This window comes from Oncorhynchus mykiss, chromosome 16, assembly GCF_013265735.2.
Source record: "Oncorhynchus mykiss isolate Arlee chromosome 16, USDA_OmykA_1.1, whole genome shotgun sequence".
In the NCBI taxonomy this organism is placed as follows: Eukaryota; Metazoa; Chordata; class Actinopteri; order Salmoniformes; family Salmonidae; genus Oncorhynchus; species Oncorhynchus mykiss.
The window spans coordinates 66,364,813-66,507,515 of record NC_048580.1 but is presented as its reverse complement, the minus strand read 5'-3'; the positions used below and the strand labels follow the sequence as shown (position 1 = coordinate 66,507,515).

Below are 142,703 nucleotides of genomic sequence, written 5' to 3'. Positions count from 1 at the left end.
TCATTTATTTAACTAGGCAAGTCAGTTAAGAACAAATTCTTATTTACAGTGACGGCCTACCCCGGCCAAACCTGGGCCAATTGTGCACCGCCCTATGGGACTCCCAATCACAGCCAGATGCTAGCCTGTCTATCTATGGGTAACAGGGTTGATGTGTTATTCTAGCCTGTCTATCTATGGGTAACAGGGTTGACGTGTTATTCTAGCCTGTCTATCTCTGGGTAACAGGGTTGATGTGTTATTCTAGCCTGTCTATCTATGGGTAACAGGGTTGACGTGTTATTCTAGCCTGTCTATCTCTGGGTAACAGGGTTGATGTGTTATTCTAGCCTGTCTATCTCTGGGTAACAGGGTTGACGTGTTATTCTAGCCTGTCTATCTCTGGGTAACAGGGTTGATGTGTTATTCTAGCCTGTCTATCTATGGGTAACAGGATTGATGTGTTATTCTAGCCTGTCTATCTATGGGTAACAGGGTTGATGTGTTATTCTAGCCTTTCTATCTCTGGGTAACAGGGTTGATGTGTTATTCTAGCCTGTCTATCTCTGGGTAACAGGGTTGATGTGTTATTCTAGCCTGTCTATCTCTGGGTAACAGGGTTGATGTGTTATTCTAGCCTGTCTATCTCTGGGTAACAGGGTTGATGTGTTATTCTAGCCTGTCTATCTCTGGGTAACAGGGTTGATGTGTTATTCTAGCCTGTCTATCTCTGGGTAACATGGTTGACGTGTTATTCTAGCCTGTCTATCTATGGGTAACAGGGTTGATGTGTTATTCTAGCCTGTCTATCTCTGGGTAACAGGATTGATGTGTTAAGCTCCACCTGCTCAGTTTCCCACCACAAAACACCATAAAATGGCCAAAAAGAGTAGAACCAGCTCACCTGCTTTTATTTCACTATTAATGTTCAATGTTTCTTTTGAAAAAAGATATTTAAAAAGGAATAGTTTCACCGTTTTACCATATTAATATTAAAAGTTCAGTTCATGTGACAGGCTTGACCTTAAAATGAGGAACAAACATTTAATCACATGAAATAAATAATAATATTCAGAAATGACAAGGGCTTTACAATGATGGTGAAATCTTCCTAGAAGTCACAGAAGTTGCAGAGGGACATGTCAAAATGCAGAATTTTGGCTTTTTAGCAAGTCTTTATTCAAATAAAAATTTGATTTATTGAATTATTCATGTGACCTATATTAAAGGGCACTTTATTTAATATAACAGGCTTTTAAATGTAATATTGGAGCACAATTTCTACTTCAAGTATCAGATGCAAAAGGTACTAATTTGTTGGAACTATCCTTGAAGTAGTTGAAAAATGTCCATGATTGTAACAATCTAAATAAGTATACCATAGAATCTCAGAATATTCCAGTGACACAATGCATACTACCAAAGTGTTCTTGAAGTCTATGAAATTAGAAGTTCAAGTGTGTGGGGGGGACCAGACATCCATCCTTGTCCCGTGCAGAATCCTGCTTGCTCCTCCCCTAGTGGCTGACTCCATGCATACATTTTCAGTAAAGTAGAATAAAAAATATTTGATTTTGCAATCATTGTAATCATTGACCAGAAAACATCACATTTTCTGTGTTATCATGCTTGGTTCAGCAGATATGAACGGAAAATACATAGTCAGGTTATGGTGTAATAGCAAAATGATCGCCACTGCCGCCATTGTTTTTTTTAAAGTCGTGCATGGTATCATTGTAATCTTTGTCCATCACAACATAGGGGTAGACATCACCTTTTCTGTGATTTAATGTTTGCTTCAGTAGATATAATGCAAAATATTTTTTTGGGCTATGGCAGAATGGAAAATAGCTTCCATGCCCGTCAGGAGGTGTTTTTCCAATGCCTCCATATCTGAAAATATTGAGGGCCCCAAACTGTACAAGTGTACCAAGTTTCATGCTTTTATGAAAAAGTTAACATAATTTTCACGTATTCCAGGACTATTTAGATGAATTATCCAAATGAATAATCTGTTTTCTTGCATGGTAATGTGGAATGACTTCAATCAATGTGGACATAGCCTAGCAGGGCTGCAGTTCATATGCAGGTATTCATACATGTTTATGAATATACATATACAGAATAGTAATTTTTCATTGAAGATACAGTTTAGGAAATAACAACGACATTTGGTTAGGATACAGTAGCTCACCGGTTTACACAGATGTTGATACACTTACCAGCAGAACAACAGCAAACGTTATGTGACAATATATAGGCCTAAGTAGCAATCTACTTTATTTAACTAGGCAATTCAGTTAAGAACAAATTCTTATTTTCAATGATGGCCCAGGAACTGTTCAGGGGCAGAACGACAGATTTGTACCTTGTCAGCTCGGGGATTTGAACTTGCAACCTTCCGGTTACTAGTCCAATGCTCTAACCACTAGGCTACCCTGCCGCTACTTGACTGATGTTGTTGTTCCCAGAGACAAGCACTAAGGAACATTTACATTTCAATTTAACAAAGGGTGAAAAACTCGTTAAAGAAGGGGAGAAAACAGAGAATCTAATTCAACGCTTCCATCTTCCATCTTTATGTAACAGCATTCAATATGAAACATGCCATCTCTCCTTCCTCCCTGGAGAATTCAGATTTAGTGTTCATGGTTATATTTAAAGATAGACAGACCACTGACAGGGTTGCAGAGCAGCACTTAGTAAACCCAAGTCATCCTGTTTAATAATGCAGGGACACACATGCAACAGGCACATGGCCATGCATATTAAAGCACCAGTGCAGCCCTGCAAGAAAGAACACCAGAGAGGATGGGAGAGGGTGGTCTGGGCTATGAGACATGTCTCCCTGTGAACATTTCTTTATGTCATGTCTCAAATGTAGTCTTCTCCTGAGGCTTCCACCTGCAAGCTAGACTGTAGACTGCAAGTTCTGCAGACAGTGCACTCTTTCGCTCTGGCTTTGAGACTGGCCCCAGTGAAGAAGACATCAACCTTGCATGTTATAGCGAGTGAAGTCCCAGATCAAGTTGCCTAAAAAGGTGATAGGATAAAAAAAAGAGGTTAACTTTTACATGGCTATAGTAGATGTTGTTGTAACAAGTATCACGTTGTTCAAGATCAAGTTGTATACTACTCTGCCCTACCAAGCAAAAAGGCAATAACTGCTCATTTGATCGAAAATTTGTTCATGTAATTTTTGCTACATTAAATACATGCTTAATTATGTGGACAAGTATCCTGCCTCTATTGTACTGTGTTTTGGAGAAAATGGGGGTCATGTTAGCAGTAACTGCTTAAAGTTACTGTGAAACCAAGGCAAATAAAAGCCATTTTTTCTCAGTTCCACGCTATGAGTAGTTACTGCCTTTTTGCATTGTAGGGCAGTACTGTCATCACTTTGAGCGTCATCATCACAGCGGGTGCATGAAGTGAGACCCAACGTTTTACTATCCAACATGTTACCCTTACACCAGTGCGTTCTAAATTAATTCTCAGTGTAATGTTGCCACCTTTTGTTCTAAAAGTGCAATGCACCGGAAGTATTGATTTTCTTTCTGCCATACGTCATCACACTTCCTGCGCACGTGTAGTCCACATTAATTTGCGTTGTGTTCCTAGGTAGCTTCTACTTTGAAAAGCGTATTGTTATTTACTTATTAATGTATTGATTTTCGTATTGGAACGTCGACGCGAGGCTGCACGGTGAGTTGAAATCAACAACTTTGACGTAAATGTAAGAGACGCTTGTGCAAAGCGTGATTAACCCACATGATAGCCACTTAGCTAGCTAACGTTACCCAGTGTCAGCGAGTAGTGCCTATCATACGGCTAGTTAGCCTCTATGTTGGGATCACCAAGTGTCAGGCTAACGGCTAGCTAGCTGCTATGTTTGTTTTTTTGCTACATATCTCTGTAAACGGACCACGTGATAATACAATTGTCCTGAATCCATTTGTCAACATAAATCTAGGCCATCTGATCTGTCTGGATACGTGAGGTGGAGAGGATGAACATCGAGGAGAATAAAGTGAATGAGGATATGGCTGATGAAGAATCTGGAGAAATGCCCAAGATTGAAGCAGATGAGGATGACGACAACACAGAGAATGACGATGAAGAACTAAATGATGAGGAACTTAAAGAAGAGGCTGAAGGTGATCTCAAAGAGAAAAAGGTGTCAGTAGGCAAGACGTGTCTGCCAGGAATAGTGTATTTAGGTCATATACCACCAAGACTGAGACCCAAGAATATGCGCAGCATGCTGAGTCTGTATGGGGAGATTGGAAGGATATTCCTACAGCCTGAAGGTAAGACTGCACTCACTCTGCATGTTAAAATCAACCCTGACACACTGATGGGATTTCTGTGTTTTGTCTCAATCATTACAATGATACCTGTTGTCCTCAGACCGGTCTGTGAAGAGGAAGAAAAAGAAAGCTGGCACCAAGGCATGCAGTTTCACTGAGGGCTGGGTGGAGTTCAGGGACAAGAGAGTGGCCAAGAGAGTGGCAGCTAGCCTCCACAACACACCGATGGGCGCCCGGAAAAGGAGCCGCTTTGTCAGTGACCTCTGGAACATCAAGGTATCTCAATTGTCTCTTCAATGATCTCTGTGCGGACATTTTAGTGTGACTACATTTAACTTTGGAAGTTTAAAGCACTGTCATAACCCACATGCCTCACATTCCTTATTAATAGAAACCTTAATACCAACATTTGATTTTGTTGAAATTTTTACGGTCTAAATAATTTTTCTGACTCTTAATTGTCAATGTTATTGTTCAGTACCTCCACAGGTTCCAGTGGTGTCACCTGAGTGAGCGACTGGCCTATGAGATGACTGTGCTCCAGCAGCGCCTCAGAACTGAGATCTCTCAGGCCAAACGAGAGACCAACTTCTACCTGGCCAATGTGGAGAAGAGCCAGAACATGGACAAACTGAGGAAGAAGAGGGAGAGGAAGGGCGAGAAGATAGAGGAGAAGACTTGGAACTTCACTCAGCGATGTACAGAGGATGAGATCCAGATGAGTCGCCTGCGTAAACAGACCATGTCCAAGAAGAACCTGCTGAAGGCCCAGGACAAGGCCAGGGACATACAACAGAAGTCCCAGTCCAACGTCTCTCTGCTGGCCAAGATCTTCAACGGCAGCAAAGCCAGGGACTGAACCTAGCCCGGCAGTTCTGGTCAAACACAGTATCCCAGGACTGGTCTCTTTTCAGTATCACAATTAGAGCAAACTTTTGCCCCTGACACTTGCTGGTGTTGTGAGCGACACTGAGAGGATGGGCTCTGTCCAGACACACAGACTCGAGGGAAAAATAGGGTTTTCTCCATCAGTGTAATTTGATTATAAATGTAGGAGAGACTTGGACAGATCCTCTTTTTGGTTTAATGTATTGTAAACTATTAGCTATGATGCAGTAACAATATGTTCAGCGCCATGGAAAACACCTGCTCATACTGTATGTGCTATTTGGAAATATTAAATGGAAATACCTCTTAATTATTTCATTTAATTATTGTAAAGATAAACACAAACCATACATTGATATATGCTGAACAAAAATATAAACGCAACATGTAAAGTGTTGGTTTCATGAGCTGAAATAAAACATCTGAGATTTGCCATACACACAAAGTTTTTTTCTCGAATTTTGGGCACAAATTTGTTTACATCCCTGTCAGTGAGCATTTCTGCCAAGGTAATCCATCCACCTGACAGGTGTGACATATCAATAAGCTGAATAAACAGCATGATCATTACACAGGTGCACCTTATACTGGGAACAATAAAAGGCCACTTTAAAATTTGCAGTTTTGCAACACAACACAATGCTACAGATGTCTCAAGTTTTGAGTGAGCGTGCAATTGGCATGCTGACTGCAGGAATGTCCACCACAGATGTTGCCAGATAATTGATTGTTCATTTCTCTACCATAAGCTAACTCGAATGTTGTTTGGCTAGACCTGGCTCCCCATTGGGTGGGCCTATGCCCACCCATGGCTACACCCCTGCCCAGTCAATTGAAATTCATAGATTAGGGCCTATTGAATTTATTTCAATTGACATATTTCCTTATATGAACTGTAGCTCAGTAAAATCTTTGGAATTGTTGCATGTTGCATGTTATGGTTTTGTTCAGTATACAATATGTATTTCAATACTTTCAGACTCCTGGTAATATTAACAAGAACAGATCATTTGGTCAACGGCAGAAATAAGACCAAGTCAGGATCAAAATCACTCATTACTGATTTGTTTCAACTATAGTCGTGTCCAAAAGTTTTGAGAATAACACAAATATTAATTTTCACAAAGTGCTGCCTCAGTGTCTTTAGATATTTTTGTCAGATGTTACTATGGAAAACTGAAGTATAATTACAAGCATTTCATAAGTGTCAAAGGCTTTTATTGACAATTACATGAAGTTGATGCAAAGAGTCAATATTTTCAGTGTTGACCCTTCTTTTTCAAGACCTCTGCAATCCGCCCTGGCATGCTGTCAATTAACTTCTGGTAGCAGCCCATTCTTGCATAATCAATGATTGGAGTTTGTCGGAATTTGTGGGTTTTAGTTTGTCCACCCACCTCTTGAGGATTGACCACAAGTTCTCAATGGGATTAAGGTCTGGGGAGTTTCCTGACCATGGACCCAAAATATTTATATTTTGTTCCCTGAGCCACTTAGTTATCACTTTTGCCTTATGGCAAGGTGCTCCATCATGCTGGAAAAGGCATTGTTCGTCACCAAACTGTTCCTGGATGGTTGGGAGAAGTTGATCTCGGAGGATGTGTTGGTACCATTCTTTATTCATGGCTGTGTTCTAAGGCAAAATTGTGAGTGAGCCCACTCCCTTGGCTGAGAAGCAACCCCACACATGAATGGTCTCAGGATGCTTTACTGTTGGCATGACACAGGACTGACGGTAGTGCTCCACTTGTCTTCTCCAGACAATCTTTTTTTCAGGATGCCCCAAACAATCGGAAAGGGGATTCATCAGAGAAAATGACTTTACCCCAGTCCTCAGCAGTCCAATCCATGTACCTTTTGCAGAATATCAGTCTGTCCCTGATGTTTGTCCTGGAGAGAAGTGGCTTCTTTGCTGCCCTTCTTGACACCAGGCCATCCTCCAACAAAAGTCTTTGCCTCAGTGTGCGTGCAGATGCACTCACACCTACCTGCTGCCATTCCTGAGCAGGCTCTGTACTGGTGGTGCCCTGATCCCGCATCTGAATAAACATTAGGAGACGGCCCTGGCGCTTGCTGGACTTTCTTGGGCGCCCTGAAGCCTTCTTCACAACAATTGAACCGCTCTCCTTGAAGTTCTTGATGATCCAATAAATGGTTGATTTAGGTGCAATCTTACTGGCAACAATATCCTTGCCTGTGAAGCCCTTTTTGTGCAAAGTAATGATGACGGCACGTGTTTCCTTGCAGGTAACCATGGTTGACAGAGGAAGAACAATGATTCCAAGCACCACCCTCCTTTTGAAGCTTCCAATCTGTTATTTTGAACTCAATCAGTATGACAGAGTGATCTCCAGTCGTGTCCTCGTCAACACTCACACCTGTGTTAATGAGAGTATCACTGACATCTCAGCTGGTCCTTTTGTGGCAGGGCTGAAATGCAGTGGAAATGTTTTTGGGGGATTCAGTTAATTTGCATGGCAAAGAGGGACTTTGCAATTCATCTGATCACTATTCATAACATTCTGGAGTATATGCAAATTGCCATCATACAAACTGAGGCAGCAGACTTTTTGAAAATTAATATTTGTGTCATTCTTAAAACTTATGGCTACGACTGTAAACTGAACAAAAATATCAACGCAACATGCAACAATTTCAACGATTTATTTGAGATACAGTTCATATAAGGAAATCAATCAATTTAAATGAATTCATTATAAACATTTCTGGGATCTTTTATTTCAGCTCATGAAACTAAAACTTTACATGTTGCGTTTATATATTTTTGTTCAGTATATACAGTTGAAGTCAGAAGTTTACATACACCTTAGCCAAATACATTTAAACTCAGTTTTTCACCATTCCTGACATTTAATCCTAGTAAAAATGTCCTGTCAGTTAGGATCACCACTTTATTTTAAGAATATGAAATGTCAGAATAATAGTAGAGAGAATGATTTATTCTAGATTTTATTTCTTTCATCACATTCCCCGTGGGTCAGAAGTTCACATACACTCAATTAGTATTTGGTAGCATTTACTTTAAATTGTTTAACTTGGGTCAAATGTGTCAGGTAGCCTTCCACAAGCTTCCCACAATAGGTTGGGTCAATTTTCTCTATAGGATTGAGCTCAGGGCTTTGTGATGGCCACTCCAATACCTTGACTTTGTTGTCCTTAAGACATTTTGCCACAACTTTGGAAGTATGCTTGGGGTCATTGTCCATTTAGAAGACCCAATTGGGACCAAGCTTTAACTTCCTGACTGATGTCTTGAGATGTTGCTTCAATATACCCACATAATTTTTCTACCTCATGATGCCATCTATTCTGTGAAGTGCACCAGTCTCTCCTGCACCAGTCACCCCCACAACATGATGCTGCCACCCCCATGCTTCACTGTTGGGATGGTGTTCTTCAGCTTGCAAGCTTCCCCCTTTTTCCTCCAAACATAACAATGGTCATTATGGCCAAACAGTTCTGTTTTTGTTTCATCAGACCAAATCAAATGTATTTATATAGCCCTTCGTACATCAGCTGATATCTCAAAGGGCTGTACAGAAACCCAGCCTAAAACCCCAAACAGCAAGCAATGCAGGTGTAGAAGCACGGTGGCTAGGAAAAACTCCCTAGAAAGGCAAAAACCTAGGAAGAAACCTAGAGAGGAACCAGGCTATGTGGGGTGGACAAGTCCTCTTCTGTCTGTGCCGGGTGGAGATTATAACAGAACATGGCCAAGATGTTCAAATGTTCATAAATGACCAGCATGGTCAAATAATAATAATCACAGGCAGAACAGTTGAAACTGAAGCAGCAGTACGGCCAGGTGGACTGGGGACAGCAAGGAGTCATCATGTCAGGTAGTTCTGAGGCATGGTCCGAGGGCTCAGGTCCTCCGAGAGAGAGAAAGAGAAAATTAGAGAGAGCATACTTAAATTCACACAGGACACCGGATAGGACAGGAGAAGTACTTCAGATACAACAAACTGACCCTAGCCCCCCGACACAAACTACTGCAGCATAAATACTGGCCAGAGGACATTTCTCCAAAAAGTACGATCTTTGTCCCCATGTGCAGTTGCAAACCGTAGTCTGGCTTTTTTTTTAATGGCGGTTTTGGAGCAGTGGCTTCTTTCTTGCTGAGCGGCCTTTCAGGTTATGTCGATATAGGACAATTTGGAAATTGCTCCCAAGGATGAACCAGACTTGTGGAGGTCTACAATTTTTTCTCTGAAGTCTTGGCTGATTTCTTTTGATTTTCCCATGATGTCAAGCAAAGAGGCACTGAGTTTGAAGGTAGGCCTTGAAATACATCCACAGGCACACCTTCAATTGACTCAAATGATGTCAATTAGCCTATTAGAAGCTTCTAAAGCCATGACATCATTTTCTGGAATTTTCCAAGCTGTTTAAAGGCACAGTCAACTTAGTGTATGTAAACTTCTGACCCACTGGAATTGTGATACAGTGAATTATAAGTGAAATAATCTGTCTGTAAACAATTGTTGGAAAAATGTACTTGTGTCATTGACAAAGTAGATGTCCTAACCAACATGCCAAAACTATAGTTTGTTACCAAGAAATTTGTGGAGTGGTTGAAAAACGAGTTTTAATGACTCCAACCAATTTCTACATTATTCATTAAACTTCTGACTTCAACTGCATGCATCTCTGTTAACATTAAAAAACATTATTCTCCCTCTAATAGCATCACTGCCTGGTACGGTAACTGCTCGGCCTCTGACCGCAAGGCACTACAGAGGGTAGTGCGTACGGCCCAGTACATCACTGGGGCTAAGCTGCCTGCCACCCAGGAACTCTATACCAGACGGTGTCAGAGGAATGCCCTAAAAATGGTCAAAGACCCCAGCCACCCCAGTCATAGACTGTTCTCTCTACTATCGCATGGCAAGCGGTACCGGACTGCCAAGTCTAGGACAAAAAGGCTTCTCAACAGTTTTTATCCCCAAGCTATAAGACTCCTGAACAGGTAATCAAATGGCTACCCGGACTATTTAAATTGTGTGCCCCCCCCCAACCCCTCTTTTTACGCTGCTGCTACTCTCTGTTTATCATATATGCATAGTCAATTTAACTATACATTCATGTACATACTACCTCAATTGGGCTGACCAACCAGTGCTCCCGCACATTGGCTAACCGGGTTATCTGCATTGTGTCCCACCCACCATCTGCCAGCCTCTCTTTTACGCTACTGCTACTCTCTGTTCATCATATATGCATAGTCACTTTAACCATATCTACATGTACCTACTACCTCAATCAGCCTGACTAACCGGTGTCTGTATGTAGCCTCGCTACATTTATAGCCTCACTACTGTATATAGCCTGTCTTTTTACTGTTGTTTTATTTCTTTACCTACCTATTGTTCACCTAATACCTTTTTTGCATTATTGGTTAGAGCCAGTAAGTAAAGCACTTCACTGTAAGGTGACAAATAAACTTAGATTTGATTTGAATATTTGCTTGGACACGTCACGTAGTATTATGTTCATTGCGTGTTTGTTAGGTAACTTTTCTCAGAAAGGTATTTGTATTTATTAAGGATCCCCATTAGTTCCTGCCAAGGCAGCAGCTACTCTTCCTGGGGTTTATTATGGATCCCCATTAGTTCCTGCCAAGGCAGCAGCTATTCTTCCTGGGGTTTATTATGGATCCCCATTAGTTCCTGCCAAGGCAGCAGCTATTCTTCCTGGGGTCCAGCAAAATGTTGGCAGTTATATACAATTTAAAAAACACTGCAATACATTTCATAACAGATTTCACAACACATTACGTGTGTGCCCTCAGACCACTACTCTACTACCACTTATCTAGAACACAAAATCCACGTGTACCTGTGTGTATAGTGCTATGTTATCATGTGTGTGTGTCTGTGTGTGTCTGTGTGTGTCTTTTCACAGTCTGCCCTGTTCCATAAAGTGTATTTTAAATCTGATGGAGACTTGATTACACACAGGTGGATTATATTTATCATCATTAGTCATTTAGGTCAACATTGGATCATTCAGAGATCCTCACTGAACTTCTGGAGAGAGTTTGCTGCACTGAAAGTAAAGGGGCTGAATAATTTTGCACGGCCAATTTTTCAGTTTTTGATTTGTTAAAAAAGTTTGAAATATCCAATAAATGTCGTTCCACTTCATGATTGTGTCCCACTTGTTGTCGATTCTTCACAAAAAAATACAGTTTTATATCTTTATGTTTGAAGCCTGAAATGTGGCAAAAGGTCGCAAAGTTCAAGGGGGCCGAATACTTTCGCAAGGCACTGTACATGTGAATGATTTCATTCCTGTGCTGTTTGTAACTACCCTGGCAGGTTGACTAATAACCTGAACCAGGTTGCAGGTACTGGTTACAGTTTGAAGCTTTTTCTTGAGTGGGCAGTTTAATGAAAGCCATTCTATTTAGGTAACCGAGAAAATATACCTCTCTGTTGATATCACATACTGTACATTATCAAGCATTTCACACATATTATCCAGATACTAACTGTTGGTACTTGGTGGTCTATATAAGCTTCCCACAAGAATGGGCTTTAGGTGAGGCAGGTGAACCTGTAGCCATATGACTTAAATAGCATTTGACATGAGATCCTTTCCAATCCCTACAGGAATATGATTCTAAACATAAACGGCAACACCTCCACCATTGGCATCTGAAGATGTTGAAACCATGTATTGTTACCACTGTTTTATCTAAGTGAGTTCAGAGATAGTCAGTATATTAATGTTTTCTGTTACTAGCAAGTTATCAATTTCATGAACCTTGTTCCTTAGGCTACATACAGTATGTTAACGTGGGCTATTTTATTGAATCTTTATTTAACTAGGCAAGTCAGTACTACTCATGGAACACAAAGAAGACTTACCAATGCATACATTACCTTCAAGCTATGGTGACCAAAGTGAATATGTACATTGCCTTCAGAAAGTACCCCTGACTTGTTCCACATTTTGCTGTGTTACAGCCTTAATTTAAAATCAATTAAATGTAAAAAAAATAAAATAATTTGTCACTGGCCTATGAACAGTACTCCATAATGTCAAAGTGGAATTAGGATTTTAGATTTTCTTTTACAAATGTATTAAATGAATGAAAAGCTGAAATGTCTTGCCTCAATACGTATTCAACCCCTTTGTTAAGTTCATGAGTACAAATTTGCTTAACAAGTCAGGTTTCATGGACTCACTTTGTGTGCAATAATAGTGTTTACCATGATTTCTGAAGGACTGCCTCATCTCTGCACCTCACACATACAGATAATTGTAAGGTCCCTCAGTCGAGCAGTGAATTTAAAACACAGATTCAACCACAAAGACCAGGGAGGTTTTCCAATGCCCCACAAAGGGCACCTATTGGTAAATGGGTAAAAATGTAAAAAAGCAGATATTGAACATCCCTTTGAGCATGGTGAAGTTATTAATTACACTTTGGATGGTGTATCAATACACACAGTAACTACAAAGTTGTTCCTAACTCAGTTGCTGGAGAGGAAGGAAACTGCTCAGGGATTTCACCATGAGTCCAATGGGGACTTTAAAACAGTTCCAGAGTTTAATGGCTGTGAAAGGAGAAAACTGAGGATGGATCAACAACATTGTAGAAAAGAAGGAAGCCAGTACAGAATAAAAGAGACAAGGCAGTAAGTCTTTAATTTGGGGAAAATACAACACATTACTGAGTATCACTCTACATATTCTCAACACCGTGGTGGCTGCATCATGTTATGGGTATGCTTGTAATCATTAAGGACCGGTGAGTTTTTCAAGATAAAAAAGAAATGGAATGGAGCTAAGCACAGGCAAAACCCTAGATGTGGTCTAATTGCACCTATCCTGACCGACAGTCCCCTCACCCTATCACCAACCACCATCCCCCTGTCCAATCCCCCTCCAGCAGAGGAGGGACTCCAGCTCCTTCACAACCTTTAAATTCCCACACCTGTCACTAATCAGTGTGGCAAATCTTACCATTTCTGTTTGTAAGTGGTTTGCTACAAGACACCTTTTCTCTTGTAACCCTTTCCTTTGTGTATTTGGATGCTTATGACCAAGTAACCATCCCATCCATACATCCTCAAACATGTTATCATCTGTCATCATTATCTTCACCAATTTAACTGAAATAATAAACCACAATCTCTAATGGGAACTGCACCACGCCCTAACTCAAACCAACAGTTACAGCAAGATACAGTCCTTTTACCAACACAACTCAGATCAGTTTTTACACTAGAGAAAAACCTGGTTCAGTCTGCTTTCCACCAGATACCGGGAGATGAATTCACCTTCCAGCAGGACAATAACCTAAAACACAAAACCAGATCCACACTGGGGTTGCTTACCAAGAAGACAGTGAATGTTCCTGAATGGCCGAGTTACAGTTATGACTTAAATCTACTTGAAAATCTCTGGCAAGACCTGAAAATAGTTGTCTAGCAATGATTAACAGCGCTTGAAGAATTCTGTAAAGAATACTAGGAAAATGTCCAGGTGTGGAACGCTCTTAGAGACGTACCCAGAAAGACTCACAGCTGTAATCGCTGCCAAAGGTGCTTCTACAAAGTATTGACTCAGGGGTGTGAATACTTATATAAATGAGATATTTCTGTATTTCATTTTCAACACATTTGCAAGCATTTCTAAAAACATGTTTTCACTTTGTTATGATGAACTTTTGTGTGTAGATGGGTGAGAAAAACACTCCATGTTATTGATTTTGAATTCAGGCTGTAACACAACAACATGTGGAAATAAGTCAAGCGGTAGGAGTACTTTATGAAGGCACTGTAACTGACCCAATGTTTTCGTAATGATAAATTCGGTAATGATCTTAGGATGTACATGTTGTTTAAGTTAGAGTTATGTCAAATGTAGGTTTGGCAAGGTACTCGTCTGAGCACGACCCATCCTTTGCGATGTTAATAAAGACATTAATTGGATTTAAGCATTTGTCCGTTGTTCTCAATATCTTCATTATCATCACAACTCCAAACCCTTCATTACAAAGATGGGTTCAAAATAATCTGAGTAAAATCCATCATTAAAAATACGAATGTTCAGCAAATCTTGCAAGTATTAAACAATTGATGCCTGACAAGCAAGGTTTACAATTGATAAATTAATTTATAGGGCAGCAGGTAGTGTAGCGGTTAAGAGCGTTGGGCCAGTAACCAAACGGTTGCTGGTTTGAATCCTGGAACCAACTTGGTGAAAAATCGACCAACGTGCCCTTGAGCAAAGAACTTAACCCTAATTGCTCCTGTAAGTTGCTCTGTATAAGTGTCTACTAAATGACTAACATGTAATATACAACAATTTTACAAAATGTGAAGCATAAAGAATATAATGTAAAGCACTGCATTTTACTGTAATCACATCAGAAATATGGTAATAAGATGACTTCCTGATTTTATTCATCTTGGTTTGACTCCTATTACACAACACTAAGTAGTTTTAAACCGTCAAATAAAGGCTTTGTGAATAGGGACAATACACCCGCCCTTCCTTTTTGTGCTCCACTATGGCAGACGGAAGGATACAGAGAGCTCATTTAAATTAAACCCACATGGCAGTATTTACGCAGTAGTGTCAAAATGGTGCTGGGTCCTCTAAAAGTAGCAGGTAGGCCTTCCTTACAGACAGGTCAGTGCTATCCGGGATCCTTGGGATGTCCCTACCATAAAATGTAACCCTTACCCAACCTTAACCTTTACACTTACTTTAACCATAACCATTTTAAATGTAAACTTCAATGGACCAGGGATGTCCCAAGGATCCCAATTGCACAGAGCCTTTCAGATAGATGTTTTGTTTTCACAGTGCCACTCCTTAGTGTGTACATGGGCAGTAGGTAAGTAAACAAAGATACTGGATAAACATAGGTGCGGTAGGTGTTATTGAATATGAACCACGGCCTGTCACGTCTTTATCCCAAGAACACAGATTTCTCCAGGCCATCCTCCACTTTAGTGTACTCCAGGTGGGATTTGAAATATTTGCTCTCGTACCGGGGGCTGTTCCTGACATACTCCAAGTAGTCAGGGGTTCCAGGACAGATGACATTGTCTGCTAGCAGTATGGATCCTTTCCTCAGCAGCTGACACTCCTGACGAAAGATGCAAAGGAAGAAGGGAAGAATTGGCTGCTGTTCATTTTCATGCAAAGTAATACGGTACATGTACAGGGTAATTGCAGACATATACAGCTGTTTTTTTACCTCTAGAAGTTTGATATCAGGCAGGTAGCGGTCTTTCCAGTGGTCCAAGAAGACAAAATCAAACGTTTTAATCCCAAATAGCTCCTGCATCTTGGGGATTAGATCTCCTGAGGCTCCTTCCACCAGACAAATCTGCCAAAACATCATGGGAGTTTGAATAACATAAATATGATTGACTCTGTCTACTGTAAACCTGTTTGGAATTCAGTCAACACACCAGAGCAATGTTTAAGCATACATAAAGATCACAATGTGTGTTCTATTGAATTCAGCCCGTCTGTCCATAGCACCCTCACCTTGTCCTGGAGCCCAGAATACTCAATGATCTGACGAGCCACAGCGGCATAGTCTGGGTTGAACTCCAGGGTAATGAGCTTGGTGCCAGGGGGCAGCAGGCGGGCAATACGAACAGTGGAATAACCACAGTACGTACCCAGCTCCAGGGCAGTGGATGGACTAACCTCGCACACCACAGAGTCCAAGATGGCCCCTAAATACACAGACAGGACAATAATGTGACTAACATAACTACACAGTTCTTTGTGTAGTTTCCTAGGTAACATATGGCATATTACCACATACCAGTATATATTCAATAGTAACCGGTTATTTGACTGCCTGTGCTTGTGGCATGTGCTTCTGGCACATGTGTGTGTGTCAAGTACCCTTCTATGCATGTGCAGTCATGCAGATGTTTTATTGACCCAGAGAAACAGTACATTCATGACTGAGCTGTGATAAGTCTTAAGGCTATTCTCTCACAAAACAAGATAGACTTGTAGAGGGAGGGAAGAATCCACAGGTCAACATTCAAGAGAGTGTGTAAGAACACACTGAGAGAGGAGGCAACCAGGAAATGCACGTGAAAGCAGAACACAAGGTGTACAATACCTTTCTCATCTCCCACATTCATGGCCCATTCAGAATGCCTGCAGAAGTAATCGATAGTAGAGATGACACTCTGAGGGTCTCCTTTGATTGCCTTCTTCTGAACTGCTCTCAGAAGACGCTGGGCATCAGAGGGAGAATGAGGGTTTGTGTGAGAAGAACCAGACCAGAAGAAACTTCTGATATTAATACAGGGGAAAGATGTTTTTTTAAAGAAGCTATGATATCTTCATCTTCTATCACTTTTCTGCACTAAAAAACGAGTGAATGTAACTGAGTAAACATGAGTTCCAAAGGGTGAAAGGTCTGAGAGGTCACCTGGGGTCGGGTGGATCGGGTGAGGATATTGAGTGCCCTCTCTACAATGGTGTCGTGCCAGAGCAGGGCCCACCATGCATTGTACTGCACAGCTGCAGGGATCAGCCAGGAATACAGGACATACAGAACAGCTGCTCCGCCACAGCACAAAGCCAGGAAAGACAGCAACATGCTGGGGAGGAAAAGACCAGACACACTGTTATAGGAGAGCACACTAGGGTACTGTTTCCCTATGTTTGTCCTCAGCAGGCCTCTGTAGCGACAACACAATAATAATATGTTGATTCAACCTACAATTGTAAGGCAACTAGCTGCAATAGGATTGTGAGTTTGCTCAACATTTGAGAATATAGCTGAACCAACATACATTCTCAAGTTGAAATGTTCACTCAACTTTGAATTTTAAGTTGAGTGAACATATAATTCAACTTGAGAATTTGTTCAACCTTATTTGGATATTTCCTAGTGTAAAATTAAACTCTTTACATTACATACACTACCGGTCAAATGTTTTAGAATACCTATTCATTCAAGGGTTTTTATTTATTTTGACTACTTTCTACATTGTAGAATAATAGTGAAGACATCAAAACTATGAAATAAAACATGGAATCATGTAGTAACCAAAAAAGTGTTAAACAAATCAAAATATATTTTATATTTGAGATTCTTCAAACAGCCACCCTTTGCCTTGATGACAGCTTTGCACACTCTTGGCATTCTCTCAACTAGCTTCAGGAGGTAGTCACCTGGAATAAATTTAAATTAACAGGTGTGCCTTCGAAAATGTTAATTTGTGGAATTTCTTTCCTTCCTAATGCATTTGAGCCAATCAGTTGTGTTGTGACAAGGTAGGGGGGTATACAGAAGAGCCCTATTTGGTAAAAGACCATGTCCACATTATGGCAAGAATAGGCCAAATAAGCAAAGAGAAATGACAGTCCATGATTACTTTAAGACATGAAGGTCCGTCAATGTGGAAAATGTCAAGAACTTTTAAAGTTTCTTCATGTGCAGTCGCAAAAACCATCACGCGCTACGATGAAACTGGCTCTCATGAGGACCGCCACAGAAAAGGAAGACGTTACCTCTGCTGCAGAGGATAAGTTCATTAGTTACCAGCCTCAGAAATTACAGCCCAAGTAAATGCTTCACAGAGTTTAAGTAACAAGAGACTTGCTTGGGCCAAGAAACACGAGCAATGGACATTAGGTGGAAATTTGTCCTTTGGTCTGGAGTCCAAATTTGAGATTCCTGGTTCCAACCACCGTGTCTTTGTGAGATGCGGTGTGGGTGAATGGGTGATCTCTGCATGTGTATTTCCCACTGTAAAGCATGGAGTGTGATGGTGCTTTGCTTGTGACACTGTCTGTGATTGATTTAGAATTCAACGCACCAGCACGGCTACCACAGCATTCTGTAGTGATATACCATCCCATCTGGTTTGCACTTAGTGGGACTATCATTTGTTTTTCAACGGGACAATGACCCAACACACCCCCAGGCTGTGTAAGAGCTATTTTACCAAGAAGGAAAGCGATGAAGTGCTGCATCAGATGACCTGGCCCCCACAATCCCCTGACCTCAACCAAATTTAGATGGTTTGGGATGAGTAGGACCACAGAGTGAAGGAAAAGCAGTCAACAAGTGCTCAGCATATGTGGGAACTCCTTCAAGAAGATCGGAAAAGTATTCCAGGTGAAGCTGGTTGAGAGAATGCCAAGTGTGTGCAAACCTGTCATCAAGGCAAAGGGTGGCTATTTGAAGAATCTCAAATATAAAATATATTTAGATTTGTTTAACACTTGTTTGGTTACTTCATGATTCCGTATGAGTTATTTCAGAGTTTTGATGTCTTCACTATTATTCTGCAATGTAGAAAATAGTCAAAATAAAGAAAAACCCTTGTATGAGTAGGTGTTCTAAAACTTTTGACAGGTAGTGTATATCATAAGGCCTTTCTTTGAAGGCCTAGTTACACCCTAACGCAGTAGTCTGAAACTCCTGGTTTACAGGCCACATCAAGCCTGTAAGTCACATTATGCTGGCTTGCAAAGTGATGTGTAACTCCTATTGGAATCCAACGGTGAAGATATACAACAATTGAACATTTTAATCACCCGTAACCCGCATTGAGAATGACTGCCAGGGTAGGGATGATTGATTATGATTATTGAGACTACCTAAATCATATAAACTGGAACAGCCATCTCAGTAACACATGGAAAAAGTCAAACTACTAACGGATTGGATTAGTTTAGAAAAATGTATGTTATTTATGTTCCATAAGATGAATCAACCAATGCAAAAACACAGGTATTGAAACAAACAATTATGAAAATCACTCTGCAATAGAGCATGCTCTGGGAAATATGATCATGTTGGGTGTGGTTTTGAGCAAACATACATTTGCAATTTTACTCAACAAGCAGAGTTTGTTGATTTAACGTACAATTGTAAGGCAACCAGCTTCAATAGGATTGTGAGTTTGCTCAGCATTTGGCCATATAGCTGAACCACATACCGTGTTGCCTAACCTTCCAAAGGCAAACATGAATTTGTAATTTTACGCAACAAGCTTTTTCAAATTCAGCTCACTTCGACCATAGTTTGTTGAGTAAACAACACATTAGCTCAAATTCTTGTCCATTTGAAGTACACTCAACTCACAGAATAACGCTGATTATGTCACGTTCTGACCTTAGTTCTTTTATAATATCTTTGTTTTAGTATGGTCAGGGTGTGAGTTGGGTGGGTTGTCTATGTTAGTTTTTCTATGATTTGCTATTTCTATGTTTGGCCTGGTATGGTTCTCAATCAGAGGCAGCTGTCTATCATTGTCCCTGATTGAGAACCATATTTAGGTAGCCGTTTTTCTCTTGTGTGTAGTGGGTGATTGTTTTCTGTTGTGTGTCTGCACCAGCCAGAAGTGTTTTCGGTTGTGTCTCTTTATTATTTTTGTTATTTCCGTGTTCATTTGAATAAATATGAACACATACCACGCTGCACCTTGGTCCTCCTCTTCTCCTTCATACGACGACCGTTACAGATTAAGCAATTAGTTAAGTTGGATTTTTTTTTTTTTTTTTTTACAGTGTAACTGATCAACCTCAAAATGGGTGGAAGACAAAAAAAAAAAAAGGGTGAAGTCATTACTTTTTGAAAAGGGCACTGGCCTTTGTAGCAGAGTGAATCTAACTTCATGGTGGTCCAACATGTATAGTTAAGATGAACAACATGCTAGTAAAGATTACTACAGTACTGTGCATGAAGATAAGACAGCCTCATGAATTATGAATATCATAAATAAAACCCTATTGGCATTGAATGGTGCTTCACTGGTGTTTGGTTAATATTTTTCAACTCCTCCTATGAATCCCGACAGTACACGACGCATATAAAATCATACATAATTTCTAATAACCCTCTGTAGACCCAATTAAATTGGGGCGGCAGGTACCCTAGTGGTTAGAGTGTTGGGCCAGTAACCGAAAGGTTGCTAGATCGAATCCTCAAGCTGACAAGGTAAAAATCTGTCGTTCTGCCCCTGAACAAGGCAGTTAACCCACTGTTCCTAGGCCGTCATTGTAACTAAAAATGTGTTCTTAACTGATTTGCCTAGTTAAATATGAAATAGAACTAAAACATCAATTTCAAATGAAACTGCAGTGGGAAGAGCTGCTGGAAAGTAAGAAAGATGTGTAATGCACCACAGTCAGCACTTTTCTTGCATGTGAAGGAAATGGTGCAATTGTTTTGCTTGGTTCTAGATGTGCTGTTTCTGCACGTATTATGTGAAAACTGGCTTCAAGCCCAGGGTTAAGATCCGTGTCACAGTAAAGTGACAATAGGGTCATTCTTGAACTGCGGTGGTAAATGCTTGACTTTGACACCATGTAGAAACACTTTAAAATGACAAAAACATTACAAGTAATACATTCTCCGTTTTATTGAACTGTTATTTAAAACTTATGTACGTCCTTTTTACTGCAACACATCTATTTGTATACACTGTAAAAACTACTGGGGGCTAGCAGGTTGGCTTGTCCCACTGGGGATGTGAAGAGGTGTGGTGACATATTTAGGGGATTTATTTATATATATATATATATATATATATATACTATTTTGAAGGCTAGACAGTGAGGTAATATATTGTATATATCAATAAAAACAGAAGGCTATTAAAATACTTGTTTTACTAGTATGGCGTGTCCCTTGGTTTTATGTCATTAGTGTTACCACCTTAAAAATCACTGAATACAAAGATATGTAAGGACCTTGAGCATTCTCTCCGGTGGCAAACTATCATCTGAGGAGGGGTCTACAAAGAAAAGGATTAGCTAATCACACCCTTTTAGTATGTCATAAATGTGAAGATTCCATTGGTCATTTGGTGAGTCTAGTGTCTCTTGGTTTTAGTCAATTTAAATGAAGGGAAATTACATTGTGATCAAAATGATTAAATTATTTTTAAAGGATTGATGACCTTTTGTGGCATCTGTTTCAGAAAATCCTAATTTTCCTAAAATATGTTAAAGGTGTTGCAATCATTTGTGTTATTACTCCAAAATGTAACAGATGTAAATCGAACTAGTAAGGAAATCAAATTGTGCTCCTGTTACAATATCAGGGTTTGGCCAATATAGAACAACAACGCAACATGTTGACAAATTAGTCCCATTTACAACCCTCCCTAATTAGTAGGCAGCAATACACTTTGGACCGGAGTTTCCTTTCAGTTGTTGTTGAGGACTTAAGAGCCCACGATTTCAAAAGAACAATAGAGGTGCCTGAGAAATGTTCACACGGTGAATTAAAGACGCTATCATCCACTGGGCAAAAAAAACGGGTTGAATCAATGTTGTTTTCATGTCATTTCAACAACAAAGATATCTATCAACATAAGGACATTTCTGGGTTTTTTTCCACCCAACTTTTAACCTAAATCCAATGACATGGGGACATTTGTTGTTGGTTTCACCTTGAATTCACGTTAGTTCACAACTCAAACAAATCTTAATTGAAAATAGACGTTGAACTCAGCAGGTAGATGAGATAGCAACAATAGCATAAGCAGTAGCAGACAGGCGGTGAATCTGTCAGCTGAGACAATATTAGTTTACACACGGATAATAAAGCATGTGATGATTTTATCCTAATCTCTTTGGGGGAGGTTGAAGGCATGTTCAAGCTTCATTACATGGCCAAGTAAAGATATTTAGCTCTGCAAATTACCAAGAAAAAATATATATTTCATGCAATATAAAATATATCTATATTTAATATATACACATGAATTTAAGTAATTCTACACTAACATATTATACATGTTCTCAGATGTCAGTAAGCCCTCTTATTTCAGGTCAGGGCAAAGCACCACAAACAATACTGTTATTGTGGTGGGGGGAGTTTCAAGTTAACATTTTTCACATTTTCAAAACAGCAACACACACACACACACACACACACACACACACACACACACACACACACACAGAGAAAGCAATCTCACCATGGCTTTTCATGGAATTTAACACAACAAAGAAAGGACAGACAAACTGTTGAACATAATTCTGAAACATAATTTCCAATAGAGCCATATCTTACTTCCTGCTGATGTCTCCACGCTAAGAGCTGCTTCTCCACAACCTCTTATCCTTTGTTGCCTATTTCCCCTTTAAGTCCCCCACCACACTACGGGGCACGCTCCTCTCTCACTCTCTCTTTCTCTCTTTCTCTCTTTCTCTCGCTCTGTACTCTCTCGCTATTACTCTCCCAGGCAGATTTGACGTGAGCTGAAAGGAATGTGCAGCTTTAGGTCAAACTGCAGAGCTTGGCTCAGTTGCACACACACAGTGACATAGCATAAGCCCCAAAACACACCCACACAAAGAGAGAAAGGCTAATCAACAGCCAACTGGGCAGAGTTTTAAATCCCTCTTTAGCCAATCATGCAATAATCCTATCTCTCTCTTTCTTCCTCTTGCCATGCTCCTCTCTCTGTCATCCTATTCTATCCCTCTCTCTCTCATCCTATCTCTCTTTTTATTCCTCTTGCCATGCTCCTGTCTCTCTCTTCCTATCCTATCTCTCGCTTTCTGCCCCTCCCCCTCTCCACCCTCCCCTTCTACACTAATTCACATATTCTGTAAAATAGACCAAGAGAGAGCAGCAGGAGAACTACACCCTGTACGGACTGCATTTTGTCATACTCAGGATATGCCAGAATGGAAAGAGCTTGAATAACACGTCATTATTACAACAAAATTAGAAGAAAAGAAAAACATGGTTAAAATAGAATCAATAATGTCAGTTCCCATGTAAGTGTCCCTGGATTCTGTTTTGCAGACCACCGTACCCTGCCTGACCTTATGGGCCTCTACCAGGAGGGCCAGAGGGTGGAGAGGCACAGCCTCATTCTCTCTCTGTACCTGCCATCCGCAATCTCCATCACACTTGAACACAGATGCTCCCTCCCAGCTAGCACATCCCCACACACTGGAAAAACACACTGTTATTTTGTGAGATTGCCTCTAAAACATGATAGCACAACACATCCTACACTTGATAATAATCTCTATTTAACTAATATGCTGCATTGTAGTGCATTTTTACCTGTAATAAATAGTAATACTGTCATTATCTGCAGCATAGAGAGATAAATCCAGGTTTTTCATAAAGATGCCGCATTACACATATCGGTAGGAAGAGAGGTAGCCTTATTGCTTGTGTGATATTGATACGCACACACACACACACACACACACACACACACACACACACCCACACACACACACAGACGCACGCACGCACGCACGCACACACACGCTGTTGATATTTTATTATGAGCCTAGTCCAGACTAAACAGTGACCTCTTGTGGCCAGTGGATGTATTATCCTATGATACTGCACTCCAGGTTGACATTTGCATGTTTACTTAGCTACTCGTCCCAGTGTTTTCCATTATTCCATTATTCTGATTAATAAACCATCTATAGCACTGTATTTTGCTGTTGTTCAGTCCACTGAATATATCAGTTGGAATGAGTTCTCAGCAACAACAAAAAATAAACATAAACTATAACGCTATGTGCTCTATATAACTATAGCCCATTGCAGAGTACAGGACTTGCCAGTATTATAAGTAATACTGGGCTGCTGAGCTCAACAGTCATGGTTGGTATGTTAGCCCTAGTCTTCCGGGGTCAAGGGTTTTCCACGTTTACGGTTTTCTGTCAAGTCTCTGTGGCATGTTTAGAAAGAAGTGCTGCAGGGATGTCTCTGCCTGGACAAGAACACAGGAGTGACTGACTGGACGTCACCATGGTTATTGAGCTAACTTTTAGGTCGGTTTTCAAATCATAGGTTATTTCCGATTGAATGAGTACAGTCAGGGAGTTTATTTTCTGTACTAACTTGTTTGAAACTAACCCAGAGAATTTTTGGTCTGTGCTATCCGGGATCCTTGGGACATACCTACCCCAATGAAGTTGAAATTATAAGGCCATGAGCAAACAAGAAAATGCTAATCTAGTGACCGGGGACTTAAATGCAAGAAAACTGAAATCCGTTTTACCTAATTTCTACCAGCATGTCACATGTTCAACTGGAGGGAAAAAACTCTAGATCACCTTTACTCCACACACAGTGATGCGGACAAACCTCTCCCTTGCCCTCCAATTGGCAAATTTGACCATAACTCTATCCTTCTAATTCCTGTTTACAAGAAAAAACTAAAAGAGGAAGTACCAGTGACGCGCTCAATACAGAGGTGGTCCAATGAGGCGGATGCTAAGCTACAGGAATGTTTCGCTAGCGCAGACTGGAATATGGTCTGGGATTCATCTGACAGCATTGAGAAATATACCACATCAATCCCCGGCTTCATTGATAAGTGTATTGATGACTTCGTCCCCACAGAGATCGTACATACATATTCCAACCAGGAGCCATGGATTACAGGCAACATCCGCACTGAGCTAAAGATTGGAGCTGCCGCTATCAAGGAGTGGGACACTAATCCGGATGCTTACAAAAAATCCTGCAACGCCCTCCGATGAACCATCAAACAGGAAGTGAAGTGAACAGGAAGTGTCAATACAGGACTAAGATCGAATCCTACTACACCGGCTCTGAAGATCGTCGGATGTGGCAGGGCTTGCAAACTATAACGAATTACAAAGGGAAACCCAGCCATGAGCTGCCCAGTGACGCGAGCCTACCAGACCAAATGGTCACTTTGAGGAAAGCAACACTGAACCATGCATATGTGCACCAGCTGTTCCGGACGAGCTAGCTAAATGCTCACTTCGAGGCAAGCAACACTGAACCATGCATATGTGCACCAGCTGTTCCGGACAACTGTGTGATCATGCCATCCAGAGCCGATGCGAGTAAGACCTTTAAACAGGTTAACATTCACAAGGCTGCAGGGCCAGATGGATTACCAGGATGCATACTCAGCGCATGAGCTGACCAGCTGGTAAGTTTCTTCACTGACATTTTCAACGTCTCCCTGACCCAGTCTTTAATACCTACATGTTTAAAGCAGACCACCATAGTCCATGTGCCAAAGAACGCCAAGGGAACCTATCGCCCTGTAACTATCGCTCTGTAGCACTCACAACTGTAGCCATGAAAGGCTTACATCAACACCCTCATCCCAGACAACATGGACCCACTCCAATTCGCATACCGCCCCAACAGATCCACATGTAACAGTATAGCTTCCGTCCCTCTCCTCACCACAACCTGGGCTCAAACCAGGGACCCTCTGCACACATCAACAACAGTCACCCACGAGTATCGTTACCCATCTCTCCACAAAAGCCACGGCCCTTGCAGAGCAAGGGGAACCACTACTTCAAGGTCTCAAAGTGAGTGACGTCACCGATTGAAACGCTATTAGCGCGCACCACCGCTAACTAGCTAGCCATTTCACATCGGTTACACACAGATGAAGCAATCTCTATTGCACTTCACACTGCAATTTCCCACCTGGACAAAAGGAACACCTACGTGAGAATGCTTGACTACAGCTCAGCGTTCAACACACCAGTGCCCTTCAAGCTTATCACTAAGCTAAGGACCCTGGGACTGAACACCTCCCTCTGCAACTGGATCCTGGACTTCCTGATGGGCCGCCACAGGTGCTGAGGGTAGGCAACAACACATCCGCCACACAAGACTCCAACCCCATCATTAAGTTTGCCAACAGGCCTGATCACCGAGGTCAGATACCTGGCAGTGTGTTGCTAGGACAACCTCTCCCTCAACGTGAGCAAGACCAAGGAGCTAATCGTGGACTTCAGGAAACGGAGGGCCAATCACACCCAGATCGACAGGGCTGTAGTGGAGCAGGTCGAGAACTTCAAGTTCCTTGGTGTCCACATCACTAAGAACCTATCATGGTCCAAAAACACCAATACAGTTGTGAAGAGAGAACGACAACGGCTATTCCCCCTCTGGAGGCTGAAAAGATTTAGCAATGGACCTCAGATCTAAAAAAAAGTTCTAAACCTGCACCATCGAGAGCATCCTGACTAGTTGCAGCACCGCTTGGTATGGCAACTGCTCGGCATCCAACCGCAAGGCGCTATAGAGGGTAGACCTCTATACCAGGCGGTGTTAGAGGAAGGCGCTAAAAATTGTCAAAGACTCTAACCACCGAAGTCATAGACTGTTCTCTCTGCTATTGCACGGCAAGCGGTACCGAAGCCCCAAGTCTAGGTCCAAAAGGCTCCTTAACAGCTTCTACTCCCAAGCCATAAGACTGCTGAACAGTTCATCAAATGGCTACCCGGACTATTTGCATTGAACCCTTATTTTATGATAATACTTTTTTGAACTGACTCTCTTGCACAGGCTCAATGTATACTCAATGGACTCTAACCACACACATACCACACTGACACTCCAACACACACACCCTGCTGCTACTCTCTGTTTATTATCTATGCCAAGTCACTTTACCCATACCGACATGCACATATTACCTCAATTACCTTGTACTCCTGCACATTGACTCTGGAACCAGTACCCCTTGTATACAGTCCCCTTACTGTTTTTACATTTATTTTTTATTTTTATTTAAACTGGCAAGTCAGTTAAGAACAAATTCTTATTTAAAATGACAGCCTATCCCGGCCAAACACGGACGATGCTGGGCCAATTGTTTGCCGCCCTATGGGACTCCCAATCACAGCCAGTTAGGATACAGCCTGGATTCGAACCAGGGACTGTCGTGATGCCTCTTGCACTGAGATGCAGTGCCTTAGACCGCTGCACTACTCGGGTACTCATTGTGTTACCGCTGCTGCGCCTTCTTCACGATGCTGTCTGTGTGGGTGGACCAATTCAGTTTGTCCGTGATGTGTACGCCGAGGAACTTAAAACTTACTACCCTCTCCACTACTGTCCCATCGATGCGGATAGGGGGGTGCTCCCTCTGCTGTTTCCTGAAGTCCACAATCATCTCCTTTGTTTTGTTGACGTTGAGTGAGAGGTTATTTTCCTGACATCACACTCCGAGGGCCCTCACCTCCTCCCTGTAGGCCGTCTCGTCATTGTCGGTAATCAAGCCTACCACTGTAGTGTCGTCCGCAAACTTGATGATTGAGTTGGAGGCGTGCATGGCCACGCAGTCGTGGGTGAACAGGGAGTACAGGAGAGGGCTCAGAACGCACCCTTGTGGGGCCCCAGTGTTGAGGATCAGCGGGGTGGAGATGTTGTTACCTACTCTCACCACCTGGGGGAGGCCCGTCAGGAAGTCCAGTACCCAGTTGCACAGGGCGGGGTCGAGACCCAGGGTCTCGAGCTTGATGACGAGTTTGGAGGGTACTATGGTGTTAAATGGTGAGCTGTAGTCAATGAACAGCATTCTCACATAGGTATTCCTCTTGTCCAGATGGGTTAGTTCAGTGTGCAGTGTGGTTGCGATTGCGTCGTCTGTGGACCTATTGGGGCGGTAAGCAAATTGGAGCGGGTCTAGGGTGTCAGGTAAGGTGGAGGTGATATGGTCCTTGACTAGTCTCTCAAAGCACTTCATGATGACAGAAGTGAGTGCTACGGGGCGGTAGTCGTTTAGCTCAATTACTTTAGATTTCTTGGGAACAGGAACAATGGTGGCCCTCTTGAAGCATGTGGGAACAGCAGACTGGGATAAGGATTTATTGAATATGTCCGTAAACACACCAGGTGTTTAGGGCAGGCATGCCAAGGATGCCAAGGATAGCACTGACCGGGAATTTTTGCAATCAATCACCCAAGTTCTTCCATATTATCTCCAGTGTATGTTTATTTACAACATTGAAATTGTGCATGCTACAATCCAATGCAGTTGTATCTGCTATATATATACCTATACCTACCATTTAAAAGGTCTTCAGAGGTTTAACGCTCATTTGAAACCCCATTTCCTGCGTCTTTTAGCGTTTTTACAGGTCAAAACATAAAGTTCAGCAGATGTAAACATTTACGTCAATCCCCTATTCACAAAGAACGGTTTTTGCTCCTTCTTACCGGGGCCACATTCAGTTGCCAAACGTTGTCGAAAGTTGCAGACATAAATTAAATTAATAGAGCCGACATGAGTCCTCGTTTTATAAGCCATAGAAGCATGTTTCTTCTATATATCACATGTCTATCTGAATGTTCCAAAACGCTGTGTCCCGATGAACGCGCCCCTGCACTCAATATCCCCTGAGTGGGCCAAGGCAATGGTACAGTCGACAGTCTTAGCTTGTTGAATGGAATTTGGGTCATTCCACTGTAAGCTTTTCCTATTCTATTAGGGTAATATGAGGAATTTATATACATTTTGAATAGCTTCCATTGATAGAGACTTAGTTAAAAATACCCAGACATAACGGAAATAATAAAAAACACTGTGGAATGTCACACGACCTGACTTGGGGCTGGTAAGCGAATGCGTAATTAACGGATCTCCACCTCTCCAATCAGCCGGAGTGAGTGACTCCAGAATCTATTCGCAGCTGCTCTACTACCCTCCGCATTTGGAACTGAACAGCTGCTAAAACGTTTGAACAATTTTTCAGAATGCGAACAGGGCATGCTGTCAGACAGGGGCGAACCGGTGCTGTATCTCAACCAGCAGAATAATGGCTGAGGACTATTGGGAGAGCACACTGGCTTTGGGATATTTTTGCTAAGATTACAAGGGCATACGGGATCTCGCGTCCTCGGGTAAGCGACAAAGCAGTCTGTCCTTGTTGCGCAAAACGGTATTTACACCGGGTTGGTTAGCTAGAATACGATGTAAAAAAATGTTTTTGTCAATAGCTACGTTCCGCCGAAAATACTTGATAGCTTGTTGCAGCAACCACTGTTGATGTCAAAAGATCGGTTTACTGTACCTCCCACTTTTAAAGCTCTTCAATCACACGTATTACAATAATTCAACATTGTCTTTGTTGAAGAATAAAACATGTCCAAATGGCATGTTCGTGATCACCGCTTTCTAATCATTCTTAGACTTTGAATCGCTTTCATTCCAATGCATAATCATGCGTAAATGAAACATGTTGCGAGCTAGCTGTAGTTTAGCTAGGAAGGGCCGAGCTGTGCGCAGCCACTGACGCTAGCTTGATAGCTATAGCTAACTAACTAGATCATTTATTAACTTGTTAACGGCGATTACTTTTCTGTCGTGTACCATTGGTTTCTATCGCACACATTAGCTGAATGATTCTTGCATTATAGCTACGAAACCTCATAAAGCTAAACAGCTTAACCAGCTAAAGCTAGGTCACAAATCCTTATTTAGGATATCCCTTCAAAATGAATCGTGCGTACATAATGTGATGGACGTAACGCTACCGGGTATGTTCCTATCCTGGTCAGCTAGCTATAGTCAGTTTGTTTCGTTTTTGTCAGATGGGAACCCAGCAAACTTAAGGGTCTTTTGGGATGCCATTGGGGAGACCCTCTACACTGTGTGAATAGCTCATTTGCCTGCTTGCATGCAATTTCTAGTGTCTTGCTTGTTTTTGTCATGATTACCCCGGTTACATATGAGCTAAGGATGCACGACTAGCTGCTATGTTGTTGATTAACTGCAGTCACAAACCTCCAGGGTGCTAGTCACCTGCTGTTGACAACCTGGGCATTGCCTTCAAAACGTCATCTTGATGTTGAGCTGTCCCATCAGTACCAGGCGGGCAGGCAGCCCTGTCGGATTCGCATAGGCGGGCAGGCAGCACTGTCTGATTCTCATGGTCACACTGCTCCATGTCAACAAGGTTCATGATGCACCAGTTTTAAAAGTATGTGAACACAAACACATAGGGACAACTAGACCTATCTGAGAGGATGCCAGTGCACCCGGACAGTTTCTGTGCTCGTGCTGTTTTTTTGTTTTATTCCTACAATTGTAAAGCGACTTTGGGTCCTTGAAAAGCGCTAGATCCCATTTATTATTATCATTATTATTAAGGCCAGGCTTGCCTAAAAATGATTTCTAAGAATTATTCAGACAGGCACTTTGTTTTATTTTACATTTAGCCTAACTGCACAGGACAAGTTAAGTTTAATGTTTCAAACACAAAGTAAATAGCCTCTTAAAATCAAATACCTTTTTGGAGTGTCTTCATCTAAGATTTCACTTCTAGATTTCCCTGCAATGGATGCCAGAGGAGGAGAACCTTACTCCACTCTCACCATCCAAAGTATTCCAACTATTTCAAATGTTTTCTCTGTGAATCCTTTGTGAAAAATATGACTTAGTTTAGCTAATGGTCAGTCAGTGACATACCCAATAGCCTTTCCAACAACAGTAGAACCACTTTAGATTGTTGAGATAATGATGACATTCTCAACATACCTCAGGGTCTTAGTATAAACAAAGACATTCTTACACCAGGGCTATCTAAGCCCCATAAGATTACCCTGTCCGCCCTCCTGCTCACCCCATGCCTCCAAAGTCTACAGCACTAACACAACTGTCACCAGATAGCCTAGAAGTGCCCATTTTCTTCGGATGGACAGCGTTCAGAGTGCATACAGAAGAAGTCCCCTTTTAGGCCAATATGCAATTTAATGGGTCACCAAGCGTCTAGCCTTCAAAAGAGAAGCTTTGGAGCTGAAACTGTTGGGCATCGTCGTGCCAAATTGAGTCATTAGTCACAAGGCAAAAACATGGGCTTCTGGAGGTTTGGCACAACTTTAGTAGTCGGCCCAGTCCTGAATATCTCCCAGATGCTCAAGAGACTAACTGCTATTTTTTTCCATTGGTATTTAGTATTTGCTTTTTCAGTACTATTTGAAAGATAAGTTGAGATGTAGTTTTCAAGGTCATTGAACATGTCTGTTTGGACACACCTTCTCATTCAAGGGTCTTTATTTATTTATTTGTAATATTTTCTACATTGTAGAATAATAGTGAACACATCACATCTATGAAAGAACACATGAAATCATGTTGTAACCAAATATGTGTTAAACAAATCAACATTTATTTTATGTTTGAGAATCTTCAAAGTGGCCACCCTTTGCCTTGCTGACAGCTTTGCACACTCTTGGCATTCTCTCAACCAGCTTCATGAGGTAGTCACCTGGAATGCATTTCAATTCACAGGTGTACCTTGTTAAATGTTCATTTGTGGAATTTCTTTCTTAATGCGTTTGAGCCAATCAGTTGTGGTGTGACAAGGTAGAGGTGGTATACAGAAGACAGCCCTATCTGGTAAAAGACAAGTCCATATTATGGCAAGAACAGCTCAAATAAGCAAAGAGAAACAACCGTCCATCAGAACTTTGAAAGTTTCTTCAAGTGCAGTCGCAAAAACTATTAAGCGCTATGATGAAACTGGCTCTCATGAGGACCGCCACAGGAAAGGAAGACCCAGAATTATCTGCTTCAGAGGATAAGTTAGGGTTAACTGCACCTCAGATTGCAGCCCAAATAAATACTAACAGACACACCTCAATATCAACTGTTCATTGAGACTATGTGAATCAGGTCTTCCTTTTCTGTGACGGTCGAATTGCTGCAAAGAAACCATTACTAAAGGACACCAATAAGAAGAGACTTGCTTGGGCCAAGAAAGACAAGCAATGGACATTAGACCTGTGGAAATCTGTCTTTTCATCTGATGATTCCAAATGTTATATTTTTGGTTCCAACCGCTGTGTCTTTGTGAGGTGCAGAGTAGGTTAACGGATGATCTCCGGGTGCTTGCTGGTGATACTGTCTGTGATTTATTTACAATTCAAGGCACACTTAACCAGCATGGCTACCACAGCATTCTGCAGCGATACCATCCCTTCTGGTTTGTGCTTAGTGGGACTATCATTTGATTTTCAACAGGACAATGACCCAAAACACACCTCCAGGCTGGGTAAGGGTTATTTGACTAAGAAGAAGAGTGATGGTGCTGCATCAGATGACCTGGCCTCCACAATCACCCGGCCTCCACAATCACCCGGCCTCCACAATCACCCAACCTCCACAATCACCTGGCCTCCACAATCACCCAACCTCAACCAAATCGGGATGAGTGGGATCGCAGAGTAAAGGAAAAGCTGCAAACAAGTGCTCAGCATATGTGGGAAATCCTTCAAGGCTGTTGGAAAAGCATTCCAGGTGAAGCTGGTGGAGAGAATGCCAAGAGTGCATCAAGGCAAAGCGTGGCTACTTTGATTTTTTTTTGGTTACGACATGATTCCATGTGTTATTTCATAGTTTGGATGTTTTCACTATTTACAATGTAGAAAATAGTAAAAATGTACGAAAAAACCTGAAAAACCCTTGAATGAGTAGGTGCCCATTTTTTTTTATTTTTTAATTTGACCCCTTTTTCCTCCCCAATTTCGTGATATCCAATAGTTTTTAGTAGCTACTATCTTGTCTCATCGCTACAACTCCCGTACGGGCTCGGGAGAGACGAAGGTTGAAAGTCATGCGTCCTCCGATACACAAAAAGCCAGCGTCGGAGGAGGAAACACCGTGCCCCTGGCAACCTTGGTTAGCGTGCACTGTGCCCGGCCCGCCACAGGTGCGCGATGAGTCAAGGATATCCCTACCGGCCAAGCCCTCCCTAACCCGGACAACGCTGGGCCAATTGTGCGTCGCCCCACGGACCTCCCGGTCGTGACAGAGCCTGGGCGCGAACCCAGAGTCTCTTGTGGCACAGCTGGCGCTGCAGTACAGCGCCCTTAACCACTGCGCCACCCGGGAGGCCCAGGTGCCCAAACTTTTGACTGGTACTGTATATATATTTTTAAGACCATCATGGTACCAGTAATTGCTTTTGAAACACCAGATGTATGTCGTCCTTCTGTCACACACAGAAGAAGTTACAAGGATCATTTAGTTGCTAATGGAAGCCTGCAGTACCCTGGTCAGCCTTCAACTTGAGTTACTCAATGAGAGGGGTCAGCATTGAGCTAACCTCAACGTCATTTCGTTATGAATCGTTATCTTAACCGATTTTATTTGGCTTCAATGCGCTATTGAATCTTCACATAGGAAAGAATGGTGTCACGTGATCAATGGCTTTGTCCATTCATATACAGTGCCTTGCGAAAGTATTCGGCCCCCTTGAACTTTGCGACCTTTTGCCACATTTCAGGCTTCAAACATAAAGATATACAACTGTATTTTTTTGTGAAGAATCAACAACAAGTGGGACACAATCATGAAGTGGAACGACATTTATTGGATATTTCAAACCTTTTTAACAAATCAAAAACTGAAAAATTGGGCGTGCAAAATTATTCAGCCCCCTTAAGTTAATACTTTGTAGCGCCACCTTTTGCTGCGATTACAGCTGTAAGTCGCTTGGGGTATGTCTCTATCAGTTTTGCACATCGAGAGACTGACATTTTTTCCCATTCCTCCTTGCAAAACAGCTCGAGCTCAGTGAGGTTGGATGGAGAGCATTTGTGAACAGCAGTTTTCAGTTCTTTCCACAGATTCTCGATTGGATTCAGGTCTGGACTTTGACTTGGCCATTCTAACACCTGGATATGTTTATTTTTGAACCATTCCATTGTAGATTTTGCTTTATGTTTTGGATCATTGTCTTGTTGGAAGACAAATCTCCGTCCCAGTCTCAGGTCTTTTGCAGACTCCATCAGGTTTTCTTCCAGAATGGTCCTGTATTTGGCTCCATCCATCTTCCCATCAATTTTAACCATCTTCCCTGTCCCTGCTGAAGAAAAGCAGGCCCAAACCATGATGCTGCCACCACCATGTTTGACAGTGGGGATGGTGTGTTCAGGGTGATGAGCTGTGTTGCTTTTACGCCAAACATAACGTTTTGCATTGTTGCCAAAAAGTTCAATTTTGGTTTCATCTGACCAGAGCACCTTCTTCCACATGTTTGGTGTGTCTCCCAGGTGGCTTGTGGCAAACTTTAAACAACACTTTTTATGGATATCTTTAAGAAATGGCTTTCTTCTTGCCACTCTTCCATAAAGGCCAGATTTGTGCAATATACGACTGATTGTTGTCCTATGGACAGAGTCTCCCACCTCAGCTGTAGATCTCTGCAGTTCATCCAGAGTGATCATGGGCCTCTTGGCTGCATCTCTGATCAGTCTTCTCCTTGTATGAGCTGAAAGTTTAGAGGGACGGCCAGGTCTTGGTAGATTTGCAGTGGTCTGATACTCCTTCCATTTCAATATTATCGCTTGCACAGTGCTCCTTGGGATGTTTAAAGCTTGGGAAATCTTTTTGTATCCAAATCCGGCTTTAAACTTCTTCACAACAGTATCTCGGACCTGCCTGGTGTGTTCCTTGTTCTTCATGATGCTCTCTGCGCTTTTAACGGACCTCTGAGACTATCACAGTGCAGGTGCATTTATACGGAGACTTGATTACACACAGGTGGATTGTATTTATCATCATTAGTCATTTAGGTCAACATTGGATCATTCAGAGATCCTCACTGAACTTCTGGAGAGAGTTTGCTGCACTGAAAGTAAAGGGGCTGAATAATTTTGCACGCCCAATTTTTCAGTTTTTGATTTGTTAAAAAAGTTTGAAATATCTAATAAATGTCGTTCCACTTCATGATTGTGTCCCACTTGTTGTTGATTCTTCACAAAAAAATACAGTTTTATATCTTTATGTTTGAAGCCTGAAATGTGGCAAAAGGTCGCAAAGTTCAAGGGGGCCGAATACTTTCGCAAGGCACTGTATACAGTCTTTTTGTGACGCCCAGTATAGGCAAAGTCTGAATGATGAGAGCTCCCTTAATAGCAAAAGACTATCATTAGTGTCAAATCCAACCACTGAGTTCTCATCAGTTTTTAATCCAAAATGAAGCAGCTTCTCTTCTCGAGGCTTAAACATTTGTCTTATTTGACTACTGAGGAGTGAATGACCTGTCATCCTTTGACTGTTGTAGAGGATAATTTAATATGATGTGTCAATCTTTGTTAGTAGTTCCCCCTACAGGACAGGTTAACAACTGTTTAACAATGTGTTTGTTTACTTGTGTCTGTCTGTGCCCTCAGAGAGCTTGAACTGTGGCTACCCCTCCGCCCTCTGCGTCTCGGCCCCCGCCCTCCACGTCTCGCCCCCCACCCTCCGCATCCCGCCCCCCGCTGCCCCCTCTGATGGACCGCATGAGGAAGATCAAGCGGCAGCTGTCCCTCACCCTGAGGGGGGGCAACAGTGGGGATAAGACCAGTGAGACCATCAGCCCTCAGGACACAGCGCACAGTCACAGTGACTCCGGTACAGTGGCTGATACAAACCAACACAGTCACAGTGACTACAGTACAGTGGCTGATACAAACCAACACACACAATGACTCTGGTACAGTGACTGATACAAACCAACACAATGACTCCAGTAGAGGCTGACCCATACCAAGTTACCTATACAATGACTCCAGTAGAGGCTGAGCCCTACCAAGTTACCTATACAATGACTCCAGTAGAGGCTGAGCCCTACCAAGTTACCTATACAATGATTCCAGTAGAGGCTGAGCCCTACCAAGTTACCTATACAATGACTCCAGTAGAGGCTGAGCCCTACCAAGTTACCTATACAATGACTCCAGTAGAGGCTGAGCCCTACCAAGTTACCTATACAATGATTCCAGTAGAGGCTGAGCCCTACCAAGTTACCTATACAATGACTCCAGTAGAGGCTGACCCCTACCAAGTTACAGTGGGGCAAAAAAGTATTTAGTCAGCCACCAATTGTGCAAGTTCTCCCACTTAAAAAGATGAGAGAGGCCATAGGTACACTTCAACTATGACAGACAAAATGAGAAAAAAAATCCAGAAAATCACATTGTAGGATTTTTAATGAATTTATTTGCAAATTATGGTGGAAAATAAGTATTTGGTCACCTACAAACAAGCAAGATTTCTGGCTCTCACAGACCTGTATCTTATTCTTTAAGAGGCTCCTCTGTCCTCCACTCGTTACCTGTATTAATGGCATCTGTTTGAACTTGTTATCAGTATAAAATACACCTGTCCACAACCTCAAACAGTCACACTCCAAACTCCACTATGGCCAAGACCAAAGAGCTGTCAAAGGATACCAGAAACAAAATTGTAGACCTGCACCAGGCTGGGAAGACTGAATCTGCAATAGGTAAGCAGCTTGGTTTGAAGAAATCAACTGTGGGAGCAATTATTAGGAAATGGAAGACATACAAGACCACCGATAATCTCCCTCGATCTGGGGCTCCACGCAAGATCTCACCCCTTGGGGTCAAAATGATCACAAGAACGGTGAGCAAAATCCCAGAACCACACGGGGGGACCTAGTGAATGACCTGCAGAGAGCTGGGACCAAAGTAACAAAGCCTACCATCAGCAAGGGCATTGAAGATGAAACGTGGCTGGGTCTTTCAGCATGACAATGATCCCAAACACACAGCCCGGGCAATGAAGGAGTGGCTTCGTAAGAAGCATTTCAAGGTCCTAGAGTGGCCTAGCCAGTCTCCAGATTTCAACCCCATAGAGTTGAAAATCCGTGTTGCCCAGCAACAGCCACAAAACATCGCTGCTCTAGAGGAGATCTGCATGGAGGAATGGGCCAAAATACCAGCAACAGTGTGTGAAAACCTTGTGAAGACAGAAAACGTTTGACCTCTGTCATTGCCAACAAAGGGTATATAACAAAGTATTGAGATAAACCTTTGTTATTGACCAAATACTTATTTTCCACCATAATTTGCAAATAAATTCATTAAAAATCCTACAATGTGATTTTCTGGATTTTTTTTCTCATTTTGTCTGTCATAGTTGAAGTGCACCTATGATGAAAATGACAGGCCTCATCTTTTTAAGTGGGAGGACTTGCACAATTGGTGGCTGACTAAATACTTTTTTTGCCCCACTGTACCTATACAATACAATGACTCCAGTATAGGCTGACCCCTACCAAGTTACCTATACAATACAACTGTAGGATACTTCACCCCTGAATGATTATACTGCAACAACCAATATGGCAGTATCTTTGACCAATTAGGCCTAATTGTCAAAGAAGTAATAACAGGTGAAACTGCACACAGCTTTGTAGTTCAATGTGCAGAATGTTTAGTTTAGTTTGGACCATCTTTATGCTCAAGGCGGGAGTTATTTTATCCTTCTTTCCATAATGGTGATATGAAAAACCAAAATGGTGTGATGAAAAGCTCTCAAATTGACTGATTCAACTGTTTTCTTACCAGAGACGTAATGTGTCGTCTCCAAATGTTTACAACTGTACTCATCAATATTTAAATTAGGTCTGCTGTAAAAGGTTACGTTTTCTTTCTTTCTTATACAAGCATGCCACACATGACTGGGTGACCTGAAACCAATGATGACTCAGTATCATTTGTGGGAGTACTGTACATGCAACAGAGTAGTGTCACTCTTGTGCAAAGCTCTGCAGTGCAAACATTACACCCTTTTATGGCTTCTCTGCTACTTGGGATACATGGTTTAGGGTAGTGGTAGGTCTTACCTTACCATCACTCCACAGTGTGTGTTCTTAAATTCAATCTGGAGTGCTTAGAGTGCGCTCGTAAATTCATCAGTTATTCTGCGCTCTGGCACACTCGGACGAGAGTGCTCTGAAATTGGAGTAGATATTGCCAGAGTGAATTTACGAACGCACCCACAGATTCACACACAAAATAGGCAATAGCTACACTTTTCCAAATCCTATATGGCTCCACCCTGAAGGATCTGGTGATGATGGGGTGGGTGTTTGTGTGATAACGGTGCTTCTGGTTCCTGCTTGCTATTCTTAATTTGATCCGACGCATGTCTCTTCCAGCATGGCTCTCTGTGTTCTAATACTGGCTGTATTGATGCTGTCTCAGGAGGTTGCAATCAAACAACGTCAGTCTATTCTCCTCAACTTGACTCCCTGGTGGGAAAAAAAAATTAAGAATTTGTGCACTAAAACCAATCAACATTTTGAATTTAAAAAAAATCCTTTGAAAAACTGTTTAGAATGAGAAATGAATTTGGCTTTGTGAAGTAATGAACAAAGTGCTGTTGTGTAATATAATTTACCATCAACTGTGATTATTAGAGGCAGTAAGCATGGGCCACATCTGGCCTGTACAATGCAATGAAACCAGTTCATGCAGCTCAGAAACTTCTCAGTAAACCCTGTTACTAATACTGAAGGTTTTCCTTGTCAATTGACCCCATATTTTTTTTGTCTTCCAGTGTGTATTAACCTCTTTTGGAAAGTGAATCGCATGCTCTGAAAGATGGACATTTGTACGTGTTTCCCCCGGTTCATTTGGTTAATCCTTTAATTTCAAGTTACCGGCTCTTTTCTTTCCTTCCCTGTTTCTTCTCATCTTAACCACCATTACTCTGTGTCTTCTCATCTTAACCACCATTACTCTGTTCTTCTCTACCAAATGTTACTGCCTACTTCTGTAACATTTCCACTTTTCTCCCCAATACTACATCTTCATCCATGACTTTTCATTTGTTTTTCTGTTTTTCTCTTCTTTCTACACCCCTTCCCCCTTTTTGTTGTCCTGTCTTCATCCCAATCATGATCTGTTTCCTCTTTCATTTGCTTTGAACCCCTGTCCCCGATCATACCATGCCCTGCCGTGCCCTGTGTCCCCCGTCCACCTCACAACCACCACCTCCACCTGCATTGTCCTTCGATGACTCCCACCCGTACCCCATTCCTCCCTCCTGTGTGTGTCTCCCCTGTGTCTCTGCCTCCCCACCCTTCTCTCTCCCAGAGACCATGTCAGTGCGGGGCAGTGGCACTGGCAGTTTGCGGGGTTCAGTGCGAGGCAGTGGTGGTGGAGGCTCGTTCAGCATGCACTCCCTGCTCCAGTCGTACGGCTCCGCCCTGCGCCGACCACACAGCCTGGGCCGCAGCCTCAGCTCCTATCTCAACCACACCACACGCCTGGGTACAAAACACTTGGCCCACACAGGGAAGGGGAATGTGTGTGTGTGTCTGCTCTGGGAGTGTGTTTGTGACCTCTGGCTACAAGTGTGTGAGTGTGTATGTTAAGGGTGTGTTATGACTGGTCATGTTATAGACTTACAGTGCCTTCAGAAAGTATTCACACCCCCTTGACTTATTCCACATTTTCTTGTTTCAGCCTGATTTCAAAATTGACTAAATATATATATTTTTTTCTACACACAATACCCCATAATGACATAGTGAAAACATGTTTTCAAATGTGTTGAAAAGGAAATATCACATTTACATAAGTATTCACACCCCTGAGTCAATACTTTATTGAATCACCTTTGGCGTCGATTACAGCTTTCAGTTGTCTTCGGTATGTCTGTTTTCAGCTTCGCACATCTGGATTCTGGGATTTTCTCCCGTTCTTCCTTGCAGATTTTTCTCAAGTTCTGTTAAGTTAGGTGGGGAGCTGCAGTGAACAGCAATCTTCAAGTCTTTATCCAGATTTTTAATGGGATTCAGGTCTGGGCTTTGGCTGGGTAAAATCTTCACCCCCTGTCTAAGGCCATTTATACTCTGAAGCAGGTTCTCATCAAGGATGTGGCTGTATTTGGCTTCTTCTATCCTTACCAGTCTCCTAGTCCCTGCTGCTGAAAAGCATCCCCATAGCATGATGCCTCCACCACCATGCTTCACGGTAGGGATGGTGTTAGATAGCACTTTGCATTCAGGTCAGAGTTACATTTTTGTTTCATCAGATCACAGCATCTTTTGCCGTATGATCTGTCTTTCACGTGCCCTTTTTTTAAACTCCAGGCGTGCTGTCGTGTGTCTTTTCTCAGGAGTGGCTGCCGCCTGGTCACTCTCCCATGAAGCCCAGATTGCTAAAGTGCTGTAGAGACTTGTCCTTCTGGCAGGTTCTCCCGTCTCAGCCAAGGAACTCTGTAGTTCTGTCCGAGTGGTCATTGGGTTCTTGGTCATCTCCCTGACCAAGGCCCTTCTTGCCCAATGTCTCAGTTTGGTCAGACAGACAGCTCTAGGTCTTTTACATATTTTCCCAATGATGGAGACCACTGTGCTCTTGGAAACTTTCAACACTCTAGAAATTGTTTTATACCCTTCTCCAGATATTTTTATTTAACTAGACAAGTCAGTTAAGAACAAATTCTTATTTTCAATGACTGCCTAGGAACAGTGGGTTAACTGCCTGTTCAGGGGCAGAACGACAGATGTGTACCTTGTCAGCTCGGGGATTCGAACTTGCAACCAACGCTCTAACCACTAGGCTACCCTGCTGCCCCAATATATGCCTCATCACAATACTATCTTGGAGATCTATAGACCATTCCTTGGACTTCATGGTATAGTTTCTGCTCTGATGTGCACTGTCAACTGTGGGACCTTATATAGACAGGTGTGTTACTTTCCAAATCATGTCCAATCAATTAAATTTACCTCAGGTGGACTCCAATCATGTTGAAGAAACATCTCAAGGATGATCAATAGAAACAGGATGCACCTGAGCTCCATTTGGATTGTCATAGCAAAGGGGTGTGGCTACTTACGGAAATATTTAATTTACGTACTGTATTTCATTTTTCAATATATTTGCAAACATTTCACTTTGTCATTATGTGGTATTGTGTGTAGATGGGTAAAACATTTTATATTTAATCCATGTTGAATTCAGGCTGTAACGCAACAAAATGTGCAATAAGTCAAGGGGTATGAATACTTTCTGAAGACACTATATATGCCTGTTTTTTTGTTTTTTTTGTCCTAGTATGGGATTAAGTTAATTACATATTTTGAAAACTGTTTGGAGAGTAGATTTAAAAGCTGATAAGCACATCACACCAGTGCTGTATAACAAGTTAACAACAGTGAGAGAAACCTCTAATAGTTGTAGTGGGAGACAACAGCGAGGAAACAAAATGATAAGACATCAGCGAAGAATTGCTTTACCTCTCAAATCTTACTGTGACGGTACCGTATGCTCCCCTCCTGGTGCCTTTTGAACCAAAACGTTTCCCAGAAAGCAAACGTATAATGAAAGTTAACAGACACAGGGCGAGTAGAACATTATTGTCAAAGGTTGTAAGATTATGATCGTTAGATTGCGATAGGACATTGAGAGCTGGTAACCCTAGCACTCTTCCATGTGGACCAGGAGTTGAGAGTGTTGCTGTGTGTTTGTACAGAGATAGTTCATGAAGATGTGAAGATCGGCTCTGATGGGGAGAGTGACCAGGTCTCGGCCACCTCTTCTGATGAAGTACACAGTCCTGTCAGGGTCCGCCTCAGGAACAACTCTGTACGCAAGATATCCACCGAGGTACACACACTCTCACACACACAGACTCACGCACTCACACTCTCTCTTATAACACTAGTAACACATGAGGTGTTTTATTCTAACTTCTAACCGTTAACTTCTAATCTTCAACCTCTAACTTTGTATCTTTTCCGTTAGGATATAAACAAGCGGTTGTCCTTGCCTGCGGACATCCGTCTCCCAGATGGCTACCTGGAGAAGTTCTGTCTGAACAGTCCTCTTTTTGACAAACCTCTGAGCCGGAGGCTAAGGAGAGTCTCCCTGGTAGGTTACTGCCCCCTCCCCCCCCCCCCTCTTTCCTCCTCTGTCTCCCTGGTAGGTTACTGCCCCCTCCCTCTCTGTCCTCCTCTGTCTCCCTGATAGGTTACTGCCCCCTCCCCCCCCCCTCTTTCCTCCTCTATGTCTCCCTGGTAGGTTACTGCCCCCTCCCTCTCTGTCCTCCTCTATGTCTCCCTGATAGGTTACTGCCCCCTCCCTCTCTGTCCTCCTCTATGTCTCCCTGATAGGTTACTGCCCCCTCCCCCCCCCCTCTTTCCTCCTCTATGTCTCCCTGGTAGGTTACTGCCCCCTCCCTCTCTGTCCTCCTCTATGTCTCCCTGGTAGGTTACTGCCCCCTCCCTCTCTGTCCTCCTCTATGTCTCCCTGGTAGGTTACTGCCCCCTCCCCCCCCATCTTTCCTCCTCTATGTCTCCCTGGTAGGTTACTGCCCCCTCCCTCTCTGTCCTCCTCTATGTCTCCCTGGTAGGTTACTGCCCCCTCCCTCTCTGTCCTCCTCTATGTCTCCCTGATAGGTTACTGCCCCCTCCCTCTCTGTCCTCCTCTATGTCTCCCTGATAGGTTACTGCCCCCTCCCCCCCCCCTCTTTCCTCCTCTATGTCTCCCTGGTAGGTTACTGCCCCCTCCCTCTCTGTCCTCCTCTATGTCTCCCTGGTAGGTTACTGCCCCCTCCCTCTCTGTCCTCCTCTATGTCTCCCTGGTAGGTTACTGCCCCCTCCCCCCCCATCTTTCCTCCTCTATGTCTCCCTGGTAGGTTACTGCCCCCTCCCTCTCTGTCCTCCTCTATGTCTCCCTGGTAGGTTACTGCCCCCTCCCTCTCTGTCCTCCTCTATGTCTCCCTGATAGGTTACTGCCCCCTCCCTCTCTGTCCTCCTCTATGTCTCCCTGATAGGTTACTGCCCCCTCCCTCTTTGTCCTCCTCTATGTCTCCCTGGTAGGTTACTGCCCCCTCCCTCTCTGTCCTCCTCTATGTCTCCCTGGTAGGTTACTGCCCCCTCCCTCTCTGTCCTCCTCTATGTCTCCCTGATAGGTTACTGCCCCCTCCCTCTCTGTCGTCCTCTATGTCTCCCTGGTAGGTTACTGCCCCCTCCCTCTCTGTCCTCCTCTGTCTCCCTGGTAGGTTACTGCCCCCTCCCTCTCTGTCCTCCTCTATGTCTCCCTGGTAGGTTACTGCCCCCTCCCTCTCTGTCCTCCTCTATGTCTCCCTGGTAGGTTACTGCCCCCTCCCTCTCTGTCCTCCTCTATGTCTCCCTGGTAGGTTACTGCCCCCTCCCTCTCTGTCCTCTATGTCTCCCTGATAGGTTACTGCCCCCTCCCTCTCTGTCCTCCTCTATGTCTCCCTGATAGGTTACTGCCCCCTCCCTCTTTGTCCTCCTCTATGTCTCCCTGGTAGGTTACTGCCCCCTCCCTCTCTGTCCTCCTCTATGTCTCCCTGGTAGGTTACTGCCCCCTCCCTCTCTGTCCTCCTCTATGTCTCCCTGATAGGTTACTGCCCCCTCCCTCTCTGTCCTCCTCTATGTCTCCCTGGTAGGTTACTGCCCTCTCCCTCTCTGTCCTCCTCTATGTCTCCCTGATAGGTTACTGCCCCCTCCCTCTCTGTCCTCCTCTATGTCTCCCTGGTAGGTTACTGCCCCCTCCCTCTCTTTCCTCTATGTCTCCCTGATAGGTTACTGCCCCCTCCCTCTCTTTCCTCCTCTATGTCTCCCTGATAGGTTACTGCCCCCTCCCTCTCTTTCCTCCTCTATGTCTCCCTGATAGGTTACTGCCCCCTCCCTCTCTTTCCTCCTCTATGTCTCCCTGATAGGTTACTGCCCCCTCCCTCTCTGTCCTCTTCTATGTCTCCCTGATAGGTTACTGCCCCCCCCCCCCTCTTTCCTCCTCTATGTCTCCCTGGTAGGTTACTGCCCCCTCCCTCTCTGTCCTCCTCTTTGTCTCCCTGGTAGGTTACTGCCCCCTCCCTCTCTGTCCTCCTCTCTGTCTCCCTGATAGGTTACTGCCCCCTCCCTCTCTGTCCTCCTCTATGTCTCCCTGATAGGTTACTGCCCCCTCCCTCTCTGTCCTCCTCTATGTCTCCCTGGTAGGTTACTGCCCCCTCCCTCTCTGTCCTCCTCTTTGTCTCCCTGATAGGTTACTGCCCCCTCCCTCTCTGTCCTCCTCTATGTCTCCCTGATAGGTTACTGCCCCCTCCCTCTCTTTCCTCTATGTCTCCCTGATAGGTTACTGCCCCCTCCCTCTCTGTCCTCCTCTATGTCTCCCTGATAGGTTACTGCCCCCTCCCTCTCTTTCCTCCTCGTCCTCTATGTCCTCATGCTCACTCTGTCTGGCCCATGCTTTTTTCATGAGCTGTCTTGTCCCTGTGTGTGTTGAGCTCTTAAGACTCTCCCTCTTGCATTTTAGTTCTTGTATTTTCATGTGCACTACAATTTTGTTCTCCCCTGCGGTTATGCCTTGCTATACTGTTCCTCCACCATTTTTTTTCATTGATATTTATTCAAGGTCAGAGCTTACACGTTCACTGCCAGACATCTCAACAGAAGTGGTTGCACGTGTCCTGATGAGATTGACCTTCTTTGTATCATCTTCCTGGATAAAGCCAGTCTCGTAGTTCATCTTCCTGGATAAAGCCAGTCTCGTAGTTCATCTTCCTGGATAAAGCCAGTCTCGTAGTTCATCTTCCTGGATAAAGCCAGTCTCGTAGTTCATCTTCCTGGATGAAGCCAGTCTCGTAGTTCATCTTCCTGGATGAAGCCAGTCTCGTAGTTTGTAACAATGTTCTGGAGTCTGTCTGTTTGTCATATTTGTGAATAACAAAGCATGTTCTCATTCTGTGATTTTACATGTGGTAAGACTTCTAGAATCCTCTAAAGATACAATGTGTTTTTTCTCTCAGTCCGAGATTGGCTTTGGGAAGCTGGAGACCTATGTGAAGCTGGATAAGCTAGGAGAGGTATGCTGTTACAAACATATACATTGACATTACCCTACCCCTTAGTCGTTGTTTATTTGCTCTGGCAGTGTTGAGGTTTGCTGCTGCTACTGTTCACATGTACTGTATGCACTGCTTTTATGATGTGCTCCTACTGTAGTCTGTCTAAGTATTATCTCTCTCCCAGGGAACCTATGCCACGGTATACAAAGGGCGCAGCAAGCTGACTGACAACCTGGTGGCTCTGAAAGAGATCCGATTGGAGCATGAGGAGGGGGCTCCCTGCACTGCCATCAGAGAAGGTGAGACACCACACCACCACAGGGTGGGCACTGGGCATAGTGCCCAAACACCTTTGTGTCGGGTGGGCCTGAGCCTGGGCCGCCAGCTAAAAATAAAACCCAACAGGTTGGAAAGTGGAAACCAGAGCAAGCCAAGGGAGCACTGGCTATTTACAGGATTGACCTCAGTCAACCACAGTTGCTGCTGCTGACCTCTGATATGGAAAGAGTTGAGGCATGCTGTATAAGTATTTTTTAAAATCATGCATTGGTTATCTCTCTCTCCCCCAGTGTCTCTGCTGAAGGATCTGAAACACGCGAACATAGTGACCCTCCATGACATCATCCACACGCAGAAGTCTCTCACGCTGGTCTTTGAGTACCTGGTGAGTCATCGTCCACACAGAAAGGAGGAGAAGCATAAGAGCATCTGACAGCGCGTCACACACACTGTTCATCTGTCGACTCCTTACATTTTGAATGAAAACAAATCCAAATGAATTTGTTTGTGCCAGTGTCAAAGTTGTGTAAATGATTTGTGATTTGTCACGCAGGATAAAGACCTTAAGCAGTATCTGGAGGATTGTGGCAACTCTATCCACATGCACAATGTGAAGGTGAGGCACTCATCAGCCTACAATACCTTGATACATGATTTCCCTTACATTCTTTATCATTATATAGCATGTATCAGCATGTATCATAAAACGGAATTCTATCATTCCAGTCCGATGTATACATCTACTCAACAGTAGATGAAATGGCACGGTGCCAATAGTTTTTAAATGTGTAGTTAGTGATTTAGTAGGGTCTTTACTGGTGTCTTTTGTCGTTGCACATTGTCTCCCTGTGGCTCTCTCACCTACAGTATACCTCTCATGTCTCAGTGTGTCCCTGTGTCTCTCTCACCTACAGTATACCTCATGTCTCAGTGTGTCCCTGTGTCTCAGTGTGTCCCTGTGTCTCAGTGTGTCCCTGTGTCTCAGTGTGTCCCTGTGTCTCTGGGTGGTCTGTGTCTCTGGGTGGTCTGTGGTATTGTCATGTCTTTGCAGACATGTCTTATCTCATGTCTGTTACTGTGCCTTTCCTCCTCAGCTCTTCCTGTTCCAGCTGCTGCGTGGCCTCAACTACTGCCACCGCCGCAAAGTCCTCCACAGAGACCTCAAACCCCAGAACCTGCTCATCAACGACCGCGGAGAGCTCAAACTGGCTGACTTTGGTCAGTACCTCCAACTGTACAGACAGTCTTATCACCACACCTCAGAAGTCTCTGTGGAACCAGAGTATTATCTGTAGTGCTTCAGTTTAACGTTCTCAATAATTAAGAGTAACGACAAAACGATGTGTTCAGAAAAAAAGGACATCCATTTTTTTGTTGGTAGTACGACAGAGTTTTGTTGGTAGTATGACAGAGTTTTGTTGGTAGTATGACAGAGTTTTGTTGGTAGTACGACAGAGTTTTGTTGGTAGTATGACAGAGTTTTGTTGGTAGTATGACAGAGTTTTGTTGGTATTACGACAGAGTTTTGTTGGTAGTATGACAGAGTTTTGTTGGTAGTACGACAGAGTTTTGTTGGTATTACGACAGAGTTTTGTTGGTAGTATGACAGAGTTTTGTTGGTATTACGACAGAGTTTTGTTGGTAGTATGACAGAGTTTTGTTGGTAGTACGACAGAGTTTTGTTGGTAGTACGACAGAGTTTTGTTGGTAGTACGACAGAGTTTTGTTGGTAGTACGACAGAGTTTTGTTGGTAGTACGACAGAGTTTTGTTGGTAGTACGACAGAGTTTTGTTGGTAGTACGACAGAGTTTTGTTGGTAGTACGACAGAGTTTTGTTGGTAGTACGACAGAGTTTTGTTGGTAGTACGACAGAGTTTTGTTGGTGTAATAAGCCAATATGCCCCAAGAGCCTCTCCCACAAACTGTCATGTAAAAATGTTAAGCTTCTTTCAAACGTTTTGTTGAATAGTGAATCATGCTTTTGTCTCAGGCCTGGCCCGGGCTAAGTCCATTCCCACCAAGACATACTCCAACGAGGTGGTGACGCTATGGTACCGTCCCCCAGACATCCTCCTAGGAAGCACTGACTACTCAACGCAGATAGATATGTGGTAAGAATAAACTATTGGTCTTAGCCAATCGGGTTGATATTGATGTTTCGTTATAACATTCTGTTCTAAAATGTCAGTGAAGTTGTTATAGTAACGTTATATTTTGACTCTGTAGGGGAGTGGGTTGTATCTTCTATGAGATGTCTACAGGCCGCCCCCTGTTTCCTGGTTCCACAGTGGAGGAGGAGCTGCACTTCATCTTTAAACTGCTAGGTGAGACTGTACCCCCGTCACTGCCCAACTTGGTCCATGGTGTGGCCCTGCCCTTTTGAAGGAGAGGAGACGGGGAGAAATGCCTTTTGGCACCATTGAGACGGCTAAGGATATAAAACATCCCTTCCTTTTCAATGTCTTGAGAGTTGAAGCACTTGTTTGTGTCTGCTCCAGGTACACCCAATGAGACATCCTGGCCTGGAATCACCTCCAATGAGGAATTCATCTCATACAACTACCCCCGGTACAGAGCCGACTGTCTACGGAATCACACACCAAGGTGATGCAGTGCTCGGCACTGTGACTGTTTATGACACGTTAGACCTGCTCGTTCAATGAGAGTTACTTTAATTTATTGTGTATTTGTTGTTTATTCCTAGACTGGACAATGAAGGAGTGGAACTGCTGTCCAAACTGCTGCAGGTGAGACCACCCCTGTGGCAACATTATCGTCATTGACAAACTCCCATCTCACCTTTTTAGATAATCTTTATGATCGTCCTGGAGGTGTTCGTTGCCATTAGCGACAGTAGAGTGAAGCTGTGTGTCCGTCTGTGTTTTAGTTTGAGGGAAAGAAGCGCATCTCAGCAGAGGAGGCCATGAGGCATCTATACTTCCACAGTCTGGGAGACCGAGTCATCACACTGCCTGACTGTGAGTTGGCCTTCACTCCTCCACACATGACTCACACACATTATTAACAGCAGTGTAGTGTCATGTCATTGGTAAATAATTGTATAATATGAACATATCCTCTCCTAGCTACATCAATATTTTCACTTCAAGACATTCAGCTGGAGAAGGAGCCCGGCTGTAGAAGTAGCTCCTTGTCTGACTCAGGTAAGTTCCTCTCTTTACAGTTGTAGTTCATCCCATAAACGAAATGTCTTATTTTAATGTCCCAACTTCCTTGTACAAAATGTAAACTTAATGGCTACATCACTGTGTTCCAGAGCTCGTACAGGGATGCCTAAGGTTCCGGCACACCTTAGGTATATTCAGTTCACTTCCTTCTCTCATGAGGAGGCTGCGAACCAATCCCCTCCTTTCCCCTCTGATGCACTTCAATGTGTCAGTCTATCATCCCATGGCTTTTAACAATGAATATGTAACCATTCTCAAAACACCTCCTTAGACTTTGAGGCTAGAAGAATATTGTATGTCAAGAGTACTTTACATTATATTGAGAACTTTACATTATGTCAAGACTACTTTACATTATATTGAGAACTTTACATTATGTCAAGACTACTTTACACTATGTCAGGACTACTTTACACTATGTCAAGACTACTTTACACGATACTTGAGATTTATTTACATGTGTACATCCATACAAAGCACATTAGGTGGTCTTTACTTTCAATGGAAATTCCCACTTCATTGTAATACACACTCATACACAATAATATAGAGAAAGGAGTAGCAAGAGCAGTGCTCTCAGATATTTAAGTATGCTAGGCGAGCTTTTTTATGCCAATTTTTTTTGGCTCATGAACATAGCCTCAGACGTTTGTTAGAAATGAACACAAACAGCATGCATCACTGAACAGCACCTTGAATACAAGACTATCCTCGAACAAACACCAAGTCACATCACATCAACAGGGCTAGTGCACAGTACTCCACCTCTGAATGGTTATAGGTTTTATTTGCTAAAATAGCTGTTTCTGGTTGGTCCCCTGTTCTTCCTGGTTGTGTTTGATTTGTTGAAAACATGCCTGCCCTCAGCTCTGACTCAGGAGCATTCAGTCCCCTGGTCATTATACGTTGTAGTCAGCCCACCTCAGGCTTGGTCATTGTGCGTTGTAGTCAGCCCACCTCAGGCCTGGTACGTTGTAGTCAGCCCACCTCAGGCCTGGTCATTATGCGTTGTAGTCAGCCCACCACAGGCCTGGTCATTGTGCGTTGTAGTCAACCCACCTCAAGCCTGGTCATTGTGCGTTGTAGTCAGCCCACCTCAGGCCTGGTCATTATACGTTGTAGTCAGCCCACCTCAGGCCTGGTACGTTGTAGTCAGCCCACCTCAGGCCTGGTCATTATACGTTGTAGTCAGCCTACCTCAGGCCTGGTCATTATACGTTGTAGTCAGCCCACCTCAGGCCTGGTGTGTTGTAGTCAGCCCACCTCAGGCCTGGTGCGTTGTAGTCAGCCCACCTCAGACCTGGTGTGTTGTAGTCAGTCCACCTCAGACCTGGTCATTGTGCGTTGTAGTCAGCCCACCTCAGGCCTGGTCATTGTGCGTTGTAGTCAGCCCACCTCAGGCCTGGTCATTGGGCGTTGTAGTCAGCCCACCTCAGGCCTGGTGCGTTGTAGTCAGCCCACCTCAGGCCTGGTCATTATGCGTTGTAGTCAGCCTACCTCAGGCCTGGTGCGTTGTAGTCAGCCCTCCTCAGACCTGGTGTGTTGTAGTCAGCCCACCTCAGGCCTGGTCAGATCACTGATCTGTGTAGTGATGGAGAATGAGCTTCTCATAAGAGTCTGCTTCCCTTAACCTCCCGCCTGAGCAGCTCTCACTGGACCCAGCCAATCAGAGAATTCACTGGACCCAGCCAATCAGATAATTATTATTTGTGTTCTCTTGGCTGCATTGTTTATGAGCTGTTTTTTTCCCCTGGACTTTTACCCCTTTTTCTCCCCATTTCATGATATCCCATTGGTAGTTAGTCTTCTCCCATCGCTGCAACTCCACTATGGACTCGGGAGAGACGAAGGTCGAGAGCCGTGCGTCCTCCGAAACACGACCCTGCCAAGTCGCACTGCTTCTTGACACACTGCTCTCTTAATCCGGAAGCCAGCCTCACCAATGTGTTGGAGGAAACACTGTCCAGCTGGCGACCAGTGCCTTAGACCGCTGAGCCACTCGGGAGGCAATGCTGTCTTTTACTGAGGAAAACAATTCCTTTTTAACAAATGTAATAAAACACAGACTACTAAACCCCTGCTCAACAATGAAAATCAATATCCAAATTATGCCCAACACACACATGCAGTAAAAAATGTGAAGAGAAATCAATTGGCCTGTTGCTTACATAATCCAAATATCAGCCATGGATAAAATGTGTGTTGTTTTGTAACACAGTTTATAATGAGAAATTCATGATTACATAATTTCCTGCATTAATTATTCATATGTCTTTCTGAGGGGTGTTCTGCTCTCTCACCCTAAACTCGTTCCTGTTATATGACAGAGGAAGGGTTAACCGTCCTGTAGATAACTCCTGATTTAGCCTGAGGAGTCAGGAGTGGGGTGATAATGAGAGGGTGGATCTCTGACTCATTCTCATTTACAACACTGCTGCTATTCTATCTACTTGAAGCTTATCAACAATGCGGAAGGGAAAAGTACAGTTTACTTCAACTATGTTTGACGTTAATACTGTGCAATACTCTGTATAGTTTTTATAGTTTTTTTTACATGCAAAAAATGTACCCCTTTCGGCCTCCCAGGACTTGGTGTATTTGAGTTCAGAGTAATTTACATTTCTCCCCTTCCTGACACACCAAAGGGGAATGCTGATGTGACATATTGCCTGTAGGGACCTTACCCACTGAGTTGTCCTGTATGAAAACCCTATGTTTGTTCCTGCTCCTCTCTCTCTCTCTCTCTCTCTCTCTCTCTCTCTCTCTCTCTCTCTCTCTCTCTCTCTCGCTCTCGCTCTCGCTCTCGCTCTCGCTCTCGCTCTCGCTCTCGCTCTCTCTCTCTTTGGGCCAACGCCCTGATAGATCATTCAACATGGTTACCAAACACATTCATCTGTTTCCACACTGAATTTGTATTGTGGGCCCTGTTTTGACAATGCAAAGTGAAAATACGGCACTAGTGTCAAATAATACCATAATGCTCCTGATATCTGTACTTTATTTCAAATATTTTTGTGCTGTCCGTGGAGGGCAGCGGTAATTAATGATGGTTTGGAATGTAATGATGCGGATACAAAACACACATTTGTGTTGAATTTTGACACAAGTGCTACTTATTTCCGTTGTCAACGTATCACTGTGTGTGCTGTTTGTCTTCATACGGTATCTCCTTTGTCAGCAGCTCTCTTACCCTGATGGAACCTTCTCCCTCTGGTCTCTGTTCAAGTACCTGTGATGATGAGTGTTCCTCCTGGGGTCTGTCTGTCACTCCTCTCACGGTCTCTCTCTCTCCTCACAGTGAACAGCATATCTCGACGACAGAGCCTGCTTTTCTGAGTGGAGTGAGACAGAGACGGACGAACGAGAGGACGGGAAGCTGAGACATTTCTGTGTGCGATGAAGGGATACATATTCATCATCTTTATACCTTTTGAATTGTCATTGTTGGTCCATTTAGTGTTGAGAGGTTCACTAGCTGTTTACATGTAAGACGAGGCTGAGGAGGATACCTGTTTTTCTTCTGTGTTTGCTCTCAATATGCACTCTCTCCTCTATATAGAACAGTTTACTGTCACAGACACACTTTTACCATCACGTATACTGTAAATGCTGACAGGCAAAGAAAGCCTTACCATTTTTCCTTGTATAGCTAACTACTGTGATTTTTAGTTTACAGGCTGACATAATTGCAGCCCTGTATAATTACATTTAGACATGTCAGGACATTCTTTGAATGCAATAATCATCACCCGTACATTTTAATGGATTTGGACCAAAGTTTTCGACTCACTTAAATTATGCACAATGCTATTGTAATACCCCTAGCTAGAACCTTTCTATTTGTTATTGTATAATACCACAATGAAGGAATAATTTGAAAAATGACAAGGCTTGAATAAGTGATAAGTTGATTAGAGTTGTCTTCTAATTGAGGGGGGGAATAATACGGTGAGGCTGAAGTGTCTCACCTTGGTCTTCCACACCCCCATTTCCACCACAGCAAGGTATTACAGTCTAGCCCTCCCATTTCCACCACAGCAAGGTATTACAGTCTATCCCTCCCATTTCCACCACAGCAAGGTATTACAGCCTATCCCTCCTATTTCCACCACAGCAAGGTATTAGTCTATCTCTCCCATACCTTCCCATTTCCACCACAGCAAGGTATTACAGTCTAGCCCTCCCGTTTCCACCACAGCAAGGTATTAGTCTATCCCTCCCATTTCCACCACAGCAAGGTATTACAGTCTATCCCTCCAATTTCCACCACAGCAAGGTATTACAGTCTATCTCTCCCATTTCTACCACAGCAAGGTATTACAGTCTAGACCTCCCATTTCCACCACAGCAAGGTATTACAGTCTATCCCTCCCATTTCCACCACAGCAAGGTATTACAGTCTATCCCTCCCAGCTCCATCAATCCAAGGTATTACAGTCTATCCCTCCCATTTCCACCACAACAAGGTATTACAGTCTATCCCTCCCAGCTCCATCAATCCAAGGTATTACAGTCTATCCCTCCCATTTCCACCATAGCAAGGTATTACAGTCTATCCCTCCCAGCTCCATCAATCCAAGGTATTACAGTCTAGCCCTCCCATTTCCACCACAGCAAGGTATTACAGTCTATCCCTCCCATTTCCACCACAGCAAGGTATTAGTCTATCCCTCCCATTTCCACCACAGCAAGGTATTACAGTCTAGCCCTCCCATTTCCACCACAGCAAGGTATTAGTCTATCCCTCCCATTTCCACCACAGCAAGGTATTACAGTCTATCCCTCCCAGCTCCATCAATCCAAGGTATTACAGTCTAGCCCTCCCATTTCCACCACAGCAAGGTATTACAGTCTATCCCTCCCATTTCCACCACAGCAAGGTATTACAGTCTATCCCTCCCATTTCCACCACAGCAAGGTATTACAGTCTAGCCCTCCCATCTCCGTAATCATTGAAGGGTTAGTTTAGTACCAGGTAGATTAATCCCAACAGTGTCATGGTGGCATTTGGGGGAAATCCTCATGTTGTATTTATTTATTTATTTTCATAATGCTGTGCTTGGCTGATATGGTACAATGGTTTGAAAGAAAAGCACTTCTGTTCTATTTTCACACAACGTTTTGCAGTTCTCTGAGGAATCCATAGCACTTACAGGAATTCTCCTCATTCTTGCAGGAATTCTGGAATTTGGGGAACCGTTGTACCAAAAACCTGGAGATGGCGTTCTCTTTATTGATTATATAGACATGCATCCAATACAAATTGAGCTTCCACGGTGAAACATCACAACCCTGATAGGTTTAATGACTCTTTAGGGCACAGGGTACAGTATTGTTGGGTGTAATGTAATTGTGTTTACACATCTACCTGTTTGGAGTGAAAGAGACAGTCTGCAAATGTCCCCACTATGTACAGGGTGATGTGTGGTCATCATTCTGAGGAGAGTGAGAGAGTGCACCAGACACAGTGTCACTACTTTTACACCGCCTGCTGATGTAGTTAGCCCACCTATTAACCACGGCTGTTGTTCTATAGCAGTGGTTCCCAACCTTTTACCCATGTACAATTTACCAGTAGGCCTATGGTCTCATGAGTCTTCTCAAGTACCCCCTGTGGATAGGCCACGTTCCCGTGGTTGGGAAACACTGTTCTAAAGCACTTCCGTATGTGGAATCTGTGAAAACCAAAGTGAACATTGCATAAAACTGTCATCTGACATTTCTGGCTCGTCGTTTTGAATGGGGATAGATGATGTGTTTCAAACCTCAAATAACCAAAGTATACATTTTTGGATTGAGGTGGTAACGTGGAGAGAAATGCAGTTGGTTATGAATTCTCACCATCTCAACCATTGGGTTAGTTTGGTGGGTTGGGGTGTGATCCTAGCAGCGAGATGTTGTGAACTTAGTAAGTGTGAATGAGTGAGCGTGTGCTGTCTGTGTGTGTGTGTGTGTGTGTGTGTGTGTGTGTATGTGTGTGTATGAAAGAGCCAGAGTGAGAGAGTCAGAGCAGAGGATATGTGTCGTGAAGCACGGCAATGTTATATTGTGGAAAAAGAATATGGTATGTTGTAAATAACCTTAGATTATTTTACGGAACCGAGCAGAGGACTGTGCAATGAGATGAGGATACTCTTCTCATTATGTCATTTTGAAGATAAGAATATAGTTTTCTTACGATGATCATTGATTATATTGTTATTGTGCTTTTAATGAGAAAAGGTTTATTTGTTCATAGAATACATAATCAGTGTAGATATTTGCATTTTATGTTTATAATTTGTTTTCTCTGATGGTGAAAGGGGCTCTTCCATATACATTGTCAGAAGAAGCATGGATATGTTGCCATGGAAGGGCTAATAGGTTGGTCGTGAAGTCGCCTCTTGTCCCATTTTATATTTCGCAATAACTGTTGTACTACGCAATAACAAGTTGTACAGTACGTGATCCCTGTCCAAATTTACCAGTGGATTGAATACTTTATATCTAACACAAAAACAATGAAGTCACAACTTTAAGTAGAACAAAAAAAAGATACTGGAGACTGTTTTATTGCCCATTGTCACTTTTACATTTGGATTCAAAGAGTGAGATTTTGATATCACTGTTGACAAAGCGCTTCGTTTTTCTTTTATTGAGCCAAGAAACAAGAAACTTCTTGTAGTTTTCAGTATTGATAAAACTGTTTGACATTTCTTTATAAAGCAAAACAAGTTCAATTCTAAGGTGTAGTGTATGTGCCGAGGTTAAGACCATGTTCTTCAGTTGTCAAGGAGAGTTGGATTACAGATTGGACAATGCAATGAGACTTGGTTTTGAAGCAGCTTTACCATACAGCCCAGCATATCTAATGGGCATGTGATGTGTTGATGAGGTTGAAAAGGTATGAACATGTACTGTAAACTGGTGTGTGTGTGTGTGTGTACATATGTAGGTACTGTAAAACATACCATTTGAAAAGGAATTTAAACAAACCCAAGCAATACATTTGGCAAATGTCTGATGCAGAAGCCAAACAAGTTGGTGCTCTGATAGCATTTAGGAATGGCATGTTATGTGGAGGCTACAGTACACAGCAATGTGATAGGATGTTTTTCCTATAGTTGGTTGGGAAAACTGGGCCATATTCAGTAGGTATAACACTACAGGAAGTTGCAGATATAAATGGAATGTAGCCTATGGAGCAACCAACACATTAGACTGGCATTTTTCTCTGACACGTTCTTCATGGCTGCACATCTGAATATGTTTTAGATCTGTGTGTATATTGTATGAATATGTAAATGCTCAAGATGTTTTGTGAAGAGAATGTTTTGTTTGATAGGCTCCGTCCACTGTGTGTAAAAACTGGATTTGGATATTCAAAAGCTCTTTGGATTGCGGCAATAGTTATTATTTTTCCCATCTGAGCAGCGGTTTGGAAAGGACTACAGTGTAAATTGTCAAGTGAAATACCATGCCATCATGAACCTGTGGTTATTATATCGGTGGCACACTGAAATACCACACCATCATGAACCTGTGGTTATTATATCGGTGACACACTGAAATACCACGCCATCATGAACCTGTGGTTATTATATCGGTGACACACTGAAATACCACACCATGAACCTGTGGTTATTATATCGGTGACGCACTGAAATACCACACCATCATGAACCTGTGGTTATTATATCGGTGACACACTGAAATACCACACCATGAACCTGTGGTTATTATATCGGTGGCACACTGAAATACCACACCATGAACCTGTGGTTATTATATCGGTGACACACTGAAATACCACACCATCATGAACCTGTGGTTATTATATCGGTGACACACTGAAATACCACACCATCATGAACCTGTGGTTATTATATCGGTGACACACTGAAATACCACACCATGAACCTGTGGTTATTATATCGGTGACACACTGAAATACCACACCATGAACCTGTGGTTATTATATCGGTGACGCACTGAAATACCACACCATGAACCTGTGGTTATTATATCGGTGACACACTGAAATACCACACCATCATGAACCTGTGGTTATTATATCGGTGACACACTGAAATACCACACCATGAACCTGTGGTTATTATATCGGTGGCACACTGAAATACCACACCATGAACCTGTGGTTATTATATCGGTGACACACTGAAATACCACACCATCATGAACCTGTGGTTATTATATCGGTGACACACTGAAATACCACACCATGAACCTGTGGTTATTATATCGGTGACACACTGAAATACCACACCATGAACCTGTGGTTATTATATTGGTGACACACTGAAATACCACACCATCATGAACCTGTGGTTATTATATCGGTGACACACTGAAATACCACACCATCATGAACCTGTGGTTATTATATCGGTGACACACTGAAATACCACACCATGAACCTGTGGTTATTATATCGGTGACACACTGAAATACCACACCATCATGAACCTGTGGTTATTATATCGGTGACACACTGAAATACCACACCATCATGAACCTGTGGTTATTATATCGGTGACACACTGAAATACCACACGGTGAACCTGTGGTTATTATATCGGTGACGCACTGAAATACCACACCATCATGAACCTGTGGTTATTATATCGGTGACACACTGAAATACCACACCATCATGAACCTGTGGTTATTATATCGGTGACACACTGAAATACCACACCATGAACCTGTGGTTATTATATCGGTGACACACTGAAATACCACACCATCATGAACCTGTGGTTATTATATCGGTGACACACTGAAATACCACACCATGAACCTGTGGTTATTATATCGGTGACACACTGAAATACCACACCATGAACCTGTGGTTATTATATCGGTGACACACTGAAATACCACACCATCATGAACCTGTGGTTATTATATCGGTGACACACTGAAATACCACACCATCATGAACCTGTGGTTATTATATCGGTGACACACTGAAATACCACACCATCATGAACCTGTGGTTATTATATCGGTGACACACTGAAATACCACACCATGAACCTGTGGTTATTATATCGGTGACACACTGAAATACCACACCATCATGAACCTGTGGTTATTATATCGGTGACACACTGAAATACCACACCATCATGAACCTGTGGTTATTATATCGGTGACACACTGAAATACCACACGGTGAACCTGTGGTTATTATATCGGTGACGCACTGAAATACCACACCATCATGAACCTGTGGTTATTATATCGGTGACACACTGAAATACCACACCATCATGAACCTGTGGTTATTATATCGGTGACACACTGAAATACCACACCATGAACCTGTGGTTATTATATCGGTGACACACTGAAATACCACACCATCATGAACCTGTGGTTATTATATCGGTGACACACTGAAATACCACACCATGAACCTGTGGTTATTATATCGGTGACACACTGAAATACCACACCATGAACCTGTGGTTATTATATCGGTGACACACTGAAATACCACACCATCATGAACCTGTGGTTATTATATCGGTGACACACTGAAATACCACACCATCATGAACCTGTGGTTATTATATCGGTGACGCACTGAAATACCACAGATATATGGCTGACAGTTGAGCGCTCCCTTCTGGGTAGTGATACACAATCTTCCAGGACTTGTCAGATGGACTAGATACAGCGAAAAACAGAGCTTGGCACATTTGCTTTATGGAAGCAAAATAATTCACGCAAATGCTTTATTTCTTCACAACTACATACATTTAGTCAGACAATATAAGAAAAGATTTACAGTCATGACAGTCACTGGCCAATGTAATGTTTGCTCCTGTATTTATCCACTCTTTTGAGTGTCTGAATCTTTTAATGTAACTGTACTACAAACACTTATCTACAAATAATGCCATTCGGAATAGTATTTTATGAATGTAATTGTCCTCCTGAGGTTTGATTTAGCCAAAGTTTCACTTCAATTAAATGGCCGTGTATTAATGGTCTTCAGCACATCACGATTCTAGCTCACCCCAGTGAATTGGGAGGATTAAGACCATAATACTATAGAGAGATTATTTAGATTCATTTAACACAACCTGAGGAACTTGGTTATATGAGCTGTTAGTATATTCCCCATTAAAGAATAATTCATTTTAAAGGCAAAACATTTACAAGCCACAATTTTGAACAGATGATTACAGCATTGGTTGTGTAATTCTCCTTTTATAAAAAATATTTTGGTGAAATAACGCTATGCTATATTGTCTGCGTCTGTACATTTAAAATGTTATTACCTTTTGACTGGATTTATTAAGATATTTCATAGTCTCTATCGGTTGATATACTGTTAATCAACAAACAAATGTGTACAACACAGCTATAAATGCACGCCTCAATGTGAATTGTAAAAGAGCTTTGCTTTTGGTTGCCATCAGCTTTTGCCTCAGTCCAATACCAAAGTTATCTGCAATATTGCATGATATGATTCTTCCGAACTTTGCTCAGAAGCTGTCAAATTGCTCTGTGTGTCTTTAAGTCAGCCATTTCCTTCCAAGTAACTGCAAACTATAAATTGCTTTATTGAGTCCACGTACAGTGCTGTGAAACTCGTTGCCCCTTTCTGATTTTCTCTATTTTTGACATTGAATGTTACCAGATCTTCAACCAAAACTTGAGTGAAGAAATAACGCAACAATTACATATATTGTTTATTTAATAAACAAAGTTATGCAACACCCAATGCCCTGTGTAAAAAAGTAATTGTAATCTAACTTAGTGGCATTTGTTGATTTTCAAATATGAAATGCTCATTTCAGGTCCTGCCACAACATTTCAATCAGGATCAGGACTGAACTTTGACTAGAACATTCTAAAACTTCAAATTTGTTGCTTTTCAACTATTCGGATCTAGACTTGTTTTGTGCATTTTGGATCATTGTCTTGCTGCATAACCCAGCTGTGCTTCAGCTTCAATTCACGGACGGCTGGCCTGACATTCTCCTGATACAGAGCAGAATTTATGGTTCCTTCAATGATGGAAAGACATCCAGGTCCTGAGGCAGCAAAGTATCCCCAAACCATCACACTACCACCACCATGCTTGACCACTGGTATGAGGTTCTTACTGTGGAATGCAGTGTTTGGTTTTCGGCAGACATAACGGGACCCATGTCGTCCAAAAAGTTATACTTTTGAGTCATCTGTCCATAGAGCATCTTGATGATCATCCAGGTACTTATTTGGCAAACTTGAGTCAACTTTTTTGGAGGACATGGGTCCCATTATGTCTGGCGAAAACCAAACACTGCATTCCACAGTAAGAACCTCTTACCAACGGTCAAGCGTGGTGGTGGTGGTGGTAGTGTGATGGTTTGGGGATGCTTTGCTGCCTCAGGACCTGGACGACTTGTCATCATTAGAGGAACAATGCTCTGTATCAGAGAATTCTAGAATTCTACAGGAGAATGTCAGGCCATCCATCCGTAAGCTGAAGCGCAGCTGGATCATGGAGCAAGATAATGATCCATAACACACAATCAAGTCTACATGAAAATGGTTGAAAAGCAACACATTTTATGTTTTGGAATGGCCTAGTCAAAGTCCAGACCTAATCCTGATTGAGTTGTTGTGGCAGGACTTGAAACGAGCAGTTCATGCTTGAAAACCCACAAATGTTGCTGAGTTAAAGCAGTTCTGCATGGAAGAGTGGGGCAAAATTGCTCCACAGCGATGTGAGAGACTGATGACAACTGCATGAAGCGTTTTGTTACAATCATTGCAGCTAAAGGTGGCACAACCAGTTGTTGAGTGTACGGTGGCAATTACTTTTTTTACACAGAGGCATTGAGTGTTTCATAACTTTATTAAATAAGTATCAAATTGTTATTTGTGTACACAGGTTTTGGTTGAAGATCTGATAACATTCAATATCAAAAATATGCAAAAATGTAAAGAAATCAGAAAAGGGGCTAATACTTTTTCACTGCACTGTACTTGTTACGATTTAAGTATGGAAAAGTATCTTGAATATATAAATGTTGTAAGATGTTAATTCTATGTATTCAAAAATATATAGCTCAATAAAGTTGTACATTTCTCAAGATTGTTATCTGGTTTGTGGTGTTATTCAATATTGTATATGTCATGTATTGTCATGTTGTGTGTTTCTGTCCTTTCCCTTCACCCTGTCTCCCTCTGCTGGTCGTTGTTAGGTTACCTTTTCTCCCCCTCTTTCCCCCAGCTGTGCCTTGTCTCCTCCTAACTACCCATTCACCCCGTTTCCCACCTGTTCCCTTTTTCCCTCTGATTAGGTCCCTATATCTCTCTCTGTTTTTGTTCCTGTCCTTGTCGGATTCTTGTTTGTTGTGTTTCATGCCTGAGCCAGACTATCGTCATGTTTGCTGTAACCTTGTCCTGTCCTGTCGGAATCTGCCGGTCTATCTGAGCCTACCTATGTTTGGTTATTAAAGAAGCTCTGTTTAAGTTAGTTCGCTTTTGGGTCCTCATTCACTCACCGTAACAGAAGAATCCGACCAAGAATGGACCCAGCGACTTCGGATCCTCTCCACTCAGCCGTCGAGATCCAGGGAGCGATGCTAGGCAGACACGAGCAGGAATTGTCTGCTGCTCGACATGCCGTTGAGACCCTGGCCACCCAAGTCTCCAACCTCACAGAACAGGTTCACCATCTCCGCCTCGATCCACCGGCCACTTCCAGGGCTTTCGAATCTCCGGAGCCCAGAATCAATAACCCGCCGTGTTACTCTGGGGAGCCCACTGAATGCCGCTCGTTCCTCACCCAGTGTGATATTGTGTTTTCTCTCCAGCCCGACACTTACGCCAGGAGCACTGCTCGTGTCGCCTACGTCATATCTCTCCTTACTGGACGGGCTCGTGAGTGGGGCACGGCAATCTGGGAGGCAAGGGCTGAGTGTACTAACCAGTATCAGGACTTTAAGGAGGAGATGATACGGGTTTTTGATCGATCTGTTTTTGGGGAGGAGGCTTCCAGGGCCCTGTCTTCCCTATGTCAAGGCAATCGATCCATAACAGACTACTCTATTGAGTTTCGCACTCTTGCTGCCTCCAGTGGCTGGAACGAGCCGGCTTTGCTCGCTCGTCTTCTGGAGGGTCTCCGCGCAGAGGTAAAGGATGAGATTCTCTCCCGGGAGGTTCCTTCCAGCGTGGATTCCTTGATTGAACTCGCTATTCGCATTGAGCGACGGGTTGATCTTCGTCACCGAGCTCGTGGAAAGGAGCTCGCGTTCTCCGTTGCCCCCCTCTCCGCATCACTACCATCTTCCTCTGCCGGCTCGGGAGCTGAGCCTATGCAGCTGGGAGGTATCCGCATCTCGACTAAGGAGAGGGAACGGAGAATCACCAACCGCCTCTGTCTCTATTGCGGTTCTGCTGGCCATTTTGTCACTTCATGTCCAGTAAAAGCCAGAGCTCATCAGTAAGCGGAGGGCTACTGGTGAGCGCTACTACTCCTGTCTCTCCTTCAAGATCCTGCACTACCTTGTCGGTCCATCTACGCTGGACCGGTTCGTCAGCTTCCTGCAGTGCCTTAATAGACTCTGGGGCCGAGGGCTGTTTTATGGACGAGACCTGGGCTCGGGAACATGACATTCCTCTCAGACAGTTAAGGGAGTCCACGGCCTTGTTCGCCCTGGATGGTAGTCCTCTCCCCAGGATTCAGCGTGAGACGCTACCTTTAACCCTCACTGTTTCTGGTAATCATAGCGAAACCATTTCTTTTTTGATTTTTCGTTCACCTTTTACACCTGTTGTTTTGGGCCATCCCTGGCTAGTTTGTCATAATCCTTCCATTAATTGGTCTAGTAATTCTATCCTCTCCTGGAACGTCTCTTGTCATGTGAAATGTTTAATGTCTGCTATCCCTCCTGTTTCCTCTGTCTCTTCTTCACAGGAGGAGCCTGGTGATTTGACAGGGGTGCCGGAGGAATATCACGATCTGCGCACGGTGTTCAGTCGGTCCAGGGCCACCTCTCTTCCTCCACACCGGTCGTATGATTGTAGTATTGATCTCCTTCCGGGAACCACTCCCCCCCGGGGTAGACTATACTCTCTGTCGGCTCCCGAACGTAAGGCTCTCGAGGATTATTTGTCTGTAGCTCTTGACGCCGGTACCATAGTCCCCTCCTCCTCTCCCGCCGGAGCGGGGTTTTTTTTTGTCAAGAAGAAGGACGGGTCTCTGCTCCCCTGCATAGATTATCGAGGGCTGAATGACATAACAGTTAAGAATCGTTATCCGCTGCCTCTTATGTCCTCAGCCTTCGAGATCCTGCAGGGAGCCAGGTTTTTCACTAAGTTGGACCTTCGTAACGCTTACCATCTCGTGCGCATCAGGGAGGGGGACGAGTGGAAGACGGCGTTTAACACTCCGTTAGGGCACTTTGAATACCGGGTTCTTCCTTTCGGCCTCGCTAACGCTCCAGCTGTCTTTCAGGCATTAGTCAATGATGTCCTGAGAGACATGCTGAACATCTTTGTTTTCGTTTACCTTGACGATATCCTGATTTTTTCACCGTCACTCCAGATTCATCTTCAGCACGTTCGACGTGTCCTCCAGCGCCTTTTAGAGAATTGTCTTTTTGTGAAGGCTGAGAAGTGCACTTTTCATGCCTCCTCCGTCACATTTCTCGGTTCTGTTATTTCCGCTGAAGGCATTAAGATGGATCCCGCTAAGGTCCAAGCTGTCATTGATTGGCCCGCCCCTAAGTCACGCGTCGAGCTGCAGCGCTTTCTCGGCTTCGCGAACTTCTATCGTCGTTTCATCCGTAATTTCGGTCAGGTGGCAGCTCCTCTCACAGCCCTTACTTCTGTCAAGACGTGCTTTAAGTGGTCCGTTTCCGCCCAGGGAGCTTTTGATCTCCTCAAGAATCGTTTTACATCCGCTCCTATCCTTGTTACACCTGACGTCTCTAGACAGTTCGTTGTCGAGGTTGACGCGTCAGAGGTGGGCGTGGGAGCCATTCTTTCTCAGCGCTCCCTCTCTGACGACAAGGTCCACCCATGCGCGTATTTTTCTCATCGCCTGTCCCCGTCGGAACATAACTATGATGTAGGAAACCGCGAACTGCTCGCCATCCGGTTAGCCCTAGGCGAATGGCGACAGTGGTTGGAGGGGGCGACCGTTCCTTTTGTCGTTTGGACTGACCATAGGAACCTTGAGTACATCCGTTCTGCCAAACGACTTAATGCGCGTCAGGCGCGTTGGGCGCTGTTTTTCGCTCGTTTCGAGTTCGTGATTTCTTATCGTCCGGGCTCTAAGAACACCAAGCCTGATGCTTTATCTCGTCTCTTCAGTTCTTCAGTAGCCTCCACTGACCCCGAGGGGATTCTCCCTGAGGGGCGTGTTGTCGGGTTGACTGTCTGGGGAATTGAGAGGCAGGTAAAGCAAGCGCTCACTCACACTCCGTCGCCGCGCGCTTGTCCTAGGAACCTTCTTTTCGTTCCCGTTCCTACTCGTCTGGCCGTTCTTCAGTGGGCTCACTCTGCCAAGTTAGCCGGCCACCCTGGCGTTCGGGGTACGCTTGCTTCCATTCGCCAGCGTTTTTGGTGGCCCACCCGGGAGCATGACACGCGTCGTTTCGTGGCTGCTTGTTCGGTCTGCGCGCAGACTAAGTCCGGTAACTCCCCTCCTGCCGGCCGTCTCAGGCCGCTTCCCATTCCCTCTCGACCGTGGTCTCACATCGCCTTAGATTTTGTCACCGGACTGCCTTCGTCAGCGGGGAAGACTGTTATTCTTACGGTTGTCGATAGGTTCTCTAAGGCGGCTCATTTCATTCCCCTTGCTAAGCTTCCTTCTGCTAAAGAGACGGCACAAATCATCATCGAGAATGTTTTCAGAATTCATGGCCTTCCGTCAGACGTCGTTTCGGACAGAGGTCCGCAATTCACGTCTCAATTTTGGAGGGAGTTTTGCCGTTTGATTGGGGCTTCCGTCAGTCTCTCTTCCGGCTTTCACCCCCAGTCTAACGGTCAAGCAGAACGGGCCAATCAGACTATTGGTCGCATCTTACGCAGTCTTTCTTTTCGCAACCCTGCGTCTTGGTCAGAACAGCTCCCCTGGGCAGAATACGCCCACAACTCGCTTCCTTCGTCTGCGACCGGGCTATCTCCTTTTCAGAGTAGCCTCGGGTACCAGCCTCCGCTGTTCTCATCTCAGTTCGCCGAGTCCAGCGTCCCCTCCGCTCAGGCTTTTGTCCAACGTTGCGAGCGCACCTGGAAGAGGGTCAGGTCTGCACTTTGCCGTTATAGGACGCAGACTGTGAGGGCTGCTAATAAGCGTAGAACTAAGAGTCCTAGATATTGTCGTGGTCAGAGAGTTTGGCTCTCCACTCAGAACCTTCCCCTTAAGACGGCTTCTCGCAAGTTGACCCCGCGGTTCATTGGTCCGTTCTGTATTTCTCGGGTCATTAATCCTGTCGCAGTTCGACTTCTTCTTCCGCGTTACCTTCGTCGCGTCCACCCGGTCTTCCATGTCTCCTGTATTAAGCCCGTTCTTCGCGCCCCCGCTCGTCTTCCACCCCCCCCCCCCCATCCTTGTCGAGGGCGCACCCATCTACAGGGTCCGCAGGATTTTGGACATGCGTCCTCGGGGCCGTGGTCACCAGTACCTCGTTGATTGGGAGGGGTACGGTCCTGAGGAGAGGAGTTGGGTTCCCTCTCGGGACGTGCTGGACCGTGCGCTGATCGAGGATTTCCTCCGTTGCCGCCAGGTTTCCTCCTCGAGTGCGCCAGGAGGCGCTCGGTGAGTGGGGGGGTACTGTCATGTATTGTCATGTTGTGTGTTTCTGTCCTTTCCCTTCACCCTGTCTCCCTCTGCTGGTCGTTGTTAGGTTACCTTTTCTCCCCCTCTTTCCCCCAGCTGTGCCTTGTCTCCTCCTAACTACCCATTCACCCCGTTTCCCACCTGTTCCCTTTTTCCCTCTGATTAGGTCCCTATATCTCTCTCTGTTTTTGTTCCTGTCCTTGTCGGATTCTTGTTTGTTGTGTTTCATGCCTGAGCCAGACTATCGTCATGTTTGCTGTAACCTTGTCCTGTCCTGTCGGAATCTGCCGGTCTATCTGAGCCTACCTATGTTTGGTTATTAAAGAAGCTCTGTTTAAGTTAGTTCGCTTTTGGGTCCTCATTCACTCACCGTAACAGTATATCACATTTAAATAAATTCTGGGCTCCCGAAAGGGCTGAACTTATCTAATATATATAAACAACTCTTGGAAAGATCATATTCTGAGCTAGCCATTAAAAATGTCCACCGATAATTGAGTCTGAACAACTCTTCAACTGAAACTGTCACACTCTGACCATTATTAGTGTTGTTTGTTTCTATGTTTTGGTTGGTCAGGGTGTGATATGAGTGGGCATTCTATGTTGCATGTCTAGTCAGTCTGTTTCTATGTGTTTTGGCCTGATATGGTTCTCAATCAGAGGCAGGTGTTTATCGTTGTCTCTGATTGGGAATCATATTAAGGTAGCCTTTGTTGTATTGTGATTTGTGGGTTATTGTCTATGTGATGTTGCATGTTAGCACTCTGTTTCTATAGCGGTCACGTTCGTCTGGTTAGTTTGTTTGTTTGCTTTAGTGTATTTCGTGTTTTTTTCCGTCTTCGTTAAAACATGCATTCACACCACGCTGCGCTTTGGTCCGCTTCTTACGACGATCGTGACAGAATAACCCACCAACAATGGACCAAGCAGCATGGTAACGGCCAGCAGCAGCAGCGGCAAAGAACGCAGGACTCATGGACTTGGGAGGAGATTCTGGATGGCGAAGGACCCTGGGCACAGCCAGGGGAATATCGCTGCCCCAAAGCAGAGCTGGAGGCAGCGAAAGCAGAGAGGCGCGGGTATGAGGAGGCAGCACAGCAGTGTGGCTGGAAGCCCGAGAGGCAGCCCCAAAAATGTATTGAGAGGAGGCATACAAGGAGTGTGGTGAAGCCAGGTAGGAGACCTGCGCCAACTTCCCGTGCTTACCGGAGAGAGAGAGAGATCGGGCAGGCACCGTGTTATGCGGTGGAGCGCACTGTGTCCCCGGTGCTGTGCATAGCCCGGTGCGGTACATTCTAGCTCCTCGTATCGGCCGGGCTAGAGTGGGCATCGAGCAGGTGCCATGAAGCCGGCTTTACGCATCTGGTCTCCGGTGCGTCTCCTCGGGCCGGCGTACATGGCACCAGCCTTTCGCATGGTGTCCGCGGTTCGCCAGCACAGCCCAGTGCGGGCTATTCCACCTTGCCGCACTGGCCTGGCTACCGGGAGCATTCAACCAGGTAAGGTTGGGCAGGCTTGGTGCTCAAGAGCTCCAGTGCGCCTGCACGTCCTGTTTATCCAGTGCCACCTCCACGCACCAGCCCTCCGGTGGCAGCCCCCCGCACCAGGCTGTCTCTCCGTCTCATCCCTACAGGTGCTCCCGTCTGTCCTGAGCCGCCAGAGTCTCCCGTCTGTCCTGAGCCGCCAGAGTCTCCCGTCTGTCCTGAGCCGCCAGAGTCTCCCGTCTGTCCTGAGCCGCCAGAGTCTCCCGTCTGTCCTGAGCCGCCAGAGTCTCCCGTCTGTCCTGAGCCGCCAGAGTCTCCCGTCTGTCCTGAGCCGCCAGAGTCTCCCGTCTGTCCTGAGCCGCCAGAGTCTCCCGTCTGTCCTGAGCCGCCAGAGCCGTCAGCCAGCCAGGAGCCGCCAGAGCCGTCAGCCAGCCAGGAGCCGCCAGAGCCGTCAGCCAGCCAGGAGCCGCCAGAGCCGTCAGCCAGCCAGGAGCCGCCAGAGCCGTCAGCCAGCCAGGAGCCGCCAGAGCTGTCAGCCAGCCAGGAGCCGTCAGCCAGCCAGGAGCCGCCAGAGCCGTCAGCCAGCCAGGAGCCGTCAGCCAGCCAGGAGCCGCCAGAGCCGTCAATCAGTCCGGAGCTGCCCCTCAGTCCAGAGGCGCTTCTCAGTCTAGTGGGGCCTTTAAGAGGGTCTTAGACTCAAGGTTGGAGACGAGGGTCGTCACTCTAAAGAGGCCCTTGAAGAGGGCAATAACTATGGTGGAGTGGGGTCCACGTCCCGCGCCAGAGCCGCCACTGTGGCCAGATGCCCACCCAGACCCTCCCCCATAGGTTTAGGTTTTGCAGCCGGAGTCTGCACCTTAGGGGGGGGTGGGGTACTGTCACACTCTGACCATTATTTGCGTTGTTTGTTTCTATGTTTTGGTTGGTCAGGGTGTGATATGAGTGGGCATTCTATGTTGCATGTCTAGTCAGTCTGTTTCTATGTGTTTTGGCCTGATATGGTTCTCAATCAGAGGCAGGTGTTTGTCGTTGTCTCTGATTGGGAACCATATTTAGGTAGCCTGTGTTGTATTGTGGTTTGTGGGTTATTGTCTATGTGATGTTGCATGTTAGCACTCTGTTTCTATAGCGGTCACATTCGTCTGGTTAGTTTGTTTGTTTGTTTTAGTGTATTTCGTGTTTTTTTTCCCGTCTTCATTAAATCATGCATTCACACCACGCTGCGCTTTGGTCCGCTTCTTACGACGATCGTGACAGAAACCGAATATTTGAAAATATGACCTTGTAATCCTGTAATCCGAACCATCAATTTAAACATGTTTATTTTCTTCACAGACTGTATTTAACACCCAAGGAAACTTTTTTACGATGAAATTGGCCCCAACTCCCAACAGTTCCCAGTGTCCCCTACATCAGACACATTCCTTCATATGATGTGGGAGTGCCCTGCAGCTAAATGCTTCTGGGGCAAAGTTACAAAATTCAGTTTGAAGTACATACATTTTAAATATTCAATGCTTTTCATCTATAGTTACTTAACGATGATAACTCATTGAATCTCTCAATCAGTCAGAGCAGATTACTGCTGGCACCACCTCACTTTCTCCCACTGGGGGCGGCAGGGTAGCCTAGTGGTTAGAGCGTTGGACTAGTAACGGGAAGGTTGCAAGTTCAAACCCCCGAGCTGATCTGTTGTTCTGCCCCTGAACAGGCAGCACTGTTCCTAGGCTGTCATGGAAAATAAGAATTTGTTCTTAACTGACTTGAAGTTATAACAGAATTATCTGCAGTCAGGTCAAGGTGCTATGAAGGAACAATTGAGCCCTGGACAAATATACTTGACTCTGTAAAGAACAATCTCAGCTAAAGCTTTAGACTTTTGTTATTTTCTTTGCTTTGAGGCCCACGGGAATGGGGGAGGGCGGGGGAATGGGATGGATTGGTGGGCGCGGGACTGATACGTAACTTCAGTTGCTGGGTGGGATGGGAAGGGGTGGGATGCTTTCTTCGGGTCGGGGAAGGGTGTGTGTGTGGGGGAGGGGGGGGGGGGTATATTTGTGTGCATTTCTTTCATTGTTTTTTTGTACACTGTTTTTTTGTACATCTGGAAAAATGTTTTAAACTCAATAAAAAGTTGTTAATTTTTTGTTGGTATATCTGATCAATCATGAGTTGACTGGGAATTTTCACAGACCGGTTCACCTGCTGAACTTCTTTTTAGATACAATAAAACAATTTTACAGATACAGTTGATATATTCAAGATGAAGAGATTTTATCTTATAATAAATAATATGTCCCAATCAATGATTTATAGTGAACAAAAATATAAACGCAACATGGAAAGTGTTTGTCCTATGTTTCATGAGTTGAAATAAAAGATCTCAGAAATGTTCCATACTCACAAAAATCTTATTTCTCCCAAATTTTGTGCACAAATTTGTTTACATCCCTGTTAGTGAGCATTTCTCTTTTGCCAAAATAATCTCCCTGACAGGTGTGACAAATCAAGAAGCTGATTAAACAGCATGATCATTACACAAATGTGCTGGGGACAATAAAAGGCCACTCTAAAATGTGCAGTTTTGTCAGACAACACAATGCTACAGGTGACTCAAGTTTTGAGGGAGTGTGCAATTGGCATACTGACTGCAGGAATGTCCACCAGAGCTGTTGCCAGAGAATGTAATGTTAATTTGTCTACCATAAGCCACCTCCAACTTAATTTTAGAGAATTTGGCAGTAAGTCCAACCAGCCTCACAACCGCAGACCACGTGTCACCATGCCAGCCCAGGACCTCCACATCCGGCTTCTTCAACTGCGTTATCGTCTGAGGCCAACCACCCGGACAGCTGATGAAACTGTGGTATTGCACATCCAAATCATTTTGTCAGAAACTGTCTCAGTGAAGCTCATCTGCGTGTCCGTCATCCTCACCAGGGTCTTGACCTGACTGCAGTGGGCAAATGGGCAAATACTCACCTTCGATGGCCACTGGCACGTCGGCGAAGTGTGCTCTTCACGGATTAATCACGGTTTCTACTGTATTGGGCAGATGGCAGACAGTGTGTATGGTGTTGTGTGGGCGAGCGGTTTGCTGAAGTCAACTATTTGACCTAGATAGTTTGTGTGTATGCATTGACATGTAGGCTACGTGTGCCTTTTTAAAAATGCATGTAGTTTGGTCCTTGACCTGTTCTTGTCTATTGATGTTCTGTATTATGTCATTCTGTATTATGTTTCATGTTTTGTGTGGACCCCAGGAAGAGTAGCTGCTGCTTTTGCAACAGCTAATGGGGATCCTAATAAAATACCAAACATACCAAAAAACTGATGTCACTATGGTGACGGTGGGGTTATGGTATGGGCAGTCATTAAGCTACGGACAACAAAAACAATTGCATTTTATCGATGGCAATTTGAATCCATCACCTCATGTTTCAGCATGATAATGCACAGCTCCAAGAAGCAAGGATCTGTACACATTTCATAGAAGCTGAAAATGGCCCAGTTATCCTATGACCTGCATACATACTCAGCAGACTTGTCACCCATTGATCGTGTTTGGGATGATCTGGATCGACGTGTATGACAGAGTGTTCCAGTTCCCGTCAATATCCAGCAACTCCACATGGTCATTGAAGAGGAGAGGGACAACATTCCACAGGCCACAATCAACAGCCTGATCAACTGTATGTGAAGGAGATGTGTAATGCTGCACACCCGATACTGACTGGGGGGAGGGGGGGATTTGTGACCAATAGGTGCATATTTGTATTCCCAGTCATGTGAAATCCACATATTAGGACCTAATTAATGTATTACGAACTGTAGCTTTATATGAACTGTAACTCAGTAAAATCTTTGAAATTGTTGCATGTTGCGTTTATATTTTTGTTCAATGTATATACAGTATACACTTGATGACTGACAGAGGGCGCTGTGTTGAAGCCACCGTGCCTCCATCTGGGCTCTATTGTAAAACATATTTTGGAAGTTATATAGAAATGCATTTATTAATCTCTACAAGCTTTTTTTGTCCAGGTTTATTATATTACAGGCCTCTTAATTCATACAGTTAAATTATATTTTTATGTGAGCAAAAAGATATATACAAACCTTTGACCTTAAAATATACTATTTTGAGATGACTAATGTTATTTTCCCCACTACAACAAAAAAATATGTAAATATATATAATTTTGTCCAGGGTTTATATGCATAATTTGTCCCAAAACAAAATTTGCCTCATCTATTCTGATGGTGGGGAATGATGGTCGATGACATCTGGGATCAACTTCGTTACCTTGCTTGAGCAAATTCGAATCACTCACTGGTCACTCGTCATGTAATGCCTGATTATTTTCAAAATGGAAGCGCAGAAGACTGCACGTGAACTTTTCACTGAAGCAGTGAGAGCAGTCCTAGAAACTTGGCCTGTTTTACAGGTAGGTGAATATTTCATATATCAAACACTGTATATTCGAGCACAGGCTCTAATGGTGTAATTATTCAGTCGTAGATAGCAATAAGGACATTCATGAGCCGTGCTGATAGCTGGCTACTAAATGTAACTGCGTTAGCTAGCTGTAGTTGTTGGACTGCTGTTTGGTTAGCTAGCTCTATAGCGACAACGTTATAAGCATGTCGGCTTCCTAGAGATCTAATTAAGCAGTATACCGATGTTTGTAGTTACGTGTGTAACAAATAGTGTACAAACGTTGTTTTGCAGATCGCAGTTGATAATGGATTTGGAGGCGTGTACGGCCAACAGAAGGCAGATTGGATGGTGGATGTGGTCCAACAGTATTTTCATGACAACGGTAACCTGACCCATGATTTCCATACATGGCCTAACGTTACCCAAATATCTGTTGTATTATTATATACGTCGCATCTTCCTCTTTGCGTTACCGCACAACTGCTAGTATGAAGCACCCGTGTCTGCTCTGTTCAGGTTACTTGTTGACATGCTGAACAGTCCCAGGCAGACTTTCAGTTCAATCTAATTGAAACTTCTTTGTTTACAGAAAACCTGCAGCCAGATGAAGTGGAGGACTACATAGCAGACCTTATGAACAATGAGTTTGATACAGTGGTGGATGATGGCAGTTTACCTCAGGTGCACATTTAGTTTTCAATTCAGACATTTAAAATGTCAACACACAATATTGGGGCTACCTGAAGGTCTGTTTCATTTTCAACTAAGCGCATTCTTAATGTCAAAATGTCTCTAAATCAATGCTTTCTTCATTGATCAGGTGGCACAGAAGGTTAGCCAGATCTTTACACAGTGCCAACAAGGAAAGCTTGCAGAGGTCAAAGATCAGATAGTCAAACTTAACAAGAGTGCAGAACGAGCCAAGGTCACACCTCAACCAAACGCTGCTGAAGAGTGTAATAGCGATGAAACAGAGGTAAGGATTTTATTGGTATAAGATGTCAAATTGACTATTTGAATGCTAGTCAGTCGTGTCAATTCTGAAAAGGTTGTGATTGTGGCATTGTAAATCTTGTCATTGCAATCCAGTTCATGGAGTGTGAAGCAGCAACGTCAACAAACCCCCCGCGTAGTTCGGCACCCAAACAGACAGATCAACCCCAGTCTCAAGAGGAAAACGATGGTTGGACCACAGTGGTGCGCAGGAAGTGACATTACTGTGGAAGTGCTGAGTGAATTGGGATTTTACTGCCTCCGAACACTGTCGCCGTTTTGTTTTATACGTGTCTCTCCAATGGTTCTGTCATATTGGGAGGATGGACATATGTTCTGATGAAAACCTGGACACGTAACCTATACCTCGAGTTCACATTTATGCAGGTGTCAAAAGAGGTCTTATCAGGGCATCTTCTGAGGAACTGTCACTGTTTACAGGAATTTCATTGTTTTTGGTACATGGAAATCCAGTTCAGTAGCAATTAAATAGCCATCACACATCACTCACCTACAATGCCGAGGCAGGCCCCCACCCCTCTGAGGGGTTGGGTTAAATGCGGAAGATATCAGTTGAACAACTGACTAGGTATCCCCTTTCCAATAGTATGTATTACTGAGTAAGGGATAGAAAGTGTTCCTTTGCACTGATCCATGTTCTATTTTCATATGAAATTAATAGAGGTCTACCTGCTACAACATGTCTATTTACAGTATAGTAGTCGGCAGTGTTAAATATAAAACTTAAACAGCCAACTTAATGGTGAATTTATTTAATGTACTTAACTCACCATCTCTTGGCCGCATGAGTGGCATATAGTACTCTAAAACTGGTTTAAAGATTTATTCTGAAGAATACAGGTTGTAAGATATCTGGTCTTTCTTCCAGTCATGTTTAAAGACATTTTATGTTCACAAAATAAGCATTCCACATACAGTTTGGCGACATGTATAAAACAAAGTGAAGGATATTTTTTTTGTATACTTTTTTTTGTACACCTGGCATATCAAGGCACTATTTTAACAAATGTGACTCAGCACAATGAGAAGTAGATCATCCATTTTAAAACAAACTACAGATATCATATTCATCCCAACCATTTATAGAACCTGTAATGCTGCTTTAATAAATACAAAGAATCTGTAGATTTAGGTTACTGCTACTTATGTGCTCAGAGTAATGGTAACGTCAGTTTATATTAACTTTAGATAAATAATCAACGTTTCATTTAGAAAAGATCTCCATCTAGGCTGAGAATAACCACACGGACTTAGTGGTACAGTATGGACTCAGTGGTATACAGTAAAGGTTAGACGCATGGTAGTTGTGTTGTGGTGGTGGACAGTAGTCTACAAGTTGAGCCAGGGGTGCTGCAAACACTGAGCGGCAGTGGCTCTCTTTTCTGGTGTGACGTCCAGCATGGTGAGGAGGAAGTCACTGAACTGGGCCGCCTGCTCCAGTGGCCACTCATACTTCTCCAACAGCACCTCAAACAGACCCCATGGCTTCAGGTTGGCTATGTGTCTCAGCTCACCTTCAAGAGGGAAAAGAATGCATTGTTCCAGTGAGCTAAACATTAAACCACAAAAATAGGGACAGTCTCTCAGATCATCATTTTGGGGGTTGCCGAGTGGCATAGCCCTCTAAAGGCACTGCATCTCAGTGCTAGAGGCGTCAATACAGACCAGGCTGTATCACAACCGGATGTGATTGGGAGTCCCATAGGGTGGCGCACAATTGGGTTCGGGTTTAACTTCATTGTAAATAAGAATTGTTTCTTTAAGTGCCTGTAACTTGCCGAGTTATATAATAAATCCTATTAGGCACCATACAGGTATGTCAGCTTGTGCTAGTCATTTTGAGGATATTTCTGTCGACATCTGTTCTAGGAACACTGAAGGAAAATATAGTGGTACATTCTAAGCAGATGAGTAATACGAGACAGGACATGTGAATTGTAGTACTGTAACATCTAAATCAGTCTGACATTTCTTGTTGACGCATTGCTCAACAAGGCATTTTTCTCTGGAACCACAGACTTCTGTGACATAGCTTTTACATACAGTACAAAACCATTACGGATACATTTGACTTTTTTTGCACCTATTTTACTGTCAGACTTACCTCGCCTGTCAAAGTATTCTCGTGAATATCTCCCAGACAGAGCAAAAGGGGGCGGAATGGCTCCCATTAACTCAATGATGTGTGCAATGTGATCTGAGAGAACAAAAGAGAGCATTACGTCCCTGTTAAATTCTCATTAAAATAACTCACTATGTAACAATTTACAAATGAATGGCTTCCTGTTCTGTGTGGAATCAGAAGTTGTCTAGCCTGAACAGCTTATTTACACACAAGCATGAAACATACAAAACCTCTCATTGTGGACCCCAAGATCAGGTATTTCACAATTTTGTTATAGTCCTGAACAAGCTCACATGAGTAAGGGCTTTTTGATAAGTTGCCTATTGGAATCAGGTGTGTTAGCCCTGGAATAGATCACATAACCGGGGATGCCAGCCATTCCAGGTAAGAGGTTTGAGAACCACAGGCCTAGGCGATACAAGGAGAGTACAGATCCCTCAAACTCAACTGTGGACCTCGAAGCCAGTTCCACTGCATTGTTCCCGTCTAAAATCAGGGATTGATTTAGACCTGGGACACCAGGTGGGTGCAACTAGTTATCAGAGATACTCACTTAGAAATTCTTGTTTTGAAAGAAAAAAGTCCTTTTGTCCATTAAAATAACATCAGAAAGTTTAATTAAATAGTACCCTCAGAACACCAGTCTCAACGTCAACAGTGAAGAGGTGACTCCTGGATGCTGGCCTTCTAGGCAGAGTTGCAAAGAAAGTCATCTCTCAGACTGGCCAATAAAAATAACAAAATGATGGGCGAAAGACAGACACACTGGACAGACTAAATCTGCCTTGAAGCTCAGCATCCCGGAGTCGCCTCTTCACTGTTGATGTTGAGACTGGTGTTCTGAGGGTACTATTTAATGAAGCTATCAGTTGAGGACTTGAGACATCTGTTTCTCAAACTAGACACTAATGTACTTGTCCTCTTGCTCAGTTGTGCACCGGGGCCTCCCATTCCTCTTTCTATTCCGGTTAGAGACAGTTTCTTGGCCATTTCTAGCATGGAATAGCCTTCATAGAATAGAATAGCCTTAATTTCTCAGTACAAGAATAGGCTGAAGAGTTTCAGTTACTCAACTAGTCTAAAGGCCTGTTTTATTGCTTCTTTGTCAGAACAGTTTTCAGCTGTGCTAATAATTGCAAAAGGGTTTTCTAATGATCAATTAGCCTTTTAAAAATGATAAACTTGGATTAGCTAACACAACGTGCCATTGGAACACGAGTGATGGTTGCTGATAAATGTAGATATTCCATTTTTTTTTTAAATCAGCCGTTTACAACATTAACGTCTACATTGTATTTCTGATCAATTTGATGTTATTTTAAAAATGGACAAAAATATTTCTTAATAAAAAAAAAAAAGACATTTATTTAGTGACCCCAAACTTTAAAAAACATATGGGGTATTGGAAATGATGTAGACAATTACATTGATGGAAGCAACAATCTGCAATATTAAAGCGGATCCACCCTTTTACTATTATTTGAATACCCCTGGTACAGACCTTCATCTCTAGTGTAGTCCTCTCCTGAGTGGGGCTCAAACAGGTAGTCCCCTGTAGCCAACTCAAACGCCTGCAACAAATGTCACGTTGATCAAAAATACAATCCACAGAAGGGCAACGTTACAGTGGGAGATCTCAGAAGAAACAGGACACATACATAGGATGATGTGAAGAAGAAGGTGGTGGTTTTGAGTGGTCCCGTCACGGTTTCCTAGCTTACCATGCAGGCTACGCTCCAGATGTCTGCTGGAGTGCCGTATTCTGCCCCTATCAACACCTCCAGGGCACGGTACTGACGTGTCTGGATGTCTTCTGTGAAGTGTTTGTGCTGGGGAAGTAGAGGGGGTGGGGGGCTGATTAACACCATGCTGTTCTGTACCATCTCCACACATCACAAGAGAACAGCTCCAAGTCCAGGTTATCATGAGAACCGAACATACAGAGCTTGTTATTCCCGCTGAAAACAGTCACTTACCACCCAACAGGCATTGCCCAGGTCTGCTATCTTGATGCGTATTTTGTCAGCATTCTGTGGTTCCAGGGGATTGACCAGGAAATCTGCTGCGCTGAACACTAGAGTGACACAGACATACAATTTAGCTCATAATCACAACAACAACCTCACCATCTAAATACAGAGAACAGTAAAGCAACTGAATGCTGGTGCCAGATATACACAGGGCAACAGACAGGATCACAAACGAGAGAGATGCCTAGTGAGATACTGACTGCTGGGGGACAGTCCGGAGCGTTGGCTGTCTCTCCCGGTGGAGTAGCCTGACAGGGTAGACAGTGCTGACTCAGACGTGGCTGACAGTATGGAGCCAGCAGACATCCCCGACATCCCAGAGCCAGGGCTGCAGAAACGCATGGGGTTGTGGCCGTTCCAACCCTCCTCGATCCACAACGAGCCAGACTCCGGGTTGGCCTTGGTGTTAGCCGTGGACGAGACGTGGGTGTAGCAGTTCCCGTTTTCATTCCCCTTCACCACAGAGGAGTCTGGCAGAATAAATGGTATCAACAACATATGGATTTAATACAGAAACTCAACCAGGAAATACAGCTGCTACCAAATCACCGTTATGAAGGGATTGGCATTGCAGTGTCACTAGTAGAGGTGAACCACTCACTGTTGGCGTTCCTCTCTGGGTCCCCAGCGTCGTCGTCCTGTCCGCAGGGGGTGCGTAGAGGGTTGGAAGGGTCTGGTGGAGAAGTCCCGTCCAGATCCTCCATCTTCTGAAGGTCCACCAGTCTCTCCTCCAGCAGACGCTGCTGCCGCTTGGCCTTCCTCTTCAGCTTCTTCTTCTTGTTCTTGGTCACCTTGCCGTTCTAGACACACAGATGGACAGAGAGAGATACAGGGTTAGGCAAGGACGTCTGGAGCTTTCCCAATCATGATGCCAGCCTGACTGACCATGTGATGCTCCCTGACACGGATGACTCCAGGGCACAGGACCAGAGGGTCCAACACAGAGAGTACATGCCCGGCAGAAAAATAGCAGAGTGTGCAGAAAGGAAGTACCAAACTGAGAAATATTCAGTGTTAGCCCGTCTTCAGTCTCTCTCACACAACAAGTCTTCCTCAGACAGGTGAGCTTTAATACGTTGTAGTAATATTATAGAGTTCAGATGGCGTTAATAACTATCTACAATGGGGCTCAATTACATTTCACATGATTACTTTTGATTCTAATCCTCATTTCCATGGCAGAATCACTGCCCTACAACAAACAGAGTTTTGATTGCAAGTAAAACTTGTGGGCACTTCGGAAGCAGACTAAACATGATCCCACCGCAACCTCTCTATATCCTGCTAGCTAGATGACCACGCTATTCTGAGCTCCAGCATGTTACCGTTGACAGTTCTCCAGTAGGTCTCTTACAGAAAGTCCATCCCATTTGACAGTATCCCTCAAAACTGACCTGGTGAACTCACGCGCCCACGGCTGTCTGAACAGGCTTTGGCTCAGTGGGTTAGCTAGCTTTGCGGTGATCTGCTGAGGCAGCTAACGTGAGCCACGCCTGGAATTTGAGGAAGGGCCAACTGTACCACAAGGGATCAGATGGCATTCTGTTTTCCAACTGAATAACAGTGCTACGGCTCTAAACATCCCCCAGCCATGGCCGGGGGGGGCAACAGCACACGCTCCAGTTCAAAAGTCCTTGAGGTTGTTTATACCACTGCATATACTGTAGTCTACTTGTTAATGGATTTGGTGTCTACGCTACAGTAATACATTAAAGTATGGTGCTCTTTAAGTGCCAAATGCCAATTATGTGATCATTCATGAGGCCTGTTTGCATTGTTCAAAACAAACATTCTAAGAACTGCATACAGTGGGCTAGAAGCCTTCTTGGTACTGGAGGTATATTACAGAGAAACGGGATGGGTTGTTTTCACCTGCCGTGATGAACATTTCCTATTTCAAATACCAATTTTAAAAAGTACTCAAATTAGATCCATATGAAAGAAGAGAGCCTATTGGCTAAAACTGTATCAAGTCAAAGTGCTGACACTTCCTCACATCAAAAAAAAATGGTGTGAAAACCCTACAAACCCAATAAAGAAACTGGGTAAATGATTATGTTCTTTGTTGGACAGCAACAGTAGGCTGAAATGATGCTTACATAGAAACCACAAGTCAGCCATGGGGCGAAGCATTGTCCGGTGATAAGGTATTACTGTGAAGTGTCTGACTGTGACGATTCCCTCTCTTTGATGTTTTACATGTCGTTTAGAAAGACAACTACTGTTTTGACATGCAGAGACAGATGATACACTACCTGAGTAGGAGACGAACCACTAAAGAAACACACACACACCAACCATCACAACGCCAGAAAATCATCGTTAGGCAACATGATCACATCACACAAAAGCTGAGGTGAGTTATGATCAATGTTAAAGCACTGTTCACCAAAAGTGTTTTTTTTTTTTTGTTGCAAGACTATCCCTTCTGTGGCAGGCAGGCAGTACTTCAGTCTGAACATACCTGGTTCTCCCTTGGGGCGGTGCTAACTGCCATCAGAAAACGAGGTAAAAAAGGAAGGGAGGGACAGTAAACCGTAATGACCACAAAAACAAACACACAAGAAAAACAGGACAAAGTTAGAAACCAAATAGAGACAGAAGAAATGACGATGAGCAGATTTGATAGCAGAAAGTATGCGAAAGAGAGAAGAGACAGACGCATAGGAAACATCTAAACATGCAAGTAACAAATCACCACAGATTTACATCGACAGTTTTGGCTAAATTTGAGAGAGCAAAGTCTTTTGATGGAGTCAAAGTGAATATAGATAGTTGTCTGTATGTGTACAGCAGGGGTTTCAAACATCAACAGTGTTTTCAGCGAGGTCCAGAAGACCACAGACATTTTCTAAATATCCTTGCCATCAAAATTCCTCTGTGCATTATGAAGAGACTATATGTAGACCCATTATCATTTCTACAGTTTCTATTTGGTTTTAACCAGTAAAATGGTCATCAACACCCCTGGTGTACAGTATAACATTCACATTACTGTGAAGTCAAGTCATTTGTCAAGTCCAATTAAAATGTTAACAATTACAGCACACATACAGACACACATGAAGCACTCACAAGATGACCCTATGCTACAACCCCTCAGAACAAGTTTGACTAATAACAAAACGTATGTTTAAGTTGAAAGTCTAGATGTTTTCATCATAATGAACCAACCAGCTCACCTGAGGAGCCCGAGGGAGGAGGGGCTCCTGACTGCTGCCACACAGTGGCCTCTGCAGCCAGCCGTCTGACGTACACCTCATCTACATCCAGCAGGATGTTCTCCGGCTTGATGTCGGTGTGGATGATCTTACATTTGGTGTGCAGGTAGTCCAGGCCCTGCAGAACCTGTGGAGGGCAAGACATGGAGTATGTATAAGGGTGGTTGAAATGGATACTTGGAACTGGCCGGGTTTCTAGTAAAGCGTTACTGACTACTGGATCATTAACATATCTGCTAGCAATGGTAATATCTAATACGGTGATCATATTTTCCAGGTTAACTGGCTGTTTTCTAAACGCTGCACCTGTGAAACCGGCTTGATATGCTATAAAACACAGGAGAAAGTGCTGTGGTATTCCTTACCAGTCGGAGAATGCTCTTCACATAGAATAGACGCTGTGTCAAACCTGCTTGATGTGCTATAAACAAAAGGGGAAAGAGCTGTGGTATACCACTGTACCTGTCGGAGAATGCTCTTCACACAGACTAGAGGAAGACCCATGTAGTTGGACTTGATGATCCACTTCAGCAGCTGGTGACCCAGAACCTCCAGCACCATACACACATCTGACACACCAGTTAAGGAGAAGCGGATTCACTCAAACTTACACATATTTATTTACCATGCCTGCATTTTTATATATCTGAAAGTAGTGTGTAAAAAAACATGGACAAATTAAAAGCCACCTAATGACTTAGTCATGATTCCTGCATTTTCACAGACCCTGTGACCAAAACACAGGTATTGTGTCCGTGTGAATGGTTCTGCTTTTTTGCAGGTAAATTCATAAATTCAACACTTCCATTGTTTAACACCTCCTTAATTTGAACTGCAAACAGCCCCCATGGTTTAAACCCCCCCACGGATTAGTATATAAGGGGTCTACCTGCAAAATAAGAAGTACATTAGGGGCTGTTTGAAAGGGGGTCATATAAACATGGCCTTATATTCTTTTTACAGGTAACATACCACATCTTCTGTCTGAAATGGGTGAAGGAAAACAGGGAAAATAGTAGTACAGGCAAGTAGGAGGAGATTAACAAGATGTGCAAGGTCCACCAAACCCAGTCGATTACAGGGTCCACCAAACCCAGTCGCAGCCGGTAAGCAGCAGAAAGGATACGCACGCCATTGACCCCGGATATCTTAAAGTCATCAATAAGCTGTACAATGGTCTCTCGTTTGGGGTCTGTAGGGTCACTGTCTCGCACCTTAGGCCACAAAATAAGCGCAGAAAAGTTACTTCAATTCAGAAACCGTGTGATCTATCCGTATATGCTAGAGATGTTTGTTAGAATGTACTAGACTACAACTCCCCAGAGTGTTGGGCTAGCTTAGCCATCTACACAGTACAATGATTATGACATCAATCAATTTCACCAAACAACTATGCCATTTGCTTTGGAGGATGCCCTTGGGCTTGTAGCCATTAATGAATGATGTCTGTGGGTGAAATAAATAGGAATGCACTCACACATCTGAGCAGTTTAATCTCATCCAGCGCCGTCTCTGTGTAATGCAGAGCACTCTTCACCACTTTCAGTGCCACAAAGCGCTTCCTCCTACACACAAACACAATCATGTCATGACTCAAACTGGATTTAAAAAAAATAAAAAACTTGGCCAATAAATGAAAACTTAACCATTCAGCACTGAATTAAACAAGATAGGAATGAAAAACATTAAAAAAGGATAAATATCATTAGGCTTCTCGTTTGTGTATTACTGGTATAGTTTAACAGATGCACTCGAAAATCAGTCACTTACTGCAGGTCCCAGCATAGCCATACAGTAGAGAAGTGACCCCAACCAAGCTTTCTGACTACGTGATATCGGCCATTGAACAAGTCTCCAATCTTCACTGGGTAGTACCCACCTGAAATATACATAGACTTTCACTCACACAGGCTTATTAGCATTATTGCATCATCCTCGTTGATAAATTATATTGTGAGGTCGACATACTGTATCTACAATATCATAAGTATTATTACAAAATCCATGTGGTGACTGCATTCATTACATAACCACCAACACAAGTAATTCCACTCCCTGCTGATTTTTCAAATAGAATGACCTTGACCCTCACTTTCCTAATCTGCCACACTATTGCATCGATCCATTAGACAATTATATAGCCTACCTTTGCAGTAATCCGATGGGTCCTCCTGCTCCTCATCATCTGATCCGAGCAGCTCTGTTGGTGGAGGGGTGAAGTCAGGTGGGGGTGGGCTGAGAGCCTGCGGAGAGGTGGTCTGAGATGAGGAGGTCAGTGGTTTAGGTGGAGTAGAGAACAGAATTGGAGGGATCCCTAGTGAGGGTGCTATGGGAGAGGACAGTACGGGAGAGGACAGTACGGGGGTGGACAGTACGGGGGTGGACAGTACGGGGGTGGACAGTACAGGGGTGGACAGAGTGTCAGAGGAGGGAGTTAGTGGTATAGGAAGTGGCCTGGTGGTTAAAGCGGAAGGACATAAGAGATGGGGAGGGCTCTGGGAGAGGTTGAGTTGGGCAGGGGGTTGGAGGTCCGGGGGCCTCTGGGACAGGTTGAGTGGGGCAGGGGGTTGGAGGTCCGGGGGTTGGCGGTCCGGGGGCCTCTGGGACAGGTTGAGTGGGGCAGGGGGTTGGAGGTCCGGGGGCCTCTGGGACAGGTTGAGTGGGGCAGGGGGTTGGAGGTCCGGGGGCCTCTGGGACAGGTTGAGTGGGGCAGGGGGTTGGAGGTCCGGGGGCCTCTGGGACAGGTTGAGGGCAGGGGTGGGAGAGGTTTTTGGTGGAGTCGCAGGCCTGTGTATTGTGAGGATGCGACACAACTCATCTGCGGTGGGAATCTGGGACCTGAAACAAAAACACAGAACAGCCTGATGAAACAACCGTCTCAATATGGTTTCTGTTTGCCTTTAGGAAGGTGGTGACGATGCATAAACAATAACAACCAGCAAAATATCCCTTCATCTGAAAAAAAAAATAGACTAATTACATCAGTTATATTTAACTAGTTATCTAAAAGACTGACTTGACATTCAGCAATGTAAATACTGTGATTCTCTTGTAAACAGAAGCATGCGTGCGCTTCAACACAGGCAATGAGGGGTTTGTGTTTTATTATGAGTGAGACGTGCGTCACATTAAATTAAAGTGGAGTGCTGACTGTGGCCTGCCTCCAAAATTCATTGGGGGGGGATTATGCAATTACCAAGGGATAATGATTGTCCAAGTAGTGCACCCCTTATATCTACATTTGCACGGTCCCCACACGTATTTGTAACAGAAGTGAAATGGGTATTGTTAAGGTTTGCCAGGGTTAAACTGAAATAGGCACAGAGCAGAAAAGGGGGAGGCATGAGTCAATGTGCTTATCTGGAGAGGTGAGTCGCTCCACCGCCCCCATGTATTTATAGCACAGACATAACTACTAGCTAGACAGAACCAGCTGCAAGAACTGATACATGCTGGTAGCCGACGCATAGGCAGGGAATGGGAATAACGTTAGAGTAGCCAACGTTGCTCACCCAATATCCAAACTGGGGAGGTTGTCACCGGATCCTTTTCGATGTTTCTTTCCTTTCTTCTTATGCTTCTTACTGTGGGTGCTATGCGGGTTGTTATTACCGCTGGACACTGCTGGCGATCAGGGAATATATCATTAACTACCATATATCCAAAAGGCTAACGTTACGGCTATCATAGAGCTGCCTTGTAGTATCTGCAGTACTCAATCGCATGGACAATCCGCTAGGGTTAGTGCAATACGGGATCCTTGGGACGTCCCTAACCGTAACCCCCTACCACAACCCTTACATAACCCTAACCTAAAACCCTTGATTTCACCATTTTTAAAATGTCAACTTCAATGGGGTGACTTAGGTACGTCCAAAGGATCCAGAGTTGCAAGGAGCAATCAGCTAGCGCTAACTGGAAATATTACATTTCCATTTGCAAATTGGACTAACGTTACTTGCCAGCTGCGGATTTATTTGTGTGTGAAATCTGAATACATATCGTTGACGTGTAAAACTTAGTAACAAGACGGACAAATATTGGAAAGAAAACACATTGCCACTGGAAATATTTTTAACATATTAGCTAGCTCGTTAGCTGGCTAGTTTAGCTAGCAAGGAGTGTCTGTGCTAGCTGGTTAGCTTGCGTGCGCCAGACAGCTGGCTGGCTAACGTTAGCTAGGCTTTTTTTTATTATACAATGACAGAAACATACAAATCAATTCTACCTCAACGATGAGATAAATTAGTAGTCATGCGACCATCTTTATCATTTACATTGTGTTAAACGGTAGATACAAACATAATATTTGGCATGTTTTAAAACTCTCACCGTTCATCGATATCATCAGTGCAGCTGTCACCGCGCACACTGCTGGCAGGCTGCATTTAGGTTCGCGCCTGCGCTGTAGTTATGAGCACAAGCGCTTTGGGAACAGTGGTGGGGTCAACTGAGCGGTGGTAGGGCCATGGAACAGTGGTCACTGGCCAGGGGGATATGGGTATGGCAAGTCATTTAAACGTAATCTGTAAAATCTACCCTGGTCAATTGTCATTTCGATTAACCTGGCATGTATCTACCATCCAGGCTGTATCACAGTGCAGCAGGTAGCCTAGTGGTGGTTTGAGCGTTGGTCCAGTAACCGAAAGGTTGCTGGATCAAATTAAAAATATGTTGTCCCTGAACAAGCAGTTAACCCACTGTTCCTTGGTAGGCCGTTAATGCAAACACGAATTTGTTCTTAACTGACGTACCTAGTTAAATAAAGGTTCAATTTAAAATCACAACTGGCTGTAATTGGGCCATGTTTGGCTGGTGTAGGCCTTCATTGTAAATAATAGTTTGTTCTTAACTGAAAGAATGTTATTGAAGAATATAACTTAAATATAAATAAATCCCTAATGAGATTTAGTATAACATCTGTGGCCTATTCCATTGTTTTTGTTGGTAACAAAACAATGTATAGTATAGTGATTTTGCCTATCTCATGGACTGTAAATCCTTGCATTCATAGCTCCATCAATGAAATTAGTATGCAATGATGGTGGTTACATTTCCCCAGCCCCACCCCTCAGCTTTGGCTATACCAAACCAAGTGGATGGGCTGTGGTGTGGAAGACCAGTATAGTTAACAATAGATTGAGGCTTCCTGGTCGCTTGTGCCAACTCATGGCTTGTTTATCATGGTTATGCTGAAATAATAGCTTGACCCAACGTTGTTTGTTTTTCGATGTAGAATTGTACTGAGTAATGGTGATGTTTGGCTGGACAGAGGTTTAGCATAAGAACGTTGAATGTGATACATTTGGGGGAAATGTAATATAAATGTCATATACTGGAAGGGGTTGGCACAGGTCAGATTGTCTGTCTCTGCCACACTGACTCCTGTCTGTGTCTACAACCCTGTTGTGGCAAGGACAGGAGTATGAGGAGCTACAGCAAGAGGGGGAATGTGGGAGGATGGACACATTTTGATAGACATTGGAAAGGGAGGAGAAATAGGAGACAAAAATAAGAGACGTAAGAACATGGTGAACTTTCTGGCTTGAGTGTCTGGGATTGTGCGCAATTAGGTGGTTGACTCATAAAAAACAAATACAAATGGAGGCAAGGAAACAAGAGAGGATAGGAGGAAAGTAGACAGTGAGGGGAGGGAGGGTTGAGAAGAGGGAGGAAGGGTTGAGAAGAGGGAGGGAGATGAGGTGAGAGGAAAGATTGGGAAGACTAGAGTTGTGGTTTACTGCATGTTCTTGTCAGACAGTCAAATTTAGGTTTGTTGTCTCGTGTCTCTCCAGTGTTTACTCTGGTAAGTCACTTCAGGACAAGCATCTGTCTGTTTGAGTGTTTACTGTAAAAAGAACAACACCTCTGTCTGCTCCCAAATGGACCTTTTGGACTGGAGGTCTGGATGTGCTGGGATTGTCACCCTCTATGACGTTATAGGACTAGTCGTTAATGCACGCACACACACACAGGCACAAACACATGCACACACAAACAAAAATCACACAAATGCACTCTTGTGCACATACACTCAGTCACTCATTCACTCACTCAGTCTGTCACTCACTCAGTCACTCATTCACTCACTCAGTCTGTCACTCAGTCAGTCACTCACTCACACTAAATATGGGCATGTAGTGGCTGTGTTGGTTTTTGACCTGGGACTCCTCTAGAATATTATATAGGGTTTATATTCACATCATTTGATATTTCTTTAAATTCACACCTTGTAACCCTGCATAGTTGTTGTCTGTGATATACAGTGTGGGATGAATATACACACGTTATAAAGATGCTTGTGTGTGTTGCTGAGGTTATAACAGATGACGTCTGAGCAAGTGCTTGGCAATGACATATACACATAGCTAATATATATACAGTGTGTGTGTGTGTGTGTGTGTATTTACTATGCAAACAGAGAGTGGCAGTCAGCCAGTTTCACTCTGCAGTGTGAGGTTAGTCAACAAAAGTGGCACCTGCTTGGTTCAGTCAGTGTGTGTTTGTGTGTGTGCTGTATATATGCAGAGATTGTATAATATGTGTGTTTGAGGGAGATGGGGTTTGTTAGCAATTTTATGTGTGTTACAGCCTTGACAAGGCTATTTTTCATTTTTAAAATGGTCTTACCTCTCTTCGTAGATACTGTAGATGCCAATGGAAGGAGGCCAGACAGGGGTGTCTCCAACCAGAGCAGATACTGTCTGCTTTCTCTTATGTAGGCACAGATCCAGGATTAGTTTGCTCAAAGAACGCAAAACTGACACAGGAGGTTGGTGGAACCTTAATTGGGGAGAATGGGCTCGTGGTAATGACTGGAATGGAATTAGTGAAATGATAAGAAATACATCGAACACATGGTTTCCATGTGGTTAATGCCATTCCATCTGCTCCGTTCTGGACATTATTATGAGCCGTTCTCCCCTCAGCAGCCTCCTGTAAATACTAACCATAGATCGGAGTCTGAGGGAAGCTTCATCCTTACTCCCTATGTCGACCAGGAACACCCCACCAAACCCATTTGTCTATGACAGACAAAATAGCATGACAGACCACTGTCTCCTGCAAACACAAATTATGTCATCCTCACCATAGTGTGTAAGATAATTTCTGATTATTTCCCTCCCTATTTCTCTTTCTAGTTGCCCCCCTTCCTGTCTCTCCCTCTCCCCACCTGTTTCTTTCTCTCCCCCCCCCCTCTCTCTCCACACCGCTCTCTCTCTCAATCTCCTCATCTCTCTCTTTAATGTATCTCCCCACCTCTCTCACTCTCTCCCCCCACCCCGCTCTCTCTTTCTCTCTCACTCTCTCTATCGCCCCACCTCTCTCTCTCCACCCAGGTGTTTGTTAGTTTAAGGCAATGAGGACAGGACTAGAGAGGGCAGGAGAGGACAGAAGGGGAAAGGAGAGGAGGGCAGAGGACAGGAGAGGAGGGGTGATCTGTGTTTTCTGGAGAGATGAACGAAGGCCTTTGTTTAGAATGTGAGAACATACTTTTTTCCCCTCTCTCTCACTCTCCCCACCTCTCTCTCTCCTCTCTGTGCACTCCTCCTTCTCCTCTTCCATCCCCTCTTTTCTCACTCTTTATCCATTCTCATCTCTCACTTTTAGTTCTGCTGGTACAGTATCCTCTGGGGAGTGTGCTTAAGGAGTCCGGAGTCTCTTGGGAGTTCTGTTGTCCACGTCTCCTCTTCTGCTTCGCAGGTTTACTCTTTGCCTGATTTTTGCTTCTGCCGGTGCTGCTATATTCAGGAGGATCTTTGTTACTTCTCTTTACTCCAAGACTGGACTGGAGGTGGTTTCAGAAACACAGCCCAGGTCTCAAAGTTTTTCCTTGTCTATAGTCATTTTTTTCTTGGACTAACTATCCCAGTTAGTTTGTCTTGGACTATCCCAGTTAGTTTGTCTTGGACTGGGTTTTGGATTTGACCAGCCGTGGGCTCAGATCCAGAAACCTGACGTGGCGATGCTGAGATTTTGGGTTCTGTGTCTGTGTGTGAGTGTTCTCAGTGTAGGCGTTCTAACTCTGATCCCCCAAAAACACGAGATAGAAAATGAGGTACAACACGATGTGGAACATGTGCATGGAACATGGACCATGGAACATGAAGCGAGGGAACCCGATAAAATCTATGCAGAGACTCTAGCAACCCACCAACCTGCCACATACACTCCTATTATGGACACACATGCCACAGTCCCAACTCTGACAGACATACCTCTTACAGAAACAACTGTGATAGGTACAGCTATTACGGAGTCAGACGTACCTGTGGTCGCCACATGTCTTTCATCAGGTGAGTCATTCTCTGTATGCCTCTTCTATGCATTCTCTGAGTGCTCTCTATAGTTTTACATGTCTGTAAAAAAAAAACTTGCAATCCACCAAAACAGTGAGGATTTTAAGAGTCTAAATCCTTGAAATGTCCTTTCTAAAATATATTTTAACCTTAATCTCTAATTCTAAAATCTAAGTGTCTCTCTCAGCCCTACCCCTCACCTCATTACCGAATGATGAAGAAGGCAGGGATCAGGAAAAAGGCAGAGAGGACAAGAATCCAAGAATTGAAGAGGAGGAGGAGAAGGGGAGAGTGAGGGATGAGCAGATGAGAAAGGACAGAGAGATGGAGGCGAGCAGAGGGAGGAGAGGAGTGACGGGAAGGAGACATGCAGCAACTGTAGAGGCCACTGCGTACAGAATGGTAGGTATACAGACCTCTTCAGTTCTCCTTCATTGACACACCGTGTTTTGCATTGGATGCTTCTTAATCCACCACGTCTGGCGATGTAATGTTTCCACATCTGCGTTGAAAGGTGGCAGAGCGAGACATCCCAGAAATCGGTCTTCTCACGAATACGTCTGTAGCATCCGAACGGTTTGACCTACAAAACTATTCTGATCACTCCATGGAAAGGGGACCCCCACAAGTGTCAGGGGACTCATCTGAAGTCGGTACAGTTGACGTGAAAACGTCTGTTTGTAGCGTCCAAACCATTTGGTCTACACTATGGAAAGGGGAGATTCTCACGAACACGATGGTGTTCTCCGTTTTGCTCTATGACCCCCACACATGTCACAGTGCTTGTCTGAAGGTAATCGGTACTGGTTAAAAAAAGTATGAAGGTAGTTTTGTGCCAAACAAAAAAGGGGTTAAATATGTATGTATGTAAGTAAAAATATATATATATATATTAGCTGAGCTTTCTTATATCTCCTTGATATAAGACAGACACTTTAAAACCTTGCTTCTTATGATTTATTTTGTTGACTGTCTTTTATGCCATTTATGAATGTGTTATTCAATGCGTTTCTCTTATAGTAGCAAAGGCCAAATTCAATATTTTATCAAATAGTTTAAAAACATATTTAAAAGATTGTGGGATACCTAAAGGGGTCATAAAATTCAAAATCAAATACCTAAAGGATTCATAGTATGACCATCTTAAAACAATTCCATATGTCAGTTTAGAACCTTTTAAGAATTATTCATCCTTTTCTATTGGTTCTTCCTTTTCCCTCCCCTCATGCAGGCAGGTCTGGGGCGCCCCCTACCTGGCTGGAAGAAGCGAGGTACAAATGGGGGAGCTGAACAGGAAGGTGTTCTCAGGACCATACTAAAGGAACTACACAGTGATAAGGACAGACTAATGGACACAGAGAAGGCAGAGGAAGAGGAAGATGAGGAGGAAGATGAAGATGAAGACGATGAAGAGGAAGATGATTCTGAAGAGGAGGAAGAGGAGGAGGTGCGGGATCGTAATGAACAGGATCCTTTCATCAGGCAAAGCATGATGATAACAATAATGATGATGATGATTATGTTGATGATTTTTATTTGTATTTCTAGGAGGAAGAGGAAGAGGAGGAGGAAGAAGAGGGGACAGAGTCTCCCACCAATCAGACAGTAGCAAGGACCAGCTTCACAGAGTCTCTCCCAGGGACGTGTCAAACGTCTAACGGACAAATAAGCTGCAGGGGTAATGGCATGAATCACCTCCCAATCATCACCGACCTTGGGGTCACGACCCTGGACCTGGCAGGTGAGGGGGTGGGCGGGAGTAATATGAAATGAGTGTTGTAAAAGTTAATATGTACTGTATAAAATCATGTATTGTGTATCTATGACATTAGTGAGTATGTACAGTGGGTCAAAAAAGTATTTAGTCAGCCACCAATTGTGCAAGTTCTCCCACTTAAAAATATGAGAGAGGCCTATAATTTTCATCATATGTACACTTCAACTATGACAGACAAAATGAGAAATCCAGTAAATCACATTGTAGGATTTATAATGAATTTATTTGCAAATTATAGTGGGAAATAACTATAAAACTATAGTTTTGGCAAGTCGGTTAGGACATCTACTTTGTGCATGACGCAAGTCATTGTTCCAACAATTATTAACAGACAGATTTTTTATTTTTTTCATTTTAATTTCACCTTTATTTAACCAGGTAGGCTAGTTGAGAACAAGTTCTCAATTACAACTGCGATCTGGCCAAGATAAAGCAAAGCAGTGCGACACAAACAACACAGAGTAACAGATGGAATAAACAAACATACAGTCAATAATACAATAGAAAAATCTATATACAGTGTGTGCAAATGTAGTAAGATTAGGGAGGTAAGGCAATAAATTAGCCATAGTGGCGAAATAATTACAATTGAGCAATTAGCAACAGTGATAGATGTGCAAGTAGAGATACTGGGGTGCAAAGGAGCAAAAAAATAAATAACATGGGAATGAGTTAGTTGGGTGGGCTATTTACAGATGGGCTGTGTACAGTTGCAATGATCGGTAAGCTGCTCTGGCAGCTGATGCTTAAAGTTAGTGAGGGAGATATAAGACTCCAGCTTCAGTGATTTTTGCAATTTGTTCCAGTCATTGGCAGCAGAAAACTGAAGGAAAGGCGGCCAAAGGAGGAATTGGCTATGGGGATGACCAGTGAAATTATCTGCTGGAGGGCGTGCTACGGGTGGGTGCTGCGATGGTGACCAGTGAGTTGAGATAAGGCGGGGCTTTACCTAGCAAAAACGTATAGATGACCTGGAGCCAGTGGGTTTGGCGACGAATATGAAGTGAGGGCCAGCCAACGAGAGCATACTGGTCGCTGTGGTGGGTAGTATATGGGGCTTTGGTGACAAAACGGATGGAACTGTGTTAGACTGCATCCAATTTGCTGAGTAGAGTGTTGGAGGCTATTTTGTAAATGACATCGCCGAAGTCAAGGATCGGTAGGATAGTACGTTTTACGAGGGTATGTTTGGCAGCATGAGTGAAGGAGGCTTTGTTGTGAAATAAGAAGCCGATTCTAGATTTAATTTTGGATTGGAGATGCTTAATGTGAGTCTGGAAGGAAAGTTTACAGTTGTCGTGTCTTTGGCATCATTGAATTAAGACTTATTTTTATCAAATAAATTCTCTGTAATTATTATTACGTGATTAAAATATTTGAAACTTCTGTTTAAAATATTTTTTATTAAACACACACAATAATGGTGTATAGGTATTCAAGACAGGTATACAATTATTATCTAAACATCAAAGAGCTGACAGGAACAACAAGACCCAGAGTTCTGGGTGCAGAACAAATAATACAAAACACGACATACAGAACAAGGACACGTAGAAAGAAAGAGGGTAGATGTCATCCCCCCTTTAATGGTTGGTTAATCCGTGTAGGGACTCAGACACTCCCAGGATTATCAGAAGCTGGTCTGGGTCTATTGAAGTCTCCAAAACTTCAGAGAGGATCCCAAAAATTCCACACCAATAACCATGCAAGCTAGAGCATAGGGCAAAGCAGTGGAGTAGTGTACCCTGCGTAGCCTGACATTTATCACATGTAGGGGATGTATCAGGAAATATCCTATGCAGTTTATTTTTGGGATAGTGTAATCTGTGTAATACCTTGAATTGTATGAGACGATGTCTGGAATTCATGGAGCATGTGTGGATATACTCCAAGCTCTCTTCCCAGTCTGCCACAGAAATGTCTGTCCCTAGTTCTTCCTTCCATTTTGCCTTAATGGCACCTGTAGAAGGTGTGCTAACAGATTAAAAAGCATCATATAGATGAGATATCAGTTTGTCTGAGGTGGGGGATATTTTTATGCATCCGTCAAACATGGAAGGTTTAGCATTCGCAAATGTTGGGAGGTGTTTTCTAACGTAGTCTCTAATTTGTAAGTATCTGAAAAAAGTACTTCTGGGAAGATTATACGTTTCCCTCAGCAACTCAAAGGAAGCAAAGGTCCCTTCTATGTATAAATCCCCTATGGTACTTGTCCCCAACTCTCCCCATCGCTCAAAGGTGTTATCAAGGTTAGAAGGGGCAAAGGAGGGATTCCTGGCGACAGGGAGTATGAATGACATTGGTCTAAGCTCAAAGTGGACTTTAATTTGCTTCCAGATTCAGACTGTGCTATGTATAATAGGATTGTTACAATAAAGTGACATCTCCAGATTGACAAGTGACAAAATCACAGCCCCAATAGAGAAGGGGTGACACTCCTCACGCTCCATACTAAATCAGCTGGATGACGGAAGTGTGTCATCCAGCAGAAACGTAACAGCGTGGAGGTTAGCGGCCCAGTAATAAAGTATAACCTTTGGGAGAGACAATCCTACGTCCATCTTGGATTTACAGAGGTGTTTTTTTTACCTATCCTGTGTGTTTTATAATCCTAGATGAAAGGATTGATAATTGAGTCCAGTTGTTTATGAAAGGATTTAGGTATGAATACTGGGATGTTCTGGTATAGGTAGAGCAGTTGTGGGAGGAAGACCATTTTAATGGCATTAATTCTTCTGAGCAGAGAAATTGGTAGAGTTCTCCAAAATAGCATGTTTGCCTTGAGTTTTTGCATCAGAGAAGGGAAATTCTCTTTAAATAGTAAGGAGTATTGTTTGGTAACTACAATTCCTAGGTAGGTACATTTTTCTGAAGATAATTTAACTGGGAGATGTTCTAGCCAGGAGGTGTTTTGCGACCGTATGGGCATTAATTCACTCTTGTTCCAATTTATTCTGTATCCCGAGAAGGTACCAAACAAATTGATCACATCAAGAAAAAGATGAAATACTATCCTGGGGTTCTGTTACAAAGAGGAGGATGTAATCTGCGTATAGGGAAATCTTATTTAGAGTATCTTTAGTATTATAGCCGTGTATTGCTGCATGAGATCTAATCGTCTGAGCGAGAGGTTCGATAATTAGGGCGAAGAGCATAGGCTACAGCGCACAACCCTGCCTTGTCCCTCTGTAAAGGTTAAATCGGGGCAACAATGATTGGTTAGTGAGTTTTCTGGCACAGGGGTTCCTATATAAAAGCTGGATCCAATTTATGAACCCATATCCAATATTACATTTCTGTAGGACCTTGAATAGATAGGGCCACTCTACTTGGTCAAAGGCCTTTTCGGCGTCAAGAGATATGACGGCAAGGTCCACGTTGGGTAACCTCTGAGAGTACATAATGTTGAAGAGGTGCCTGAGATTGAAGAATGAGTTTCTGTTAGGGATAAAGCCGGTCTGGTCCGAATGGACCAATTTGCCAATTAAAGTGCTAAGCCTGTTAGCCAGAGTTTTTGCTAGAATCTCTTGGTCTGTATTAAGGAGAGATATTGGTCTGTATGACCCTACCTCTTCCGGATCCTTACCCTTCTTATGTATAACTGTAATGAACGCTTCATCCAAAGTAGATGGGAGAGCTCCATCCTCATTGGCCTGAACCAACATTTGGTGCAGGTAGGGAGAGAGCATGTTGCTGAATGTTTTATAGAATTCACCAGGGTATCCATCTGGGCCCGGGGTCTTGCCACTCTTTAGAGATTTAATTGTTTCTCGAATTTCATCAAGAGATATTTCCTTATTCAGGAAGTTAGAATCTTCCTGGTTCAGGGCAGGAAGATTACAGTCCTCCAAAAATGTTTGCATAATTAAGGGGTTAGGATCTGCTTTAGATGTATATAGAGTCTCATAAAACTGACGGAATCTGTCATTGATGTCTTTGGGGGAAGAGAGTAATTCCCCAGATGCAGAGTTAACTTTGTGAATCATTCGGTCACTCACATTTTTTCGAAGTTGTCTGGCGAGTAATTTACGTGGTGTGTCACCAAACTCAAAATATTTTTGCTTGGCATAGAGAAAAGATTTAGCAATTTTAGCTGAGAGAATCTGGTTATATTCAAATTTTAAAGAGGTCATTTTTTAAATGTTTCTCCATAGATGGATGGCTAGCATTCTCCCTATCCAGTAAGTGAATTTGTCCCTCCAGTTCTTCCAGTTTTCCTCTGTTTTGCCTACTCCTGGCAGCCTGAAAGGAGATGATACAGCCTCTCAGATAAGCCTTCAGTGTTTCCCACAATAATGCTGGGGAAGTCTCTGTGTTGTTATTGGTATCAAAGAAAAATGTAATTTGGTCTTTAAGATATTCTGTGAGGAGCTGAGGATTCAACCTCCAGACCCTCTCGTTTGGTACAATGTCACCTAATCTCAGGGAGAAGGTGAGTGGACTGTGGTCCGAGATTATAATCATGATACCTCACATTACAGGTATAGGGGAGTAGTCTAGCATCCAACAAAAAGTAGTCAAAAGGAGTATTCCCTACCTGTAGGGTTAACGATCCTCCATATATCAAATAAGTTCGATTTTTTTATGTAGGTATTCAAGAATTCGCTTGAATAGGAGGTAGGGGTTCGCCGGGTAGAGGATCTATCCAAATATTGGTCTAGCACACAATTAAGCTCCCCTCCAATGACCTGGTTAGTATGGAAGATATCTGGAATCAGGGCAAGGACTCTTTTGAAAAAAGAGGGGTTATCAATGTTTGGCCCATAGATATTTAGTAGAGTTACTGAAGTAGAGTGGATTTCTCCTATTACGATCACATAACAACCCTCTTTATCCGCAATAGTGGTTTTATGTAGAAAGGGAATTCCTTTCCGTATCAGAATCGCTGTGCCTCTCGTTTTGGCAGTGAAGTTAGAGTGATACTTGCCCCACCCACCTACAATTAAGGTTGCTATGAGAGTTATTTTTCAGATGGGTTTCTTGCAAAAATATAATATCAGACGAGAGTGCTTTCAAGTGGGCTAGGACCTTGCCTCTTTTAATTGGTTCGTTTAAACCCTTGACATTCCAGGAAGTGAATGTAAGCCCCGCCTTCCTCTCGTTTGTAGTTCCTATGGTGGCCTGCATAACATGTAACTCAATAAAATGGTAAGAAAGCGCACCAAGTCATCACGATCAGCATATGTAGCACCTACACCCGAGCAGTATCCAACCCACCCCTCCCCCCCTGCAAGCACCTTTACTTCCCACCCTATTCCCCTAATTTTCCCAACACTTACCCCCCCATCAACCCACATTTAACAGGCATGCACAAACAGGAGAGAGAAAAAAACTAAAAATAATAAACAGTGATTAAACTAACTTAATCATGTAAATGTAATTAACTAGGAAGTCGGGGCACCAAGGAAAATATTCAGATTACAAAGTTATAATTTTCCTAATAACTTTCCGATATTTTAATATCTGATCAATTAGTCTTCCAATTAATGAATTATTCTTTACCTCACGTTAGTCTCATTCCAAACGTCGTAAATTGTTGGTTATCTGCACAAACCCAGTCTTCACTATGAATCCTAGCTGCAGACTAGTAATTAGCATCAAAGATTTGTTCTTATTCTGTCAGTATCAATAGTCTCGTGGTATGGTTAAGAATTCAGCAATCTACTCAAACCTTAGCCCTCTCAGTTATCGAGGTAAGCTGGTCTGAAGATGATTCTCCAGGTGGGGGTTATATTCGGAAGAGCAGAAAAAGGCAGTCCCATGACGCCAGATCAATGTCTGTGCTCATGGGGCGGGCCAATGACTTAGTTAACTTTAAAGGAAATTGGGTTCCCTTTCATTAAACAGTTTATAATCACATTACATAATTTCACAAATAGTTTAATCTTTACTCATTCATTTTATACAACAATTAGATACAAGCCTCATAACTGAGACTCTTGCATAAACAGAGTTATGGTAATGTGGCTGTATTGTCTCTCATGAGTTTCACAAACGTGAAACAAAATGGACCGGTCGCAGCTGGATTCTTCCCCGACCGTGTACACCTTCTCCAAAACATGTACATTGTTCAGTTCTCAAGTTCTATGCTGGAGAAGAGGTTCCTTTGTTCTCCTGTGAAACCTTCTCTCTCTCTATACTGTCTGGCCATGAGGAAGAGAGTCTCCTCCAGGAATTTATGACCTGAGATAACAGCAGTCTGGGTGTAGACGAGACAGAGAGGGGGAAGGCACGCTATACTCAAAGAGGGCCATGTCATGACACAGTCTAACCAGACATCATGGGAAAATCGAAAGAAATCAGCCAAGACCTCAGAAAAAAAATTGTACACCTCAACAAGTCTGGTTCATCCTTGGGAGCAATTTCCAAATGCCTGAAGGTGCCACGTTCATCTGCACAAACAATAGTATGCAAGTATAAACACCATGGGACCATGCAGCCGTCATACCGCTCAGTTCTGTTTCCTAGAGATGAACGTACTTTGGTGTGAAAAGTGAAAATCAATCCCAGAACAACAGCAAAGGACCTTGTGAAGATGCTGGAGGAAACAGGTAGAAAAGTATCTATATCCACAGTAAAAACGAGTCCTATGTCGACATAACCTGAAAGGCCGCTCAGCAAGGAAGAAGCCACTGCTCCAAAACCGCCATTAAAAAGCCATACTACGGTTTGTAACTGCACATGGGGACAAAGATCCTACTTTTTGGAGAAATGTCCTCTGGTCTGATGAAGCAAAAATAGAACTGTTTGGTTATGTTTGGAGGAAAAAGGGGGAGGCTTGCAAGCCGAAGAACGCCATCCCAACCGTGAAGCACGGGGCTGGCAGCATCATGTTGTGAGGGTGCTTTGCTGCAGGAGGGACTGGTGCACCTCACAAAATAGATGGCTTCATGAGGTAGGAAAATGATGTGTATATGTTGAAGCAACACCTGAAGAACTTAAAGCTTGGTCGCAAAAGGGTCTTCCAAATTGACAATGACCCCAAGCATACTTCCAAAATTGTGGCAAAATGTCTTAAGGACAACAAAGTCAAGGTATCGGAGTGGCTATCACAAAGCCCTGACCTCAATCCTATAGAAAACTTTTGGGCGGAACTGAAAAAGCATGTGTGAGCAAGGAGGCCAACAAACCTGACTCAGTTACACCAGCTCTGTCAGGAGGAATGGCCCAAATTCACCCAACTTATTGTGGGAAGGTTGTGGAAGGCTACCCGAAAAGTTTGACCCAAGTTAAACAATTTAAAGGCAATGCTACCAAATATTATTTGAGTTTATGTAAACTTCTGACCCACTGGGAATGTGATGAAAGAAATAAAAGCTGAAATAAATCATTCACTCTACTATTTTTAAAAGGTAAAGCGCCGCCTTATCTCAGCTCACTAGTCACGACAACAACACCCACCAATAACACGCGCTCCAGCAGGTACATCTCACTGATCATCCCCAAAGCCAACACCTCCTTTGGCCGCCTTTCCTTCCAGTTCTCTGCTGCCAATGATTGGAACGAATTGCAAAAATCTCTGAAGCTGGAGACTTCTATGTCCCTCACTAACTTTAAACATCAGCTATCCGAGCAGCTAACCAATCGCTGCAGCTGTACATAGCCCATCTGTAAATAGCCCATCCAATCTACCTACCTCATCCCCACATTGCTTTATTTACTTTTCTGCTCTTTTGCACACCAGTATTTCTACTTGCACGTCATCATCTGCACACCTATCACTCCAGTGTTAATTTGCTAAATTGTAATTACTTGCTACTATGGCCTATTTATTGCCTTATCTCCTCATGCCATTTGCACACACTGTATATAGACTTTATTTTTTTTCTATTGTGTTATTGACTGTATGCTTGTTTATTCCATGTGTAACTCTGTGTTGTTGTTTGTGTCGCACTGCTTTGCTTTATCTTGGCCAGGTCGCAGTTGTAAATGAGAACTTGTTCTCAACTGGCCTACCTGGTTAAATAAAGGTGATATAAAAAATTAAATAAATAAATTATTCTGACATTTCACATTCTTAAAATAAAGTGGTGATCCTAACTGACCTCAGATAGGGAATTTTTGCTAGGATTAAATGTCAGGAATAGTGAAAAACTGAGTTTAAATGTATTTGGCTATGGTGTATGTAAACTTCCGACTTCAACTGTATATTAGTGTATATATTAGTGAGCATATTAATGTATATGTCAGTGTGTATATTAGTGTGCATATTGGTGTTTATGTCACTGTGTATATGTCAGTGTGTATATTAGTGTGTATATTATTGTGTATATGTCAGTGTATATATTAGTATGTATATTAGAGTGTATATTAGTGTATATATTAGTTAGTGTATATATGTGAATGTTAGTGTGACTGTACTATATGTGTGCCTGACAGAGAACAACATCAGTCTTATTGCCTCGCGGGGTTTCTCTGGTCTTCCCAACCTGGAGAGTATAGATCTGAGCAAAAACCGACTGGATGACGACTCACTCAGCCATCACCTCTTCTCTGTAAGTCTCACCAGATTTTCACCACTACCATGTTGTATGATTGACCTGCTGGAGAGTAAGGGTTGGGGGTTCGAGATCTCTAGATGCATCTGCTAAATGACCAGAACAGTCTTGCATGAGTCAGCATATTCCTATAACAGTAGCTGGTAATTGGCTGACAGTAGCTGAGTCAGTATATTCCTATAATAGTAGCTGGTAATTGGCTGACAGTAGGTGAGTCTGTACATGTATACTCTATAATAGCAGCTGGTAACTGGCTGACAGTAGGTGAGTCAGTATATTCCTATAATAGTAGCTGGTAATTGGCTGACAGTAGCTGAGTCAGTATATTCCTATAATAGTAGCTGGTAATTGGCTGACAGTAGCTGAGTCAGTATATTCCTATAATAGTAGCTGGTAATTGGCTGACAGTAGGTGAGTCTGTACATGAATACTCTATAATAGCAGCTGGTAACTGGCTGACAGTAGGTGAGTCAGTATACTCTATAATAGCAGATGGTAACTGGCTGACAGTAACTGAGTCTGTACTCTATAATAGCAGCTGGTAACTGGCTGACAGTAGCTGAGTCAGTACATGTGTACTCTATAATAGCAGCTGGTAACTGGCTAACAGTAACTGAGTCTGTACTCTATAATAGCAGTTGGTAACTGGCTGACAGTAACTGAGTCAGTACATGTATACTCTATAATAGCAGCTGTTAACTGGCTAACAGTAACTGAGTCAGTACTCTATAATAGCAGATGGTAACTGGCTGACAGTAACTGAGTCAGTATACTCTATAATAGCAGATGGTAACTGGCTGACAGTAACTGAGTCTGTACTCTATAATAGCAGTTGGTAACTGGCTGACAGTAACTGAGTCAGTACATGTATACTCTATATTAGCAGCCGTTAACTGGCTGACAGTAACTGAGTCAGTACTCTATAATAGCAGCTGGTAACTGGCTGACAGTAGCTGAGTCAGTACATGTGTACTCTATAATAGCAGCTGGTAACTGGCTGACAGTAACTGAGTCAGTACATGTATACTCTATAATAGCAGCTGGTAACTGGCTGACAGTAGCTGAGTCAGTACATGTGTACTCTATAATAGCAGCTGGTAACTGGCTGACAGTAGCTGAGTCAGTACATGTGTACTCTATAATAGCAGCTGGTAACTGGCTGACAGTAGCTGAGTCAGTACATGTGTACTCTATAATAGCAGCTGGTAACTGGCTGACAGTAACTGAGTCAGTACATGTGTACTCTATAATAGCAGCTGGTAACTGGCTGACAGTAGCTGAGTCAGTACATGTGTACTCTATAATAGCAGCTGGTAACTAGCTGACAGTAGCTGAGTCTGTACTCTATAATAGCAGCTGGGAACTGGCTGACAGACTACAGCAGGAACACACTCTGGTGTCCTGGCTCCTCTTACAGCTTTTCACAATCTCTTACAAACTTAAATGTGGTACTTGAGGCATTCTGGGTGAAACCATTAACTCATGTACCTTATCTTCATACCAAGTCTGCAAAACTGCAAGCACATCATGTGCTTTACACTCAGTTTGCAATTGTAAAACACACTTATCTCAAAACACTAAACACAGTTATTTACATTAGACACATCATTCAAAACTAACAGGTCTTATGTTTCGTTTGGAAAACACTGCCATACAAAATGTCACACTCATTTACCGATTACCTAAACCCAGTGCTCGCATATGAAAACACTTAAAGCTTATTTCTTCCCTTAGAAATCAGAGCTTAAGCACTATAAATAGGCTTCGGGTTACGTTTCTTGGTTTGGACAACAATGGAGGCCAATTAAAGGAGAGAAAGTTAGAGGAAGAGGAGTGAGAGTAAGAGGGGGACGATGCTGAGGAGGAGGACACGGACAAGGACGAGGAGGGGGAAGAGGACGAGGACGAGGAGTGGGACAAGGAAGAGGAGGAAGGAAAACAATCACAGATGAGATCCGGGCCACTTTGGTTGATTATGTGGTCAACCATGGTTTGAGTTTCAGGGAGGCTGGGCAGAGGATCCAGCCTAACTTGAGCTACTACACTGCATCTAGTATCATCCGGACATTTTGAAATGAGAACAGGGAAGTAAACCTACCCTCCATACCGTGCTACTGTACTTACAGCACCGCAGCACTTACAGCACTACAGTAACATTGAATTTCCTACTGAAAGAAATCCTGCACCCTGCACCCTAACCTAGACGATCTTTCAATGGAGGAAGAAACCGGCTGTTCACAGCAGAGCAGGAACAGCACATAGTGAATATGTTCACTTCAAACAACAGCATACGTTTAGGACAACTGCAACACCACATCGTCACTGACAACACAACATTCAGTAACATAAATAGGGTGAGTTTATCCTCACTTGGCCTGAAACGCCATCAGATTCGTGTGAAGCAGCTCTACAGAGTACCATTTGAGCCAAATTCTGACAGAGAAACAACTGCGCTATGAATACATACAAGTAAGCTATACTATCCTGTCATTGGTACTGTATTCCAGTGTATAGTGCTACATATTGACTGCTCTATGTCTATTCATACTGTCATACAATAATGTTTAGTCTTGTCTCTTTCAGAGAGTTCTGGAACTAGATGCTGCTGCAGAGCATCATGATTTAGTCTACGTTGATGAGGTCGGCTTTAACATAGCCAAAACAAGACGCAGGGGAAGAAACCTCATACTGCAGGGGTTAGAAACACCGCGCCATCGTCAATGTCCCTGGACAGCATCACAATGTGTGCAGCCATTAATCAGAACAGTGTCCTTCATCATCATGCCACTCTTGGTCCTTACAATACTTCCCACATTATCACCTTCCTTGACACCCTGCCTAATATCCTCATTCCCAATGACCGGAGGAATGGGCCAGAGCAGTCCAGGTTTGTTGTCATCTAGGACAACATAAGTTTCCACCGGGCTGCTCTGGCCCTCAATTGGTTAATTGACAAGCTGATGCTCAACCTGCTGCCATATTCTCCATTTCTAAACCCAATAGAAGAGTTATTTTTAGCATGGCGTTGGAATGTATACGATCGGCAACCTCATCAGCGCATACCCCTTCTCCAGGCGATGGAGGAGGCCTTGTGGTGACATCGACGAGGGGACATGCCAGGGCTGGATACGCCAGTCCAGATGCTGCTTACCCCCGCTGTTTAGCCAGAGAGATCACTTGTGATGTTGATGTGGCGCTGTGGCCAGACCCAAATAGGAGACAGGATGCACCCTAATAGTTTTTTTCTTTATAGTAACAAACCTATTTGTTTGTCTTCTATTGTATTTGTTTTGTCTGTTACTGTTCATCCTGAAATCTGGATGAAAATACAATGTTTTGAGAAAGAAGTTAATTTTATGTTTCTGTTTCTAGGGTAAATATATACTGAATATGCATACATACTGTATATATCTGTGCACATACATGTACGTGTAAGTGCTATGACAAACCGTTGTGGACTCCACTGCACACTGAACCTGCAGAAGACGAGAGTGTTTTACATTTGTCACCTCCTTGTGTAGTTGGCGTGTATATGAGCTAATCGATTGGTTTGTGTGGAGAGTTTTGATGCAAAAGATCTTTTGCAAGAGATGTGTGATGTTTTGCATGTGTGTGTGTTTTGGGGTTGTGTGTGTGTGTGTGTGTGTGTGTGTGTGTGTCTTGGGGTTGTGTGTGTGTGTCTAGAGAAAAGGAGCCATAGTTTCAGAAATCGCGTAAGCAATTGTCAAGAACTGTAAGAGATCAGCTAAGTGTGTGTGTGTGTGTGTGTGTGTGTGTGTGTGTGTGTGTGTGTGTGTGTGTGTGTGTGCGTGCGTGCGTGCGTGCGTGTGTGTACACATGTTCAAGTGAAATACAGTACATGACTACAGCCAATGGGATTGAGATGAAGAGATTATTTTAAGAATGAATTATTTCATGATATCCGTTCATCCAGTAATGACAGAGGCAGGAGGAACAGGGCGGAGTTACTGGGCGGAGTTACTGGGCGACTGACACAGCTCACTGCTTTCACTGGCTACAGATCAAACAGACCAGACCAATACATGCACTAAATAAAGATCAGGGTCAAGCTAGATTTCCAGAAAATGACCATTTTTAACAGTAATCTAAACCGTTGTTTTTCTCCTCCTCTTGTTTTATCTCTACTCCCTGGTAGAATCTGACCCGGCTGAGGAGGCTCAACCTCGATGATAACCAGCTGACACGGATCCCCCTGCTGCCACCTTCACTGGGGGAGCTCACGATGAATGGCAACAAGATCACCAGACTCACCCCTTACAGCTTCAAAGGTGTGTGTTGGAGAGAGGTCCAAGGTTGATTTAATCCCCCCGTAAATAACACACACACTTCTTTGTGACACTCATAAGTATCATCAGTTTGTGTATGTGTGTATGTCTGTGTGTGTGTGTGTGTGTGTGTGTATGTCTGTGTGTGTGTGTGTGTGTCTGTGTGTGTGTGTGTGTGTGTATGTCTGTGTGTGTGTGTGTGTGTCTGTGTGTGTGTGTGTGTGTCTGTGTGTGTGTGTATGTCTGTGTGTGTGTGTGTGTGTTTGTGTGTGTGTGTGTGTATGTCTGTGTGTGTGTCTGTGTGTGTGTGTGTATGTCTGTGTGTGTGTGTGTGTGTGTGTTTGTGTGTGTGTGTATGTCTGTGTGTGTGTGTGTGTGTGTCTGTGTGTGTATGTCTGTGTGTGTGTGTGTGTGTTTGTGTGTGTGCGTGTTTGTGTGTGTATGTATGTGTGCGTGTGTTTGTGTGTGTTTATCTGTATGTGTGTGTGCGTGTTTGTGTGTGTATATATGTGTGTGTGTGTGTGTGTGTGTATGTCTGTGTGTGTGTGTGTGTGTGTCTGTGTGTGTGTGTGTGTGTGTGTATGTCTGTGTGTGTGTGTGTTTGTGTGTGTGCGTGTTTGTGTGTGTATGTATGTGTGCGTGTGTTTGTGTGTGTTTATCTGTATGTGTATGTGCGTGTTTGTGTGTGTATGTATGTGTGCGTGTGTTTGTGTGTGTTTATCTGTATGTGTGTGTGTGTTTACGTTTGTGTGTGTGCGTATGTGTGTTTTTGTGTGCGTGTTTATGTGTGTGTGTGTGTGTGTCCCAGGTCTGTTCCATCTGTTGTCTCTGGAGCTAGAGGAGAACCTTTTCCATGACGGCAACGTGTCCCCTTTGACCTTCAAGCCGCTGAAGAGGGTCCAGTACCTGTGCTTGGACATGAACAGGTTCCGCTCCCTCCCCCTCGGCCTGCCCCGCTCCCTACAGGTCAGAGTCTCCTCATCACCATCTAGAGCATTCTTACAATACAGTCTTGTGGGTTTCTATATTATGTGCGACTAAATGTATGTGTGTGTGTGTGTGTGTGTGTGTGTGTGTGTGTGTGTGTAGGAGCTGAGGATGCGTGATAACCAGTTACAGGAGGTACCAGAGGGGGTTCTGAGTGAATTGGCCAAACTGAGAGTTTTAGACCTTAGTCACAACCTGCTGCATGAGGGCAGCATCTCAGACCGGGCCTGGGTCAAACTAACGTGAGTTCAATTAAGAAATTAATTCAGAAAAGGATCAATCAATCCATTCACCCACCCATTCCAAAAATGAATTAATGCAGGATCATATGACACGAAAAGCATAATTTCTGAATTTCGAAAGTTATATATCTTGAAAACTTGATTGCTGACATGCAAAACATTTTGGGACTATATCAACAATTGATTAATGAAACAAACACCATTTGTTATAGAATGTTTTGTAGTACCTACATCACCCACCGGAGGGTGTGCTGTGCTTGAGAATCAGCACCGCAGATTTTCCTGATTTGTTCTGTTTGATGTAAAATCATTACTCCCCTGCTTGTGCTGATGTACACACACATATGTGTGTGAATTCCTGCTGTTTAGTCAGATAAGCATCAATACAGTACACAGGGTTCAAACCTGTCATTATTATCTTGACAGCTCCACACACACACACACACACACACACACACACACACACACACACGCACGTGAGTCCGATAGACTGTGACAACTGACCCTGTGTACTCAGGGGAACAAATATGTGATGGAGGGAAGGAGGGAAGGAGGAAGGAAAGGGTGTTTTGTGTGTGTGTGTGTTTGTGTGTGTGTGTGTGTGTGTGTGTGTGTGTGTGTGTGTGTGTGTGTGTGTGTGTGTGTGTGTGTGTGTGTGTGTGTGTGTGTGTGTGTGTGTGTGAGTCTTGTTTAAATATAGTGAATTCCAGTGGGTTTATCCCTTGCTCCGTGGGATCCTTGCGAACCACAGCAAGAGCTTTGGGAGAAAAAATACACACAGAGAGGAGAGAGAGAAAGAAAGGGTGTGTGAGAGTGGTGAGGAAAAGAAGGTAGAAAGGGAAAAGGCAGCAAGAAAATGGATGAGAAGAGAGCAGAAGGGAGGAGGGTGAAGAGAGCAGAAGGGAGGAGGGTGAAGAGAGCAGAAGGGAGGAGGGTGAAGAGAGCAGAAGGGAGGATGAAGAGAGCAGAAGGGAGGAGGATGAAGAGAGCAGAAGGGAGGAGGATGAAGAGAGCAGAAGGGAGGAGGATGAAGAGAGCAGAAGGGAGGAGGGTGAAGAGAGCAGAAGGGAGGAGGGTGAAGAGAGCAGAAGGGAGGAGGGTGAAGAGAGCAGAAGGGAGGAGGGTGAAGAGAGCAGAAGGGAGGAGGATGAAGAGAGCAGAAGGGAGGAGGGTGAAGAGAGCAGAAGGGAGGAGGATGAAGAGAGCAGAAGGGAGGAGGATGAAGAGAGCAGAAGGGAGGAGGGTGAAGAGAGCAGAAGGGAGGAGGATGAAGAGAGCAGAAGGGAGGAGGATGAAGAGAGCAGAAGGGAGGAGGATGAAGAGAGCAGAAGGGAGGATGAAGAGAGCAGAAGGGAGGAGGATGAAGAGAGCAGAAGGGAGGATGAAGAGAGCAGAAGGGAGGAGGATGAAGAAAGGCAGAGAGAAACTGTGTGTTTGCATAATGTTGCCAAAGTCCCCGTAATGTAAAACAGATAAACCTATCAGGTAGTTTTTGGATGCCTATTGGCTGTGTTTAGCGTCAGGGCCCATGTGTTAATAAGGTCAAGGGTTAATTGGGTAGGGCACCTACTGTAGGTAGGGGTTAGTAGAGGTCAGAGGTTAGATACATGGTTAGAGTTCAGGCCATCGGACAGGTTTATGAACGTAAATGAAGGCCAGGCCCGACTAATACAACAGCAATAGTGTGGCAAGCAGAGCTCTGTTGAGAGAGGGAGAGACTTGTGTGTCTGGCGATAATTAGTGCACAATATCCTAAGAAAGAGGACTTTTCTCACACCTTGTAATGTAGTCCATACTGACATAATGCTTGGAGACTGATTTTCCCACGTTGCTCCTCAATGTTTTCATTGAGTGGAGTCAGTATTTCACCCAAATCTGGGGATCAGAGGTGTGTGCATGAGTTTGTGCCAGGGTTGGGGTCAATTCCATTTCAATTACAGTCAATTCAGAAAGTAAACCAAATTCCAATTCCAAATGTTTCTTATTGAAAAGCATTGAAAAAGTTGGAATTGGAATTTCCGTGTACTTCCTGAATTGAAATGGAATTGACCCCAAACCTGGTTTGCTCCTGAGACTGCCTGGGCTTCAGGTCGTTCTGTTCTCCCACATAAACTGAGCTTTGTGTCTGTCAGGGGATGTGTTTGTGTGTGTATGTGCATACTCGTGTGCCATTGTGTGTGTGTGTGTGTGTGTGTGCATGCGTGTGTGTTTTGTGTGCGTGTATGTGTGTTAAATATTACTTTTCTTGGCAATCTTTTTCTAATTTCCCCTCCTGAGCTTAGTGGATAAAGAAGAGTATTTCTGTATTAAAGCTTCTCTTTCATTCACCACAGTTCTTTCACCTCTGTCTGGGTCTCAGTCTGTCTTTTGTTTCACTCTTCCTCTCTCTTTCTCTTCTCTCTCCATGTCTCTGTCTCTCTCCATGTCTCTGTCTCTCTCCATGTCTCTGTCTCTTTCCATGTCTCTGTCTCTCTCCATGTCTCTGTCTCTCTCCATGTCTCTGTCTCTCTCCATGTCTCTGTCTCTCTCCATGTCTCTGTCTCTCTCTATGTCTCTCTCCATGTCTCTGTCTCTCTCCATGTCTCTCTCCATGTCTCTGTCTCTCTCCATGTCTCTGTCTCTCTCAATGTCTCTGTCTCTCTCCATGTCTCTGTCTCTCTCCATGTCTCTCTCCATGTCTCTGTCTCTCTCCATGTCTCTCTCCATGTCTCTGTCTCTCTCCATGTCTCTGTCTCTCTCCATGTCTCTGTCTCGCTCCATGTCTCTGTCTCTCTCCATGTCTCTGTCTCTCTCCATGTCTCTGTCTCTCTCCATGTCTCTGTCTCTCTCCATGTCTCTCTCCATGTCTCTGTCTCTCTCCATGTCTCTGTCTCTCTCCATGTCTCTGTCTCTCTCCATGTCTCTGTCTCGCTCCATGTCTCTGTCTCTCTCCATGTCTCTGTCTCTCTCTATGTCTCTCTCCATGTCTCTGTCTCTCTCCATGTCTCTCTCCATGTCTCTGTCTCTCTCCATGTCTCTGTCTCTCTCCATGTCTCTGTCTCTCTCCATGTCTCTGTCTCTCTCTATGTCTCTCTCCATGTCTCTGTCTCGCTCCATGTCTCTCTCCATGTCTCTGTCTCTCTCCATGTCTCTGTCTCTCTCCATGTCTCTGTCTCTCTCCATGTCTCTGTCTCGCTCCATGTCTCTGTCTCTCTCCATGTCTCTGTCTCTCTCCATGTCTCTGTCTCTCTCCATGTCTCTGTCTCTCTCCATGTCTCTCTCCATGTCTCTGTCTCTCTCCATGTCTCTGTCTCTCTCCATGTCTCTGTCTCTGTCTCTCTCCATGTCTCTGTCTATGTATCTCTCTATGTCTCTCTGTATCTCTCTCAATTCAATTCAAGGGGCTTTATTGGCATGGGGAACAACTGTTAACATTGTCAAAGCAAATGCAGTTGATAATAAAAGAAGTGACAACAGTAAACATTACACTCACAGAAGTTCCAAAATAATAAAGACATTACAAATGTCATATTATGTCTATATACAGTGTTGTAACGATGTGAAAATAGTTAAAGTACAAAATGGAAAATAAATCAACATAAATATGGGTTGTATTTACAATGGTGTTTGTTCTTCACTGGTTGACCTTTTCTTGTGGCAACAGGTCACAAATCTTGCTGCTGTGATGGCACACTGTGGAATTTCACCCAGTAGATGTGGGAGTTTTTCAAAATTGGATTTGTTTTCAAATTCTTTGTGGATCTGTGTAATCTGAGGGAAATATGTCTCTCTAATATGGTCATACATTCGACAGGAGGTTAGGAAGTACAACTCCGTTTCCACCTCTTTTTGTGGGCAGCGAGCACATAGCCTGTCTTCTCTTGAGAGCCAGGTCTCCCTACGGCGGCCTTTCTCAATAGCAAGGTTATGCTCACTGAGTCTGTACATAGTCAAAGCTTTCCTTAAGTTTGTGTCAGTCACAGTGGTCAGGTATTCTGCCGCTGTGTACTCTCTGTTTAGGGCCAAATAGCATTCTAGTTTGCTCTGTTTTTTGTATTTTTTTCCCAATGTAAATTTTTTTTGATCTTTTAGTTTTCTCATGATTTGATTGGGTCTAATTGTGTTGCTGTCTTGGGGCTCTGGGGGGGTCTGTTTGTGTTTGTGGACAGAGCTCCAGGACCAGCTTGCTTAGGGGACTCTTCTCCAGGTTCATCTCTCTGTAGGTGATGGCTTTGTAATGGAAGGTTTGGGAATCACTTCCTTTTAGGTGGTTGTAGAATTTAACGTCTCTTTTCTGGATTTTGATAATTAGCGCGTATCGGCAAGAATTCTGCATGCAGTCTCAATTTGGTGTTTGTCCCATTTTGTGAAATGTTGGTTGGTGAGCGGACCCCAGACCTCACAACCATAAAGGGCAATGGGCTCTATGACTGATTCAAGTATTTTTAGCCAGATCCTAATTGGTATGTTGAATTTGTATGTTCCTTTTGATGGCATAGAAGGCTCTCCCTCTCTCTCTCTCTCTCCCTCTCTCTCTCCCTCTGTTTCTCTCTCTCCCTCTGTTTCTCTCTCTCCCTCTGTTTCTCTCTCTCCCTCTGTTTCTCTCTCTCCCTCTGTTTCTCTCTCTCCCTCTGTTTCTCTCTCTCGGTCTCTGTTTCTCTCTCTCGGTCTCTGTTTCTCTCTCTCTCCGTCTCTGTTTCTCTCTCTCTCGGTCTCTGTTTCTCTCTCTCTCGGTCTCTGTTTCTCTCTCTCTCGGTCTCTGTTTCTCTCTCTCTCTCTCCCTCTGTTTCTCTCTCTCGGTCTCTGTTTCTCTCTCTCGGTCTCTGTTTCTCTCTCTCGGTCTCTGTTTCTCTCTCTCGGTCTCTGTTTCTCTCTCTCGGTCTCTGTTTCTCTCTCTCGGTCTCTGTTTCTCTCTCTCGGTCTCTGTTTCTCGCTCTCTCCCTCTGTTTCTCTCTCTCTCCCTCTGTTTCTCTCTCTCCCCCTCTGTTTCTCTCTCTCTCCCTCTGTTTCTCTCTCTCTCCCTCTGTTTCTCGGTCTCTGTTTCTCTCTCTCGGTCTCTGTTTCTCTCTCTCGGTCTCTGTTTCTCTCTCTCGGTCTCTGTTTCTCTCTCTCGGTCTCTGTTTTTCTCTCTCTGTCTCTGTTTCTCTCTCTCGGTCTCTGTTTCTCTCTCTCTCCCTCTGTTTCTCTCTCTCTCCCTCTGTTTCTCGGTCTCTGTTTCTCTCTCTCTCCCTCTGTTTCTCTCTCTCTCCCTCTGTTTCTTTCTCTCTCCCTCTGTTTCTCTCTCTCTCCCTCTGTTTCTCTCTCTCTGTCTCTGTTTCTATCTCTTGGTCTCTGTTTCTCTCTCTCTCCCTCTGTTTCTCTCTCTCTCCCTCTGTTTCTCTCTCTCGGTCTCTGCTAACACCTCCATTATAACTACCATCCACTACCATTATTTATTTGTGTTTTCTGTGTGTGTGTGTGTGAGACACACAGCTCTTAAGTTTGCCTGTGTGCATGTGATAATATGTGTGCATATACAGTAGGTGTGCAATGTAACCAGGCCCCTGCAGTAACATACTATTATCCAGGCATAAATCCTGTTGCAGTGAAAGCTGTGAAATTAGCCATTCCTCCTCTAGGGCACAACTCCCTCTACTCTCTTTCATCTTTATGCATGTACACACACACACACACACACACACACACACACACACACACACACACACACACACACACACACACACACACACACTTCTCTCTCCTTTGGAACCTGTCAGTGTCAATCACCAACCATCTAAATAACTCTAATGTGTAACGTTCTATGAATGCTGTTGTATCTTGTGTTTTATGTGTAATGTAAGTGCCTTAATGTGTTTGGACCCCAGGAAGATTAATGGGGATCCCCTAATACATACAAATAAATACAAATCTCTGTCATATCCTCACCACCTACCCCCTTAAATACCTCCATAAACTACAGCTACAGACGTTACTGAGGCTATAGAAGCTCCTAGCAGTTATCATAGCCGTAGGCTGAGCCCGGTTGGATGAAGAGTCTGGTTCCAATAATAAGAGCGCTGATCAGAGGAATCCATTCACTCTGTGTGTGTGTGTGTTTGTGTTATGTATTGTACACCTACTAAAAGGTGAGCCATGGTTATCCCCCAAGGTTTGCTGTCTTCACATAACATAACTCATTCTGTGAGAATGTGTGTTTTGCTACTATGTTTTACATTGTGTACAGTTCATGAGTGTGTATGTTTGTTTGTGTGATTGTGTGTTTATGTAAGTTATTATGAAACTTAATCTCTGTCACTACTGCTTCAAAGAACTAATATCAAGTTCTGTGATGATGACACATTTGCTTGGATGTTTTTTATTAGTAATGGCTATCTGGTTACAGTGTTTAATTGAATTGGCATGTGGTAATCCCTGGCACATCCTGATGATGCTTCCTGTTTTTAATGAAATCCTTATCACAGTTAGTGGCTAGATACTGTGGTTATCCTGGCTAGCCTGGTTAGAGTGGTTATCCTGGCTAGCCTGGTTGGTGTGGTTATCCTGGCTAGCCTGGTTGGTGTGGTTATCCTGGCTAGCCTGGTTAAAGTGGTTATCCTGGCTAGCCTGGTTGGTGTGGTTATCCTGGCTAGCCTGGTTAGTGTGGCTAGCCCGGTTAGTGTGGTTATCCTGGCTAGCCCGGTTAGTGTGGTTATCCTGGCTAGCCTGGTTAGAGTGGTTATCCTGGCTAGCCTGGTTAGAGTGGTTATCCTGGCTAGCCTGGTTGGTGTGGTTATCCTGGCTAGCCTGGTTAGTGTGGCTAGCCCGGTTAGTGTGGTTATCCTGGCTAGCCCGGTTAGTGTGGTTATCCTGGCTAGCCCGGTTAGTGTGGTTATCCTGGCTAGCCTGGTTAGTGTGGTTATCCTGGCTAGCCTGGTTAGAGTGGTTATCCTGGCTAGCCTGGTTAGTGTGGCTAGCCTGGTTAGTGTGGTTATCCTGGCTAGCCTGGTTAGTGTGGTTATCCTGGCTAGCCTGGTTAGTGTGGTTATCCTGGCTAGCCTGGTTAGTGTGGCTAGCCTGGTTAGTGTGGTTATCCTGGCTAGCCTGGTTAGTGTGGTTATCCTGGCTAGCCTGGTTAGTGTGGTTATCCTGGCTAGTGTGGCTAGAGTGGTTATCCTGGCTAGCCTGGTTAGTGTGGCTATCCTGGCTAGTGTGGCCTGCCTGGTTAGTGTGGTTATCCTGGCTAGCCTGGTTAGTGTGGTTATCCTGGCTAGCCTGGATATCCTGGCTACCCTGGTTATTGTGGTTATCCTGGCTAGCCTGGTTAGTGTGGCTAGCCTGGTTAGTGTGGCTAGCCTGGTTAGTGTGGTTAGTGTGGTTTGTGTGCAATGTTCCCTCTTATCCTGACTACCCTAGCTAGCCTGGTTAATGTCGCTAATGTGGTTATCCTGGCTAGCTTGGCTAGTGTGGTTAGTGTTGCTGGCCTGGTTAGTATGCTTGTCCTGGTTAGTGTTGCTGGCCTGGTTAGTATGGTTGTCCTGGTTAGTGTTGCTGGCCTGGTTAGTATGGTTATCCTGGTTAGTGTTGCTGGCCTGGTTAGTATGGTTGTTCTGGTTAGTGTTGCTGGCCTGGTTAGTATGGTTGTCCTGGTTAGTGTTGATGGCCTGGTTAGTGTGGTTATCCTGGTTAGTGTGGTTAGTGTTGCTGGCCTGGTTAGTGTGGTTAATGTTCCCGCTACGTGCGTGCTTGGGCATGCAGTAGCCCCGAGACTGCAGCGCGGCTCGCCAGGACTACAGCGCGGCTCCCCAGGACTACAGCGCGGCTCCCCAGGACTACAGCGCGGCTCCCCAGGACTACAGCGCGGCTCCCCAGGACTACAGCGTGGCTCCCCAGGACTACAGCGCGGCTCCCCCAGGACTACAGGGTGGCTCCCCAGGACTACAGCGTGGCTCCCCAGGACTACAGCGCGGCTCCCCCAGGACTACAGCGCGGCTCCCCCAGGACTACAGGGTGGCTCCCCAGGACTACAGCGCGGCTCCCCCAGGACTACAGCGCGGCTCCCCAGGACTACAGCGCGGCTCCCCAGGACTACAGGGTGGCTCCCCAGGACTACAGCGCGGCTCCCCAGGACTACAGCGCGGCTCCCCCAGGACTACAGCGCGGCTCCCCCAGGACTACAGGGCGGCTCCCCAGGACAACAGCGCGGCTCCCCCAGGACTACAGCGCGGCTCCCCAGGACTACAGCGCGGCTCCCCAGGACTACAGCGCGGCTCCCCAGGACTACAGCGCGGCTCCCCAGGACTACAGCGCGGCTCCCCAGGACTACAGGGTGGCTCCCCAGGACTACAGCGCGGCTCCCCCAGGACTACAGGGTGGCTCCCCAGGACTACAGCGCGGCTCCCCCAGGACTACAGCGTGGCTCCCCCAGGACTACAGGGTGGCTCCCCAGGACTACAGCGCGGCTCCCCCAGGACTACAGCGCGGCTCCCCAGGACTACAGCGCGGCTCCCCAGGACTACAGGGTGGCTCCCCAGGACTACAGCGCGGCTCCCCAGGACTACAGCGCGGCTCCCCAGGACTACAGCGCGGCTCCCCAGGACTACAGCGCGGCTCCCCAGGACTACAGCGTGGCTCCCCAGGACTACAGCGCGGCTCCCCAGGACTACAGCGCGGCTCCCCAGGACTGCAGCAGAAGAAATATCATCCCATGGAGAGAAAGACGGGCTTGAACTTCCCTCAACTTTTTAGAGATTTCCCTGTTAGTTAACACCATCAACGTTTCCCTTTACTGTGGCAATTGTGATCAAATCAACGCAATATTAGCCACTTTCAATGCAACATACCGAAACCAAACAAACTATGCAAGACTTAGTATGCAAAACTAATTATGCAAGAGATAACTAGTCAGAGCTGCAGTAGACCTACACTACCATTCAAAAGTTTGGGGTCACTTAGAAATGTATTTGTTTGTTGCAAAAACAAATGTGTCCATTAAAATAACATTTATCAGAAATACAGTGTAGACATTGTTAATGTTGTAAATCGCTATTTTTTTTTTAGGGTATAACTACATAGGTGTACAGAGGCCCATTTTCAGCAACCATCACTCCTGTGTTTCAATGGCACATTGTGTTAGCTAATCCAAGTTTATAATTTTAAAAGGCTAATTGATCATTAGTAAAGCCTTTTGCAATTATGTTAGCACAGCTAAAAATGGTTGCGCTGATTAAAGAAGCAATAAAACTGGCCTTCTTTAGACTAGTTGAGTATCTGGAGCATCAGCATTACCAAATAGGTATATATTCTGTATACCACCCCTACCTTGTCACAAAACAACTGATTGGCTCAAACGCATTAAGAAGGAAAGAAATTCCACAAATGAACTTTTAACAAAGCACACCTTTTAATTGAAATGCATTCCAGTTGACTACCTCATAAAGCTGGTTGAGAGAATTGCAAGAGTGTGCAAAACTGTCATCAGGGCAAAGGGTGGCCACTTTGAAGAATCTCAAATATAAAATATAAACAAATCATTATAACAATTTTGGTTACGACATGATTCCAAATGTGTTATTTCATAGTTGTGATGTCTTCACTATTATTCTACAATGTAGAAAGTAGTAAAAATAAAGAAAAACCATGGAATGAGAAGGTGTGTCCAAACTTTTGACTGGTACTGTATGGATCTGTGCCATTTACTTTGAACTGGACTGTGATTACAGAATGAGCGGTCGTGAGTAGATATGCTTGTTTTGAGATCAAAGCGAGAGCTGCATGTATCTACGTTGGCACATTCTGTTCATATCCTTTAATAGTTAGTGAGTTAGTGGCCCAGTTATTGCTAATTTGTAGTCAGCAATAGGGGAGTGATTGCTTCCTACAAGAGCACAAAACATGTACATTTCTAGACATCTTTTTTTTTGTCTTAAAAGGGGCAGTGTTGTATTTTGAGACAGGTTTGAATAAGCTAAGTAGCCAATAGGCAGAGGGTAGCATGATTTGTCTGATTCTCTGTAATAATGGTATGGGAATAGTAATGCATTTTATTTTGTAAAGTAGTTTCTTGCATCAAACAAGGCAACGTTTTCAGTCTCCTCCTTGTCTGAAGGACAAGTGGATAAACACGTTAATGTCTAGCCCTGCATGTTTTTTCAAAAGGCTCATGGAACGTAGGCCTACATTGAACACCACACATTAGCTGCTACTGTAGGCTGAATGATAGAAAAGCTATTTCCATGTTAAAATGTTATGGGATGTATTTTCTCCATTTCTTTTGATGGTAGGCCACTCTGGTAGGCCTTCATTATGACCAAATAGCCACAGTAGCCTACTCGAGCACTGTTGAAACTGTACATTACAGTGGGTACAGCCTCAGTGTTCACAGTAAACGCTCTCTGGAAGTTGCACAGAATTTTCACAACGTTCAAGTTTGTGCTCAGCAGACCTGACATTTGCTCAGTCCCCAACATTTTTTGGGGGGGACATGGTTGGTGTGATTAACCTGTTTAGTGTAGTTAATCCTGGTTAGTTTTTGTATTCTTTTTATTTAATCAGGCAAGTCAGTTCTTATTTACAATGAAGGCCTACACCAGCCAAACCTGGTTGACACTGGGCCAACGGTGCACCACCCTATGGGACTCCCAATCACAGCTGGTTGTGATACAGCCTGGATTCAAACCAGGGTGTCTGTAGTGACACCTCTAGCACTGAGATGCAGTGCCTTAGACCTCTGCGCCACTCGGGAGACGCTAATCCACTCGGGAGCAGTGTGGTTAGTCTGGCTAGCGAGCAGCTTGCATAAGCCTGGTTGTATAACACTGACATGGTACGTCTCAGCCCCAGGCAGATGAAACAGAGGAGACAGGGCGTGTGTGTGTGTGTGTGTGTGTGTTTTTGTGTGTGTTTGTGTGTGGCCGCCACCAGCTCCCTCTCCTGGTTCTCATTAGATCTCAGCTCCCTGAGGAGGAACGGACCATCAGATTGATTACTCTTGTCCGTGTCAAAGCACACACAGAGCCTTAGCCAGGTCCACTTGATAGTCAGTAAACATCCCTGGTTTGAAGTCAATGGGAAAGAACACTTATCTAAAACAATCAACAAAGACAGTATTGATTCCATAGTAATCTCTCCTACTCACTCTAACCTGTTTAACATAATCAGAAGACAATGAAGTTGATAAGATGATTCCAATGGTGCATTTCCATCATACAGGATTTATCACAATGTTTTACCCCAAAGCCACCATCTGTGCGGGCCGACACTTGTGTCTCTCTGGGCCATGGCTACAGCGGTCCTCCTCTGACTCGGGGCCAAAGCCAGGCCACTGGTACTTTTGAGATGGCATTTACATATCTGTGAACTGTAACACCTTCTCTCAAAGCAACTGTTTTTGATTATGCAGAGGCTGTTGATTCTGCTCTTCATTGTCAGCCCTAGATATGGAAACACAATGTCTCCAGAACAACATCAGGGTGTAGACACCAGTCAAAAGGCAGCACAAGTGTGTGGGACTGGGTGTTTCTCCTCTCCTCTCCTCTCCTCTCCTCTCCTCTCCTCTCCTCTCCTCTCCTCTCCTCTATAGCATATGGAGATAGGCAGCTGCAGCCTGGCTGGCTATATTTCAGAACAGAGTTTAGTAAGCTGTCATAAATTCACTCTATGCCAGAGCTCCATTCAATCAATCCTGGTCACAGAGTTTCCGGTGTACATTAAAAAAAACATGATTCTACATATAATGTTCTTAAATTTTGGGACAATACAGTCTATCTGCAATGTGGTTTTTTTTAACACATAGTGTGTGTGTGTGTACTTTGTGTGTGTACTGTGTGTGTGTGTGTGTTTTCATATCTGCGAATGTGTTGGTGTGTTTTTGGTTAAATCTGTCATTGTGTTCAGTCCCCTGTGGTGCTGCACTGTTTTCAGTAAAACCTTTACGGCTGTATTAATGTTGGATTTTACGACACCCCTGTTGACTTAATACCCCTAATACTCAGCAAAGAATTCCTGAAATCATTTTTGGACCTCGCTGAGCCTCTGCTATATGAATAACAGCTTGAACAAGAGAACAAACTTTTGTTATTACAAACAGTAATAATCAAATCCCAGATTTCCCTGCACAACAACAATTAGGGTTTATTTAAATAAAAACAGATTTATGTGGAGAAACATGAACGTTTTGTTGCTTAATGTCCCAAAGAGTACAAAGATGGTCACGATGAGCAGGAGGGTTGAGGTACCGTATATGAAATTGACATTATAACATTATAAGTCACACATACGCCTCTCTTATCAACCTCACCAGGGGCCCCTGTTTATCTTTCTTCTCATTGGCTATACACCCTACTCTGCTTTGAGCCTGTTGGTTGTTCAGCCTCCAGTGTGTTGTGCTCATTGGCTGTTCACCTTGCTGTGCGTAAATGGCAGTAAGGTAACAGGAAATTAGATATTTGTCCTGCTTTGACCTGCCCTGTAAACTCACACCAGCTGCTTGGTGTTCTCACACCCGCTACCACCCTCTACCCCCTGTCTTCCTGTGTTCTCTTACCCCCTACCACCCTCTACCCCCTGTCTTCCTGTGTTATATTACCCCCTACCACCCTCTACCCCCTGTCTTCCTGTGTTATATTACCCCCTACCACCCTCTATCCCCTGTCTTCCTGTGTTATATTACCCCCTACCACCCTCTACCCCCTGTCTTCCTGTGTTATATTACCCCACTACTACCCCCCGAACACAGCATCCCGTTCCTCACCCCCTGGCTTTAATGGTCTAAGTTCTGTTACTTCACTTGGCCACATAGCACTAACCACCCAGTTTCCACGTCCTATGGACCCTCACTACCTCCCACATGGCTCCGTGTTAATGATGGAGCAAGGGGCCCTCTCCTGCCAAATCATTGGGGAGAGAGTACACCCTTCCACTCCTAGCGTGCATGTGTTTCTGTAGAGAACAACACCTATTCACTCCTCAATCTAACAGCCAAAACACTGGAAACTCCCAAGTCTACTGCTTCTCAGTAAACTCTACTTTCCGCATTATATCTGACCCAAGAGCTCTGTAAAACGTAGTTAGAGTAGCCATTAGACTGGTCCTATAGCTCTGATGCTGCTTTATAAAACGTAGTTAGTGTAGCCATTAGACTGGTCCTATAGCTCTGACGCTGCTTTATAAAACTTTGTATATTGAATAACCAAATATGTTTCTGTTTCTCTCTCTCTCTCTTAGTTCTCTTGAAGCCTTGGACCTCTCTCATAACAGCCTCACTTCAGTCCCCCTCTACCTACCCCGCCCTCTGCGTCAGCTGACCCTGCAACACAACTCCATTGGTCGAATCCCTGCGTATGTCTTTGGCCACCTGCGCCCCGGCCTAGAGTCCCTCCGTCTATCCCACAATGCACTAGGGGACGAAGGAGTGCAAGGAGTTTCTTTTGTGGGCATGTACCGATCGCTTGTTGAGCTCCTATTGGACAATAACCGTCTGGGGGCGGTGCCTCGCAGCGTGTGGCAGTTTAGGAACCTGCAGGTGCTGAGGCTCGACTACAACCAAATCAGGTATGACTCCAGTGCTACCAATCTTCTCTACCGCTGTAGGTACTGTGCTCACCAAGGGTAAATGCGGCCAAACTGAACCACCACCTACAGTACCAGTACCAAGTTTGGAAACACCTACTCAAGGGTTTTTCTTTATTTTAACAATGTTACACATTGTAGAATAATAGTGAAGACATCAAAACTATGAAATAACACATATGGAATCATGTAGTAACCAAAAAAGGGTTAAAACAAATCATTTATTTGAGATTCTTCAAAGTAGCCACCCTTTGCCTTGATGACAGCTTTGTACACTCTTGCAATCTCTTCACCAGCTTCAACTGGAATGCTTTTCCAACAGTCTTGAAGGAGTTCCCACATATTCTGAGCACTTTTTGGCTGCTTTTCCTTCACTCTGCGGTCCAACTCCTCCCAAACCATCTCAATATATCCAAGATGGTGCAGCATTTTTGCATACATTTCAGTCTCTTTTTTCAAGTTTTGAAATAAATATACATTCCTGCAACCCGCCTCACCCAATGTGGTACGGGTCAGCTATTTTTTTTAGACCTTATAACTGGAACCTCCATCAGTAGCTAGCCAACTAATTAGCTACTAGCTATTTAGTCATTGTTAGCCACTGCTAGCGGTCTTTACCTTTAGCTCGGACTCCTGACACTTTAGCCTAGATAACCCGGGTAATACCTGCCAGTCTGCACAGCGCGATACTAGCCATGAGCATATTGGACTGCTTTTTCCACTACACCACCGGACTCCTGCCGCAAGCTCTGGACCATTACACCAGATCATCGCAGCTAGCTAGTTGCTACAGAGGAGCATGCAACAGTTTGCCCCGAGCTAGGCCCATCTCCCGGCTAGCAAATGAAGTACACCAATACCAATTGGCCTGGACCCTTTGTCGACACGGAGCCCCGCCGATCCATCACGACTGGTCTGCAGGTCTGCTGACGTAACTGGGTCGATGTGCTCTCAACCGGCCTCTGCATCGAGGATGTTTGGTGATGATCCATCTGCTAGCCCCAAACGCTGTGTCTCCCGCTTGCTCAACGTAGTAATCGACTACCGAACTGTTCCCTGTTTTATCTAGTGCTGCTCAATGGACCCTATGATCACTCGGCCACACAGCTGATGCCTGCTGGACTGTCCATTAACACGAACCGGAACCCCTAACAGAAGCTAGCCAGCTAACTAGCTACTAGCTGGTAGTCAGTTAGCCACTGACAGCGGTCATCAGCTAACCTTAGCCCGGTCAACTCCTGCCAGTCTCCATAGCACGATTCAACCCAGAGCATATCGGACTGCTTTTTCTCCACATCTCCTCATCCTACCGCAAGCTCTGAACCTTTTCACCTGGATCAGCGCAGCTAGCTAGCTGCTATCTGAGTGGCTACTCCTGGCTAACGTCTCTATCCCGAAGCAAGCACCAGTTAGCCGGGAACTAGCCTGGTGGTAGGCCCATTTCCCGGCTAGCTGAAGAGGTCCATCAGCCACTTCTTGGGCTACAATACCTATTTTGCCAATTGGCCTGGACCCCTTTTACTGCCGACACAGAGCCCCGCCGATCCATCACGACTGGTCTACCGACGTAATCCGCCCGAGGGGGTTTCAACAGGCTCCTCTGTCGCGACTTCCCCTGATGGACCATCCACTAGCCTGCTAGCCTTACCCTGCTAGCTATCTAGAGCATATCAGACTGTTAGCTGAAGAGGTCCATCAGATAAATTATTGGGCTACAATACCAATTTTGCTCTCTACACAGAGCCCTGCTGATCCATCACAACTGGTCTGCCGACGTAACCGTCCGAGGGGGCTACAAGACTCTTTCATCGCGACGCCCCCCCTAAGACCCTTCTGCTAGCCTGCTAGCCCTGGCCCGCTAGCTGTCTGAATCGCCGTGTCACCAGCTCGCCTAGCTACTCACTGGTCCCTATGATGAATCGGCTATGCATGCCTCTCCCTAATGTCAATATGCCTTGTCCATTGCTATTTTGGTTAGTGATTGTCTTATTTCACTGTAGAGCCTCCAGCCCTGCTCACTATGCCTTAGCTAGCCCTTTTGTTCCACCTCCCACACATGCGGTGACCTCACCTGGTTTAAATGGTGTCTCTAGAGACAGAACCTCTCTCATCGTCACTCAATGCCTAGTTATACCTCCACTGTATTCACATCCTACCATACCCTTGTCTGTACATTATGCCTTGAATCTATTCTTCCGTGCCCAGAAATCTGCTCCTTTTACTCTCTGTTCCGAGCGCACTAGACGACCAGTTCTTATAGCCTTTAGCCGTACCCTTATCCTACTCCTACTCTGTTCCTCTGGTGATGTAGAGGTTAATCCAGGACCTGCAGTGCCTAGCTCCCCTCCCATTCTCCAGGCGCTCTCATTTGTTGACTTCTGTAACCGTAAAAGCCTTGGTTTCAGGCATGTTAACATTAGAAGCCTCCGCCCTAAGTTTGTTTTATTCACTGCTTTAGCACAGTCTGCCAACCCGGATGTCCTAGCCGTGTCTGAATCCTGGTTTAGAAAGGCAACCAAAAATCAACCCTAACTATAACATTTTCCGACAAGATAGAACTGCCAAAGTGGGCGGAGTTGCAATCTACTGCAGAGACAGCCTGCAGAGTTCTGTCATACTATCCAAGTCTGTGCCCAAACAATTTGAGTTTCTACTTCTAAAACTCAGCCTTTCCAGAAACAAGTCTCTCACCGTTGCTGCTTGTTATAGGGCACCTTCAGCCCCCAGCTGTGCCCTGGACACCATATGTGAATTGATTGTCCCCCATCTATCTTCAGAGCTTGTACTGTTAGGTGACCTAAACTGGGACATGTTGAACACCCCGGCCGTCCTACAACATTAGCTAGATGCCCTCAATCTTACACAAACTTTCAATGAACCAGGTACAACCTCAAATCAGGTAAACACGGGCACCCTCATAGATATCCTCCTGACCAACCTGCCCTCTAAATGCTGTCTTCAACCAGGATCTCAGTGATCACTGCCTCATTGCCTGCATCCGTAATGGGTCTGCAGTCAAACGGCCACCCCTCATCACTGTCAAACGCTTCCTAAAACACTTCAGCGAGCAGGCCTTTCTAATCGACCTGGCCCGGCTATCCTGGAAGGATATTGACCTCATTCCGTCAGTAGAGGATCCCTGGTTATTCTTTAAAAGTTCTTTCCTCACCATCTTAAATAAGCATGCCCCATTCAAAAAATGTAGAACCAGGAACAGATATAGCCCTTGGTTCACTCCAGACCTGACTGCCCTTGACCAGCACAAAAACATCCTGTGGCGTATCGCATTAGCATCGAATAGCCCCCGCGATATGCAACTTTTCAGAGAAGTTAGGAACAGGCAGTTAGGAAAGCAAAGGCTGGCTTTTTCAAACATAAATTTGCATCCTGTAGCACAAACTCCAAAACGTTCTGGGACACTGTAAAGTCCATTGAGAATAAGAGCACCTCCTCCCAGCTGCCCACTGCACTGAGGCTAGGAAACACTGTCCCCACTGATAAATCCACGATAATTGAGAATTTCAATAAACATTTTTCTACGGCTGGCCATGCTTTCCACCTGGCTACCCCTACCCCAGGCAACAGCCCTGAACCCCCCACAGCAACTTGCCCAAGCCTCCTCCATTTGTCCTTCACCCAAATCCAGATAACTGATGTTCTGAAAGAGTTGCAAAATCTGGACCCCTACAAATCAGCAGGGCTAGACAATCTGGACCTTTTCTTTTCAAAATTATCCACCGCAATTGTTACAAACCCTATTACTAGCCTGTTCAACCTCTCTTTCGTATCGTCTGAGATCCCCAAAAATTGGAAAGCTGAGGGGGTTGCCCCCCTCTTCAAAGGTGGAGACACTCTAGACTCAAACTGTTACAGACCTATACCTATCCTACCCTGCCTTTCTAAGGTCTTCGAAAGCCAAGTTATCGAACAGATCACCAACCATTTCGAATCCCACTGTACCTTCTCTGCTATGCAATCTGGTTTCCGAGCTGGTCATGGGTGCACCTCAGCCACGCTCAAGGTCCTAAACGATATCATAACCGCCATCGATAAAATACAATACTGTGCAGCCGTATTGATCGACCTGGCAAAGGCTTTCGACTCTGTCAGTCACCACATTCTTATCGGCAGACTCAACAGCCTTGGCTTCTCAAATGACTGCCTCGCCTGGTTTACCAACTACTTCTCAGACAGAGGTCAGTGTGTCAAATCGGAGGGCCTGCTGTCCGGATGTCTGGCAGTCTCTGAGGGTGCCACAGGGTTTAATTCTTGGGCTGAATCTTTTCTCTGTATGCATCAATGATGTCGCTCTTGCTGCTGGTGATTCTCTGATCCACATCTACGCAGACTACACCATTCTGTATACTTCTGGCCCTTCTTTGGACAATGTGTTAACTAACCTCCAGAAGAGCTTCAATGCCATACAACTCTCCTTCATGCCATACAACTCTCCTTCCGTGGCCTCCAACTGCTCTTAAATGCAAGTAAAACTAAATGCACGCTCTTCAACCGATCGCCGCCCCGCCCATCCAATATCACTACTCTGGACGGTTCTGACTTAGAATATGTGGACAACTACAAATACCTAGGTGTCTGGCTAGACTGTAAATTCTCCTTACAGACTCACATTAAGCATCTCCAATCCAAAATTAAATCTAGAATCGGCTTCCTATTTCACAACAAAGCATACTTCACTCATGCTGCCAAACATACCCTCGTAAAACTGACTATCCTACCGATCCTTGACTTCGGCAATGTCATTTACAAAATAGCCTCCAACACTCTACTCAGCAAATTGGATGCAGTCTATCACAGTTCCATCTGTTTTGTCACCAAAGCCCCATATACTACCCACCACTGAGACCTGTACAGTGGGGCAAAAAAGTATTTAGTCAGCCACCAATTGTGCAAGTTCTCCCACTTAAAAAGATGAGAGAGGCCTGTAATTTTCATCATAGGTACACTTCAACTATGACAGACAAAATGCTTCTTACAAAGGGGATCATTGTCATACTGAAAAACCCAGCCACGTTTCATCTTCAATACCCTTGTTGATGGAAAGAGGTTTTCACTCAAAATCTCACGATACATGGCCCCATTCATTCTTTCCTTTACACGGATCAGTCGCCCTGGTCCCTTTGCAGAAAAACAGCCCCAAAGCATGATGTTTCCACCCCCATGTTTCACAGTAGGTATGGTGTTCTTTGGATGCAACTCAGCATTCTTTGTCCTCCAAACACGACGAATTGAGTTTTTACCAAAAAGTTATATTTTGGTTTCATCTGACCATATGACATTCTCCCAATCTTCTTCTGGATCATCAAAATGCTCTCTAGCAAACTTCAGACGGGCCTGGACATGTACTGGCTTAAGCAGGAGGACACGTCTCGCACTGCAGGATTTGAGTCCCTGGCGGCGTAGTATGTTACTGATGGTAGGCTTTGTTACTTTGGTCCCAGCTCTCTGCAGGTCATTCACTAGGTCCCCCCGTGTGGTTCTGGGATTTTTGCTCACCGTTCTTGTGATCATTTTGACCCCACGGGGTGAGATCTTACGTGGAGCCCCAGATCGAGGGAGATTATCAGTGGTCTTGTATGTCTTCCATTTCCTAATAATTGCTCCCACAGTTGATTTCTTCAAACCAAGCTGCTTACCTATTGCAGATTCAGTCTTCCCAGCCTGGTGCAGGTCTACAATTTTGTTTCTGGTGTCCTTTGACAGCTCTTTGGTCTTGGCCATAGTGGAGTTTGGAGTGTGACTGTTTGAGGTTGTGGACAGGTGTCTTTTATACTGATAACAAGTTAAAACAGGTGCCATTAATACAGGTAATGAGTGGAGGACAGAGGAGCCTCTTAAAGAAGGAGTTACAGGTCTGTGAGATCCAGAAATCTTGCTTGTTTGTAGGTGACCAAATACTTATTTTACACCATAATTTGCAAATAAATTCATTAAAAATCCTACAATGTGATTTTCTGGATTTTTTTTCTCATTTTGTCTGTCATAGTTGAAGTGTACCTATGATGAAAATTACAGGCCTCTCTCATCTTTTTAAGTGGGAGAACTTGCACAATTGGTGGCTGACTAAATACTTTTTTCCCCCACTGTATGCTCTCGTTGGCTGGCCCTCGCTTCAAATTCGTCGCCAAACCAACTGGCTCCAGGTAATTTATAAGTCTTTGCTAAGTAAAGCCCCGCCTTATCTCAGCTCACTGGTCACCATAGCAGCACCCACCCGTAGCACCAGCAGGTATATTTCACTGGTCACCATTTCCTACTTTGGCTGCCTTTCCTTCCAGTTCTCTGCTACCAATGACTGCAAAAAAATCACTGAAGCTGGAGACTCAAATCTCCCTCACAAACCTTAAGCATCAGTTGTCAGAGCAGCTCACAGATCATTGCACCTGCACATAGCCCATCTGTAAATAGCCCATCCAACTACTTCATTACCATATTGTTATTTTTTCCTCCTTTGCAGCCCTGAACCTCTACTTGCACATTCATCTTCTGCACATCTATCACTCCAGTGTTTAATTGCTATATTGTAATTACTTTGCCACTGCGGCCTATTTATTGCTTTACCTCTCCCTAATCTTACCTCATTTGCACACACTGTATATAGATTTTTTTCTATTGTGTTATTGACTGTACACTTGTTTATTCCATGTGTAACTTTGTGTTGTTGTTTGTGTCACACTGCTTTGCTTTATCTTGGCCAGGTCACAGTTGTAATTGAGAACTTGTTCTCAACTGGCCTACCTGGATAAATGAAGGTGAAATAAAAAAAAATATTGGGTTGAGGTCGGGTGATTGTGGAGGCCAGGTCATCTGATGCAGCACTCCATCCCTCTCCTTTTTGGTCAAATAGCCATTATATAGCTTGGAGGTGTGTTGGGTCATTGTCCTGTTGAAAAACAAATGACAGTCCCACAAAGCACAAACCAGATGGGATGGTGTATCGCTGCAGAATGCTGTGGTAACCATGCTGGTTAAGTGTGCCTTAAATTCTGAATAAATCACGATAGTGTCACCAGCAAAGCACTATCACACCTCTTCCTCCATGCTTCACGGTGAGAACTACACATGCAGAGATCATCTATTCACCTATTCTGCGTCTCACAAAGACACGGCAGTTGGTACTCAAATTTGTACTCATCAGACCAGATTTCCTCCCGTCGTGTTTCTTGGCCCAAGCAAGTCTCCTCTTCTTATTGGTGTCTTTTAGTAGTGCTTACTTTGCAGCAATTCGACCATGAAGGCCTGATTCACACAGTCTCCTCTGAACAGTTGATGTTGAGATGTGTCTGTTACTTGAACTCTGTGAAGCATTTATTTGGGCTGCAATTTCTGAGGCTGGTAACTAACGAACTTATCCTCTGCAGCAGAGGTAACTCTGTGTCTTCCTTTCCTGTGGCGGTCCTCATGAGAGCCAGTTTCATTGTAGTGCTTGATGGTTTTTGCGACTGCACTTGAAGAAACTTTAAAAGTTCTTGAAATTTTACGTATTGACTGACCTTCATGTCTTAAGTTATGATGGTCTGTTGTTTCTCTTTGCTTATTTGAGCTGTTCTTGCCATAATATGGACTTGGTCTTTTACCAAATAGGGCTATACTCTGTATACCACTCCTACATTGTCACAACTGATTGGCTCAAATGCATTAAAGACACAAATGAACTTTTAACAAGGTACACCTGTTAATTGAAATGCATTCCAGGTGAAGCTCATGAAGCTGGTTGAGAGAATGCCAAGAGTGTGCAAAGCTGTCATCAAGGCAAAGGGTGACTACTTTGAAGAACCTCAAATATAAAATATATTTTGATTTGTTCAAAACACTTTTTTGGTTACTACATGATTCCATGTGTCAATTCATAGTTTTGATGTCTTCACTGTGTATTCAAAGTAGTACAAATATATAAATGAGTAGGTGTGTCCAAATTATTGACTGGTACTGTATAAATGTAAAATCAGGTTTGAGTATATTAAGACCATGATGGCTTTAGCTATTACCACAATAAATCAAAGGAAAACCTCAGACTGAAGCGACCACAGCGTCAGGATCAGTTGAGTTCGTCTGGCACTGCCCTCTCCCTGAGGCTATGTAAGAACCAATCACAGAGCCCAGTATTGGTGAGTGAACTCACGTTGCCGTCCTGTTAGAGCACAGAACTAATCTCAGGCTAATTATCCAATCAGAATGATTGTTTTGGCAGGGTGCCCAGAGGGGCCGTCAGACAAGGACAGACACGTATTCACAAGAGTAGACATTAAATAACGTTTTTACACTGTGTGTGTTGCTCGCAGGTCTGTGGCGGTGGGGTCGGTGTGTCACTCTCGTGTGGCGGTGCGTTCGGCCCTGGCCTCTCTCCACCTGGAGAACAACCTTATAGAGGAAGACATCCCCTCCACTACCTTCAGCTGTATTCAAGACCCTAGTAGTGTGGTCACACAGCCCCAGGAACACATACACGAGGTGTAGACCAGCTTCTCCATGTATAGATGTTCCACTGAACCATCATTAAACCTCCCTATTTCCCCACCTCCATTTCTTCACCAATCAGCTGTTTTGCAAGGAGGAATGGGAAAAAATGTCAGTCTCTCGATGTGCAAAACTGATAGAGACATACCTCAAGCGACTTACAGCAGTAATCGCAGCAAAAGGTGGCGCTACAAAGTATTAACTTAAGGGGGCTGAATAATTTTGCACGCCCAATTTTTCAGTTTTTGATTTGTTAAAAAAGTTTGAAATATCCAATAAATGTCGTTCCACTTCATGATTGTGTCCCACTTGTTGTTGATTCTTCACAAAAAAATACAGTTTTATATCTTTATGTTTGAAGCCTGAAATGTGGCAAAAGGTCGCAAAGTTCAAGGGGGCCGAATACTTTCGCAAGGCACCGTAAACATCTCCTGCAGCATCTGACGCGTCCTGTCATGTGAAAACATAGAAGGTCAGGTCAGCCTGGGTGGCAGGGTTAGGGTTGGGGAGGGAGTCTTTCTCTGTGTGTCTGAGCTGACAGGGATGGCATCATTTCTCTGTGGCATGTGGTGGATGGGAGTGTGTTTGTGTTGGAGGAAGGGCGGAAGACAGTTTATGTGTGTGTACCTTTGTGTCTGTGTGTATGCGTGCATGTGTGTTTGTGCACGTCAGAGAGAGGGTTAGAGGCAGGGAGTGTGTGAGCAGGATTCATTATTTGTGTTTGCAGCTGGAGAGAAAGAGGGAAAAGGGGAAAGAGAGAGACATGAACATAGAAAGACAAGAAAGAGGGAGCTGTTCAGACTAGCTGCCCTGTTGAGAGAATACAAATACACTGTATTGGAGGGCAGAGGAGTAGAGCAGGGCAGAGGAGGAGAGGGCTGAGGAGGAGGAGAGGTGGGCAGAGGAGGAGAGGAGGGCAGAGGAGGAGGAGAGGTGGGCAGAGGAGGAGAGGAGGAGAGGAGGGCAGAGGATGAAAAGAGGGCAGAAGATGAGGAGGTCAGAGGATGAAAGGAGGAGAGGGCAGAGGAGAGGAGGAGAAGAGGGCAGAAGAGAGGAGGAGAAAAGGGCAGAAGAGGAGAGGTCAGAGGAGGAGAGGAGGAAACGAGGGCAGAAGAGGAGAGGAGGTCAGAGGAGGAGAGGAGGGCAGAGGAGAGGAGGAGAAGAGGGCAGAAGTGGAGAGGAGGGCAGATGAGGAGAGGAGGGCAGAGGAGGAGGAGGGCAGAGGAGGAGAGGAGGGTAGAAGAGAGGAGGAGAGCAAGGCAGAGGAGGGCCGAGGAGAGGAGTAGAGGAGGGCAGGAGCGGAGGACAGGAGGAGGAGAGGAGGGCACAGGAGAGGAGGGCAGAGGAGGAGAGGAGGGCAGAGGAGAGGAGGATAAGGAGGAGAGGAGGGCAGAGGAGAGGAGGCAGAGGAGAGGGGGCAGAGGAGAGCGAAAATAGGAGGGAAGAGAGGAGATGTGTTCTGAGCTCAGAACTGGAGCAGTATTCTCTCACAGAGAGTTAAGTGGGCAGTAAAGGAGAGTGAGAAGGGAGGAGAGAGACAGAGGGAGTTGGACAGCTGGAGTGGGTTCTGAGCTGCTCTCCTATTTGGGAACTGAAGCCGCAGGAGCCCTGGTGTCCTGCCAACCTTATTGACAAAGTGACTTTACGAATCTCAATGTTCTTTCGGTTGTTCTCCCTCCCCCCTCTCTCTCTCTCTGTTACATGTATTCAACAGTTATAAAAAAGTTCACAATGACCCATTCTTCTGCCTGTGCTCCCCAGTTGTAGGACATCCTAGCTGAGCGGTGTGTGTTTTCGTGCATGTGTGAGTGTGTGCATAAATGATTTAATTTACATAACAAATGATCAGAATCCACATATACTGTTGTGGCCATGAAATAAATGTACATTGCTTTACATGATCCTGAGTGGCGCAGCGGTCTAAGCACTGCATCTCAGTGCAAGATGCGTCACGACAGTCCCTGGTTCAAATCCAGGCTGTGTCACATCCGGTTGTGATTGGAAATCCCATAGGGCGGAGCACAGCGCCGTCCGGGTTTGGCCGGGGTAGGCCGTCATTGTAAATAAGAATTTGTTCTTAACTGTCTTGCCTAGTTATATAAAGGTTAAATTAAAAAATACAGGCGGTGCAATTGCTCTGGCAAAGTTGAGGCATTGCGTTTCATAAGCAGTTCTCTGTCAGGGTTTAAATGAAGAACAGAAGGACCTCCACGGACACTACTGCTACATACACACCACCCTTACCAGAGAGAGAGGAGGTAGAGAGGAGGTGAGTATAGAAAGGGAGAGGGGTGAGGTAAGTATAGTATGTGGGAGAGAGAGGGGTGGAAAGTGAGTATAGTATGTGAGAGGGGAGAGGCAGGGAGAAAGAGAGAGGAGGTGAGAATAGTATGTGAAAGGGAGAGGGAGGAGAGGTGAGTACAGTATGTGAAAGGGAGAGGGAGAGAGGTGAGTACAGTATGTGAAAGGGAGAGGGAGAGAGGTGAGTACACTATGTGAAAGGGAGAGGGAGAGAGGTGAGTACACTATGTGAAAGGGAGAGGGAGAGAGAGGTGAGTACAGTATGTGAAAGAGAGGGAGAGAGGTGAGTACAGTATGTGAAAGGAAGGGAGAGAGGTGAGTACAGTATGTGAAAGAGAGGGAGAGAGGTGAGTACAGTATGTGAAAGAGAGGGAGAGAGGTGAGTACAGTATGTGAAAGGGAGGGAGAGAGGTGAGTACAGTATGTGAAAGAGAGGGAGAGAGGTGAGTACAGTATGTGAAAGGGAGAGGGAGAGAGGTGAGTACAGTATGTGAAAGGGAGGGAGAGAGGTGAGTACAGTATGTGAAAGGGAGGGAGAGAGGTGAGTACACTATGTGAAATGGAGGGAGAGAGGTGAGTACACTATGTGAAAGGGAGAGGGAGAGAGGTGAGTACAGTATGTGAAAGGGAGAGGGAGGAGAGGTGAGTACAGTATGTGAAAGGGAGGGAGAGAGAGAGAGAGGTGAGTACAGTATGTGAAAGGGAGGGAGAGAGGTGAGTACACTATGTGAAATGGAGGGAGAGAGGTGAGTACACTATGTGAAAGGGAGAGGGAGAGAGGTGAGTACAGTATGTGAAAGGGAGAGGGAAGAGAGGTGAGTACAGTATGTGAAAGGGAGGGAGAGAGAGAGAGAGGTGAGTACAGTATGTGAAAGGGAGAGGGAGAGAGGTGAGTACAGTATGTGAAAGGGAGAGGGAGAGAGGTGAGTACAGTATGTGAAAGGGAGGGAGAGAGAGAGAGAGGTGAGTACAGTATGTGAAAGGGAGGGAGAGAGGTGAGTACACTATGTGAAAGGGAGGGAGAGAGAGAGAGAGGTGAGTACAGTATGTGAAAGGGAGAGGGAGAGAGGTGAGTACACTATGTGAAAGGGAGGGAGAGAGAGGTGAGTACAGTATGTGAAAGAGAGGGAGAGAGGTGAGTACAGTATGTGAAAGGGAGGGAGAGAGGTGAGTACAGTATGTGAAAGGGAGGGAGAGAGGTGAGTACAGTATGTGAAAGGGAGGGAGAGAGGTGAGTACAGTATGTGAAAGGGAGGGAGAGAGGTGAGTACAGTATGTGAAAGGGAGGGAGAGAGAGGTGAGTACAGTATGTGAAAGGGAGGGAGAGAGAGGTGAGTACAGTATGTGAAAGGGAGGGAGAGAGGTGAGTACACTATGTGAAAGGGAGGGAGAGAGAGGTGAGTACAGTATGTGAAAGGGAGGGAGAGAGGTGAGTACAGTATGTGAAAGGGAGGGAGAGAGGTGAGTACAGTATGTGAAAGGGAGGGAGAGAGAGGTGAGTACAGTATGTGAAAGGGAGGGAGAGAGGTGAGTACAGTATGTGAAAGGGAGGGAGAGAGGTGAGTACACTATGTGAAAGGGAGGGAGAGAGAGGTGAGTACAGTATGTGAAAGGGAGGGAGAGAGGTGAGTACACTATGTGAAAGGGAGGGAGAGAGGTGAGTACAGTATGTGAAAGGGAGGGAGAGAGGTGAGTACAGTATGTGAAAGGGAGGGAGAGAGGTGAGTACAGTATGTGAAAGGGAGGGAGAGAGGTGAGTACAGTATGTGAAAGGGAGGGAGAGAGGTGAGTACACTATGTGAAAGGGAGGGAGAGAGGTGAGTACAGTATGTGAAAGGGAGGGAGAGAGGTGAGTACAGTATGTGAAAGGGAGGGAGAGAGGTGAGTACAGTATGTGAAAGGGAGAGGGAGAGAGGTGAGTACAGTATGTGAAAGGGAGGGAGAGAGGTGAGTACACTATGTGAAATGGAGGGAGAGAGGTGAGTACAGTATGTGAAAGGGAGGGAGAGAGGTGAGTACACTATGTGAAAGGGAGAGAGGGAGAGAGGTGAGTACAGTATGTGAAAGGGAGGGAGAGAGGGAGAGAGGTGAGTACAGTATGTGAAAGGGAGGGAGAGAGGTGAGTACACTATGTGAAAGGGAGGGAGAGAGGTGAGTACAGTATGAGAAAGGGAGGGAGAGAGGGAGAGAGGTGAGTACAGTATGTGAAAGGGAGGGAGAGAGGTGAGTACACTATGTGAAAGGGAGGGAGAGAGGTGAGTACAGTATGTGAAAGGGAGGGAGAGAGGTGAGTACAGTGTGTGAAAGGGAGGGAGAGAGGTGAGTACAGTATGTGAAAGGGAGGGAGAGAGGTGAGTACAGTATGTGAAAGGGAGGGAGAGAGGTGAGTACACTATGTGAAAGGGAGGGAGAGAGGTGAGTACACTATGTGAAAGGGAGGGAGAGAGGTGAGTACAGTATGTGAAAGGGAGAGAGGGAGAGGTGAGTACACTATGTGAAAGGGAGGGAGAGAGGTGAGTACAGTATGTGAAAGGGAGGGAGAGAGGTGAGTACACTATGTGAAAGAGAGGGAGAGAGTTGAGTACAGTATGTGAAAGGGAGAGAGGTGAGTACACTATGTGAAAGGGAGAGGTGGGAGAGGTGAGTACACTATGTGAAAGGGAGAGAGGGAGAGAGGTGAGTACAGTATGTGAAAGGGAGAGAGGTGAGTACACTATGTGAAAGGGAGAGAGGGAGAGAGGTGAGTACAGTATGTGAAAGGGAGAGAGAGAGAGAGGTGAGTACAGTATGTGAAAGGGAGAGGGAGGAGAGGTGAGTACACTATGTGAAAGGGAGGGAGAGAGAGAGAGAGGTGAGTACAGTATGTGAAAGGGAGGGAGAGAGGTGAGTACAGTATGTGAAAGGGAGGGAGAGAGGTGAGTACAGTATGTGAAAGAGAGGGAGAGAGGTGAGTACAGTATGTGAAATGGAGGGAGAGAGGTGAGTACAGTATGTGAAAGGGAGAGGGAGAGAGGTGAGTACACTATGTGAAAGGGAGAGGGAGAGAGGTGAGTACAGTATGTGAAAGGGAGAGGGAGGAGAGGTGAGTACACTATGTGAAAGGGAGGGAGAGAGAGAGAGGTGAGTACAGTATGTTAAAGGGAGGGAGAGAGGTGAGTACAGTATGTGAAAGGGAGAGAGAGAGAGAGGTGAGTACAGTATGTGAAAGGGAGGGAGAGAGAGAGAGGTGAGTACAGTATGTGAAAGGGAGAGGGAGAGAGGTGAGTACACTATGTGAAAGGGAGGGAGAGAGAGGTGAGTACAGTATGTGAAAGAGAGGGAGAGAGGTGAGTACAGTATGTGAAAGGGAGGGAGAGAGGTGAGTACAGTATGTGAAAGAGAGGGAGAGAGGTGAGTACAGTGTGTGAAAGGGAGGGAGAGAGGTGAGTACAGTATGTGAAAGGGAGGGAGAGAGGTGAGTACAGTATGTGAAAGGGAGGGAGAGAGGTGAGTACAGTATGTGAAAGGGAGGGAGAGAGGTGAGTACAGTATGTGAAAGGGAGGGAGAGAGAGGTGAGTACAGTATGTGAAAGGGAGGGAGAGAGAGGTGAGTACAGTATGTGAAAGGGAGGGAGAGAGAGGTGAGTACAGTATGTGAAAGGGAGGGAGAGAGAGGTGAGTACAGTATGTGAAAGGGAGAGGGAGAGAGGTGAGTACAGTATGTGAAAGGGAGGGAGAGAGGTGAGTACACTATGTGAAATGGAGGGAGAGAGGTGAGTACAGTATGTGAAAGGGAGGGAGAGAGGTGAGTACACTATGTGAAAGGGAGAGAGGGAGAGAGGTGAGTACAGTATGTGAAAGGGAGGGAGAGAGGGAGAGAGGTGAGTACAGTATGTGAAAGGGAGGGAGAGAGGTGAGTACACTATGTGAAAGGGAGGGAGAGAGGTGAGTACAGTATGAGAAAGGGAGGGAGAGAGGGAGAGAGGTGAGTACAGTATGTGAAAGGGAGGGAGAGAGGTGAGTACACTATGTGAAAGGGAGGGAGAGAGGTGAGTACAGTATGTGAAAGGGAGGGAGAGAGGTGAGTACAGTGTGTGAAAGGGAGGGAGAGAGGTGAGTACAGTATGTGAAAGGGAGGGAGAGAGGTGAGTACAGTGTGTGAAAGGGAGGGAGAGAGGTGAGTACAGTATGTGAAAGGGAGAGAGAGAGGGAGAGAGGTGAGTACAGTATGTGAAAGGGAGGGAGAGAGGTGAGTACACTATGTGAAAGGGAGAGAGGGAGAGAGGTGAGTACAGTATGTGAAAGGGAGAGAGAGAGAGAGGTGAGTACAGTATGTGAAAGGGAGAGGGAGGAGAGGTGAGTACACTATGTGAAAGGGAGGGAGAGAGAGAGAGAGGTGAGTACAGTATGTGAAAGGGAGGGAGAGAGGTGAGTACAGTATGTGAAAGGGAGGGAGAGAGGTGAGTACAGTATGTGAAAGAGAGGGAGAGAGGTGAGTACAGTATGTGAAATGGAGGGAGAGAGGTGAGTACAGTATGTGAAAGGGAGAGGGAGAGAGGTGAGTACACTATGTGAAAGGGAGAGGGAGAGAGGTGAGTACAGTATGTGAAAGGGAGAGGGAGGAGAGGTGAGTACACTATGTGAAAGGGAGGGAGAGAGAGAGAGAGGTGAGTACAGTATGTTAAAGGGAGGGAGAGAGGTGAGTACAGTATGTGAAAGGGAGAGAGAGAGAGAGGTGAGTACAGTATGTGAAAGGGAGGGAGAGAGAGAGAGGTGAGTACAGTATGTGAAAGGGAGAGGGAGAGAGGTGAGTACACTATGTGAAAGGGAGGGAGAGAGAGGTGAGTACAGTATGTGAAAGAGAGGGAGAGAGGTGAGTACAGTATGTGAAAGGGAGGGAGAGAGGTGAGTACAGTATGTGAAAGAGAGGGAGAGAGGTGAGTACAGTGTGTGAAAGGGAGGGAGAGAGGTGAGTACAGTATGTGAAAGGGAGGGAGAGAGGTGAGTACAGTATGTGAAAGGGAGGGAGAGAGGTGAGTACAGTATGTGAAAGGGAGGGAGAGAGGTGAGTACAGTATGTGAAAGGGAGGGAGAGAGAGGTGAGTACAGTATGTGAAAGGGAGGGAGAGAGAGGTGAGTACAGTATGTGAAAGGGAGGGAGAGAGAGGTGAGTACAGTATGTGAAAGGGAGGGAGAGAGAGGTGAGTACAGTATGTGAAAGGGAGAGGGAGAGAGGTGAGTACAGTATGTGAAAGGGAGGGAGAGAGGTGAGTACACTATGTGAAATGGAGGGAGAGAGGTGAGTACAGTATGTGAAAGGGAGGGAGAGAGGTGAGTACACTATGTGAAAGGGAGAGAGGGAGAGAGGTGAGTACAGTATGTGAAAGGGAGGGAGAGAGGGAGAGAGGTGAGTACAGTATGTGAAAGGGAGGGAGAGAGGTGAGTACACTATGTGAAAGGGAGGGAGAGAGGTGAGTACAGTATGAGAAAGGGAGGGAGAGAGGGAGAGAGGTGAGTACAGTATGTGAAAGGGAGGGAGAGAGGTGAGTACACTATGTGAAAGGGAGGGAGAGAGGTGAGTACAGTATGTGAAAGGGAGGGAGAGAGGTGAGTACAGTGTGTGAAAGGGAGGGAGAGAGGTGAGTACAGTATGTGAAAGGGAGGGAGAGAGGTGAGTACAGTGTGTGAAAGGGAGGGAGAGAGGTGAGTACAGTATGTGAAAGGGAGAGAGAGAGGGAGAGAGGTGAGTACAGTATGTGAAAGGGAGGGAGAGAGGTGAGTACACTATGTGAAAGGGAGGGAGAGAGGTGAGTACAGTATGTGAAAGGGAGGGAGAGAGGTGAGTACAGTGTGTGAAAGGGAGGGAGAGAGGTGAGTACAGTATGTGAAAGGGAGGGAGAGAGGTGAGTACACTATGTGAAAGGGAGGGAGAGAGGTGAGTACACTATGTGAAAGGGAGGGAGAGAGGTGAGTACAGTATGTGAAAGGGAGAGAGGGAGAGGTGAGTACACTATGTGAAAGGGAGGGAGAGAGTTGAGTACAGTATGTGAAAGGGAGAGAGGTGAGTACACGATGTGAAAGGGAGAGGTGGGAGAGGTGAGTACACTATGTGAAAGGGAGAGAGGGAGAGAGGTGAGTACAGTATGTGAAAGGGAGAGAGGTGAGTACACTATGTGAAAGGGAGAGAGGGAGAGAGGTGAGTACAGTATGTGAAAGGGAGGGAGAGAGAGAGGTGAGTACAGTATGTGAAAGGGAGGGAGAGAGGTGAGTACACTATGTGAAAGGGAGGGAGAGAGAGGTGAGTACAGTATGTGAAAGGGAGGGAGAGAGGTGAGTACAGTATGTGAAAGAGAGGGAGAGAGGTGAGTACAGTATGTGAAAGGGAGGGAGAGAGGTGAGTACAGTATGTGAAAGGGAGGGAGGGAGAGGTGAGTACAGTATGTGAAAGGGAGGGAGAGAGGTAAGTACACTATGTGAAATGGAGGGAGAGAGGTGAGTACAGTATGTGAAAGGGAGAGGGAGAGAGGTGAGTACACTATGTGAAAGGGAGAGAGGGAGAGAGGTGAGTACACTATGTGAAAGGGAGGGAGAGAGAGGTGAGTACAGTATGTGAAAGGGAGGGAGAGAGGTAAGTACACTATGTGAAATGGAGGGAGAGAGGTGAGTACAGTATGTGAAAGGGAGAGGGAGAGAGGTGAGTACACTATGTGAAAGGGAGAGAGGGAGAGAGGTGAGTACAGTATGTGAAAGGGAGGGAGAGAGTTGAGTACACTATGTGAAAGGGAGGGAGAGAGGTGAGTACAGTATGTGAAAGGGAGAGAGGGAGAGAGGTGAGTACAGTATGTGAAAGGGAGGGAGAGAGGTGAGTACAGTATGTGAAAGAGAGGGAGAGAGGTGAGTACAGTATGTGAAAGGGAGAGAGGGAGAGGTGAGTACACTATGTGAAAGGGAGGGAGAGAGTTGAGTACAGTATGTGAAAGGGAGAGAGGTGAGTACACTATGTGAAAGGGAGAGGTGGGAGAGGTGAGTACACTATGTGAAAGGGAGAGAGGGAGAGAGGTGAGTACAGTATGTGAAAGGGAGAGAGGTGAGTACACTATGTGAAAGGGAGAGAGGGAGAGAGGTGAGTACAGTATGTGAAAGGGAGGGAGAGAGAGAGGTGAGTACAGTATGTGAAAGGGAGGGAGAGAGGTGAGTACACTATGTGAAAGGGAGGGAGAGAGAGGTGAGTACAGTATGTGAAAGGGAGGGAGAGAGGTGAGTACAGTATGTGAAAGAGAGGGAGAGAGGTGAGTACAGTATGTGAAAGGGAGGGAGAGAGGTGAGTACAGTATGTGAAAGGGAGGGAGGGAGAGGTGAGTACAGTATGTGAAAGGGAGGGAGAGAGGTAAGTACACTATGTGAAATGGAGGGAGAGAGGTGAGTACAGTATGTGAAAGGGAGAGGGAGAGAGGTGAGTACACTATGTGAAAGGGAGAGAGGGAGAGAGGTGAGTACACTATGTGAAAGGGAGGGAGAGAGAGGTGAGTACAGTATGTGAAAGGGAGGGAGAGAGGTAAGTACACTATGTGAAATGGAGGGAGAGAGGTGAGTACAGTATGTGAAAGGGAGAGGGAGAGAGGTGAGTACACTATGTGAAAGGGAGAGAGGGAGAGAGGTGAGTACAGTATGTGAAAGGGAGGGAGAGAGTTGAGTACACTATGTGAAAGGGAGGGAGAGAGGTGAGTACAGTATGTGAAAGGGAGAGAGGGAGAGAGGTGAGTACAGTATGTGAAAGGGAGGGAGAGAGGTGAGTACACTATGTGAAAGGGAGGGAGAGAGGTGAGTACAGTATGTGAAAGGGAGGGAGAGAGGTGAGTACACTATGTGAAATGGAGGGAGAGAGGTGAGTACAGTATGTGAAAGGGAGGGAGAGAGGTGAGTACAGTATGTGAAAGAGAGGGAGAGAGGTGAGTACAGTATGTGAAATGGAGGGAGAGAGGTGAGTACAGTATGTGAAAGGGAGAGGGAGAGAGGTGAGTACACTATGTGAAAGGGAGAGGGAGAGAGGTGAGTACAGTATGTGAAAGGGAGAGGGAGGAGAGGTGAGTACACTATGTGAAAGGGAGGGAGAGAGAGAGAGGTGAGTACAGTATGTTAAAGGGAGGGAGAGAGGTGAGTACAGTATGTGAAAGGGAGAGAGAGAGAGAGGTGAGTACAGTATGTGAAAGGGAGGGAGAGAGAGAGAGGTGAGTACAGTATGTGAAAGGGAGAGGGAGAGAGGTGAGTACACTATGTGAAAGGGAGGGAGAGAGAGGTGAGTACAGTATGTGAAAGAGAGGGAGAGAGGTGAGTACAGTATGTGAAAGGGAGGGAGAGAGGTGAGTACAGTATGTGAAAGAGAGGGAGAGAGGTGAGTACAGTGTGTGAAAGGGAGGGAGAGAGGTGAGTACAGTATGTGAAAGGGAGGGAGAGAGGTGAGTACAGTATGTGAAAGGGAGGGAGAGAGGTGAGTACAGTATGTGAAAGGGAGGGAGAGAGGTGAGTACAGTATGTGAAAGGGAGGGAGAGAGAGGTGAGTACAGTATGTGAAAGGGAGGGAGAGAGAGGTGAGTACAGTATGTGAAAGGGAGGGAGAGAGAGGTGAGTACAGTATGTGAAAGGGAGGGAGAGAGAGGTGAGTACAGTATGTGAAAGGGAGAGGGAGAGAGGTGAGTACAGTATGTGAAAGGGAGGGAGAGAGGTGAGTACACTATGTGAAATGGAGGGAGAGAGGTGAGTACAGTATGTGAAAGGGAGGGAGAGAGGTGAGTACACTATGTGAAAGGGAGAGAGGGAGAGAGGTGAGTACAGTATGTGAAAGGGAGGGAGAGAGGGAGAGAGGTGAGTACAGTATGTGAAAGGGAGGGAGAGAGGTGAGTACACTATGTGAAAGGGAGGGAGAGAGGTGAGTACAGTATGAGAAAGGGAGGGAGAGAGGGAGAGAGGTGAGTACAGTATGTGAAAGGGAGGGAGAGAGGTGAGTACACTATGTGAAAGGGAGGGAGAGAGGTGAGTACAGTATGTGAAAGGGAGGGAGAGAGGTGAGTACAGTGTGTGAAAGGGAGGGAGAGAGGTGAGTACAGTATGTGAAAGGGAGGGAGAGAGGTGAGTACAGTGTGTGAAAGGGAGGGAGAGAGGTGAGTACAGTATGTGAAAGGGAGAGAGAGAGGGAGAGAGGTGAGTACAGTATGTGAAAGGGAGGGAGAGAGGTGAGTACACTATGTGAAAGGGAGAGAGGGAGAGAGGTGAGTACAGTATGTGAAAGGGAGAGAGAGAGAGAGGTGAGTACAGTATGTGAAAGGGAGAGGGAGGAGAGGTGAGTACACTATGTGAAAGGGAGGGAGAGAGAGAGAGAGGTGAGTACAGTATGTGAAAGGGAGGGAGAGAGGTGAGTACAGTATGTGAAAGGGAGGGAGAGAGGTGAGTACAGTATGTGAAAGAGAGGGAGAGAGGTGAGTACAGTATGTGAAATGGAGGGAGAGAGGTGAGTACAGTATGTGAAAGGGAGAGGGAGAGAGGTGAGTACACTATGTGAAAGGGAGAGGGAGAGAGGTGAGTACAGTATGTGAAAGGGAGAGGGAGGAGAGGTGAGTACACTATGTGAAAGGGAGGGAGAGAGAGAGAGAGGTGAGTACAGTATGTTAAAGGGAGGGAGAGAGGTGAGTACAGTATGTGAAAGGGAGAGAGAGAGAGAGGTGAGTACAGTATGTGAAAGGGAGGGAGAGAGAGAGAGGTGAGTACAGTATGTGAAAGGGAGAGGGAGAGAGGTGAGTACACTATGTGAAAGGGAGGGAGAGAGAGGTGAGTACAGTATGTGAAAGAGAGGGAGAGAGGTGAGTACAGTATGTGAAAGGGAGGGAGAGAGGTGAGTACAGTATGTGAAAGAGAGGGAGAGAGGTGAGTACAGTGTGTGAAAGGGAGGGAGAGAGGTGAGTACAGTATGTGAAAGGGAGGGAGAGAGGTGAGTACAGTATGTGAAAGGGAGGGAGAGAGGTGAGTACAGTATGTGAAAGGGAGGGAGAGAGGTGAGTACAGTATGTGAAAGGGAGGGAGAGAGAGGTGAGTACAGTATGTGAAAGGGAGGGAGAGAGAGGTGAGTACAGTATGTGAAAGGGAGGGAGAGAGAGGTGAGTACAGTATGTGAAAGGGAGGGAGAGAGAGGTGAGTACAGTATGTGAAAGGGAGAGGGAGAGAGGTGAGTACAGTATGTGAAAGGGAGGGAGAGAGGTGAGTACACTATGTGAAATGGAGGGAGAGAGGTGAGTACAGTATGTGAAAGGGAGGGAGAGAGGTGAGTACACTATGTGAAAGGGAGAGAGGGAGAGAGGTGAGTACAGTATGTGAAAGGGAGGGAGAGAGGGAGAGAGGTGAGTACAGTATGTGAAAGGGAGGGAGAGAGGTGAGTACACTATGTGAAAGGGAGGGAGAGAGGTGAGTACAGTATGAGAAAGGGAGGGAGAGAGGGAGAGAGGTGAGTACAGTATGTGAAAGGGAGGGAGAGAGGTGAGTACACTATGTGAAAGGGAGGGAGAGAGGTGAGTACAGTATGTGAAAGGGAGGGAGAGAGGTGAGTACAGTGTGTGAAAGGGAGGGAGAGAGGTGAGTACAGTATGTGAAAGGGAGGGAGAGAGGTGAGTACAGTGTGTGAAAGGGAGGGAGAGAGGTGAGTACAGTATGTGAAAGGGAGAGAGAGAGGGAGAGAGGTGAGTACAGTATGTGAAAGGGAGGGAGAGAGGTGAGTACACTATGTGAAAGGGAGGGAGAGAGGTGAGTACAGTATGTGAAAGGGAGGGAGAGAGGTGAGTACAGTGTGTGAAAGGGAGGGAGAGAGGTGAGTACAGTATGTGAAAGGGAGGGAGAGAGGTGAGTACACTATGTGAAAGGGAGGGAGAGAGGTGAGTACACTATGTGAAAGGGAGGGAGAGAGGTGAGTACAGTATGTGAAAGGGAGAGAGGGAGAGGTGAGTACACTATGTGAAAGGGAGGGAGAGAGTTGAGTACAGTATGTGAAAGGGAGAGAGGTGAGTACACTATGTGAAAGGGAGAGGTGGGAGAGGTGAGTACACTATGTGAAAGGGAGAGAGGGAGAGAGGTGAGTACAGTATGTGAAAGGGAGAGAGGTGAGTACACTATGTGAAAGGGAGAGAGGGAGAGAGGTGAGTACAGTATGTGAAAGGGAGGGAGAGAGAGAGGTGAGTACAGTATGTGAAAGGGAGGGAGAGAGGTGAGTACACTATGTGAAAGGGAGGGAGAGAGAGGTGAGTACAGTATGTGAAAGGGAGGGAGAGAGGTGAGTACAGTATGTGAAAGAGAGGGAGAGAGGTGAGTACAGTATGTGAAAGGGAGGGAGAGAGGTGAGTACAGTATGTGAAAGGGAGGGAGGGAGAGGTGAGTACAGTATGTGAAAGGGAGGGAGAGAGGTAAGTACACTATGTGAAATGGAGGGAGAGAGGTGAGTACAGTATGTGAAAGGGAGAGGGAGAGAGGTGAGTACACTATGTGAAAGGGAGAGAGGGAGAGAGGTGAGTACACTATGTGAAAGGGAGGGAGAGAGAGGTGAGTACAGTATGTGAAAGGGAGGGAGAGAGGTAAGTACACTATGTGAAATGGAGGGAGAGAGGTGAGTACAGTATGTGAAAGGGAGAGGGAGAGAGGTGAGTACACTATGTGAAAGGGAGAGAGGGAGAGAGGTGAGTACAGTATGTGAAAGGGAGGGAGAGAGTTGAGTACACTATGTGAAAGGGAGGGAGAGAGGTGAGTACAGTATGTGAAAGGGAGAGAGGGAGAGAGGTGAGTACAGTATGTGAAAGGGAGGGAGAGAGGTGAGTACAGTATGTGAAAGAGAGGGAGAGAGGTGAGTACAGTATGTGAAAGGGAGAGAGGGAGAGGTGAGTACACTATGTGAAAGGGAGGGAGAGAGTTGAGTACAGTATGTGAAAGGGAGAGAGGTGAGTACACTATGTGAAAGGGAGAGGTGGGAGAGGTGAGTACACTATGTGAAAGGGAGAGAGGGAGAGAGGTGAGTACAGTATGTGAAAGGGAGAGAGGTGAGTACACTATGTGAAAGGGAGAGAGGGAGAGAGGTGAGTACAGTATGTGAAAGGGAGGGAGAGAGAGAGGTGAGTACAGTATGTGAAAGGGAGGGAGAGAGGTGAGTACACTATGTGAAAGGGAGGGAGAGAGAGGTGAGTACAGTATGTGAAAGGGAGGGAGAGAGGTGAGTACAGTATGTGAAAGAGAGGGAGAGAGGTGAGTACAGTATGTGAAAGGGAGGGAGAGAGGTGAGTACAGTATGTGAAAGGGAGGGAGGGAGAGGTGAGTACAGTATGTGAAAGGGAGGGAGAGAGGTAAGTACACTATGTGAAATGGAGGGAGAGAGGTGAGTACAGTATGTGAAAGGGAGAGGGAGAGAGGTGAGTACACTATGTGAAAGGGAGAGAGGGAGAGAGGTGAGTACACTATGTGAAAGGGAGGGAGAGAGAGGTGAGTACAGTATGTGAAAGGGAGGGAGAGAGGTAAGTACACTATGTGAAATGGAGGGAGAGAGGTGAGTACAGTATGTGAAAGGGAGAGGGAGAGAGGTGAGTACACTATGTGAAAGGGAGAGAGGGAGAGAGGTGAGTACAGTATGTGAAAGGGAGGGAGAGAGTTGAGTACACTATGTGAAAGGGAGGGAGAGAGGTGAGTACAGTATGTGAAAGGGAGAGAGGGAGAGAGGTGAGTACAGTATGTGAAAGGGAGGGAGAGAGGTGAGTACACTATGTGAAAGGGAGGGAGAGAGGTGAGTACAGTATGTGAAAGGGAGGGAGAGAGGTGAGTACACTATGTGAAAGGGAGGGAGAGAGGTGAGTACACTATGTGAAAGGGAGGGAGAGAGGTGAGTACACTATGTGAAAGGGAGGGAGAGAGGTGAGTACAGTATGTGAAAGGGAGAGAGGGAGAGGTGAGTACACTATGTGAAAGGGAGGGAGAGAGTTGAGTACAGTATGTGAAAGGGAGAGAGGTGAGTACACTATGTGAAAGGGAGAGGTGGGAGAGGTGAGTACACTATGTGAAAGGGAGAGAGGGAGAGAGGTGAGTACAGTATGTGAAAGGGAGAGAGGTGAGTACACTATGTGAAAGGGAGGGAGAGAGGTGAGTACAGTATGTGAAAGGGAGAGGGAGAGAGGTGAGTACACTATGTGAAAGGGAGGGAGAGAGAGGTGAGTACAGTGTGTGAAAGGGAGGGAGAGAGTTGAGTACAGTATGTGAAAGGGAGAGGGAGAGAGGTGAGTACAGTATGTGAAAGGGAGGGAGAGAGGTGAGTACAGTGTGTGAAAGGGAGGGAGAGAGGTGAGTACAGTATGTGAAAGGGAGGGAGAGAGAGGTGAGTACAGTGTGTGAAAGGGAGGGAGAGAGTTGAGTACAGTATGTGAAAGAGAGGGAGAGAGGTGAGTACAGTATGTGAAAGGGAGGGAGAGAGGTGAGTACAGTATGAGAAAGGGAGGGAGAGAGGTGAGTACACTATGTGAAAGGGAGGGAGGGAGAGAGGTGAGTACAGTATGTGAAAGGGAGGGAGAGAGGTGAGTACAGTATGAGAAAGGGAGGGAGAGAGGGAGAGAGGTGAGTACAGTATGTGAAAGGGAGGGAGAGAGGGAGAGAGGTGAGTACAGTATGTGAAAGGGAGGGAGAGAGGTGAGTACAGTATGTGAAAGAGAGGGAGAGAGGTGAGTACAGTATGTGAAAGAGAGGGAGAGAGGTGAGTACAGTATGTGAAAGGGAGGGAGAGAGGTGAGTACAGTATGAGAAAGGGAGGGAGAGAGGTGAGTACAGTATGAGAAAGGGAGAGAGGGAGAGAGGTGAGTACAGTATGAGAAAGGGAGAGAGGGAGAGAGGTGAGTACAGTATGAGAAAGGGAGAGAGGGAGAGAGGTGAGTACAGTATGAGAAAGGGAGAGAGGGAGAGAGGTGAGTACAGTATGAGAAAGGGAGAGAGGGAGAGAGGTGAGTACAGTATGTGAAAGGGAGGGAGAGAGGTGAGTACAGTATGTGAAAGGGAGAGAGGGAGAGAGGTGAGTACAGTATGAGAAAGGGAGAGAGGGAGAGAGGTGAGTACAGTATGAGAAAGGGAGAGAGGGAGAGAGGTGAGTACAGTATGAGAAAGGGAGAGAGGGAGAGAGGTGAGTACAGTATGAGAAAGGGAGAGAGGGAGAGAGGTGAGTACAGTATGTGAAAGGGAGGGAGAGAGGTGAGTACAGTATGTGAAAGGGAGGGAGGGAGAGGTGAGTACAGTATGTGAAAGGGAGGGAGAGAGGTGAGTACAGTATGTGAAAGGGAGGGAGAGAGTGGTGAGTACAGTATGTGAAAGGGAGGGAGAGAGGTGAGTACACTATGTGAAAGGGAGGGAGGGAGAGAGGTGAGTACAGTATGTGAAAGGGAGGGAGAGAGGTGAGTACAGTATGTGAAAGAGAGGGAGAGAGGTGAGTACAGTATGTGAAATGGAGGGAGAGAGGTGAGTACAGTATGTGAAAGGGAGAGAGGGAGAGAGGTGAGTACACTATGTGAAAGGGAGGGAGAGAGGTGAGTACAGTATGAGAAAGGGAGGGAGGGAGAGAGGTGAGTACAGTATGTGAAAGAGAGGGAGGGAGAGAGGTGAGTACAGTGTGTGAAAGGGAGGGAGAGAGGTGAGTACAGTATGTGAAAGGGAGGGAGAGAGGTGAGTACAGTGTGTGAAAGGGAGGGAGAGAGGTGAGTACAGTATGTGAAAGGGAGAGAGAGAGGGAGAGAGGTGAGTACAGTATGTGAAAGGGAGGGAGAGAGGTGAGTACACTATGTGAAAGGGAGGGAGAGAGGTGAGTACAGTATGTGAAAGGGAGGGAGAGAGGTGAGTACAGTGTGTGAAAGGGAGGGAGAGAGGTGAGTACAGTATGTGAAAGGGAGGGAGAGAGGTGAGTACACTATGTGAAAGGGAGGGAGAGAGGTGAGTACACTATGTGAAAGGGAGGGAGAGAGGTGAGTACAGTATGTGAAAGGGAGAGAGGGAGAGGTGAGTACACTATGTGAAAGGGAGGGAGAGAGTTGAGTACAGTATGTGAAAGGGAGAGAGGTGAGTACACTATGTGAAAGGGAGAGGTGGGAGAGGTGAGTACACTATGTGAAAGGGAGAGAGGGAGAGAGGTGAGTACAGTATGTGAAAGGGAGAGAGG

At 44.7% G+C, this 142,703-nt stretch overlaps 6 protein-coding genes across 24 annotated transcripts; 4 read left to right on the top strand and 2 right to left on the bottom strand.

Moving 5' to 3' along the window:
- The first annotated feature begins 3,560 nt into the window (after positions 1-3,560).
- Positions 3,561-5,484, top strand: abt1 (activator of basal transcription 1). The gene is given in 4 exon segments (NM_001165126.2): positions 3,561-3,684; positions 3,953-4,289; positions 4,390-4,565; positions 4,768-5,484. Coding segments are annotated over 3 exon segments (858 nt in total). The 5' UTR covers positions 3,561-3,684; positions 3,953-3,988; the 3' UTR covers positions 5,149-5,484.
- A 7,346-nt stretch (positions 5,485-12,830) lies between these two features.
- On the bottom strand, positions 12,831-30,239 carry comta (catechol-O-methyltransferase a). Of its 4 annotated transcripts, none has more exons than XM_021566978.2 (6): positions 30,221-30,239; positions 16,627-16,798; positions 16,312-16,429; positions 15,717-15,910; positions 15,421-15,552; positions 12,831-15,309 (listed from the first exon to the last, which is right to left on the bottom strand). In XM_021566978.2, the coding sequence occupies exons 2-6, from the start codon at positions 16,795-16,797 to the stop codon at positions 15,130-15,132; spliced, it is 795 nt and encodes a 264-aa protein (XP_021422653.1). In that variant the 5' UTR covers position 16,798; positions 30,221-30,239; the 3' UTR covers positions 12,831-15,129. The 4 variants fall into 4 exon arrangements, with proteins under 4 accessions (XP_021422653.1, XP_021422651.2, XP_036803477.1 ...); XM_021566976.2 differs by lacking the exon at positions 30,221-30,239 and adding an exon at positions 28,150-28,292; XM_036947582.1 differs by lacking the exon at positions 30,221-30,239 and adding an exon at positions 27,999-28,017.
- Positions 28,374-56,424, top strand: cdk16 (cyclin-dependent kinase 16). 10 transcript variants are annotated; one of them, XM_036947580.1, is made up of 17 exons: positions 28,374-28,833; positions 35,110-35,332; positions 38,827-39,003; positions 41,213-41,346; positions 41,485-41,610; positions 44,513-44,569; positions 44,736-44,850; positions 45,121-45,215; positions 45,384-45,446; positions 45,925-46,048; positions 46,822-46,942; positions 47,058-47,155; positions 47,330-47,435; positions 47,536-47,578; positions 47,719-47,809; positions 47,918-47,995; positions 51,318-56,424. In XM_036947580.1, the coding sequence occupies exons 2-17, from the start codon at positions 35,212-35,214 to the stop codon at positions 51,353-51,355; spliced, it is 1,587 nt and encodes a 528-aa protein (XP_036803475.1). In that variant the 5' UTR covers positions 28,374-28,833; positions 35,110-35,211; the 3' UTR covers positions 51,356-56,424. The 10 variants fall into 10 exon arrangements, 3 of the variants coding, with proteins under 3 accessions (XP_036803475.1, XP_036803476.1, XP_036803474.1); XM_036947581.1 differs by lacking the exon at positions 38,827-39,003 and having other exon boundaries at positions 28,375-28,833; XR_005036589.1 differs by lacking the exons at positions 28,374-28,833; positions 35,110-35,332 and having other exon boundaries at positions 36,874-39,003; positions 51,318-52,023; positions 52,600-56,424.
- A 14,189-nt stretch (positions 56,425-70,613) lies between these two features.
- Positions 70,614-73,568, top strand: tsr2 (TSR2 ribosome maturation factor). Its single transcript, XM_021566973.2, has 5 exons — positions 70,614-70,746; positions 71,031-71,121; positions 71,329-71,420; positions 71,560-71,715; positions 71,829-73,568. Exons 1-5 carry the CDS (start codon positions 70,669-70,671, stop codon positions 71,949-71,951), a joined length of 540 nt encoding a protein of 179 aa, XP_021422648.2. The 5' UTR covers positions 70,614-70,668; the 3' UTR covers positions 71,952-73,568.
- Positions 72,605-83,627, bottom strand: srpk3 (SRSF protein kinase 3). Of its 6 annotated transcripts, none has more exons than XM_036947575.1 (17): positions 83,462-83,574; positions 82,642-82,753; positions 81,508-81,967; positions 81,276-81,477; positions 80,900-81,008; positions 80,607-80,694; positions 80,256-80,343; positions 79,592-79,698; positions 79,091-79,256; positions 78,373-78,398; positions 76,510-76,708; positions 76,109-76,378; positions 75,855-75,952; positions 75,600-75,707; positions 75,380-75,449; positions 73,858-73,950; positions 72,605-73,267 (listed from the first exon to the last, which is right to left on the bottom strand). In XM_036947575.1, the coding sequence occupies exons 1-17, from the start codon at positions 83,475-83,477 to the stop codon at positions 73,083-73,085; spliced, it is 2,397 nt and encodes a 798-aa protein (XP_036803470.1). In that variant the 5' UTR covers positions 83,478-83,574; the 3' UTR covers positions 72,605-73,082. The 6 variants fall into 6 exon arrangements, with proteins under 6 accessions (XP_036803470.1, XP_036803472.1, XP_036803471.1 ...); XM_036947577.1 differs by having other exon boundaries at positions 81,523-81,967; XM_036947576.1 differs by having other exon boundaries at positions 81,276-81,817; positions 81,863-81,967.
- Positions 83,628-86,451: 2,824 nt separating this feature from the next.
- si:dkey-32e6.6 (extracellular matrix protein 2) lies at positions 86,452-125,513 on the top strand. 2 transcript variants are annotated; one of them, XM_036947571.1, is made up of 10 exons: positions 86,452-87,426; positions 87,605-87,831; positions 88,661-88,876; positions 88,978-89,170; positions 97,586-97,701; positions 101,861-101,993; positions 102,799-102,956; positions 103,080-103,219; positions 116,399-116,725; positions 125,044-125,513. In XM_036947571.1, exons 1-10 carry the CDS (start codon positions 87,096-87,098, stop codon positions 125,216-125,218), a joined length of 2,016 nt encoding a protein of 671 aa, XP_036803466.1. In that variant the 5' UTR covers positions 86,452-87,095; the 3' UTR covers positions 125,219-125,513. The 2 variants fall into 2 exon arrangements, with proteins under 2 accessions (XP_036803466.1, XP_036803467.1); XM_036947572.1 differs by having other exon boundaries at positions 86,454-87,426; positions 87,617-87,831.
- Positions 125,514-142,703: the final 17,190 nt, after the last annotated feature.

Coding starts and splice junctions, on each gene's coding strand:
- comta (XM_021566976.2), bottom strand. Junction 16,430..16,626: donor CCCGATCCACCCGACCCCAG/GTGACCTCTCAG, acceptor TCTGATGCCCAG/CGTCTTCTGAGAGCAGTTCA. Junction 15,310..15,420: donor CTGATATCAAACTTCTAGAG/GTAAAAAAACAG, acceptor ATCTTTCGTCAG/GAGTGTCAGCTGCTGAGGAA.
- cdk16 (XM_036947579.1), top strand. CDS start 38,679: ATGCCCTGCCGTGCCCTGTGTCCCCCGTCCACCTCACAACCACCACCT. Junction 46,943..47,057: donor TCAACGCAGATAGATATGTG/GTAAGAATAAAC, acceptor TTGACTCTGTAG/GGGAGTGGGTTGTATCTTCT. Junction 47,436..47,535: donor CTACGGAATCACACACCAAG/GTGATGCAGTGC, acceptor GTTTATTCCTAG/ACTGGACAATGAAGGAGTGG.
- tsr2 (XM_021566973.2), top strand. CDS start 70,669: ATGGAAGCGCAGAAGACTGCACGTGAACTTTTCACTGAAGCAGTGAGA. Junction 71,122..71,328: donor ACAGTATTTTCATGACAACG/GTAACCTGACCC, acceptor CTTTGTTTACAG/AAAACCTGCAGCCAGATGAA. Junction 71,716..71,828: donor GTAATAGCGATGAAACAGAG/GTAAGGATTTTA, acceptor ATTGCAATCCAG/TTCATGGAGTGTGAAGCAGC.
- srpk3 (XM_036947573.1), bottom strand. Junction 81,968..82,641: donor CTCCCCAGTTTGGATATTGG/GTGAGCAACGTT, acceptor TTTTTGTTTCAG/GTCCCAGATTCCCACCGCAG. Junction 75,708..75,854: donor TGGGCAATGCCTGTTGGGTG/GTAAGTGACTGT, acceptor CTACTTCCCCAG/CACAAACACTTCACAGAAGA.
- si:dkey-32e6.6 (XM_036947571.1), top strand. CDS start 87,096: ATGCTGAGATTTTGGGTTCTGTGTCTGTGTGTGAGTGTTCTCAGTGTA. Junction 89,171..97,585: donor CACGACCCTGGACCTGGCAG/GTGAGGGGGTGG, acceptor TGTGCCTGACAG/AGAACAACATCAGTCTTATT. Junction 101,994..102,798: donor CACCCCTTACAGCTTCAAAG/GTGTGTGTTGGA, acceptor TGTGTGTCCCAG/GTCTGTTCCATCTGTTGTCT.